The sequence below is a fragment of the Podarcis muralis genome, chromosome 15 (assembly GCF_964188315.1).
Source record: "Podarcis muralis chromosome 15, rPodMur119.hap1.1, whole genome shotgun sequence".
In the NCBI taxonomy this organism is placed as follows: Eukaryota; Metazoa; Chordata; class Lepidosauria; order Squamata; family Lacertidae; genus Podarcis; species Podarcis muralis.
Window position 1 is genome coordinate 44,775,365 of NC_135669.1, and position 139,232 is coordinate 44,914,596.

At 55.2% G+C, this 139,232-nt stretch overlaps 3 protein-coding genes across 8 annotated transcripts; 2 read left to right on the plus strand and 1 right to left on the minus strand.

Annotated features, from left to right (window-relative positions):
* Nucleotides 1–2,546: 2,546 nt before the first annotated feature.
* RTN4RL1 (reticulon 4 receptor like 1) lies at nt 2,547–65,887 on the minus strand. The gene is made up of 2 exons (XM_028707346.2): nt 65,396–65,887; nt 2,547–5,914 (listed from the first exon to the last, which is right to left on the minus strand). Exons 1-2 carry the CDS (start codon nt 65,406–65,408, stop codon nt 4,572–4,574), a joined length of 1,356 nt encoding a protein of 451 aa, XP_028563179.2. The 5' UTR covers nt 65,409–65,887; the 3' UTR covers nt 2,547–4,571.
* Nucleotides 65,888–79,017: 13,130 nt separating this feature from the next.
* Nucleotides 79,018–126,712, plus strand: DPH1 (diphthamide biosynthesis 1). Of its 6 annotated transcripts, XR_013390927.1 has the most exons (13): nt 79,029–79,185; nt 82,725–82,877; nt 85,305–85,368; nt 91,471–91,592; nt 99,785–99,939; nt 103,557–103,678; nt 109,039–109,107; nt 112,956–113,112; nt 114,934–115,034; nt 116,081–116,159; nt 116,763–116,897; nt 121,818–121,911; nt 126,592–126,712. XR_013390927.1 is itself a non-coding variant. In XM_028707932.2 (12 exons), the coding sequence occupies exons 1-12, from the start codon at nt 79,068–79,070 to the stop codon at nt 119,962–119,964; spliced, it is 1,335 nt and encodes a 444-aa protein (XP_028563765.2). In that variant the 5' UTR covers nt 79,018–79,067; the 3' UTR covers nt 119,965–121,624. The 6 variants fall into 6 exon arrangements, 5 of the variants coding, with proteins under 5 accessions (XP_028563765.2, XP_028563769.2, XP_077775989.1 ...); XM_028707932.2 differs by lacking the exons at nt 121,818–121,911; nt 126,592–126,712 and adding an exon at nt 119,845–121,624 and having other exon boundaries at nt 79,018–79,125; XM_028707936.2 differs by lacking the exons at nt 121,818–121,911; nt 126,592–126,712 and adding an exon at nt 119,845–121,624.
* Nucleotides 124,010–127,720, plus strand: OVCA2 (OVCA2 serine hydrolase domain containing). The gene is made up of 2 exons (XM_028708526.2): nt 124,010–124,233; nt 126,592–127,720. Exons 1-2 carry the CDS (start codon nt 124,065–124,067, stop codon nt 127,092–127,094), a joined length of 672 nt encoding a protein of 223 aa, XP_028564359.2. The 5' UTR covers nt 124,010–124,064; the 3' UTR covers nt 127,095–127,720.
* The last annotated feature ends 11,512 nt before the right edge of the window (nt 127,721–139,232 follow it).

Here is a 139,232-nt window from a genome sequence, read left to right on the forward strand (position 1 = left end):
GAGAGCCTCGCTCGGCTTGGCTCTGCAGCAAAGCCGCTTCCCAGCGCGGGGCCTCCCCCTCTCTCCCCCCAGGAGGGGCCCGGCAGCCTGCGCCCCCTCCTCGCGATCCTCTCTCGCAGCCGCGATCCGCGCCCCTGCGCGTGGCCCCTCCAGGGCAGCCCGCCTCGCTGGCTGCAGAGCCTTCGGGGAAAGACGTGTCCACGGGGGGCTTTGGACTGGGGTCGCCCTCGCTCGGCTGGGCGCTGCTTTGGGGGCTTCCTAGGGAGGGGCCCGGCCTGCGCGAGGCTTCCTCTCCGCAGCTAAGGCGGCTTCGCGAGCCGTCCCCCCCCCCCCCCCGCCCCGGGCCTGGCCTAGAAAGCGACTCCCGACTCCGCTTTCTGTAGAGGCGAAGGTGCCGAGGGTTCGCCTGGAAGTCAGGCGGAGAGGAGGCTCCGAGACGCCGGGAAAGAGGGCGGGAGGGGCGGCTCGGGGACGCACCTCGGCGCACCCACAGAAGACCCCCTTGCAAACTGTCTGGGGTGGGGAGAGGGGCGGCATCGGCAGGGAATCAAAGGCTTTTAGGTAAACAAGTTGAAACCCGAGGGCGGGGAGCATGGAAGAGTGGCCGGGCCGGTAGATGCGGAAGGGCAGTCTCTTCGGACGCCTCCCTTAGCTATGGAGACTGGGCAGAGCAGAATTCGCCCTCAGATTCAGGTCACCTGAAAGGAAGGGCTTCCTCAAGCTGCGCGGGGTTAACCTATGGAACTCCCTCCCACAGGAGGCAGCCATGCTTCTGAAGGCCAGTTGCTGGAAACGAACCATGAGGGAAATGGCTCCTGGGTTCGAATCCTGCTTGCTAGTTTTCCACGGGGATCTGGTTGGCCGCTGTGATAACGGGATGCTGGACTAATGGGCCACTGGCCTGATCCAGCAGGCTCTCCTTACCGTCTGATGTTTTGGACCCTCGTGTGAAGAAGAGAATCCTCTTATCTCTCTTGCTGTTGCCTCTCAATCTCTGAAGGAGCCACAAGACTCTCCCTTCTTCCCACCGGAGGCAACAGGTGATGCTCCACAGAAGGCAGAGCCAATGATGTTGGGGAGGGGGCTGGAGGTTGCAGGTGGAGGAGAAGGGCCTCAGCAGGGCTGACCCCAAAGGGGCTTTGTTAGAGGGCAAATACCCCCCCCCCACAGTTCCCAGTTAGGCCACGATAATGTTAGAACAGGATCTGAGGTCCACGAAGGCCCACCTGGTCCAAAAGGGGGGCATTTCAGGCACTGCGGCCACATGTGGCCCTCCAGGACTCTCTTAGTTGGCCCTCGTGACTCTCCCCAGGCCACACCCCCTCACTCGCCCTGCTGCACACCCTCCTTGAGCGTTTGCCTGGCTGGGAGGAGAGGACCCCCCAGACTCTGACCCCGCCTTTCGCTTGCCAGCGTGGAGGGTGGGGTTTGCATCTACTGCACTGCCCACTTTCCTTCTGGCTCCGCCTACCCGTGGCATGTCGCCCTCCCCCCAGGTCCAGTGGGGGCTGTGAAACCCACCATCCCATTCTGCCCGCCCCTTGTCCTCAATACCTGGCAGATCGGCACATAGAGGCTCCGGTTAACTGACACCATTCATAGCCCCTGACATGGGTGTGTTCTCTCTCCAATCCTAAATCGTCTAAGGTGAAAGCCTCACAGTTGAACACAGACGTTCCCAGGCGCAATCCCCAAACGGCATCTCTAGGGAGAGCCTTGTTCTCTGAAACTTTGGGGAGCGGCTGCCAGTCAGTCCTGAGCTAGCTGGACCAATGGTTTCGCTCGTCCAAGGCAGCTTGGGCCTGGGCTCAGCGGCAGAGTTGGGACTGTTGGATGGCGACAGCCCCATCTTCGACCTCTCAGGTGGGGCTGGCAGACTCCCTGCCTGAAACAGCCCCAGAGAGCTGTTGCCAGTCAGTGCAGGCAGCACTGGCCTAAGTGGATCAACGGCCTGTGCCTGGGGCAGCTTCCCGTGTCCAAATGTATCTTTCTGTACATGGGAGCCCTGGTCAGTGTGTGTGGGGGGGGTGTCCTTCTGCAGGGAGGGGGAGGCCTTTGGGTGCCTTCCAGCTTTATTTAACGGCAAACCTCCCTCGCCCCCATTGCATTGTCTTCTGTGGCTGTTTGGGGGCTGATGAGCTTGCACGTAAGGCTATGTGGCTGCCTTTCTGCTTGAATTTTCGTTATGTGCCCTCTCGCTGCCCTGGTGTCCCCTGCCCCCACTCCCTGGCCGCTGACCCACGGATCAAACCCTGCAGGGGGCAGAAACTCTCTCCCACTGACAGCAGTGAGCAAGCAGGACCAATGGTCTGACTCTCACGAGGCGCATTCCTATGTTCCTGGACTTTGAGAAACCCGAAACTGGTTCTTCCAGGGGGCTCAGCCCCCTTTCCTGAGAAGCCTGGCCCTTGTGGGAACATCTCCTCCTTGCTGGGGAGGCGGGGCTGGTGATTTGGCGCATCCTTGCCTGACACAGCTCATGATGTACATGCTAGAGAGCATGCGCAACTCCTGGGGAAGGAAAAAGTGAAAGAGGCCACAGCAGCTGGTTTTCAGACGGTTTCCTTTATTCCCCCCTCCCTGCACAGCCAGGGCAGGGCCTCCCCGGTAGTGGCCCAACTTGGAACAACAGAACGTGGCCACGATCCTGGCCGGGGGCTCGGGGAGGGGGACCCCTGTGGGCCCCGTGCATGGTGGGGTCACAGCTGGAAAGGGGAAGGGGCACGAATCAACTCCCACCAGCTCCCACCCCCCTCCCTGGGCACCCTCCCCAACAAGGCCTGGGTGCCCTGCCTGCTAGGCTGCTGAGAAAAGGAGCCAGGGAGGGAGGGAGGGAGAGAGAGGGTGGCAGCCAAAAGGGTTAAGAGGCAGGACCCCCACCCCACCCCCACTCCGACCTCTCTGTCGCTCAAGCACTGCTTGGCCATCCCCCGACCCTGCCGTATCCCCTAAAAAAATGGCTGTTTTCATTTTACTCTTTAAAAAAAGCCAAGGGCAAATGGTCCCAAACGTGGTGTTTGTTCCCTGCCTTGCCTCCCGGCCCCAGATCCCGGCCCCCTCCCTAAGAGCTGCCAGGAGGGTCCTCTCCAAGGATGCCAGCAAGACCCTTGGACCTGGGGCTAACACTGTTGAGGACATGTTGCAGTCCTCCTCCTCCTCCTCTCCCTCTCCCCAGCTCCTGGGGTGTTGGCTATACTGACTGATTCTGGACACACCCACCCAAAACTAGACCCCCTCCCTCCCTGGCAATTGGAGCATTTCACTTGCAAGCAGTGGGGATGTTCCTGGCCTCCCATATCTCTTTCTCTCTCTCTCTCTCTCTCTCTCTCTCTCTCTCTCTCTCTCTCTCTCTCCCTTTCATATTGCATACAGATCCACAAAACTACAATTCCTGGTGTGCTATGTTTCTACATAAATTGGTCCCTGGTGGGCCCCCCCTTGCCCTCCCCCCAACTCTCCCCCCAAGCCTTGTCCACTCCGGGGAGGTGCCTCTCCCAGCTGCCCACCCAAAGCCCTCCTGCCTGCAGACCCACCCATAGTCCTCAGTTCCACAGGTCGGGGTGGGATCGGTCCTGGTTCCTTCTCTCCTGTGCGCAGTCTCCTCAATTCAGTTTATAAGCATCGTCATGGGACATGAATCTCCAGGGAGCTTGAAGGCCGAGGGAAAACTTGTGCATTGGGTTTTTTTAAAATTTTATATGTGAACACAGACATTACAAAAAAGAAAAGGGCGGGGAAGAGAATTGCACCTTTGCTTGGAAAGTTTGTTCAGAGTTCCCACCTCTCGGCTGCTGGCTGGCCTTTCCTTTGGTCTTGTTGGCTGCCCAGCCCTGCCCAGGAGGGGAAGGATCCTGAGCCACCCAGCAACTTGGATATCTGTCCTACAAGAAGCTCCCTGCCTGCTTTGGCCGGGAGCAGAAGGGGAGCGGAAAGGGGGCCTCGCAGGCAGGGTGGGGTGGGGTGCCCCATGGCCCAGGCTAGCCCTCTGTCCCAGAATCACAGAACTGCAGAGTTGGAAGGGATACCAAGGGTCATCTAGTCCGACCCATTGCAATGCAGGGATCACATCGGCTTAGTTGGTGCGGTCCTGACAGGGGCGGCGGTGGTGGCGACTCCTTTTTTTGTAATCCTGGCAGGGTAGGGTATATGCGGCTCCCTCTTTCTCTCAATTCAGCAGGATTTCTCAGGGAGCAAAGCAGTTGTCCAGTAGTTGCTAACCGAGGATTCGCTCCCGGGCCCTGGGTTCAGGAGAGGAGGGTGGGGCGGGGGTGGGGAATTCCTTCCCGTGGGTGCTCTGTCGGGGCCATTGGTGGCGAGCGTGTGGGATATTGCTTGTAATTCCATCCTGCAGGCGCGAAGGAAGTGCCTGCCTGCCTGCCCGCTCGCCCGCCCTGCACGGTCCGCGCCTACAATCCCCCCTTGCCGGCCATGGGCGGGGGGCCTTGGAGAAGGCCCAGGAGGGGGCCTACCTTGCTGCTGCCAAACCCCCAGGCAGAAAAAAGGGGGAGGAGGAGGAGTCACAGCGCTGGGGCTCCGGAGACCAGTGGCGGCTCAGCGTGGCTCCTCCGCGGTCAGCGGACGATCACCGCCAAGGCCAGCACCCCGGCCAGCAGGGTGGCCTGCAGGGCCCCCGCAGCCCTGGCCCCGGCCCCGCGCACCCCGCCCCCTGCTGCCTGCTGGACCCCGCTGGGGGGCTGCAGAGATGTCCGGTGGCACTTGCCCTTCGGCTTGGGCAGCAGGCCCAGGCCAGGGGACTTGTGCTCGTAGTCCGCCCCCTCGCTCTCCTTCCAGGGCCCGGCCGGCTTGGTGGTGCGGTTACGGCTCTTGGTGCAGTTCTTGCCGGGCTTCCGGTAGCCGGGGCGCTGCTGCTGCCCCGGGCGCTGCTCCCCTGGCCGCCCTTTGCCCTTCTCCGTGGAGGAGTGGAGCGGCGGGTGGTCTCCGGGGGGCGCCCTGTCGGCCGAGGGCGGGAAGCGCACCCCGTTCACCTGGTGGTGCAGCGACTCGGAGGCCGCGCAGCCCCGGAAGCTGTCTGCCGTCAGCTCCTTCAAGTCCAGGCCGCGCAGCTTTTCTGGGAACTCGCAGACGGCGCTGGAGCTGGAGCCCCGGAAGCGGCGCAGCCACTCCCAGAGCGACTGGGCCTGGCAGCCGCAGTGCCAGGGGTTGCTGTTGAGGCGCAGGTACTCCAAGGCCTCCAGGTGGGCCAGGGCCTCGCCCGGCAGCTCAGAGAGGCTGTTGTTGAAGAGGAAGAGCAAGGTGAGTCGCCGCAGGTCGTGGAAGGCTCCCCGGTGGATGCTCTGCAGCTGGTTCTGGTGGAGGAGCAGCCGGTCTAGGTTGACCAGCCCCCGGAAGGTGTTCTGGTGGAGGCTCCAGAGCCGGTTGCCGTGCAGGAAGAGGTGGCTGAGGTTGACGAGGTCGACGAAGAGGTCATCGTGCAGGTAGCCCAGCCGGTTGTCCTGCAGGTAGAGGTACTGCAGGTTGTGGAGGCCGGAGAAGATGCCGCTGGGCAGGGAGCTGAGGCCGCACTTGTAGAGGTGCAGGGCGTGCAGGCGGCTGAGGCCCTGGAAGGTCTTGGCCGACAGCTCCTGCAGGTTGGGGTTGTCTCCCAGGTCCAGCTCCTCCAGGTGGGAGAAGCCGCGGAAGGCGTTGGGGTCCACGAAGGTGACATTGTTGGAGTAGAGCCAGAGGGTGACCAGCGAGGGGCTGAAGTGGCCGCGCAGCAGCAGGGAGATCTGGTTGTTCTGCAGGAAGACCCGCTCGCTGTCCTCGGGGATGCCCTCCGGGATGGCGAGGAAGTTGTGGGACTGGCAGCTGACGGTCATGGGGGACGGGTAGCAGACGCAGTCCGTGGGGCAGCCGCCCGAAGAGGGGAGCTCCAGAGCCAGCAGAAGCAGCAGGGAGAGCTCCAGGCAGCTCCCTGCAAGAGGAGAGAGAGGAGGAGAGACATCAACAGGGTGGACTTTGCAATCAGAGACACAGAACTGCAGTCAGGAGGGAACCTAAGGGTCATCTAGCCCAACCCCTGCAATGCAGGAATCTCAGCATCCATGACAGAGGGCCATCCAACCACCAAGGAAGGAGAGTCCACCATCTTCCAGGGCCCAACCTGCTTGCAGTGCATATCCAGGCAGAGAAGGGAGAACCTCTACGTGTGCCCCACTGAGCTACAAAAGGGCCAGAGCCCCTGCTTGGCATGCAGAAGGTCCCAAATTCAACCCCTAACAGCATCTCCGGGGAGTGGGGGTGCTGGGAGAGGCAAACTTGTGCCTGAAAATCTGGAAACCTGCTGCCAGTCAGTGTGGACAATACTAAGTGGGCCAAGGATTTGGCAAGGCAGGCCTTTCTCTGTCTCTGTTTGCTTTGCTAAGCCTGCAGCCCTGTGAAACTCTTCTGTCTGCATGCAAACAATACAATTGAAAGCACATGGCCCCCCCCCCCCCCCAGGAACTGCAGTTTGTTATGGGTGCTGGGAGCCGTAGATCTACGAGGGGTAAATGGCAGTTTTGGGCGGTTCATTCATACCACTGGAACTTGTGGACATGCAGTGAAGCTGAATGTCGGAAGACTCAGGACACGTGGAAGGAAGTCCTCCTTCATGCAGTGTACCTGTGGAACTCCCTCCCACAAGAGGCAGGGATGGTCACCAATAGAGATGGCTTTAAAAGAGGATCGGACAAATTCATTCATGGAGAAGGAGAAGCCTTTGTGGAGGGCTCCTAGCTATGGTCTTTCTCCATGGTCAGAGGCAACTGTGCTTCTGAATTCCAGTTGCGGGAAATCCCAGCAGGGCCAAGACTTGCTCTCAGGGTCAAATCCTGCTTTGGGGTAGTTGGTTGGCCCCTGTGAGAACAGGATGCCGGACTAGATGGGCCACGGGCCTGATCCTGGAGGGAAGTTCTGGTGTTAATTTACAGGACTGGGCTGAGTGGCAGGGCTGGCACCCCGCAAGAAGCACCCCTGCCAGCCTGGCTTCGTGCCCAGTCCCCCTCCCCTTCTGTGGCCCCCCTGCCCCATGGCCAGCCTGCCCAGCCCCCCAGCAGCCTGACAGGCTCCCCCGGCTCCTGCCACGGGTGCCCACGAGCCACAGCTCCTCTTTCCAAGTGGCCTCTTGGGCATTGCATTCCCGAATATTGCCGGAGAAACGGGATCAAGGCCAGAGCAGCCCCCCTCCTGCCGCCATTCATTATTTATGCTCTGAAATATTAATGCCCTGCCCTTTGCCAAGTGGCACCAGGGTTGCCATAGCATCCGACTGCTCAAGATGCTCCAGTGCACTCCTAATTGCCATTTGGGTTTTTAAAATTTTGTGGTGCGCGCATATATATATATATATATATATATATATATATTGCTTTCGTAGATTTTCACGGGTACAGGAATGCAGGTTTTGGTGTCCTCGGGTGTCTTCCCGTGTAAAAGTTGGGGTGTCTAGGCGACGTTTCGACGAGGTCTCACTCGTCATCTTCAGGCTGGTGCTTTCGGCTTCTTGTTCCAGTAACAAGAAGCCGAAAGCACCAGCCTGAAGATGACGAGTGAGACCTCGTCGAAACGTCGCCTAGACACCCCAACTTTTACACGGGAAGACACCCGAGGACACCAAAACCTGCATATATATATATATATATATACTTAAGACAGCCAGGTGAAGCCTCCCAGAAAACTTTCTGGGGCTGCTGCTGAGGGGAGTCCCTGAGAGGCTGAAAAGTGTGTGTGTGAGGCTGAAAAGTGTGTGTGTGTGTGTGTGAGAGAGAGAGAGAGAGAGGGGGGGGGGAGGGTGGTGGTGGTGGTGGTTGGGGGGGGGATGCCCTGGGCTTTTCCGTAACTCTCAGCACAGAGTTAACCTGTGGAACTCCATCCCACAGCAGGCAGTGATGCCCACCAACCCAAATGTCTTTATTTTCATTTTTTTGAATTTTCATTTTATTTATTTGTTAACATTCTTATGTTACATCGGTAAACGTTGTCATATTACATTACAGGACTTACTATAATATACTGTAATTTCCAACATGTATACCCTGCCTCTCAGGGTATTTGTTAACTGCACCATTTCAACAAATTATTGTAGCTTGTAATCAACCCAAATGTCTTTCAAAGGATATTGGATGCATTCGTGGAGGAGAGCAGGGCGACTGGTGACTCCACCCTGCCTGCAGAAGTCAGAGGCAGCGGCCCTTCTGAATGCCCGTGGCCACAGGAGGGGAGAGTTCGAATCCTGAATGGGGCTTTCTCATAATGGACATCTGGCTGGCCACTGTGAGAACAGGAGCCTGGACCCGATGGGCCTAACCCAGCAGCCTCTTCTTACCGAAAGCACAAGAGGGGTTCTCCCCCTCCACATTCAATCCCGCAACAACCCTGAGAGGTAGGTCAGGCTGAGAGGCAGGCCCTCATCCGACACTAACCACTACACCGCACAGCCTTTCAGGAAGATGCATGCTTGCAGTGGCCAACAGCACCCTTGCAAAGCATGCCAGCTTCTTCCTGTTCTCCAGGGAGCTAGTGCCCGTCCCAGGCCTCAGTTTCCCTCTCAGGGCGGAGGGCAGGCCCTCCTTTTCCACCGCCCCAGTTCCGCCTGGAGCCCAGAGAGCAGAGGCAGGCAGGCAACTTGTCCTTCCGCATCAGGCATTCTCGGCTCTGGTGCAAGCAGGCACGGAAAGCGATGCACTCGGTGGTGTGAGAGCGCCTCCTCCCAGCCCTTCAGGCCTGCTCTGCGTGGATCTGAAACGCAATCTTGGAGAGGCAAGTCAGGCGCACACACTCGCCTCCCCCCCCCCCCTCCGAAGACACAGGCCTCTTCCTCTCCTCTGGCTGGGTGTGTGTGTGTGTGTGTTCCTTCTGCACCCAGGATCCCTGCGCGGTTCCCTCCGCCTCTGCCTCCCCCCCCTCAGCCCAGGGCTGCACAGACAGCGAAGCCGCGCTTTTAAAAAACCCACATTCCCTGCCAAGGAGAAGCCGAAAATCCAGAGCAAGTTATGCAAAGTAGGCCGCCGCGATGCGCATTGATGTGCTTATCATTTTACATAATTTATTCTTCTGTGGCCAGAAACAAGCCTCCTCCTCCTTCTCCTGGCTTCCCTGTGCTTTTGTTTTCCCTGCCACCATGAGGGCTAGAAGATTGCCACCTTGAAATGTTTTTTTTTAAGCAGGTAAGCAAGCTGAGATCTCTGAGACGCCAACTCCTCCTTCCTTACTTGTTTCTCTGCGCTTGGTGATAATTGAGAGTTGGCCATCGGAGGAGGACTCTGGGGGACCAGGTATCCTGGCGATGAGCCTCTGTCCCTGCAGAATCCCTGGCACCTAAGAGAAGCAACTGCAGAGGAGGAGGAGACCGAGACACAGGGTGGAAATGGCCTTGAACCAGCGAAACTGTCTCAACAGTCCCTCTGCACTGACTGGCAGCATCTTCCCCAGCCCGACCTGGAGATGCCAGCAATTGAACCAGGGGACCTTCTGCATGCCAAGCAGCTACTCTTGGAACTGAGCAGTGGTCCTTGCCCGCCTCATAGCACCTCAAACTGCTTGTTCAGCTAGGCCAGTATTGTCTCCTCTGGCTGGCAGGGGCTCCAGTAAAGAGGAAGAAGAGGCCTTGCCTATCACCCGCCAGTGGAGGCTGCCCTTGTGGCCTGGGACACATTCTGCATGCCAAGCAGCTGTTCTGGCCTTTCCTTAAAAGTAAACTAGGATTCGGGACTTGTGGTTCTGAGTGAAGGGGCTGCTTTCAGGAGGGAAACAGGAAGCTGCTGGGGTTTGGGCCTGGGACCTTCTGCATGTGAAGCACGTGTCCTCGGCTCCTGGGCTGGGGCCCTTTCCTTAAGATGCAGAGAGCTCTCTTTGTCTCCCCATCAGTTCTCCAGAATCTCAGGCAGAGGAGTGGAGCCTTTTCACCTGCCTCCTGACCCTTTTAAACGGGAGGCGCCTGGGGGGATTGGCACTGGGGCCTTCTGCATGCCAAGCAGGGGCTGGATTCTCCTCCGCCTCTCCTCCCTCCCAGGAACACATGCACAGGGCTGCAGATTCTAGAGATGCCACACTGCCCTGCCAGTCTCTGAGTCCTGTGGGGTTTGAGCCAGTGTTGCCGCTGCCCCCTCCTCCCCAGGCACAAATGCCCTCTCCTTTTTTCCTGCCCCCGGAGAGCAGTGCCTCCCCCCAGCACCCTGCTCTCCCTCTCCCCCCCCCCGGCTTCCCCTCCTCACTCAGGTCTGCCTCCCAAGCCTGTCCAAACTGCACCCCACGTGACTCTTCTAATTGGGCACTAATTAGGCATTGCTTAATGGATGCTTGAAATAATTTATCTCCGGCTCTGGACAGCCAGGAGCGCCGCCTCCCTCGTTAGGACTCTCCCTCGTTAGGAGACTCTACTAGAGGGACGTGTTCAGTAGGGGGGGGGAGAGGAGGACCCCCTTCCCTTGCTCTCTCCCCCTCCTTCCTGGGGTCCAGCCTGGCTGGGAGGAACAGATGCAGAAGCATAAGGTTCCTTTTCAGGGCCCTGGGAAGGCACATCTGGGAGATGGGCCGAAGGAGCCGTCCCAGATGTAGGGTGCATATCTGTGCATGCATGCGCAGGGAATGGGGTCTCCTTCTCCTTAACCAGCTGCAGCATGCCAGGGCAGCTCATGAGCCGTCTGCGAGGTAAGCCCACCTTGTGAGCAGATAGGGGTGCTTGGCCCGCATCACAGGACTGGTGCTACCTTCCCCTCACAGGGGCAGCCACTGGTTCTGAATACCAGTTGAGTTGCCGGAAACCACAGTGGGCACCTGGTTGGCCACTGTGAGGACAGGACGCTGGACTAGACAGGCCACTGGGCTGATGCAGCAGGCCTATTGTGATAGCAGAACCTCCATGCCCAGGAACAGTCTACCTCCAGATGCCAGGTAATAATGCTGTTGCCCTCAAGTCCTGCTTGTGGACTTCCTGTCGAGGCTACTGTGAGAACAGGATGCTGGACTGGATAGAGGCCCTTTGGCCTGATCCAGCAGCCTCTTCTGATTATGCTCTCCCCGTGCGAGGTGCTGGGCACAGGAGATGCAGCTCCTCCCTCCCTCCTCCAAAGCACCTGGCCCAGCTCTAGGGATGGTCTCCATGGGGCTGTCCCTGCAGAGGCCAGGCAGCAGCAGCAGCAGCAACCGCCTCTGCCTTGTTTACAGCTCAGCAGAGAGTCTGCCGCTCCTGGCCACTTTGGGCTGGGCAGAGCCCCAGCACAACAGGGGGGTTGAGAGAGAGAGTGGCAAAGGCAGCCATGGGGCAGCTGGGGGGCTAGTGCAGCCTCCAGTCAGCCAGGTGGGCCTCTCTGCCCCAGGACAGACTCCAAAAGCCGCCTTAATAGGCATCATTGAGCTCAGTGTTGTCAGCACTGGCTGGCAGCAATGCTCTCCCCCGCCCCACCTCTCTGCAGGGTCTACGGCTGGGGTCTTCCCCAGACCTGCCTGGGTGGGACATAATCTCAGCATCGCTCTCCCCCCATCGGCACCCTCGTTTTCCTTAGCGGGAGGAGTCAGAGTAAGCGGAGCCTGCGGTGTTGACTCAATTAATCAATCAGGTTTAATTGGCTTTGGGGAAACCCTTCCTGTCAATCAATCCCCACTCGGCCATGGAGGTCACAGGTTGTGGTATTGGGCCAGCCCCTGCCTCTCTCAGCCTAACCAACCTCACAGGGTTGTTGTGGGAAAGGGGAGAGCCACACACACTGCCTTGAGCTCCTTGGGGGGGAAAGGTGGGATGCAGATGCAATCAATCAATCAATCAATCAATCAATCATAAATAAATAAATAAATAAATAAATGTATGTCCCTGATTAGTCAGTCTCTCTGTGAATATATCACCACAAAGTCACACACACATCCTGTTTTTCGTACAAGTGGTTCTAAGAGCTGCTGGCAGCCCACGTTTTCACGAAAGATGCCTTCTACCTCCCCTTAGTCCCAGGAGGGAATCTTGGAGCTCGGCTGGAGGCCTCTGAATACCCGTTCCTGGGATCCGCAGGAGGGGAGAGTGTTGCGCTCAGGCCCTGCCGGCTTGTGGGCTTCCCTTTGGGGCAGCCGCGGGAGCAGGAGCCTGGACCAGACCGGCCACTTGGCCCTGATTGAGATGCGGGACAATTCTTACGTTCTCTCAAGGTGAAATCTGTACAGATTTCAGCGGATGGATGGGTGGTCTGGGAAGAACCGAAGAAGAGCCTGCTGGATCAGGCCAAAGGGGCTCATCCAGCCCAGCTGGCTGCTCTCACAGTGGCCAACCAGGTGCCCATTTTGGGAAACCTGCAAGCAAGACATGAGCACAAGACCCTCCCTGCCCGCAGACTGTCTCGCCAGAGTGGTGCATGCTCTGGTTATCTCCCATTTGGACTACTGCAATGCACTCTATGTGGGGCTACCTTTGAAGGTGACCCGGAAACTACAACTAATCCAGAATGCGGCAGCTAGACTGGGGACTGGGAGCGGCCGCCGAGACCACATAACACCGGTCTTGAAAGACCTACATTGGCTCCCAGTATGTTTCTGAGCACATTTCAAAGTGTTGGTGCTGACCTTTAAGGCCCTAAACAGCCTCGGCCCGAAGACCAGAAGGAGCGTCTCCACCCCCATCGTCCATCCCGGATGCTGAGGTCCAGCTCTGAGGGCCTTCTGGCGGTTCCCTCCCTGCGAGAAGCGAGGTTACAGGGAACCAGGCAGAGGGCCTTCTCGGTGGTGGCGCCTGCCCTGTGGAACGCCCTCCCCTCAGATATCAAAGAAATAAACAACTACCGTATTTTTCGCTCTATAAGACGCACCAGACCACAAGACGCACCTAGTTTTTGGAGGAGGAAACCAAGAAAAAAAATATTCTGAATCTCAGAAGCCAGAACAGCAAGCGGGATCGCTGCGCAGTGAAATCAGCAATCCCTCTTCCTGTTCTGGCTTCTGGGATAGCTGCGCAGCCTGCATTCGCTCCATAAGATGCACACACATTTCCCCTTACTTTTTAGGAGTGAAAAAGTGAGTCTTATGGAGCAAAAAATACGGTATCTGATGTTTAGAAGACATCTGAAGGCAGCCCTGTTTAGGGAAGTTTTTAATGGCCGATGTTTTAATGTATTTTTAATCTTTTGTTGGAAGCCGCCCAGAGTGGCTGGGGAAACCCAGCCAGATGGGCGGGGTATAAATAATATATTATATTATTATTATTATTATTATTATTATTATTATTATTATTATTATTATTATCTCCTCCTGCGGTGGCGGCAGAGCACAGCCCTCATGTGTAGCAGCCACAGATAGTCCTATCTTCCTCCACGAATTTGTCCCCACGTCTTTTAAAGCCATCTAGGTTGGCGGCTATCACAACTTCCTGCAGGTGTGAGTTCTACAGATGAACGCTGCCCCGTGTGAAGAAGTCCTTCCTTTGGTCTCTCCTGAATCTTCCCACATGCAGTTCCATTGGATTCCCCGTTTTTCTAGTGCTATGAGAGGAGAGAAACTCTCCTCTGTCCGCTTTCTGCCTGCTTCTTACTCACCTGTTTCCCTAATGCTGCAAGCCTTCTGTTTGGGGGGTCCTAATAATTGATGCTTTTGAATTCTGGTGCTGGAGGAGACTCTGGAGAGTCCCCTGGACTGCAAGAAGATCAAACCTCTCCATTCTGAAAGAAATCAGCCCTGAGTGCTCACTGGAAGGACAGATCCTGAAGCTGAGGCTCCAAGACTTTGGCCACCTCGTGAGAAGAGAAGACTCCCTGGAAAAGACCCTGATGTTGGGAAAGATGGAGGGCACAAAGAGAAGGGGACGACAGAGGACGAGATGGTGGGACAGTGTTCTCGAAGCTATGAACAGGGGTTTGACCAAACTGCGGGAGGCAGTGGAAGACAGGAGTGCCTGGCGTGCTCTGGTCCAGGGGGTCACGAAGAGGCGGACATGACTAAACAAAAACAAAGTAGGGGTATCTCTGCATTGGCCCCAAGCTGCTCCTGCTGCCTGATAGGGGAAGGAGGACCCCCCCCCCCGCCTGGAATCTGCCCGCCAGAGTCCAGGGTCTCTGTGTGGCCTGAAGATGTGGAGCCTATGCGCCCTCCTCCCTCCTTCCCTCTCGCCTCGCAAAGCGGCGTCATAAATAACTGACAGATCCCAGCTGTTTGGAATTATAGTTTCTGATAGAGTGACAGCTGCTTCCAATCCCCCAGTAATCGCCCCGGCAGTTTCTGGAACATAAAAATCACGGGAGATAATTTTGTCTTTGCATAATTTGGTTAGGCAAGCTGTGGCTTTAATGGCAATTATGACCTTAAAGGCAGAAGGGGTGGGCTCTGGGGCCACCAACCTACTTGCCTTGTTTGTCCCGGGGGAAACATCAGGACTATTTAATGGGGGTGGGGGGGAAACCCCCTTTTGCCCAACTGAGTCTGAATAGCCTTGGAGTCCAGGGATTCCCTTTCCAGGAGAAAGGCTGTTCTGGGTTTGCCTGTGAGGGCAGGGACCACCTTTTCCCCCTCCCCACCTTCCCCAGTATGGAAAATGGGTTGGAGGGGCGGGGGGCCCCCTTTCACCCTGTTCCAGGAGCACCATGCCACATATGTCAGCATCTTAAAAAGCAGAGACATAACCTTGCTGACAAAAGTCCGCATAGTTAAAGCTATGGTTTCCCCAGTAGTGATGTATGGAAGTGAGAGCTGGACCATAAAGAAGGCTGATCGCCGAAGAATGGATGCTTTTGAATTCTGGTGCTGGAGGAGACTCTGGAGAGTCCCATGGACTGCAAGAAGATCCAACCTCTCCATTCTGAAGGAAATCAGCCCTGAGTGCTCACTGGAAGGACAGATCCTGAAGCTGAGGCTCCAATACTTTGGCCACCTCATGAGAAGAGAAGACTCCCTGGAAAAGACCCTGATGTTGGGAAAGATGGAGGGCACAAGGAGAAGGGGGCGACAGAGGACAAGATGGTTGGATAGTGTTCTCGAAGCTACCAGCATGAGTTTGACCAAACTGCGGGAGGCAGTGGAAGACAGGAGTGCCTGGTGTGCTCTGGTCCAGGGGGTCACGAAGAGTCGGACACGACTAAACGACTCAACAACAACAACATGCCACACCAGCCCAGCTCCAGGCAGGCAGTGCTTTGAGCAGGACCAGGAGCCAGACATGAGACCCTCAGAAGAGCCTGCAGGATCAGGCCAGTGGCCCATCTAGCTCAGGATCCTGCTCTCACAGTGGCCAGCCAGATGCCCAAAACGAAAAACTGGCAAGCAGGATGCCTCCACCGATGGAGAATGGGCCATTCTGGTTGGCAGCCACAGACGCCCCACAGATGCGCTCCGGGCAGCCTCAGGACTCTGGGTGCGTGAAGAACGGGACCCTCTCTCTTGCCGAATGCCAAAGCTCCCCCTCGCCAGTGGCGAGGGATCTGGAGCGGGCGGGGGCCTCATCCTGCGTCCCACCCCGCTGGGAGGAAGCAAGGAGAGTTGGTGCGGGGAGGAGGACAGGGAGGGGGCGCCGTCTTCCCAAGGTCGTCCTGAGGCTCCTCCCGCCCCCGCCCGCTTCAGCTTGCCACTTATTGCAGTTTTAAAGCCAGCCATAAATCCCATACTGTAATAATGGGGAAAATCAATAGCGCAGGCTGAAACTCAAGCTTCCTCTCGCCTGGCCCAGGACCTCCCCTCGGGGCCCTTCCTTGGACCCAGACAAATGAACGCCAGTGGACGGATTAGCCTCCACTCCGGGCGGGCGCTTGGCCTTCCTGGGGGGGGGGGGGAATGGGAGGGCGGGTCAGTTGGCTGGGGCGATTTCTTCCCAAGGCTTTCTTTCCTCGCCACCAGCTCCCCCCCCCCCCGCCAACCGCATGCTTTCAATCTCAAGGATGAAGTTACCAAGGAGAGGCGCTTCTTCCGCAGGAGACCATCTCCCTCCTTGCTCCGCTCGGGGACATCGGGGCGCCAGGAAGGGGACACCGGGCGAGTCAGAGGAGGAGCCTCGACTCCCTTCCCGCAGCTCCTGGCCCACCCTGGCCTCCTGCCGGCCGGCCTGGGACCTTTGCGACAGTCGGAAAGGTCGGTGGACAGGTAGCACAGCCCTGCTCTGCACGTGGAAGGACTGTGGCGCATTTAATGTAAGCATGCAACTTCATAAGGCGAGCCTGCGGGATGAGGCCCAGCTGGTCCAGCTGGTCCAGCATCCTAGTCTCACAGCGGCTGATAGATCAGTTGGTTAGAGCGGGATTCTGATAAGGCCAAGGTTGCTGGTTCAATCCCCATAAGGGACAGCTGCATTTTCCTCCATTGAAAGGGGTTGGACTGGACGACCCTCAAGGTCCCTTCCAACTCTATGAAACCAGATGCCCCAGTGGGAAACCTCCCAACAAGATCTGAGCACAAGAGCATCTCTGCCCTCATGTGGTTTCCAGCAATTGGGATTCAGATCCAACTGTGGAGGCAGAGCAGAGTCATCAATAGCCCCCCCCCTTCATAAATTCATCTAAGCCTCTTTCAAAGCCATCCACTTTAGTGGCCATCCCTGCCTCCTGTGGGAGGGAGTTCCATAGTTTAACGCTGTGCTGCATTAATATGTCCTTCCCTTTATCTCTCCTGAATCTAATAATAATAATAATAATAATAATAATAATAATAATAATAATAATTTATTATTTGTACCTCGCCCATCTGGCTGGGTTTCCCCACCCACTCAGGGCGACTTCCAACAAAGATTAAAAATACATTAAAATGTCACACATTAAAAACTTCCCTGAACAGGGGTGTCAGCTTCACTGGATGTCCAGGAGTTCAAGTGGCAGGAAAGATCCCTCCCCAGGCCCCGTCATTCACCCCTCTCAGAGCAGCAGCCCCCATAACAAACTGTGTTTCCCAGGGTTCTTTGGAGAAACCATGTGCTTTAGACCTATGGCTTGTGCGCAGACAGTAGGGTTGCACAGGGCTGCCTGCAGCCTTTGATAAAAATGCACACACAGAGAAGTTCTACCTTGCCAAAACCTTGACCCACCTAGTTCAGTACTGTCCACACTGACTGGCAGCAGCCCTCCAGGTTTTCAGGCACAATGTTGTCTCCTCCAGCCCTCCCTGGAGATGCCGTTGGGGGTTGAATCTGGGACCTTCTGCATGCAAAGCAGGCGTCCTTCCCTGCTGAGCCACTGTCCCTCTCTCGGAACGGCCAGCAACAGGCTGCCACTGGCATGGGCAGGCAGAAACACCCAGGGCCTTAACCGCCTCTGACATTGAAAGGGAGCTAATGCAAGGAGCCAGCCGCCCCCAGCGCTGCCAGAAAGAAGCATCGTGCAGGCATCTATGCGGGGCTGGGGTTGGGGGTTGGGAGCAGAGCCTCCCCCCATCACATCTTTCCTGACGGCTGGATGGGGGCAGGGCCAGGCAGTAGCCTCCTTTGCCCCCTCAAGCTGCCTGGGAACCCAGCCCCCACAAGGCCAGGCGCTCTTATGAGAGCCAGCAGGTGCCTGCTCCTCAAAAACAAATTAGCACCGATCCAAAGCGGCCATTGGGGAATGTGCACGGAAGGAGAGTAATGGCTCTTCCGGCAGGTTCATCCGCTCGCTCCTGCTCCCACCCCGGCAGAGGCTGCAGCTGAAGAGAATGTGGGGCTTCATAGCAGGGGGCAGCGGCCTGCCTTGGCCCCCGGGTGGAGAGCATCTGCCTCCGAGGACTCTGCTCTCCTGCTTCATCAGACAGAAAAAGGCCCTGCCCAGCCCCACTTCCTGCCTCCTCTCCCCATCTCTGCTCTTTCGAAAGGGTCTGCAGCTCAGTGGGTGGAGCACATGCTTGGCATGCAGAATGCCCCCAGGGACGCTGAGAGAAAGGCTCCCTTCCGAAACCCTGCAGAGCCCCTTCTCCTTTAGTGTGGACAGTCCTGAGCCAGATGGGCCGGCTGTCAGGGCAAGACCCGCTGCAAATTGGCCTCCATTCAGAACCAAGAGGACTGGAATCTTGGTTTCTTTTAGGGAAGGGGAAATCCAGCCCAGCCCCCTGCAATGCAGAAATCATGGCTGAAATATCCCTGACAGGTGGCCACCCAAAATCTGCTTAAAAACCTCGAAGGAATAGGAGACCAGCACATCCCAAGGGAGTCCATTCTGCTGTCAAACCGTCAGAAAGTTCTTCCTAATGTTTAGTTTCTTGAAGATTAAATCCTTTGGTTCAGGTCCTCCCCTCCGGAGCAGCAGAAAACAAGCACACTCCCTCTTCCATGTGAGAGACCTTGAGGTACACTCGTACCTTGGAAGCCGAACACCTTGGCTCCTGAACAAATCGGCTCCAAAACGATCGAAACCCGGAAGGGAGTGTTCCAGTTTTTGAACTTTTTCGGAAGCCAAACGTCCAGCGCGGCTTCCGATTGGCTGCAGGACGCTCCTGTGGCCAATAGGAAGTCGCGCTTTGGTTTTCGAACAGCCTCCCAGAATGCATTCTGTTCGAAAACCAAAGTACCACTATATTGAAAGGAGACTTGAGGGTCACCTTTCATCTCCTCTTCTCCAGGCTAAACATCCCCAACTCCCTCAATCGAGGCTTTGTCTCCTCTGTCATCTCTCTGCTCTGCACAAATACCTGGCTGGCGGTGAGCAGAGCAGGGCCTTTTTGGGTGTAGCCCCGTTTGGGGAATACTCTCCACCAGGAAGAGCCCCTGGAGTGACACTGAATGGCTCTTGGGCTCTGAGCAATGGCTCTATATTTTTAAAAAATCTTAAGCATTTGAAAATAACCCGGCATTTGACTGCTTGACGTCTGGTGCATCTACCCAGGAGTAACAAAGCCTCACCGAACACCCGGCAGGGATGACTTCTGAGCAGGCGAGAACAGGGGGGCTCCATTTCTTATTCTGTTGACTTGCTATGTATGTCATTTTTAAAGAAACTGTATTATGGATTACATTTTTGTAAAGAAAAAAAATCATTTTACATTCTTATTAAATGTGCACACTGCCTTGGAGGCTTTCTGAATAGAGATGTGGGAGGTAAATCTTTTGAGATAAATAAAAATAACAATAAATGAACAAACAGGCCTCAGATCTTGTACTCCCACCCAGTGCCAGAAATGCAACTTTAGTTGCACCCCAACAAACCTGGGACTGGTTCCTGATGCAAGACGATTTCGTGGCTGATGCTGCGTGGCAGCTGGTAGCCTTTGCCAAACTGGTGCCTTCCTGATATTTCGGACTACAACTCCCATCAGCCCTTGGGAGCACAGCCGTGTTTCAGACTACAACTCCCATCAGCTCCAAGCCAGAAAAACCTCGGGTCCAGATTCTTTGGGGGAATTTGGCCACTGGGAGAACCGGAGGCTGGGCTGGGGTGTGTGTGTCCTATTTGGCCTATCCTGTTGCAGCCAGCGGCCATTCTGGTGCAGGCGGAACCGCAGGAACAGTCGGATAAGGGGAATGACTCCCTGCTGAAGAGCTGGTGGATCTCCCTGCTTGCTGGAAGCCTCCAAGCTGAGCCACTGGGGAAACTCCAGCCCCAGGATTCCATGCCTGGACCCAAATAGGCTGAGCCTCTCCCCCTTCCTGCTTTTTTCCAGACGGGTCTTGCAAGTGGGGGGGGGGGCAGGAGGCACCTCTCCCTTTGGAGGAGCAAGATGCTCAGACCTGCCTCTTGGCCTCAGGGGATCTCCTGTCTCAAAGGATCTCTGTTGCCTTCTGGGCACCTAGGAGTGCAGCAATTCGCGGGCAGAAATTTCCTTCCCTCCTCCTTCCTTCTCTCCTCAAGAGGCTTCTCTAGGAACAACAACAACAGCAGAAGCAGCAGCCGCCGCCGCTGGTGCAGAGCATAAGAAGCTGCCTTATAGAGAGCCAGACCACTAACTCTGTATTGTCCACACTGACTGGCAGCAACGCCTCTGCAAGGTTTCGGACTTTACCCCAACGTTACCTGGAGATGTTATTAGGGACTGAAACAGGGAGCCTTCATGCAAAGCAACGGCTCTGCCAGTGAGCTAAAACCTCTCCCTAAAAACAAAGCAAGGTGCTAGTCCTCATGCATTTGAATAAAAGCTAAATTGAATAGGAACATAGGAGCCTGCCTTAGAGCGCTGGCCCACCTAGGGTTTCAGGCAGCGGGGTCTCACCCCCCCTCCCGTTGTCTACACTGACGGGCAGCAATGACTCTCTGGGATTTCAGACAGGGAAATCTCCCCCAGCCCTAGCCAGAGATGCTGTCAGGGATTGGACCTGGCACCTTCTGCATGCCAAGCAGGTGCTCTGAGCCACGGCTCTTCCCTTAAAAATAAAGTTAAGATTCCAGTCCTCCTGCTTCTGCACAAAGGGTCAAGGGTCTAGAAGCCAAGCCTGATGATGAACGGTTGAAGGAGCTGGGGATGTTTAGCATGGAAAAGAGGAGACTGAAAGGAGATAGGATAGCCAAATATCTCAAGGGCTGTCACAGGGAAGATGAAGCAAGCCTGTTTTCTCCTGCTATGGAATGTAGGACTCGAATCCATGGCTTCAAGCTCCAAGAAAAGAGATTCTGACTCAACAGTAAGAGCTGTTTGGCAGTGGAACAGCCCCCCACAAGACGTAGTGGACTCTCCTTCCTTGGAGATTTTTGAGCAGAGGTTGGATGGCCCTCTGTCCTGGACGCTTTAGCTGAGACTGCTGCATTGCAGGGGTTGGACTGGATGACCCTTGGGGGTCCCTTCCAACTCTAAAATTCTATGATTCTAAATGGGAACCTTGGAAACTGCCATATTGAGTCTGGCCATTGGTCCATGTAGCTCAGTACTGTCAACCCTGGCTGGCAGCGGCTCTCTCGGGCTTTTCAGATAGGATATTTTCCCTAGCCCTACTTGAAGAAAGCAGGGGTAGGAGTGGTGGGGATGAACCAGGAATCTTTTGCCAATGCTGCAACCCTCTCTATACCCTGAGAACCTAAGCAGAGGCTGCTGGATCAGGCCAGAGACCCATCTAGTCCAGCCCTCTCCCCTCCCCTCCCTGGGTTTCCAGGAACCGGGATTCAGAATAATTTCCTGCCTCTGAATGTGGAGGCAGAGCAATAGCTCATCCTGGCTGGTAGCCCTTGGTAGCCCCCTCCTCCTCCTTCTCCATGAATTTGTCCAATCCTCTTTTAAAGCCATCCAGGTGGGTGGCCTCCAGTGGGAGGGAGTTCCACAGTTTAACTCTGTGCCGCTTAAGGGACCCAGGATATCAAACAGCCCCTCTGTGCAGGGTGGTAAAAACTAAGCAAACTGGGCAGCCCTAAACCTGTTATTTGGGGTGGGGACACAGCAGCCCCCCACATAGTGACCAGCCTCTGCTTGTGGGGCTGGTCCAACCTGTGGCTCTTGGCTCTCCTTGGGCAGCTGCCCAGCTGTTGCTGCTGCTTCAAGTCCATCTAGCAAAAGTTTCCAGGAAATTAAGAAGTGATGGAAAGCGAGCTGGGCAGGGAGGGAGGGCGAGTTTGGCCCTGGCAGAGAGAGAAAGGGCAGGCGCAGCTAATTAAAAGCGGAGGGAGGAGACATGCGCCCCTCCATCTCCAGAGGTGCTGTGGCTGCAGGAGCCTTTGAAAGGCCTTGTCAGGGACAGAGGAGGGGCCAGCCAGCGCTGAACCTTGGAAGTGGGGGACAGGGAGGGGGGGCCGACTCGCCATCTGATGGCTCCTGATAGCATTTATCCTGCCGGCAGCATCTGTGGCCACGTCTCCCCTTCTGAAGCATGGCTGGCTTTGTGCGGCCCCTTTCAAGGGCCTTTTATCAGGCCCAGACACCGTCGGAAGAGCCGGCGCTTTGTGACAAGCCTGGCGTGAAGCCAGGAGGGCTCGCAGGGCTGGCGCTCCAGAGCCACGGCAGCCAGGAGGCGGAAGCTGGTCAGCAAGCCCAGTGGGCAGCACTTGCTGCTGCTGCTGCAGGACGTCCCTGTCCCAAGCCCACCCTCCTTTCATTATCGTTTATTATTACTGCTGCACTGCAGGGGGTTGGACTAAATGGCCCTTTCGGGTCCCTTCATACACTACAGTTCTACCATTCCATAATCTATACCCCACCTTTCCTCCAGAACTGGGGGTGCAAGGCAGCTCACAAGAATTAAAAACAGGTAATGCACAGAAAGCTAAACACTTCTGTAAGTTCAACAGAAACTATAAAGGCATCAATTTGGTGTAAAAGCAGGTCTATGAAACTGCAGGTAAAATGGAAAAGGCAGCAGAGCACACTATTCAGAGACCTTTCCTTTAAAAGACAAACAAAGAGCCAGTTTCCCCAAACCCCTTTCTGGAATCAGCACTTTTCATCTGCCAGAGGAAGGACAGCAAGGAGGAAGCCAGTCTGGTCTATCTAGGGAGGGAGGGCCAAAACCTGGGAGCAGCCACCCTCAAGAAGGCCCTGTCTGCCACTCGCTCACATTTCTGCAAGCTCATCACATGGGTTTTGCTGTTCAGCCAGCTAGGCCAAAGCAGCTAGTCCGTATGACTGGGATGCAGGGAGGTAGCGCATGGTGAAATTTCGGAAGCCAGAAAGTTTGTGTTGGACCCAGGAATTCTGTTTCCTAGGAGCAGAGAAAACTGTCCTATACCAAACCAGACGGTTGGTCCATCTAGCTTAGTATTGTCAGCACTGACTGGCAGCAACAGGTGCTCAAGGTGTCAGATGGGCAACATTCCCATACCCTCCAACATTTCTCCGGTGAGAATAGGGATGTACCATTCCATAATGATAATTTTACTATTTATACCCCACACATCTTACTGCGTTTCCCCAGCCACTCTGGGCAGCTTCCAACATATATTAAAACATAATAAAACATTAAACATTAAAAAAACTCCCCTATACAGGATTGCCTTCAGACGGTTGAGGGGGCGGATCACTCCATACCCTCCAACATTTATCCACTGAAAATAGAGACATCCTAAGGGAAAGCGGGACATTCTGGGATCAAATCAGAAACTGGGACGGCTTCTCTAAATCAGGGATGTCCCTGGAAAATAGGGAAACTGGGAGAGTCTGCATTCCCAGCCCTACCTGGAGAAGGCACCAGGGATGGAACCCGGGACCTTCTGAATGCCAAGCAGGTGCCCTTTGCCCCTGAGCTACATCATTTCCCGGAGGGGTGGGGTGAAGGATGGGGCCCCCTGTGGGTCTCCGCTCAGACTTATCCTCCACTTGGCCCACTGAGTCACAACGTAAGAGCCTGCTGGATCAGGCCAGTGGTCCATCTTGCCCAGCATCCTGTCTCACAGTGACCAAGAAGATGCTACTCAACACTTGGTGTCTCTGCTTGCACGGGTGTCCCACCACGCCCAAGAGAAAAGGATTACAGCCTCTTCTTCCTCCTCCTCCTCCTCCTCCTCCTCCTGGGGCTGGCACCCTTCTGGCCAGCCGGCCCACCCCTTGGACATGGGAGACACCCCCCTACATCCCATCTCCCCTGGCAAGTTCTTCCTCTCGGCAAGGGTAGCCGCTTATTGGAATAACCTTTCAGCTTTCCTGGGGAGCCTCTCCCTCCCACCAGAGCAAGCTCATCCGTGAACATGCTGCTAATTGCAACTTTTAATATGCTGGATGGGAAGACCATGAGATCAAAGCAAGCAGCTGCCACAGAGATGGCAGGCCCTCCTGAAAAGGCAGTTCAGCACTGGGAGAGAACAGGGAGGAGGAGGGGGTGGCCGGGGTGGGGGTGGGGAAAGGAGAGCCAGCACGTGCCAGAGTGCAAGTCGGAAAAAGAGGCCGGATGGAGCTGCGGACAAGCCCTCCGCTCTAAAACATTATGAAAGCGGGCTCAGAAATGGAGGCCGCAGTGTGCCAGGCCCCTAGCTCCTCTGCGGAGGACCAAGGGTTTCTGGCAAGCACCCAGTTGGACAGTGTTTGCAGGATACAGTAAACTGCCCTGTGGTCCTCAGACGAATATGTAAAAAATAATAATAAGCCAGACAGGTGAGGCTGCAGCGGAAAAGGCCAAGGCTGTGGGTTGCTATTCCTGCATTGCAGGGGGTTAGACTAGATGACCCGCAGGGGTCCCTTCTAATTCGACCCTTCTATGACCTTGGGCCAGTCACAGTCACCTTCTCGTGACCTGGACTGCTTTGCAGGGCTGTTGTGGGGATAAAACGGGAAGGGCGAGAGAACCGCGTACTCCTGAGCTCCTTGGAACAGGTGGAATAATGACGGTGATTTGTAAAATATATATTTTGAAGAGTGGGGGGGGGCAGGCCTGCCTGTGGAAGTCGGGGCTTCCTCCTGGCAGCAAGCGGGGGAAAGAGACGGGCGCCTGTGAAGCTGAGTGAGACAAATCGTCTGCGGAGAGGCTTCAAGGAACCGCGTTTGTCAGGCAAGGAGCGACGGAGATGTTCGCTGACGCCTGGAGAGATGGGGAGGGATCTCAGAAGCAGCTGAGGCGCGTTGGCCTGTGTCGTGCGGCCTGGACACGAAATCCTGGAGCCACAGGGAGGGAGGCTTCAATTAAACATGAGGAGATCTTTCCTAAATGAGAGAGAGAAAGAGAAGCAGGGCTCTGGGGGAGGGCGAGGCGGCATGCTGCTCTGTCAGATGAACAGACACCTGTTGGGGATGCGTTCGAAGCAGCGGGGACACAAATGCCATGGAATCATAGGCCTGTGGAGCTGGAAGGGACCCTGAGGGTCATCTAGTCCAACCCCCCTGCAATGCAGGAATATGCAGCTGCCCCTTACGAGGATCGAACCTGCAACCTTGGCGTTCTCAGCACCACGCTCTCACCAACAGAGCTGCCCATCACGGACCTCAGGGCGGCCTGCGCAGAGTCTGCCTAGATCAGCATTGCAAGGGGCTGGACTAGATGGCTGTTGGGGGACCCTCCCAACCCTACAATTCTATGAGCGCTCCCTTCTCGGACTGGCAGCAGCTCTCCACAATCTCAGAGCAAAGAAGGGCTTTTGCCTGCCTTCCCTGATGGCCCTTTTGAAGCAGAATGGGAGAGGGCGATGGATGTCTACCAGCCAGGATGCCTATTGCTCTGCCCCCAGGAGGGGAGAGTTGCTCTTTCGCACAATGGGCATCTGGTTGGTCCCTGTGAGAACAGGATGCTGGTCTAGAGGGGCCCCCATTGGCCTGATCCAGCAGCCTCTAATGTGGCCCAGGACCAAAAGCCCCTTCCCTGCAGAACTCAATGACCTTGAGGCAGGACTGGCAGGTCAGCCAGGCTAGTTGACTTGCCAGGCCTGGAGTCTCTGAGAGCTGGAGCCCAGGAGCAGAGGGCAGCTTCCCCGTGGCCACACCAAGCCCTGCTGGTTTAGCCCTGCATGGCATCGCCTCCCCTCTGCCTGCCTGTTGTCCAGCCACCCGCACGGCCCCGTGCCCAGCCAGGCGAGAGGCCCTGCCAGCCGCTGATTCGATTACAGGCAGGCATCTGCCCCCTCCGCCCGTCCTGACAGCTCCACTGCCAGCCCAGCGACAGCACCAGGGCCCGGGCCCATTAGGAGCCCCTAATCCAATCACGGAGGCCCCGGCAGCACGGATAAGAGCCGCTCTCAATCTGGAGGGGCGGCTACGCGGCAGATCAATTTGCCCTGTCCAGGCTGTCTGATTCACACTTAATGGAGTCAAGCGCCCGAGGGACGCTCCATTACCAGCCGCCCAGGGGAGCGGGGGGAGCGGGGCTGGAGCAGCCATCTCTGTCCCCCTGGAAAGGGGAGGGATGAACGCCCCACCCCTTAGTGTGAGCGTGGGGGGAGCCCCTTTGGAGCCTGGAGGCTCACTTCCAACCACCCAGGCAGCACGGGGAGTGTATCGCCCGTGGGCCAATTCTGGCCGTTGGGCAGTCAGACACAGTCCTGGGGGTTCAGCAGACCCAGCGCCGCTCTCCCACAGAAGGACGCAATGCACAGTTGGACTGTGGAACTCCCTTCCACAGGAGGCAGGAATGGCCACCAACATAGAAGGCTTTAAAAGAGGGCTATTGCAGATCCTCCCAGTGTCCCCATTTTCCAGAGACATCCCTGATTTAGAGAAGCTGTCCCAATTTCTGATTTGATCCCAGAATGTCCTGCTTTTCCTTAGGATGTCCCTGTTTTCACTGGAGAAATGTTGGAGGGTGTGGAGTTACCTGACCCCCGAGCTATCTGAAGGCAATCCTGTATAGGGAAGTTTTTTTAATGTTTAATGTTTTATTATGTTTTTATATGCTTTGGAAGCTGCCCAGTGGCTGGGGCAAAGCAGTAAGATGTGTGGGGTATAAATGGTAAAAATATCATTATGGAATGGGACGTGCCTATTTCCATCAGAGAAATATTGGAGGGTATGCTATTGTGCTCGGATCCTACTTGTGGGTTTGCCACGGGCAACTGTTCAGTCACTGTGAGACCGAGAGGCTGGACTAGACAGGCCCCCTTTGGTCCCTTCTTGTCACGTTCTTGTTATGTAGCCAGGGGCGGAGGAAGGCAGGTGTGGGCTGCCCCAGGTGTCACCAGAGAGGGTGGTGACAAAATGCCGGGTGGCACTCACCACTGAGGCCTGCAGCGCACTCGAGTCATGCGTCTCTCCTGGGAGAGATGGTGGCTTGGGTGCGTGCAGGCTCCGCGCTGCCCAAATGGTCCGCCCGCTGCCTCCCCCCCCCCCAGCTGTAGGGTGGCTGAGTGGGAGGGAGGCAGGCAGACTCCAGAGGCCCCGCGGTGTGCCCCACCCCTATGGACAGCTTGCCCTGCCCCTGGGCACCCAAGCGGCTTCCTCCACCGCTCATTCTGTGAGGCCTCCCCATAGAACATAAGGCAAGTTTGCCGGATGAGGCCAGTGGCCCACCCAGTTCTCCCAGTGACCAGCCAGATGCCTCTCTTGAAATCTGCATGCATGATCTGAGTTCAGCTTCCAGAAGCTGGTACAGTGGTACCTCAGGTTACAGACACTTCAGGTTACAGACTCCGCTAACCCAGAAATAGTACCTTGGGTTAAGAACTTTGCTTCAGGATGAGAACAGAAATCGTGTGGCGGTGGCAGCAGGAGGCCCCATTAGCTAATGTGGTACCTCAGGTTAAGAACAGTTTCAGGTTAAGAACGGACTTCCAGAATGAATTAAGTTCTTAACCCGAGGTACCACTGTATTCTGGACGTGGGTGGCGCTTGCTGATCAGAAGGTCGGTGGTTCGAATCCCCGCGATGGGGTGAGCTCCCATTGCTCGGTCCCTGCTCCTGCCAACCTAGCAGTTCGAAAGCACATCAAAGTGCAAGTAGATCAATAGGTACCACTTGGGTGGGAAGGTAAACGGCGTTTCCGTGCGCTGCTCTGGTTCGCCAGAAGCGGCTTAGTCCTGCTGGCCACATGACCCGGAAGCTGTACGCCGGCTCCCTCGGCCAGTAAAGCGAGATGAGCGCCGCAACCCCAGAGTCAGCCACGACTGAACCTAATGGTCAGGGGTCCCTTTACCTTTGCCACTGCATTCAGAAGCATCGCTGCCTCCATCAGCGGAGGCAGGCCAGAGCCATCCTGGCTAGGAGCCATTGCTAGCCCTCTTCTCCTCCATGAATTTGTCCCGTCCTCTTTTAAAGCTATCCAGGCTGGGGCTTCCTGGCATCTGACACCTGAGGCAACTGCTTGACGCTGCCTGATGGTAGGGCCAGCCCTAAGGTGGGGCGTTTCCTGGGGGTGGAGGGATTTCCCTTCCTGGTCCAGAGAAACGTGGGTGTTGTGAACCAGGTCACCACTGCAGGGACCACCCAAAGCCGCCACCCCCGGCAGCCCCCCTCCCCCTGCATCTCACGGCAGGCCTGTGGCCTGTTTTTTGTTTCTCCACGGCCAGCTGAGTGAGAGGCAGGCACACATCTGGAGGAAAGGAAATCTCAGGAATCTCAAACTACCACCCCTCCTGGGCATGTTTCCCAAATATTTAAAGGCAGCTCAGTTTCCAAATATTTAAAGGCAGCTCAGGGAAGGAAGACGGGGAGTTGCCCGCCCTGAATTTAAACTACTACACAAGAGAGGTAGTAGATTCTACCTGAGCCATTAGGGAAATTGACTTAACAGCAAGAGCTGTTTGGCACGGGGCTTGGCTGGCTGGCAGAAGGAGGAAATCCTTCCTGCGATGAGAAAGAGCGAGGGAAGGAGGGAAGGAGGGAGGCAGAGCTGACAGAAGCTGAAAGGGGAGCATAGATTGGGGCCGGGGGTGGGTGTGTGCTGTCTCTGAAGAGCCTGCAAAGTACCCAGGCATAGGCAGGATCCCCCAGAAGAAGCTGCCTGGGTGACAATGAGAGGCTGGGACTGAGGGAGAGGGGGTGGGTGGAGCGAGGGGCCGAGTGCCTCCAGAATGGGATCCGGGCCCTTGTTCAGCCCTGCTGGGTGTTTGGATGCCATGGTGATGAGCGGCGCGGAAAACTTCAACGAGGCACTTGGAGGACGCTTGACGACGAGGACGCGGCGCGTTGGGGCTATATATAAAAGCGCCCACAATGCCGGCAGCCGTGAGCGGGTTCTGGTGAAAAGGGTTCTGGTGGGAGAGGGTGAGATGAAGAGGCAGCACAAAGGAGGAGTGCCGAGGGGCCCATTGTTCAGCAGCCGGAGCTGGAGGGAAGCAGCAGATTCACGGAGGAGGAGAGGCCTGGCGGTGGCTCCGCTCTGCCTCCAGAGATGCTTCCAAGGGGGCTCTTGGGCTCAGTCCCTCGCACAGAATTATACCCTTGCAAGGGACCACAAGGATCACTTAGTCCAATCCCCTGCAATGCAGTAATCTTCTGTCCCATGTGGGGCTCAAACCCCTGAAAGGAAGACCTTCATGCTCCACCCACTGAGCTCTCCACACCTTGGGGGCATCTGGGTGGCCACGGTGAGGACAGGAGGCTGGACTTTGCCTGCTCCAGCCACCAGGCTCTTCATATGACAACAGTCTGTTGTGATAGCAGAACCTCCATGTGCAGGGACAGTGTACCTCTGCATGAGCATGATGTTATGGGGAACAAGAGGAGAGTTGTTCTTGTGCTCAGATCCTGGGGGTGGGCTTTCCTTGGGTGCATAAGGTGGGCCATGGTTCTGATAGGGAAACCGGCAAGTGGCCCCTCTAGAACCAGCAGCCTGCTCTCTCAGGGGCCAGCCATATGACTCTCCTGGAAAACCTGCAAGCAGGACCCGAGTGTAAGAGCTCTCTTTCCCTTGCCAGTGGTTTCCAGCAACTGGTATTCAGAAGCACGGCTGCCTCTGAGCCATCACTACTAGTTGCCATTGAAAACCCTCTCCTCCACTGGCACAAAAATGGAAGCAAGAAGAATTACCAACGAAAGAAGAATGGCAGATGAAATTGATGGACTATGCAGAATTAGATAAATTAACAGGAAGGGTTTGAAACCTGCGGGACCAGAGATTCTTAGAAGACTGGAGTAAATATATGAACTATTTGAAAAGTAATTGTGATGAACAGATTACGCTAGTAGGATTGCAAGAAGTTTTGTAAGGAGGATTATTTGAAATATTGCAATAAAGACTAGGAGGAGAATTATTAGTTAATGATAATTAAGAGTAATAGAGAAATTAAGAAATGCAGAATAAGTGATAAAGAATGAAAAATCATCAGAGGTGTTCACGGAAGTCTAAAATATTGTATAAGATAAGAGGTTATGTTATATGATTGTTGGATATGATATCTTAAAAATCCCCAATAAAAATGTATTTTAAAAAATGAAAATGAAAACCCTCTCCTCTTCTATGAATTTCTCCAATCCTCTTTTAAAACCATCCAAGCTGGTGGCCCTCACAGCCTCCTGCAGCAGGGAGTTCCACTGTTTACAACTGGAACCTCCGATGCTTGGAACAGCTGACCGGACCCTTACTCTTCCTGCATGGCGAGCATCCCTGCGAATCGGGGCCAGCCAGCCCCGTCACAGCACAGACTTCCCCAGAACCAGAGCGTTTCCCCCTCCTCTGCCAACGGGATGCCGTCGGAATGCATGGAGACCTCAGAGCCATAGGGGAAAAACAGCAGCTTCTCTGAGCCCCGGCAGGAGGGAGGAGGCCAACCCTCGCCCTGTCTCCTTCTGCGCACGGCCAGCGCAGAGCACTGCTCGCTCGGCCTCACTGTAAAGGGATTTTGCATGCCCCCCACCCCCCGCAGCAGTGGTTCATCAAGGAGCCACGGGGTTTTGCTGGGGGGGGGGGGGATGGAGAAGCAGAGAAGCCTCTTGACACCAGAGAGGCGGCTTGAGGCAGCCGAGCGTGGCGGCATTAAGTGCCGCAGCCGGAAGCCGGCAAGGAGCGGCAAAGAGGCTCTGGGCTCCTTCGGGGAAGAGGCCGAGGAGAGGGCTGCCAGTCCAAGCCGGGCTGAGACCTCTCCCCCCCCCACCTGGCCCCCTTGAAGTAGGTGGGCTCATAAGGTCCATCTGGCAGCAGCCCCCAACTGCAGCTCCGGCCTCCTCTCATCGGAGGTGTTGGGTGGGCGAGATTCTGGAGCTGTGATTCCTTCATTGCAGGGGGCTGGACTAGATGACTCTTGTGGTTCCCGTTCCAACTCAACAATGCCATGATTCTGTGAAGTGGGGGGAGGCATCTGGCCTGGCAAGGGGGAATAAGTGGCTGTCTGGATAGCTGGGCGCTTGTGCCAGGCTGCTGGCAGAGCAGGGCCAAGGTGCATTGCGGGGGTTGGACTACATGGCCCTCGTTGGTCCCATGCAGCTGTGCAATTCTGCCCAAGATCAGGCAGTCGGCCTCTAGCATGCAGAAGAGGAAGCTGGGGGCAGCGCCCCCCAATGGCAAGGCACACCTTGCGCCTGGTGGTGCTGTCCAGGCAGGAGCACAGGACTTCACAGCAGGATGGCCAAACCCCATGTATTCTGGAGAGCCTAGTGGTTCAGGACACCTGCTTGGCATGCAGAAGGTCGCCCGTTCCATCCCCCAATGACCTCGCCAGGTACAGCTGGTGAGGACTTTCTGTCTGAGACCCAGAGAGCCATTGCTTCTGGTCAGTGCAGGCAGTCCGGAGCTAGAAGGATGCCCAGCTCGGTGGGAGCCTGACTCCATGGCAGGGCCCCTGCTTGCCAGGTAGGAGGTCCCAGGTTCATTGGCTCACAGCATCTCTGCCTGGGACCCTGGAGGGCTGCTGCCAGTCAGTGTAGCCGATACTGAGCTAGATGGACTCAGGATACAGCTGCAAAGCTAGGGAAGGGCCTGGGGCCGAGCCCAAAAGACTTGGTCCATAAATCCCATCCTGGGCAGGATTTTTGGAAGTCGGAGGGGGAGCCATTCCTGGGAAGCTGATCAATCGCAAGCCAATGGCAGCGCCAGCACCCCCCTCCTATTCCTCCCCCCCCCTGCACCTGCCACTCAACCCGCTCTGCCTCTCTCCCCGTTTGCAGGTTTATTAAACTGAGAGCCAATTTCTGGCCCCATTTCTCTCGAGGAGCTCCGCCTCGCAGGTGCGCGGAGTTTGCTCAAGATAAAGGAAAGCCATTACGGAGCGACAGCAATCTTCAAAGCCCACCTCTGAGACCGGCGCGGGGGGAAAGGAAAACAGTGGCCGGCGCAAACGCACAATTAGGTTTCCAAATACTTGTGGGCCGCGAAAGAGGCCGTCCCTGCAGAGAGCAGGCCTGCGAGGCAATTTCCTAGCCCTATTCAGCCTGGCCTCGCTCAGAATGCCTCGTTTCTTCAAAAGTGTGGAAAAATAACCTGTGATTTTCCCTCCCTCTCCTCGCTGCCTCTTCCTCCCTGGTGTGGAGGGGAGAGAGAGAGAGAGAGAGAGAGAGAGAGAGAGAGAGAGAGAGAGAGAGAGAGAGAGAGAGGCAGCCTCTCATTTGGCCAGAGATGATAGACTCAGCTTCCATTTGAGGAGGGAAGAGGAGAGACAATCAAGGAGGATCCAATTCCGGGCCAGGCATTCTGCAGCCCCGTGCAGGCATTGTCTGATCCAGCCCTTTTTCCTCACGCAAAACACACACACACACACACACACACACACACACACACACACACACACAGCCTTCTTATTATCTCCCCATGAATTAGCAACAGACACAAAAAGCAGCAGCAGGAGGAGGAGTGTTTCGCCCCCTGCAAAGCACTTTGAGTTTGGGTTGACTGACTTGTGACTGCGCTGGCAGACAGGCCTTTCTGTGGGGCAGGAGGCAGAGGGCAGCCTTGCCGGCCACAGGGACCCAATTCCAGGGTGGAACTCATTGAGCACAGCGACCAGGGAGGATGACTCACTGCCCGGGAACTGGGTTGAGAAACAGCGGATGCCTGAAATGGCCATTAAGGGAGGGAGGCTCGTTTTTTGTGCACCGGGTTGGAATATCCCCCCCCCCATGTGAAAAAGGAAAAGGGGCTGGCCAGGGTCACGCAGACGCACACCATATGTGGGGCAGCTCAGGGCAGGGGGGCTACAGCCAGAAGAGTCCCTGAAGCTGGGTCAGTTCCGCCGGGTCCAGAATCCTGTTCTCACCAATTTGCTCCCTTTCCATGTACATTTGCGTTCTTCTTTAACATTTGTACACGTTTTTTCAGATATACACATTTTTGTATGCCATCTTGCCTAATATATGGATTGTCGCCAGCAATTCTTGCCCAGCAGGTCTGAATTGTGGTCCGTTATTTTCCACTAATATCCAACTTTCTGCTCGCCTGCTTCCGTGGGAGGAGTGCATTGCAAAATTCGGAGCTGTGAATTTCGAAGGATCCTCGGGTGCCCTTTGCTTCCTCTTTCGGGAAGTGCCCGCTTTTCCTGTTTGCACCAAATGCGCACGGAACAAACACCTTTCTGGCCCCATCCCTGGCTCCAGGAGCCCAAACCGAGCGCACGACAATCAGACGATAAGCTTTGCAAAATTAAGCCTTGCTGCCCTGACCCGAGGAAGAGCGAGCGCCTGGTTTTTATCGAACGCTTTGCTGTTAATGGTTTTATGGCTAGTATTCTTTTTTTTATTGCTTCATTGATTGTATTGCAAACTGCCCTGTGATCCTAAGTGGATGGAGAGAGCGATCTGCCAATGAATCATGCGTGCAGCTCAAATGAGGCAGCAGCAACACTTGAGGGTGTGCCTCAGCCGAGGGGGCCCCTCCCTTCCCTGCCCTGGGACCAGAGCGATTCCCCCCCCCGCCCCCCCCTCCCAGAAGAAGACAGGCTGCAGCCAGAGGAGTTTAACTGTGCTGGGGAAGTTTGAGACAATAAAAGGGTTTGGAAGAACACCAAGTTATCTTCCAGAGGAATGTTCTGCCCCTTCTCTCAAGAGGGTCACCTCCTCTCTCTCTGCAGCTCCCCCACCTCTTCTGGCAACTCCAGCAAGGCTTTTAGGAGGCCTGGAGGGATGGATAGATGGAGGGATGGATGGAGGGAGAGGTGGAAGGATGGAAGGGCGTGTGGAGGGAGCAGTGTTGCCAGCCAGTCTCTGCCTCCTGCATGATGGCCCTGAACCCCAGACACCCCACATGGCTGGGCCCATCCGCCGACATGGAGCAACCAGGGGAGGGCCTCATCCAGAGATGCATAAACGGGTGCCTTCTTTCTTCCAGAGAGGCTGGTCTGGTCAGGATCCTGCTTCTCCTCCCTTCTCTCCTCTGCCACCTGCCTCCCAGGTAGGAGACCTTGACCACAGGACCACAATCATTGGTCCATTTTGCTCAGGAGTATCGGCACTGACTGGCAGCTACGGTTTCAGGCAGGGCTCCCTACCCGACCTCCCTGGAGATGCCGTGGGCAATTGAGCCAGGGCAGAAGCTCTGCCACTAATCCAACGCCAGGGGTCTGCAAATGTTTTCAGCAGGGGGCCGGTCCACTGTCCCTCAGACCTTGTGGGGGGGACGACTATATTTTTTGGGGGGGAATGAACGAATTCCTATGCTCCACAAATAACCCAGAGATGCATTTTAAATAAAAGGACACATTATACTCATGTAAAACACGCTGATTCCCAGACCGTCCGGGGGCCAGATTTAGAAGGCTATTGGGCCGGATCTGGCCCCCAGGCCTTAGTTTGCCTACCCATGTCCTAACCCCATCCTGTTGCAGTCTCATCTAGCTCAATAGTGTCTGCACTGACTGGCAGCAGAGACCCTCTGGGATTTCAGGCGGAGAGTCGTTTTACCAGCCATGCCTGGAGCTGCCGCTGGGGCCTGGACCTGGGGCCTTCTGCATGCCAAGCATATGCTCTGTGTCCTTCACCGTAGGAAATTTGGCAGGAGAAGGCCTCCTTGCCTCCCTCCTGCAAGCCATTAGCACATCTCAGAGTAAGCTCAACATATCACAGGAGGCGGAGACGCCGGGCGGCTTCTCTCTCCCCACCGAGCTCCTCTTTCTCCGGATCATGACGCACCGGGTGTCAGTGGCACCCTGCAGAAAGTGTGTGTGCGTGTACGTGTGGACATTTGGGGCTGTCTGTGAATAAGCAGACTTGGGGGAGGAGGGAAAGGTGCCTCCGTAAGGAAGATGCGCTTGGCATGCCAGGGGTTTTCGGGCAGGGAGGGGCCCTGCCACCTGGCACGATCCCTCAAGTTGTTGGGTGCGTAGCGGCCTCTTTTGCACCCCCCACCTTCCTCCTCCTCCTCCCTGCCCTCCCCCAGCCCAAGAGAGCCTTGCAGATGGCTGGCTGGAGTGGCGGCCACACTGCCCCCCCCCCCGCGCAAGTGTCGGCTCAGCACTTTCCGTATCTGGGCCATGGCGCAGGCCAGAGCAGGAAGAGGGAGGCCCAAATCCGCATTTGCATAAACCTCCCAAAGATGCAGCCGCAGCAGCCGCAGCTCAGCACAGAAGCTCAGCGGGGGTCCGAAGGGGCCTGCGCCACCACCTGCCACTGCACTGCTCTGAATACGGGGGCAGGTGGGGATGCAAAGGGGGCGCATCCGACCCCCTGAACACTCAAGATCGAAAAGCCACAGGGGGCAAACTGCTGAAGGGGGTGCCAGCTTTCGGGTCACACAGAAGCCTTCTTCACATTCACAGAATCGTATAAATTGTAGAGTTGGAAGGGACCACCAAAGGCCATCTAGTCCAACCCCTTGCAATGGAAGAATCACAGCCAAATCATCTCTCTGCTTTAAAGTCTCCAAGGAAGGAGAGCCCACCACCGTCCCAGCCAGTCTGCTGTCGAACAGCCCTGGCCTGTCTGGAAGTTCTTTCCAATGTTTAGTCGGAATCTCCTTTCCTGACATTTGAACCCAACCTTTACACTCAAGGTAATGCTTGAGTTGGGGGTGGGGGGAGCCTCCTCCCAAGGGGCCTGACCCCTTCCTTGGGTCCAGGGGGAGCAGCAAGACTGACCACCTAGCGAGGGAGGAAAGAAAGGGGAACTCAGGGCCAGAGGGAGGGGCAAAGGGGAAGATTCCTACATGCCCTAAACTTCAGCAAACTTTTTCAGCAGGGGGCCGGTCCACTGTCCCTCAGACCTTGGGGGGTGTGGGGTGTGGCGGACTACATTTTTTGGGGGAGGGAATAAAAGAATTCCTATGCCCCACAAATAACCCAGAGATGCATTTTAAATAAAAGCACACATTCTACTCATGTAAAAACACGCTGATTCCTGGACCGTCCGCGGGCCAGATTGGAAGGTGATTGGGCCAGATCCAGCCCCTGGGCCTTAGTTTGCCTATCCATGCCCTAAACATCTCACCCCTCCCACAGAGTCCTAACGGGAGCCTTCCTGGAGATGAGAACTAAGCGGGTCCATTTAGACTAGCATTGCGTCTCCAAGCAGGACACAAAGGCACAGCCCCACTCCTGATGCCTGTCCCTCCACAGCTGGCATTCCGAGGTAGCCTGCCCCTGGACTTGGAGGTTCTCCGTCAGTGCCCTGGCTAACAGCGTAGGCCCAGGGAGACTGGCAGGGTGGAAGGAGGGAGACCAAATAGGAGCGGGCTGAAGAGGCTCTTGTCCCAGCAAGGGACCCCCGGTTGGCGCTGGTGTTTTGCATGGTGGAACATCCCTGGCAGGGCGGTGTGTTTGTGTGTGACAGGCAGAATGCCATGCCAGTCCTGCCAGAGGGTCCCAGGGCTCTGACTCACTGCTTCTTCTCTCTCTCCCCCCGCCAACCTCCCCGCGCCAGTAGGAATTAGACAGACCCAGCTTGCCTGCCTGGGCAAATCTGCTTAATCAGGTCACAGAATTTGGCTCTTCTTCCCTGCCTCAGAATGTGGGGGGATTATTGTTTAGCAGAGAGAGAGAAGGAAAGAAAGAAAGGAGAAAGAGGGGGAGAGAAAGAGACAGAGAAAGAGAGAGAAGCAGTCTAGCGGAAGGACAATGGTGGACTACAATTGGGGTCGGGGTGAGAGAAGTTTAAGCCCCCTGTTCTCTGACATCAAGTGTCGCAGGGTAGCTGTGATCATTCAAGGGCAATTGGATAGCTCAGTCAGCAGAGCACGACTCTCTTCTTCTCAGGGTCATGGGTTCGAATCCCATGTTGGGTAAAAGATTCCTGCATTGCAGGGGGTTGGGCTAGATGGCCTTCGGGACCCCTTCCGACTCTACGATTCTAGGATTGAATGCACTAGCCAAAGCACTAAAGAGTGTGTGCAGAGTCCTGGATCAGAGGAACAGCCCTTGGGTTACCAAGGCCTAGCTGGGGCTGGCTCCTGCAAAGACTCTCGCCTGGTTATGACCTTGAAAATGTCCACCCAACAATAGAGAAGCTGCCTTCAGGGCAAGAGGATCTCAGCCCCCAACCTCACAGCTCTTTATTCTAAGGCGCCTTTCTCCCAATGGCTCTGGGTGCTCTCACAGCACCTGGTGTGCAAAAAGGTGCTTTGAGAAGGGGGGTGATTTGGGGCTGGGCCAAAAGGGTGTTTTTTGGGGTGGTGAATGAGGCCGGCAGCTGAGCTCCCAAAGCAATGGGGAGAACCGTAGTTTAGTGGCAGAGAGTCCGCCTTGCAAGAAGGTGGACCCAGGTTCAGTCTCTAATGGCCTCTGCAGGTGGGGCTGGGAGACAATCCCTGCCTGAAGCCCTGGAGAGCTGCTGCCAGTCAGTGTAGACAGCACTGAGCAAGGGTCTGAGACAGCAGAAGGCAGCTTACAATGTCCCTATTTAAAACTAGCCCTTGATTCAGAACTACAAAGACCAGAGACGCTTTAGAGGAAGGAGTGTAGCTCAGCAGCAGAACACCTGCTTGGCATGCAGAAGGCCAAATGCCACCTCCAGGTAGGGCCAGGCAGGGACACCCCCTGCTGCCCATCAGTGCAGTCGATAGTGACCTAGATGGGACTGTGGCTTCACTGGGTAAAAAGCAGACTTTTCTCTGTTAGTGTTCCGCTCCAACCTGCCCTGGCTGCTCTGTCACACATTCAAGCACATTTATGCTGAAAACTGGGGTGGGGGTGCAATTGGTCCTGCTTCTGCCAGGCAGCCCCCCCTCCTGGCGCCACCACTCCCCCCTCAATTGCACGGGCGGGGGGCACCTCTGCCCTGTCTCCCCATTCCACTCCTAAAAGGCCAGATTAATCGGCTTGTGCTGGTTGTGTCACACGCAGAGAGATATATTCTTCCCGGAATTTACAAGTAGTTCCATCTGAGAAATAAACAACCAGAGATAAAAATTACATTGTCACAGCGCAGGTGTGATAGATGGAGGAGACAAGCCAGCCGCGTTCGCCCGGGAGGTGTGTGGCGGAGAGGGTTCGCGGGGCAATGCCGTCAGGTGCCCCCGAGACGAGCAGGGGGTGGGATGGGGGGAGGTAGGGGGCTGGCTCGTGAGTCATCGCCCCAAACTGCAAAGCTCCCCTTCCGGTGCAGAGGCAGCCGCACAGCGAAGGTGCAAGAGCAATTCGCTTTATTAGATATTACTTCCACCTTTGCAGACGCAAAGCCCAACCCAAAGAATGAGTTGGGTCTCCACTTGTCAGAGGCAGTGAACGCCTCTGGGAGAATCACAAGTGGGGAGAGCGTTGCTCTGGCACCTGGGCCCTGCTTGCTTTTTGGGGCAGCTGGATGGACACTGGGCAGACAGGCGGCTGGGCGGGATGTCCCTCCTTTGGTCTAAGCAGAGCTTCCATGGGCAGAGCCAGCCTACCTTAGACTGCTAGGGAGCCGCAGCGGAAAAAGACCGTCCTTCTCATGCCCTGCTGAGGCTTCCCTTTGGGGGCCCCTGCTTGGCCCCTGCGAGAGCAGGATGCTGGCCTAGGGGGGTCCAGAAAAACTCCCCTGATTTTCTTATGAAGGCTTGAATCAGCCTTGCTTCTAGACCAAAGGGAGCCCATTCAGTCCAGCCTCTTGCTCTTACAGTGGCCAATGGGTTAATTCGGACGAGGCGAATCCTGCTCCCTGCGCTTGTTCTGCGGCTGCTTCTCCTGTGAGCCTCAGACCTTCCCTTTGTTTGGGGACTACAATTCCCATCAGTCCGAGCCAGTGCTGCCGAGTGATGCTGGCGCTGTTGGGAGTTATAGTCCCAGATATCTGGGGGGCGCTGGGTTGGGGGACGGCTGCTCCATTTGGCTTTTCCGACAACAGCTGGACCGTTTTGTGCCCTCTGTAAGATGTCACCCAGAGGGTGAACTGGCAGCGTGTCGGGATGGATCAGGCCTGCCCTGGGCCCACCTTGCATCTTTCAGCCAAAGGAAGCCCACCTCAGGCACAAGAAGGGCAAGGAAGGGGGAAGGCCCCACTCTCTGTTTCCCTCCTTTGCACCTGGGCCAGGGACAGTGTGGCGCAGTGGTTGGAGTGTCGAGCTAGGACTTGGGAGAGACCTGGGTTCGATTCCACACAGAGTGTGACCTTGGTTGGGCCAGTCGCTGCCTTTCTCAGCCTCGCCTACTTCGCAGGGTTGGGGTGGGGATTAAACAAGGAGGGGGAGAACCACGCGTGCCACTTTGAGCCCCTCGGAGGAAAAGGTGGGATACAAATGCAGTAAACAGAACAACAAAAAATACTTTCCAAGACAAGGCTATTGCGCACTGGCACAGCCTGGAAGTCCCCACGGAGCCACGTCGGGTGGGTGGGGGGTTTCGCCACGTTGCTCTCTTGCCTTATCACACCCCCGCCATTTCACTGGCTCCCGAATTCCCCAGGAAAAAAAAGGGGGGGTGGAATAAATGTGAAATCAGATGGAGCGTCAGGCCTGTTTGCTGTTTTCTCCAATGAAATGTCTTTGGGTAAACAGCAGACGCCTTTGATGAAATCCCAGCAGGGCTTAAACAATAAAGCTGGTTACAAACTCAATCTGGCAAAGATATCGGATCTGAAATTGTTTCAAAAAAACATGTCAACAGTCGTGTGCCCCTCCCCCCCCAACACACAATGCAGCTGCAAAAACTTCCACGCCTCCAGACTGCGGCCGGCTGCAGATTTCCAGGGATCAGCCACCTCTCAACCTGCATCTTCCACCCTCCCAAACCTCAAGGGACAGGAGGGTGGATAGAGGAAAGAGTCCCCCTTCCCTGCCACGTCCTCCAGCCCCACAAGATCTAGGGCAGGTCTGCCCCATCCATTTTGAAGCCCTGCAATTTCCTCACTCACAGAGCTGGAGGTCCTGGCACACTGAGATAACTACAGTTGCCCAGGAGCCTTTGGGGAAAATTGTGGGTGTTCAATGGGCGATGGATGGGTGGTGTGGGGCTGCCCCATCCTCTCCCACCCATCGGTTCCTCTTGATCTAGGGCTCACTGTAAAAGAGAGAAAGCTCCTGCTCCTACTTTCATCAGAGAAATGTTGGAGCGTACAGAGTTATGTGTCCCCCAAGCCAAGGAGATAGGGAACTAGGCAACCTTTAGGAGACATCTGAAGGCAGCCCTGTAGAGGGGAGTTTAAAAAATAATAATTAATGTTTTATTGTGTTTTTATATACTAGCTGTGGCAACCCAGTCAGATGGGTGGGGTATAAATAACACTTATTATTATTATTATTATTATTATTATTATTATTATTATTATTACTACTACTACTACTACTACTACTACTGTATCATCATCATCATTATGGATTAAAGGTAAAGGTAAAGGGACCCCTGACCGTTAGGTCCAGTCGTGGCCGACTCTGGGGTCACGGCGCTCATCTCGCTTTACTGGCCGAGGGAGCCGGCGTACAGCTTCCGGGTCATGTGGCCAGCATGACTAAGCCGCTTCTGGCGAACCAGAGCAGCGCACGGAAACGCCGTTTACCTTCACCTATTTATCTACTTGCACTTTGACATGCTTTTGAACTGCTAAGTTGGCAGGAGCAGGGACCGAGCAACGGGAGCTCACCCCGTCGCGGGGATTTGAACCGCCGACCTTCTGATCGGCAAGTCCTAGGCTCTGTGGTTTAACCCACAGCGCCATTAGGACATCCCTAATTTCATCGTAGAAATGTTGGAGGGTATGCCATTGTGGCTACCAGCCCTCAATAGCCCTCTCCTCCTCCATGAATCTGTCCAACCCTTTTGTAAAGCCATCCAGGTTAGGGTTAGGGGACACAGAGAGAGGTGAGGTGCTGGTGGTGGAGAAGCCCAACAGTCATGGGGTGACGATGCTTGCGGGACCCCAAGGCCCAGCTGGCAGGGCTGACCCCACCCTGGCCAGCGGATCCCTCCTGCCTCCGTGCCACAGAGGAGCTGCTGCTGGAGCCGTGAGCAGCTGGCCGTGGAGGGAGACAGGCGGCCGGAGGGGGAGGGGAGCCTCCCTGGATCCTATGAAATATTCACCTTGTTTTCTCGTGCTGCTTCTTGGCTCTATCGATCTCGGAGAGAGCCGAGTGCTGGCAAGGAGGGGCTGCGCCTGCTCAGGCAGGTGGGCCAGGAAGAGACGCCAGGAGGAAGAGGAGGAGACCCTCCTGCACTGACCAGCCTGCAGGGAGGGGGGCAGTTCTGGCACAGAGGGGGCCCCCCTCACCCAATCTGCCACCCCAGCCGCAACCCCATTTCCAGGAGAGCCCAGGTCCTGGGGCTCAGGGTGGGCTTCTCCCTCCAGCCTTTTGCTTTTGTATTTCTTGGGGTGATGAAGGACATGGGAGGACCCTTAACAGCCAACATCAAAGGCGCTTGCTGGATCAGACCCATGGCTCATCAAAGCCACCATCCTGTACTCATATTGTTCGACAAGATCCCTAAAATGGGAAGCTGAAAAGCATGGACCGAATGAAACGGCAACTCTCCAGTTACCCCTATTGGGCATTCAAAGGTAGACTGTCCCTGGACATGGAGGTTCTGCTTTTGCAACAGACCTCCATTAGAAGAGCCCTGCTGGATAGGGCTGCAGTCCTATTGAGCACAGTCTCCTGTCCTCATGGGGCCAACCAGGGGCCCATTATGGGAAGCCCCCAAGTGGGACAGCAAGAAAGCTCTTGACATGAGCTGTAGGCACACAGCATTCTCGTAACCTAGCCCCATTAAAAAAAACACCCCCCCAGCTGCCTTATTCCATCCAGCTCAGTCTTGTCTACACTGACTGGCAGCAGCTCTCTAGGGTCTCAGGCAAGCGGTCCTTCCAAGCTGGGCCTGGAGATGTTGCCCAGGATCTCCTTCTACATGCCAAGCAGGTGCTCTGCTGCTGAGCTCCGATGGCCCTTTCCCTGCAAAGCAGAGGCTCCCTCATCCAGGCTGGAGCAACGCAGGAAGCAACGGAGCAGCAAGGCAGACCATTGATCCACCAGCAACGTAGAGAAGGGGGGCTTTTCTGGGCGCTGAATGGAGATGGTCTCAGTTGCATTTATTATGAGTCATTCCAGACCGCCATTATCATAAAACATAAAGTGGCATTAAAGAAAATGTATGTGGTGGCCGCCGTGCAATCCTGGCCAAACTAAAGAACATCAGAAGGTCCTCAGAGCAGGCTGGATGAGGCCAGAGGGTGCCCAGCACCTGCCCTCACAGTGGCTGCCCAGATGCCCACAATCAGAACCTGAGGACAACATCCACTCTTCCCACTTGAGAGTCCCGGCGACTGGCATTTGGAAGCCTGCCTGCCTCCCTCCTTGGTCCTATGATGGAAAAGTGTCAGAACTGAAGAAGAGCCTGCAGGATCAGGCCAAAGGGGGCCCATCTAGAGCAGCCTCCTGTTCTCCCAGCGGCCAACCAAACACCTGCGGGGAACCCTCAGACGAGAACCCAGCACAACAGCCCTCTCCTCTCCTGCGGTTTCCAGCAACTGAGAAGCATTCCTGCGGAGGCAGACCAGAGCCATCCATGGTCCTCTCTTCCTCCAGGAGTTTGTCTCTTTTAGAGAACCATCCCAGAGGGTGGCCATCCCTGCTTCCTGCAGCAGGTAGTTCCATAGTTCCACTCTGCGCTGCACAAATAAGTCCTTGCATTAATCTGTCCTGCTTCTTGCAATCTTAAACGTAAATTTCCCTTCCGGTAACTTTAAGCCCATTAGATATCATCCCTGCCCACTTCTGGGAGACAGCCGTGTGTGTGTGTGTGTGTGTGTGTGAATTGCACAGGACCATCATGGCCATCATCCCCTGCTCACCTCCGGATCTGTCTGCTTCCTGCGCTCAGCACTGTCCCTGAGTCACAAGGAAGCAGCAGAGAGCGGCTTGTGGCACCTGGAAGCCTAACAAATGTCTCATGGCATATGTTTCCCATGCGCTAATAAGAGTGCGATTCATCAGGCTCACAAGGGTGAAAGGCGGGAGGAACATAAAGCTGTTAAGACGTTCACGAAAGAAATGCATGCATGAAACCCTGGGCCAATGATTCCAGAGGGAAAGGAGCCCCCTCCTCAGCCTTGCCGTGTGGAGGATTTGGGGAGGGGGTCAAGGAAGCTCCATGGATGCGGCTGGATCTATTTAGAGTGCAGCTGGCCTGGGAATACGGTGGAGGGGCTAAAAATAGCCAAGCGCACGCCCCCCCCTTTCTCCGCAGCACACTTGCTCGACTTGATACCCCGGCTGAGTTGGCCTCCCCGGGGAGACGCTGAGCCCGCCCTCCAGTGGGATGGCAAGGGCTCCTGGTGGGCTCATTCATCAGGCAGGAGGCGGGTGCCAGGCCCAGCCAGGCCTGGAAGCGGCAGCGTCACCCAGGAGTGCTGATCCGTCTAGGCGGATCCATCCGCGCAGGTGGGGAAGGAGCAACTGCAGCAGCAAGAGAGGGAGAGAGCGTGCAGATCGTCTCTGTTCTCGTGCAAGCCTCCCTTGGTGTAAAGGGCAGCGGGAGGAGGAGCGGCAGAGGCAGCAGCCAGGAGGAATGCAGCCTAAGCAGAACTCAAAAAGCGCTTCGTGCGGGAGAGGAAGGAGCGCTGAGCACCCTCTTCCCAGGGCTCCCCGGGGAGTCTGCTGCAGATGGACAGGCCAGCGTCTCTGCCTTGTCAGAAGAGGAGCTTGCTGGGTCAGCCCAGCCTCCAGGTCTCACAGGGGAAAGCGGATGCCCCAAGGGAAGCCCCTAGGCAGCCCCCCACAGGGCCACAACAGCAGCCCTCTCCCCATCCATGGTCCCCAGCATACCGCCTCTGACTGAGGAGGCAGCGCATGGCCAATGTGGCTGGTAGCCCTCATCGCCCTCCCCTCCTCCCTGAATTTGCCCGGTCCTCTTTTAAAGCCACTCCAGCCAAGTGATAAAGAAGGGAAAATCATCACAGGTGTTGACGGAAGTCTAAAATATTGTATAAGAAGAGAAGATATGTTGTATGACTGTTGGAACTGATATGTTAAAAAATCAATAAAAATAAAATAAAATAAAGCCACTCCAGCCATTGCCTCCTGCAGCAGTAAGTTCCATACTTCAACTCTGGGCTGCGTGAAGAAGTCCCTTCTTCTCTCTACTTTATGTGTAAGAAAGGAGATTCCGACTAAACATTAGAAAGAATTTTCTCATGGTCATAGCTGTTCGGCAGTGCATTGGACCCCCTCCAAAGGTGGTGAACTCTCTTTCATTTGAGGTTTTAAGCAGAGGTTGGGTGGCCATCCATCAGGGATGCTTTAGCAAAGATGCCTGCATTGCAGCGGGTTGGGATAGATGACCCCTGGGGTCCCCTTCCAGCTCTACAGATCTATGGCCCTATCTGTCCTGAATCTCCCAACATTCAGCTTCATTGGATGCCCACGAGGTCCAGAGGGAGGAGAGAGGGAGAAAAACTTTTCTCTGGCCCCTTTCTTCACGCCAGGCTTCATTTTGCAAACTTCCATCCTGCTGTCTCTCTTGCTCCCTTTTCTCTGGACTAAATGGCCCCCAATGGGCTCTGCTGCCTGTCCCCCCTCCCTCTCCGTGGAGGCACCAGTGGGTACACTCTATCCCCATTCAGAATTGGCTACCGGGGGATTTATTTATAAGCCGCGCTCTCTGCCAAATGGCCCTGGAAGCACTCTGCGATAAACGCGGAGCTCAAAGACAAGAGCAGCGATGGAGACAGTCATAAAACATTTAAAGCTAAAAGCAACCCTAAACTCCCCCCCCCACCCCCGCCCCAAAGAAAGGATGGAAGCCAGATGGATTAAAACAGCAACAGGCGCTGGACGGGGGGGGGGGGGGTACCTCCAAAAGAAAACCACCAGACTTCAAGCAGGGGCTGTCACCAGCCACGTTCGTAGGGTTTCCAGAGGCGCAGGTGCAAGAGGGTGCCCTACCTGCCTATCCCAGCATCCTCTTGCCCCATGGACTGCCCAGGTGCCCCAAAGGAAACCCCACCAGCAGGATCTGAGAGCACAGCCTTCCCCTGTTTCTGTCCATCATTCCCAGGTAGACTCCGTCTGCCCGTGGAGGTTCTGTTTAGGAATCCTAAGAAACAAAGCAGAGCCTGGCTTTGCTGGATCAAGCCACCTCGTTCAGAATCCTGTCAGATGCCCCCAGAGCCAGGAAGCTGCCTTAAGAAGGAGCCAGGCTATTGGGTCCACCTGGCTCAGTTTCGTCCACACGGACTTGGCAGCCATGACTCTCCAGGGTCTGGGGTAGGACGTCTTTTCCACAGCCTCCCTGGAGATCTGCAAAGCCACGGGGGCCAGGAAGGTGGCACCCACCCCCTCAAGATTGCAACTCCTCCAGAACTTGCTGGGCTCCCATTATTGCCATCACCTGACCATTGGCCATGCTGTCTCCTGCAGGGCTGAGGGAGTCGGGCAGGATCCAGAGCGCCCCAGGGACCTCGGTCCCTTTTGGAGGTTCAGCCAGTGGGTCATGCTAGCACCCAGCGCCAAGGGGAGGCGGCTGCTTCCCCCCTCCCAATGGAGTCATGGCCTGGCCTTTGAGATTACACCAAGCCTTGCTAAGCCAACCGCCAAGGCGATACAGAAGGGTCTGCCGCAGCCTTTGGCAACCTGACGCCCTCTGGCATCTCTGGGGCTGTTGGGAGCCGTAGTGCACAGCATATGAAGGGCACCAGGTGGACCAAGGCTGCATTTCTGGTCCCTCTTCTCACAAGCTGGGTTAGAAAGCAGGGAGAGAGCCTGTCCTCTTTACTGCAACACAGAGACACACAAGTACAGTGGTACCTCGGGTTACAGACGCTTCAGGTTACAGACACTTCAGGTTACAGACTCCGCTAACCCAAAAATAGCACCTCAGGTTAAGAACTTTGCTTCAGGATGAGAACAGAAATCGTGCTCCGGCGGCAGCGGGAGGCCCCATTAGCTAAAGTGGTATCTCAGGTTAAGAACACTTTCAGGTTAAGAACAGAGCTCCAGAATGAATTAAGTTCTTAACCCGAGGTACCACTGTACAAGAAGTGGGCTTCATGGCTGGGCCTCTCTCTTTACACTGATTCCTGCCCCCCCCCCGCCCCCATCTCCATCAGTTGCCTTGGCCAAGAAACCTCGCCTCCCCGCCCCTGGCTGCCTCCTTCCCCAACTTCGGAGGGCGGCTCCTTCCAGAAGAGGCCTCAGTCGCTGGCAATAAGAGCCCTACTTTCCCGGCTTTAATCCTTTTTTGCTTAAAGGATTTTCCCCCCTTTCTCCCCCCCCCCACTTTTTTTTGCACTCAAGGAAAGATGCGGCCTGATCAGAGGAGAGGCGCTGGGAGCTGACAAGCTGCGGAGGGTGGGAGGAAGAAGGAAGGAGGAATACATATTTATTACTCTCAATTATTTAAAAAATAAGAGAGCGGCACACGAGGCACAAGCCCTGGCAGTGGAGGGCCTGCACCTCCCTCTGTGTCTGTGTGTGTGGCTTTTAAAATTGGATGCTGAAATCCCAATCCGCTGGGCGCCTAAGCTAAAGGACGGGGCTGGATACAGCCCTGGGCTTGCTGAGTCTCCCACTTCCTCCAGACCCTCCACCAATGTTGTAGCTGGCAGAAGGGGGCTATCTGGTTTTTTTGCCCCTCCAGAGGGGCGCCATTGAGGCTCCCAGCCTCTGTGTGTGTGTGTGTGTGTGTGTGTGTGTGTGTGTGTGCGCATTGGGAGTGTGCCAGACTGGGTCTTTGACTCGGGTGGAATAAAGCCCAGTTTCACCCCTGTCTTCCACTCCAAACCAGTGGGAGACAGAGGGAAGAGGGACTGCGGTGCATCGAGGAGAGCAAAAGGCAAGACACGCCCCAGTTTCCAGTGGGGTTCGCAGCTCTCTTGGTCTGTTGCAGAAAAAGCAGCAGAGAGGAGACTTGTGGCACCTTAGAGGCCAACAGATTTGTTGCGTCATCATGAGCTTTTGTATACGGACCCCAGTCCCCTTGTCATCACAGCCACATAGGTGATGTTTGGCAGGTATATGCACACACCTGGGCATGGGAGGCGGGGGGGAAATAGCCGTGAAATGCAAACATCAGAGCCTCAAGGCGGCTGGATCAGGCCAAAGGGGCAGAAGCAGGATGAGGAAGAGTGTGAGATGGATAAATAAATAAAAGGCATCAGGTGTGGTGCTGAAGATATGAACGTCAGCAGAGCCTGGCGGCTGCAGGATCAGGCCAAAAGGGGTCCCTCTAGTCCAGCATCCCTTCCTCGCAGTGGCCAGCCAGGTGCCCCCCAAAGGGAAGCCCCCGAGGGGCCAGAGACCCCCAGTCTGTGACTGTTCTCTGCAAAACCTCAATGCCAACAAGGTAAGCTCACAATCCCCAGCGCACATAGCTCTCACCCTAAGTTCAGAACCACAGAGTTACAAAGGGACCTCAAAGGTCATTGAGTCTTTGCATGCAGAAGGTCCCGGGTTCAAATCAGCGTTTGAAATTTGCCAGGAGCATTTTGGCCCTGGCTATCGGCCGCTTGTGACCAAGTGAAGATGCCTGGGGGCCAGGATTACACCTGAAGTCTCCACCATCTGGAGGTGCCTGCCTGGAGATCCTTGGATCTGGACTGTTTTTGCACTCTCACAGCACGACCGGTAGGATTCTATCCATGATATTTTATCTGCACAATCAGAATGAATTTCAGGAACCAAAAAGTCACACTGAAACATACAACATCCGAGGTGTCTGCTCCCGAAATGTCAACAAGGCATTCCGTTCTGGCAACTGTAACCCTGGTTTAAGGAGCCATTTGGCGCCTAGCTGATATACTGTATCTACATTTCTAACACTGGGTTCATCAGCTTCCTCCTTTCCTACTGAAATCAGCCCTTTATTCCATAACCATGAGACCTGGGACCTTTCTTGGGAAAGAAAGCTGGGGTTGGGAAAGACTCCTCTGTCCGAAACGCCAGTGAGCCAAGGCTGCCAGTCAGTGTAGGCAACGCCGAGTTAGATGGAACTGACTTTGCATCACCATGCCAGCTTCTTTTGCTGCTGCCAGCTAGTGTGTAGACAACACAGAGCCAGATGCACCCAAAGGTCTGGCTTGGTCCAAGGCACTCTTCATCTTCCCCAGGAATGGCACTAGACGTCTGTCCATCCTTCTGTTCCCTGCTCCCCAGCCAGCTCTAGGCCACGTGAAGATGGACACACCTGTGGCCAGGAGCCGACCTCTCTGCCCCTTGCCCCCGGAACCTTTCTCCTTGGGGGCACCTTTGCAGATTGAACTAGCCCCCCTTCTCTCCTCCTCCTGTGCATTTTCTGCCCCCGTGGCTTTTGCTGCTGTCAGCAAATTGGATCAGCATTAAATTCACACCAGAGTGAAGCCCGTTTAAGGGGAGAGTCTCATTAACAGGCATCAAAGCCTGCCCAGCAACCCAAACAGGCAGGCGAGCACAGGGGGTCCGGGAAGGCAGGCAGGGAGTGTGTCTGGGGGGGGTCGGATGTGCACCTTTCAAGTATCTGCAGCACACTCGGATCCAAAGCTCATTTATTTATATTGTTGTGAGGGTGGTTTTGGTGGGGTGCCTCTGTCTGCCTGATTCCCAAGTCCCCTCTAACTCCTGGAGCCTTCTACCCAGCTAGGGTTAAGATCTAACAGAGGACCCCATTCTTCAACGAGCCGGGCGGATTTCCATCCTTAAGGCCACCTTTTGTCTAGGCAAGGGCTGTGTGGCTGAAGGGGTAAGCTCCCTAATGGCAGGCTAATGGGTGGGCCCTCCATCCCACCTCACCTGGATAATAATAATTTATTATTTATACCCCGCCCATCTGGCTGGGTTTCCCCAGCCACTCTGGGCGGCTTCCAGCTGAATATTAAAAACAATACAGCATCAGACATTAAAAACTTCCCTAAACAGGGCTGCCTTCAGATGTCTTCTAAAAGTAAAACAGTTGTTTATTGCCTTGACATCTGACGGAAGGGTGTTCCACAGGGCAGGTGCCACCACCAAGAAGGCCCTCTGCCTGGTTCCCTGTAACCTCACTTCTCACATCGAGGGAACCTCCAGAAGGCCCTCAGCGCTGGACCTCAGCGTCCGGGCAGAACGATGGGGGTGGAGATGCTCCTTCAGGTATACAGGACCAAGGCCGTTTAGGGCTTTAAAGGTCAGCACCAACACTTTGAATTGTGCTCAGAAATGTGGATGTGATGTAGGAGAACAACAGCCAGGTAGTGAGCTATTCTCTCAGCTAGAGTGAGCTGAACTGGGAGAAAGACGCAGGCAAAAGCCAGAGAGACAGAGCCATGCTTGATCCCAAGGCTGTGATGATGGGAGAAGCAGATTTTTTTTGGGGGGGTGCTACGGCTGTGAGTACCTCCATCTTAGCCTTAGGTTGTACAGACATGTCAATAAAACCATATCTAATAAAACCAATCGCTCCATTGGTAGAGCATGAGGGAGATGCTCAGGGACATGCGTTCGAATCTCATGTTGGGTGAAAGATTCCTGCACTGCAGGGGGTTGGACTAGATTATCCTTGTGGTCCCAACTCTACATTTCTATGATTCTATACGCTAAAGACACCACAATCTCCGCTGTCCCTCGTTTCCAGGGACCTGTGGAAGCGCTGGAACCCCGGAGTCTCTCAACGCTTGGAAATGAGCAATATAATCTCAGCCCTGCCTTCCTTTAGCAAAATTCCAGCAGACAAGGCTGTCTCCCACCCCAGATGTTGAGGGACCAGCAGAGTGCAGCTTGGGGGGGGTGTTGCTTAGGAGCCACCTGGAGACAACGCTAAGCCTTTGGTCCAGCTGGATCGGCACTGCCAGTCCCAGGCAAGATGGACGGGAGGGAGGTGTACAAAGGAGTCGGGCTCCAGGTCCAGTCCAAGAGCCACAGTGGTCAACCAGATGCCTCTTCTGGGAAGCCCACAATCAGGATTCGAACACACAACAGCCCTCTCCCTTCCTGCAGCTTCCAGCTACTGGTGTTCCAAAGAATTGCTGCTTCCAACAGTGGAGGACAGAGCGGAGCCATCGTGGCTTAAAGGTAAACGTAAAGGGACCCCTGACCATTAGGTCCAGTCGTGACCGACTCTGGGGTTGTGGCGCTCATCTCGCTTTATTGGCCGAGGGAGCCGGCGTACAGCTTCCGGGTCATGTGGCCAGCATGACTAAGCCGCTTCTGGCGAAACCAGAGCAGCGCACGGAAACGCCATTTAACTTCCCGCCTGAGCAGTATCTATTTATCTACTTGCATTTTGACGTGCTTTTGAACTGCTAGGTTGGCAGGAGCAGGGACTGGAGAACGGGAGCTCACCCCGTTGCGGGGATTCGAACCGCCGACCTTCTGATTGGCAAGTCCTAGGCTCTGTGGTTTAACCCACAGCGCCACCCGCGTCCCTTAGGAGCCATCAATAGCCCTCTGCACCATGAATCGGTCCAATCTTTGGGTCCTTGGCAACGCATGCTCACACGCACACTCCAACAGTGCCTGCCATCCCAGAGAGCCCCTCCAAAGTCCAAAGGGAAGCTTGCTTGAATTTGGGACGTGGAGGGGGGGAAATCCATGATAGTAACACAGTCCTTTGGAAAATCCTTTCCCAAAGATGTGCACTAAGCTTTCCAGTCCTGTGTTCATCAGGGAGCCTCTGCAGTTCAACTCCAAGGGCACCCCCCTTCTCCCTCAAGCCTTCATCTATCCCACCCCTTCTTTTCCTGCCCTCTCTGTGCTGTGGTCCAGCTCCTTCCATGGGCTTCACCAGGCTCCCCAGTCGCCTGGCTCCAGGCCTCTGTCACTGTTGTTGTGACATCATTTTCCCAGCTGGCCAGTGCTCTCCCCCCAAAAAAGATATCCCAGCCCCTCTGGACAAGAGAGAAGTGTGTTCGATTTCCATCAAGCAATGACCTCAGCTGCACTTCTTGAGCCAAGGCTGGGACATGGTTGTTGTCCTTCCAAACCCAACATTTCCCTGAGTTCTGCCATGTGTCTGGTCTCCACCCCAAAACCTGGACACCCAAAAAAGCATCTGTTAGGGGAATGGGGTGCACTCAAAGGAAAGGAAGTGCAAAAATGTGTCGTACGAGGTTTGCTGTACGACAAGTGAATTGCACACGGAGATTTGCATATGGATTTTCATGCGGGCTTTTTCAGGGGGGTTTGGAAATCACAAACAGAAAAAGGAGGAGAGCTGAACCGGATTGCCAAGATGAGGAAGAGAAGGAGGTTGATCCCTCCCTCCTCTATTTGCACAGACCCCTCTGGGTGGGGTGGTTTGGGGGCAGCTGTGCTGGGGGTCTGGATGGGATTACAGAAAAGCCTGGCATCCTAAACCAGCTCTTGTGCCCAACTTTGCTGGCACACTCCGAGTGAGGACAGTTCACAAAGCAAGTCTTTGCTCTCTTACTGGCTTGGAGGAAAGTGTTCCATCGGAGGCCAAGTCCACCGCAGGGATCACCGGCCCCCAAATTCCCAGATGTGGCCCTCCATGCCTCTCTGCCTGGCCCTTGGGGTTCTTCCTTGGACCACAGCCCTTCTTCACAACCTCTTTGAGTCTGGCTTTTAATAGTGCCTCTTTGCTTGGCCGGATGGAGGAGAGCGACTCGAAACCAAGCTACTGTACAAAGGCAAAATTCGCATCTGTTGCTTGCCCACTGTTTCCTCTGGCCCTGCCCACTGCTGGCATGTGGCCCCTAGAAGGTTGATTGAAATTATCCCTGCATTGCAAGGGGTTGGAATAGATGACCCCTGGCGTCCCTTCCAATCCAATGATTCTCTAACCAACCAAACCTCTGTTGAGTCAGGAGGCCATTGCTCCATTTAGCATAGTAGCGTCTACTCTGACATGGAGCAACTGCAAATTGAGAAACAGCCTGAAATGTTAAAAATGGGGTGGATGACCCCCCCCAAAAAAAACACGTCCCTGTAAAAAGACTTGGACTCCCATAGCCCGCCTGCTGCGTTCTGGAGCTGAAACTCTCAATGTGCCCCTCTGCATTGGAGAGGAAGAGGCTGGCAAAAGTCCCTCTCCGCTATGGGTGGGGGAAATGGGTGGGGCACAGATTCCTGCACTGCGGGGGGGGGGGTGGACTAGAGGACCCTTGGAACCCCTTACAAGATGTGCCCCGTCCCTGCAATGGGTGATTTGCTCATTAGTCACCTTTCGAGGGGTTGGGGCAGTGAATTATTCAAAGCACCTTGCCCAGAGAGCAACGCCACGCATCCACGATAAGATCCACTAAAAATAGAAACAATAAATTTGCCAAACAAAACGGGGAATAAGGACCAGACACAAGGCCATCATTCAAATCCAGCACCAGAGAAACGCCCCCGTTTAGTACTACTGCAATCGCTACGCTGGCTGTGGAGACGGAAAAGGAGCCCTTGGAGCTGACTGAAGGAAAGAGCAGAATCACTAGACGGGAGGCTGTGGTAAGACCACCGGGAGGCAGCGTGGCGCAGTGGTTAGGGTGTTGGACTAGGACTTGGAAGACCTGGGTTCAAATCCCATCTCAGCCGCCGCCTTTGAATGCTGCTTCCCTCAGGCTCTGCTTGGGGTTTTCCCTTTGGGGAATCTGTGAGAAGTGGAGGCTGGACTAGGTGATCCAGCAGGGTTATCAGCCTTATCATAGAATCAAAGAAATGTAGAGTCGGAAGGGATACCCAAAGGCCATCTAGTCCAACCCTCTGCAATGCAGGAATCTCAGCTAAAGCAGCCAAGACAGATGGCCGTCCAACCTCTGCTTAAAAACCTCCAAGGAACGCCAGTCTGCCACTTCCCGAGGGAGAGATCGTCTTCTTATAGTCTATATTTCTAAGGGGAAAGCCCCAGCTCTGTGGGAGAGCCCTGCTTGGCATGCAGAAGGTCCTGAGTTCAACCTCCAGCGACATCTCCCAGAGAAGGGCTGAGGGAGACCCTTTCCCCAGAGTCCCGGGGTGCTTCTGCCAGTCAGTGTAGGCAATACTAAGCCAGACTCGGTGGCCCGACTCAGTATAGGGCAGCTTCCTACGCCCCTAAGCTCCCTGGCTGACTTTGCATCAGTCACAGCCTCTCAGCCTAGCCTAGCCCACCTCGCAGGGTTGTTGTCAGGATAAAAGAGGGCAGTGGAGCACCCCACCCGCTGGCCCCTCCAAAGCAGATCACCAGGGCTATTCCCTGAGCTCTCTGGGCCGGAGAAGAGAGAGGGTGGTCTTAGTAGAGGCTAAGAGGAAGGGGCTGCAATGACAAGGCTGTCCACTATCCAGAAGGCAGGGAGAAGAGGCCTCCCCACCCCCACGCCAAATGCCAAGGGAGGGAGGGCTCCAGTTCAATTTCTCACGCTAATCTCACTCCTAATCTTAAATTCAGCTCTCTTACATTTCCGCAGCAATCTGCAATACAATTTTTTCTTATTAAAAAAAGCTTCCTGAAAATTCCTCAGCATCTTAGTCAAATTCCTCCTCACAAACACATTTCTGCAGAGCAATTTTCTCTAACACTCTGCCCCTTTTGGCATGTTACTTTCACTGATATATTCATTTACATGCACACTTAAACCCAGTGCGTGCATTTCTGTACGGAGAACTGCGTTGCAAAATTCAGAGAAGTGCAGATTTCTGAAGGGCGGGCGAGTTTCAGTTTGCGTTTTTCAAAAGCATGAATCGGGCTGGTTCGCAGTTAAAAAATAAACTGAATTAACTGTCTCCCACAACCACCCCTGTGCCCCCATCTAGGGTACCTGGGGGGGGTGGCCTGACTGCCCCTGTCTCCTGCCTTTCTCCCCAACCTTTCCTCACAACGGGAATCCCTTCAGGGACACCTCTCAGACCAGCTACCTGGGCCACAGAATCTCTACCTTTAATACCAAGCCCTGGTCCCAGGTGATGTGTGGTGTCAGAAAAAGAGAGCATGTGCAGAGAGCTTTTGATTTCCCGTTGTTGTTGTTGTTCAGGAGGGAAGTCTCCCAGGACAGGCTTCCAAGTCCTAGACCAGCGGTTCTGAACCTGTGGCTCCCCAGATGTTGTTGGACTACAACTCCCATCACCCCTGAACTCTGGCCTTGCTAGCTAGTGGTGATGGGAGTTGTAGTTCAACAGCATCTGGGGACCCAAGGTTGAGAAAGGCTGTCCTAGACAGTCCCAGAAGAACCCCGCTCCCTCCCCCCCTCTCTCTCTCTGCCCCTGTCCTCGTCCCCCAGGAAGAGTGGCTGCTTTGGGGTGTTGAGAAGCTACCAGTTGGTCTCTGGCTGCCTGCACCCAAGTAGCGAAGGCCTGGGAGAGACCAGGCGTCAAATCCCCTTGGATGACCTTGGAAAACAGGCACTGCCTCTCAGCCTCACCCACCTCGCAGGGTTGTTGTGGCGCTTAAATGAGGGGAGAGCGAGGCACGCTACCTTGAGAAAGCAGAGGGCTACAAGGGCAACAAATAAATAATGGAGATTAGGGAGGCCACTGGCTTAGAGGACACGTACACAGCTCTGAACACACAGCGTTGCTAGGGGTGGACTAGATGTCCCTTGGCAGTCTGTACAGTTTGATGGCCTCCAGTGGTGGGACATGGCCTGGGGGCTCAGGGGTCATGCATAGCAGCACAGGCAAAACCACAGTCACTCGCCCCTGGATCTGCACCCTGCGGCTCTGGTCAAATGCTAGAGCTGACATTTGTTTCTGCAGAGCCCAGGTGCTGCTGCCTACCTTGCAGAAACAGGTTCACAGTTCCTGGAGAGCAGAAAGAGAAGGCCTTTTTTGTGTGGGGGGCCCCCTCAAGCCCAGGCCAGCTCTGTGCCCACCCCCTCCTGCCCGGCTGCCCCTCCCTCTGACTCTCCCTGCAGGCTCCCTTCCCTGCATTAGAAGAGCAACTAAGTGCAAATAACTTAATTCGATTCTCTTGCCCAGCTGCCAAGTGAACCCTTTTAGCAAAGCAATAGAGGTGGGGGGGACAGACACACACAGTCTCTGCTGGGGTTCCTGCAGGCCCCCACTCCCGGCCAACCACCTTGCCATATGCCTTGACCTTGAAGCGACCTTCCTCTCCCCACACGGCTCTGCAGGGTCAGAGTCTGTCGCTCCAGGAGCTCCCCGGCCTGCCTTGCTTCCTCCCCACCCTGGGGTGGCACAGCCCCTCATGGCAAGGGGGCACCAACAATAAGACCCCCTCAACACACTCGCACGGCAGCAAACACTGACAAAGCCCCCTCACCCCGTGAGCCCCCAAGGCTGTCAAACTAGGCTATCACCAGCCAGGGCTAAGAGAAGTGGCCCTTCTCCACACCAGGCTTGGGGGGGGGGGAGTTAATCTGGATTAATTCGCCATGTGAACGGGATTACACGTCTTGCAGGCATCTCCCGATCAGAGGACTTGCTCTCGATTTGCAAGCCCCTTAATCTGGATTAGAGGCAGCCGCTAACTAGCTCCCCTCTGGGTCTGGGGTTATTTCCATCTGCTGTCCCGTTTGAAGGAGGTGACGGCACCCCAGTGGGGCTGGTAAGGAGGTCCAGGTCTCATTCCCAAAGTACTGGGTGTTTGGTTCAAGCCCAATAAAGATAAGGTGGGGTGTCCTGGGGCTGTGATCCACACCTGCACACTTGCACCTCACTTTCCTGTCCCATTAGGGCCCTTTCTGTTTGCAGCACCCGCTAGGAGTCCCTGGCAGCCGTCTGGCTGGGCATTGCAGAAGGAACCTAAGACCTCTGCTCAAATGCCTCCAGACAAGGAGAAAGCAGCAGCTCCTGAGGCATCTGGTTGGCCACTCTGAAAAGAGGGTGCTGGTCCAGTTGGGCCACTGGTCTGATCCAGCCGGGCTCTCTTCTGATGTTCTTAAAAAGAGCTCTCAGATCAACCCAGCTCTCCCCAAAAGCTGCTCTTCCCAGGGGGTCTTGTCAGCTCCCAGGCAGCGCTGTGATTCCCCCCAGAGGCAGACCCAGGTCAATCAACAGATTCAGGTGTTTATTTTCTCCCCACAAGCAAGGAGCCTGCAAGGCACCGTCAATCATACTGGGATGTTTACACAGAGGAAGAAAAGAAAGCAGCCTTAATTCCAAGCCAAACCATGAGTTTGTCTAGACTAGAGCCCTCCCTTTGGCTGACATCTGCCAAGGGCCTTTCAAGCTCAGTGTCGTCCACACCGGCCAGCAGCAATGGCTCTGCAGGGTTTCAGGCAGGGACTGTCTCCCAGCCCTATCTGGGGTCATGGACTGGTTGGATGCAGAGGACTGGTGGGAGGAACCGGCTGGGGAAACCCCAAGGGAACAAGGTTCAGAGCCCGGGGAGTGAGGATGGGACAACAATGAGCGGTCAGAGGGAGAGGGCTGGGAGGAGGAGGTGTTGGAAGCTGAAGCAGAACAGGGCTTAGTGAGCTGGGAGAGCCTGTGGCAGAGAGCAGTCCAGAATCAGAGGCAGAAGCTGAAGCAGGAGAGGAAGGAAGCCAAGAGGCAGAGATGAGTCTGGCTGGGGAAGAGTCACAGGTGCCTCCTGCTCCTGCTGCGACACACTCGCCTCCCACTTGGTCTCCCAGAACCAGGAGAGGCCTGAAAAGGGTGGAGGAGAGGTTGGCTGCAAGCAGGCACAGTCTCAGATTGCTTGCAGGAGGGAATTTAGCTGTGGGGAGGCGGGGCCTTCAGCCTCTGCAACTGCTTCCTGGGGGGCAAGACCTAGTGAAGAATTGCTGTGCTCATAGGACGGACACTCCTGTGCAGACACTGTCTTGCTAATAAAGAGTTAACTCCAGTTTGCTCAGTGTGATTGAATGCTGGCTCACTCCTGAAGATGCTGTCAGGGATTGAACCTGGGACCTTCTGCCTGCAAAGCAGGTGCTCTGTACCACTGAGCTATGGCCCTCCCACCCCAAATATTGGAAAGACAGGGCAAGACCATTAAGGGAAGGGCGAGAGACGACTCCTACAGAGCAGGGAGCTCCATGTGGTGGGTGCTGTGCTAAATAAGAGGGAAACTCCCTGTTTCCTTATTCCCACCAAGTGGGTCTCACATGAAAGGTGGGATGTGGGGAAAAAGGCTTCTCCCGCTGGTCAAAACAGAGGGATGAGAGGTGAAATGAGGTGACCGGGAGCAGCAGCAGCAACAGGGATGAGTTGGCCAGGATTGACACACCCACCCAGCACACTTTGTTTCTATCACATCACAAACACCTCTGGTTTCACCCAGCCCCCTTCTTCCCTCCTGCTGTATATTTTGGAAGGCTCAGGTTTATCTGCCTGTTGTGCACTTGGGCACCTTCTGAGACCTCAGAGCCAAATGTTCCCTGAACACAGAATCATAGAACTGGGAGGAACCCCAAGGGTCACAGAGTCATAAAACTGTCAAGTCGGAAGGGAGCACCAGGGTCATCTAGTCCAACCCCTTGCAATGCAGGAGTCTTTTGCCCAACCCACAACCCTGAGGTTGAGAGTCTCCTGTTCCACCGACTGAGGTCGTCCAGCCTATAGGTAGGCAAACTAAGGCCCGGGGGCCGGATGCGGCCCATTTGCCTTCTCAATCTGGCCCGCGGAGTAGAACTGTGCTTTTATTTAAAATGCATCTCTGGGGTATTTGTGGGGCATAGGAATTTGTTCATCCCCCCCCCCCAAAAAAAATATAGTCCGGCCCCCCACAAGGTCTGAGGGACAGTGGACCGGCCCCCTGCTGAAAAAGTTTGCTGACCCCTGGTCTACCCAACAACTTGCAATGCAGGAATCACAGCAAGATCACAAAGCAGGTTTTCACCTGGCTTTTAATGAAATTGGGACACCATTTCGAATCAAGATGGCAGACGGAACCTTCCCCAACAGGGCGTGAGGTGGCTAATAGGCCAGTATGTGTACTCAAACACCCAACTCTCATTTCCGACTCACTCAGCGCAGCCTGGCTTAGTCTCTCTGTTGCCATATCTTTCTTATCCCGCCTTTGTTATGTGTGTGTTACTTTGCATTTCAACTTCTGATGTAATCTGGCTTCGGGGAAACACGGAAATACCACAAATAAATAATTTAAGGACCTTCCTTGTCTTTGCAGCCCTTGAAGTGAGCGAGGGACCTGGTGGGGCGACAAGCCTGGGATTCCAATTTCGCATCGGGGTTAAAGGGAGGCGCGGAAGAGAGAGGGAGAGTAAGATCAGCAGAAGGGACCAAGGGGCGGAGGGAACCTCTAGTCCAGCATCCTGTTTTCACAGTAGCCAACCCGATCCTGTCCCCCACAAATGGGCTGCTTGCAAGAAAGGCCTGATCGCAACAGCAGTGCTCTCCTATCTGAGATTCACAGAAAGTGGTATTTCAGAAGCATCGCTGCCTCTGACTGTGGAGGCAGAGCAATAGCTCATCCTGGCCAGTAGCCCGCCATAGCCCTCTCCTCCTCCATGAATTTGTCTAATCCTCTTTCTGAAGCCCTCCAAGGTGCTGGCCGTCACTGCCTCCAGTGGCAGGGAGTTCCAGAGTTTAACTCTGAGCTGCGTGAAGAAGGGCTTTTTTTTTTTTTGGTCTGTCCTGAATCTCCCAACATTAGATATCCACAAGTTCACGTGTTCGTAGAAAGGTAGAAAAACACTTCTCTGTCCACTTTCTCCAGGCCTTGCATTATTTTATAAGCCTCTATTGTGGCCCCTCTTACTTGTCCTTTCTGTAAAGTGAAAAGTCCCAAATGCTGCAACTTTTCTTCATAGGAAAGCGAGTCATTCCATCCTCTTGATAATTTTGGCGGCCCTTTTCTGAACCTCCTCCAACTCTACAATCTCCTTTCTGGAGTGCAGAGACCAGAACTACGTCCCTGCCACAGATTCAAATAAAGGTTTTCCGCTTCCAAAAAAAGAAGAAGAAAAAAAGTATCATTTCCATGAGAGCCAGAAATTAGTGACTTTCCCAAGACTGGAAAACAAATCCATAGCAGAGGCAAGACTTGAACCCAGCTCCCCTGGTCCCAATTATCTACCGCTGGCTCTCTACCCCAACTTGGCTGGAGGAAAGCCTCTTCTTGCTCTGGCCAGCGCCTTCTGGCACCATTTCTGCTTCTCCTCAATCCATTCGCCGGTTTATTTATTTAAATATTTAGGCTCCTGTCTCCTCTGCCAAAGCCCCAGGATGCCTCACCATCCATCTGTGACATCTCTGGACACGTGTTTTCTTTTCCTGTTTTGGGAAGGTCTCGTCTCTTTGGTAGGACATGTTGAGCTTCCTCTTCCATCGAATCATCGAATTGTAGAGTTGGAAGGGGCAATGAAGGAGCCATGGCTAAAAAAATCTCTGACAGGTGACCACCTGAGTCTGCCACCTTCCAAGATCATCCATTCCCCCCATCAAATGGCTTAGAAATTTCTTCCTAATGTTCCACCAGGATCCCATTTCTTGCCATTTTTCTACTGCTAGGAGTCTGGGGCGCCTTCCATCTCCTCACTAATTCCACTCTTTTGGAGAGACTGTCATTTGTGACCTCTCCTACCCCATGCCTTAAACTTTTATTTATGCCCCCCCCCCCACCTGGGGAAGCCTTAAACCAAAGCAGCAACCCTCCTGAATTGCCTGCATCCCTTGATCTGATCCGGTTGGCCTGTTCTTAGGATGGGGGGGCGAGGTATAGGTTCCCCCGTTTCCGTATTCATCTTTTGAAATCAAGCCCCTTTCCTTTGCAAGTGGCACAGTCTTCAAAATGTCAAGTGCACCTTGATTTTAAAAGAATGGATGATGTTGCTGTTGTGGGGAGGGCTGCTCCCCACAGCCCAGCCCCCTGACTATCCCTGGTGTAAGAACTGGAGCTCCCTGGTGCTCTGGGAACTGGGAACGACAAAGGAATCTCCAGTTGGCCTCCGGAGCGCAACAGCAGAAGTAAACTTTGGTGAAATGGGTCTTTGGTGAACACCTCTGAAGTCTGAGAGAGTTAGTATAAAATAAGGAAGCAGGTGTTTATTGAGGGAAGTGCACTGGGCAGGATTCTGTCGCCCTGGATCACTAACCAGCTGGAGGGGCTAAGAAGCTCTGCTCTTCAAGAGGACCTCAAAAGTGTGAGAGGAGAGGCGGAAGGGGAAGGGATGCAGCCAACACACCTCCCTTGGCCTTCAAAGGACAGGTCAGCACAGAGGTCAAAGGGCAGGAATCTAGAAGTCTCCCTCTCTGTCTGCCTGGACCACACACAGACCCTTCTAGGCAGCATCCTGACATCTCATGCAAGGGAACCTGGAAGGGATCTGAGAAGGCGTTTCAGAGTGGCTAAGGAGCCTATTACCCCCACAAAAACACACCTGCGCCACCTCCCATAGCTACATGTGATTTGGCTCACTAGCCTGAGCCATCCAGAGCCGTTTGCTCTGTACTCTAAGTGGCATCTTGGGTGAGAGGGAGCAGCTGCCATGGGCTGAGGGTGATCCTGCCTTGGCAGGTCAGGCCAAGGAACTGCAAGACACTCCTGTGATCCTACAAGGGGAGGGGGGACCTCAGACTGGGGCCCCCCTCCGCCTTCCTTGGGGCTTTCCCCAGGCCACGCCCCTCCCTGACTCTGCCTCACACCATCCTTGAGTGCTTGTGCAAGGCTGCAAATGTGTCCTTGAACTCTGCACATGCCTCTGGGCTGCCTCAATGGAGGGTGGAGAGAGAGAGGCTTTGAGAGTGCAGCTAACCATTCACATTCCTTGCCCTGCCCACTTTTGTTTTTGGCCTCGCCCACCATCAAATCTACCTAGCAGTTCGAAAGCACCCTCGGGTGCAAGTAGATAAATAGGGACCGCTTACCAGCGGGAAGGTAAACGGCGTTTCTGTGTGCGGCTCTGGCTCGCCAGAGCAGCGATGTCACGCTGGCCACGTGACCCGGAAGTGTCTCCGGACAGCGCTGGCCCCCAGCCTCTTAAGTGAGATGGGCGCACAACCCTAGAGTCTGTCAAGACTGGCCCGTACGGGCAGGGGTACCTTTACCCTTACCTTTTACCATCAAATCATAAGGGACGCGGGTGGTGCTGTGGGTAAAACCTCAGCGCCTAGGACTTGCCGATCGCATGGTCAGCAGTTCGAATCCCCGCGGCGGGGTGCGCTCCCATCGTTCGGTCCCAGCGCCTGCCAACCTAGCAGTTTGAAAGCACTCCCGGGTGCAAGTAGATAAATAGGGACCGCTTACCAGCGGGAAGGTAAACGGCGTTCCGTGTGCTGCGCTGGCTCGCCAGATGCAGCTTTGTCACGCTGGCCACGTGACCCAGAAGTGTCTCCGGACAGCGCTGGCCCCCGGCCTCTTAAGTGAGATGGGCGCACAACCCTAGAGTCTGTCAAGACTGGCCCGTACGGGCAGGGGTACCTTTACCTTTTTACCATCAAATCATAGAATTTTAAAGCTGGAAAGGACACAATGGGTCATCTAGTCCAATGTCAGAAGTGGCCCTCATAAGGTTGCCCGGGATGGAATGCGGCCCCTGGATTGAAAAGGTCCCTGCCTGCCCCCACCCCAGGTGCTGTAATATGTGTTCTGAGACAAGCTCAGGCACTGGATTCCAAAGAGACTCAGAATAGGTTTTAAAAAGCTTTGGGATATGTGGGTCCCCCAGGAACTCCAGAATTGCCCCACCTTCCCCCTCCAGAACAGAAGTGGGGACCCCAGTCTTAACTCTGTGGCTGCAGCCCTTTCACAGAGGCAGGAGAGTCAGTCCCACTGGAGGAGGCAGCTACAGGTGACCCTCAGCAGTGCTACAGCATGCCCCCCCCCCACCTTGGGGGTTTGGCCCCTTTGAACCCGGCTGCCTGCCGTTCCCAGGACTGGGGTCTGCCCCTTCACCCAACAAAGCAGCCTTGGCCAGAATCCAGCTCCGGCTGGACTACAATTCCCATCATCCCTCTGTGGCTCTGCTGGTTGCTGGGAGTTCTCGTCATCATGTCTCTTCCCCCCACAAAACCTGAACCCTGAAAAATAAGCACAACGTGCAAAACAACCTCAGAGGTGCAAATGGTTGACTCGGTTAGTGAGGGGAGGGGCCTTAAGAACACAGGAAGAACCTGCCGGATCAGGCCAGTGGGCCATCTAGTCCTGTGTCCTCCCCTCCCAGTGGCCAACCAGTTGCCCCCCCCCCCCGTGGGAAACCAGCAAGCAATATCTGAGCAAGAGATCCCTCTCCGCTCCTGTGCTTTCTAGCAACTGGTTGTCAGGAGCATAGCCACTGATATCCTTATCATTAGCCTTGCTCATCTTCATGCCGACACTGATTCCTGTGGCAGGGAGTTCCACAGTTCAACCCCAGTCCTGGCCAGATTTATTTACCTGGCAAAATTTATACAGTGGTACCTCGGGTGGGGACGCGGGTGGCGCTGTGGGTAAAACCTCAGCGCCTAGGGCTTGCCAATCGAAAGGTCGGCGGTTCGAATCCCCGCGGCGGGGTGCGCTCCCGCTGCTTGGTCCCAGCGCCTGCCAACCTAGCAGTTCGAAAGCACCCCTGGGTGCAAGTAGATAAATAGGTACCGCTTACTAGCGGGAAGGTAAATGGCGTTTCCGTGTGCAGCTCTGGCTCACCAGAGCAGCGATGTCACGCTGGCCACGTGACCCGGAAGTGTCTCCGGACAGCGCTGGCCCCCGGCCTCTTGAGTGAGATGGGCGCACAACCCTAGGGTCTGTCAAGACTGGCCCATATGGGCAGGGGTACCTTTACCTTTACCTCGGGTCACATATGCTTCAGGTTACATACGCTTCAGGTTACAGACTCCTCTAACCCAGAAATAGTAAGGTAAAGGTAAAGGTACCCCTGCCCGTACGGGCCAGTCTTGACAGACTCTGGGGTTGTGCGCCCATCTCACTCAAGAGGCCGGGGGCCAGCGCTGTCCGGAGACACTTCCGGGTCACGTGGCCAGCGTGACATCGCTGCCCAGAGCCGCACACGGAAACGCCGTTTACCTTCCCGCTAGTAAGCGGTCCCTATTTATCTACTTGCACGCGGGGGTGCTTTCGAACTGCTAGGTTGGCAGGCGCTGGGACCGAGCAACGGGAGCGCACCCCGCCGTGGGGATTCGAACCGCCGACCTTTCGATCGGCAAGCCCTAGGCGCTGAGGCTTTTACCCACAGCGCCACCCGCGTCCCGACCCAGAAATAGTACCTCGGGTTAAGTACTTTGCTTCAGGATGAGAACAGAAATTGTGCTCCAGCGGCGCGGCAGCAGCAGGAGGCCCCATTAGCTAAAGTGGTGCTTCAGGTTAAGAACGGACCTCCAGAACGAATTAAGTACGTAACCAGAGGTACCCCCGCTTACTGGGGGGAAATTATCTCTCTAAACAGTTTGCATGATGTGAATGCTTTCCAGTAGCCTCATCCAACAGAAGGTCAGGATCCAGGAAAGGGGTGTTTGTGGCCCAGGGGTCCATGTTCTGCCCTTTGTGCTGGGACCAGGGCATGCATCAGAAAAACAGCTCTGCCGGCCGTGCTGGACCAGGCTAAAAAATGCACCCCTAGCCCTGCCTCCTGTCCTCACAGTGGCCCACCAGAGGCCCCAAAGGGAAGCCCACCTCTTCTTCCCCACTTGGGGTTCCCAGCATACTGCCTCCAACGGTGGAGCGAGAACACAGCCAGGGGGGGCTAGTGGTGGCCGCCTGGTTCAGGCCCTTGAGATCTTCAGAGGCTTCTCCAGATCTACTTACAGATCCTGCCATTCAGGGGTGTTAAGCGGGGAGGGCTAGACTCAAGTCGCTGGCCCCATCCCTATGATCTCCTGAACCTTCTTCCTTACATTATTCCTTTAGACAACTGCTTTGAGGGTTGTCCTCTTGCAGGTCTCTTAACGAGATATAGTATTGATTGATTGATTTAATAAAACATATATAGCCCTTGATAGTTTTTTTTAAAAAAAACAACAATCCTCACAAGCAGTTTACGAAATAAATAAATAAAACAAATATTTGGCAAGATTAAGTGGCATGTTAATCGATTTAAAAAAACACACCTAAGTGGGTTGCATGAACCAAAGTTGGTTTTATATGTATGTGAGATATATTTAGATAATATTAAATCTCTGTGTATATGAGAGAATATATGTGCCTGTGTTTATATCCCCAGGTACACACATACCTCTACTCACAACAACCTCAAATTTGCTTCCCTCCTGACTGTCCCTCTGAATGGCTTCCTAAATATGCAAAGATGATTATATGCGTATGGTTACAGGTAGGTAGCTGTGTTGGTCTGCGGTAATAAAATAAAAATAAAATAAATAAAAATTAAAAAATTAAAAAAATTCCTTCCAGTAGCACCTTAGAAACCATCTAAGTTAGTTATTGGTATGAGCTTTTATGTATCTGAAGAAGTGTGCATGCACATGAAAGCTCATACCAATAACAAACTTAGTTGGTCTCTAAGATGCTACTGGAAGGGATTTTTTAATTTTGTTTCGACTATATGCAAATGAGATGCAAATATGTGCCTGGAGGCAGTTGCTGGAGACCTGGAGGGGTCCCGGGCTGAGCTGCTCTCCCTCCAAAGCAGACCTGCTCCTTCCGGGGCCCAGAACCAGCGAGGCCGCCGCCGGTGCCAAGAGGGGGCCGGGGTCCTTCTCCTCTGGGTGGGTGGGTGGGAGTGGGGGGCGTGGCCTGAAGCGGGCCCGGCTGCTGAATTATTCAGGGCGGCGATATTAGCTCGGCAGAGAAGCGCGGGCCGGGCTGGCTCTTTTCTGCATTTCCTCCGCGTGGCTGACGTACAGATAGATCCCAATGAAAGACAGCTTCGAGACTCGCAAGAATTCATCGCGGGGCCACTTAGCCAAGTCGCCTCGCCGCCCGCCCGGCTTGCGGGACCCAGAAAACTTCCTCGCCCCGCCCCCAGTGGCCAACTTCTGAATGGGGGAGAGGTGGTCCTAAACTGACCTCTTGACCCCCACATCAAAGTCTCCCTCCCCCCCTCTATTAAGGGGTCTGCTGATTCTGGCTAGCGGGCTTCAGGGGCGCTCTGTGCATGCTCAGGAAACTGTGCTCCTTTAAAAAATAGGTGCTGGGCCCCGACTTGCGGTCAGGAAGGAGGGCAGTTGCTTTGGCACGGATTAAGCTTCGGAAACTGGGGCAGAAAGCGGGGGTGGGGGTGGGAAGGGAGAGTGGGAAGGAGGGAGGGCGAGGCCTCATCCTTCCTTCCTTCTTCCTTGCGAGGGGCCTCTGTGGCACCGCTTTGCCAGATGCTGCCGTGACAAGACCAGGCGCCTGAGCCCGGGCACGGGATCTGCCTCCCCATCCCACCTCCTGAGCCGATTTTAGAGACCCCGCCACGACTGTGACCCCACCGCCGCCGCATAAAGATTAGAGCCGAGCGCACCAGCTACTCGCTCCCCTCCGCCCTGCCCCACTTCGGGTCCCGAGAAAAGATCCGCGCTCAGACCCACGGATCAAGCCTGCCCCTGAGACCCCCATCACCCTAGGGCACGCGCGCGCACACTCGCACGCACACACACAAGTCTGTCTCAGAGCGACATCCCAAGATTGGGCCGGCAAAGTTGGGCGCATTTGGTAAGGGGGAGACCCCACGCCCCCCATACTTTGACTTGACAGCGCGCGCGGAGAGCTAGCCAGGTCCCAGCAGCCCCGACCCGTCGAGGGACCCCCAGATGAAGGGGGCAGCGGGGCGCGCGAACCAGAATGCGACTGCGGATCACGAAGCAAAAGAAACTGTCCTTACACCCGAGGAATCCGGGAGGGACCGGCCTCTCCCCACCCCGTTGGGCGCTCCGATCATCTCCCCACCCCCACCCCGCCCCGTCGACTCCTTTCCTGCAGCGCCGCCCAAGCCCAAGTGGCGACTCAGCCCCGCGCTCCGGACCTTCCAGGCCGGACACCACCTGACCCTCCCCAGTTCGACGGGGACCCCCTGCCACAGCCCTTTGGGGAGACTGCTCTGCCCTCCCCGCCGCCTCGCCCCTCTTTACTCTTTGCCACATTCCCCCCCCAGGTACCCCGAGAAGCCGAGCGGAGCGCGCGGCTCACTGCTCTCGTCCGGGCGCGACTCCGGGGACCCGCGGGAAGGAGCCCCGACGCCCCCACTTCCCCCCGGAGGGGCCAGGAAAGTTTGCCGGCCTGTGCTCCCCGGCTGGGTCCGGCAGCCCCCGGACAGCGCGGCAAAGTTTGGCGACGGCCGCCTGCGTCCCTCGCTTCCTTCGCGGGCTCTGCGGACTCACCTTTGCGGAGCATCTTGGAGGCGCCGCGGCGGCGGATCCCGGAGCGGCGCTCACAGCGGGCGGCGACTGCGACGGCGGCAGATAATCCGAGCGGGGCTCGCGGGAGCTCCAGGCAGCCGCATCGCGCGGCCGGCGGCAGCGTTTCCCCGGCAGGCAGGCAGGCAGGCAGGCAGGCAGAGAAGGCAGGCGAAGCAGTCGGACGACTCTCCTTCTCCGTTGCGCGCCTGGCTGCTCGCTGCCGGCTCGGCTCCGCTCGGCTCGGCGCTTTTAGGGGGGGGAGCCGCCCCCTCCGGGCTGGCCGCGCTGCCTCTTCCTCCTCCTCCTGCCTCCCTCTTTAACGCGCAGAGCCCCCTCTCCACCCGCTCGGGTTTGCGCCTCCAAAGGGCGTCGCGCTGCTGCGCCCCAGCTCGCCTCGCCTCTCTTCCCCGCAGCAGCGACGGCTGGGCAGGGCTGGGCTGGGCTCGGGCTGGGCAGGGCCAGGTCCCCCTCCGCCTCCTTCCCCGCCTCCTCCCTCCCTCCCTCCCCCCCCTCTCCCTCCCTCCCGCTTCGCATTGAAAATTTATGAAAGTCTTGGCGGCGGCGCCCCTCCCGACAGCTCCCCACGGAGGGACAGGCGGAGCCCGCACGCAGGGAGGGAGGGAGACTTCGCTTCGGAAAAGGGGGCCTGGCCGGGAAACGGGGAGCGCCCCCCACCCGATATAATCTCTCCCATGCTTAATTCTGCGCCCTGCGGGGAGGGCAAGATCCGGAGAGCCACCGGAGCGCGCCTGGACGGCGGGCAGAAAGAGCCCAGGCGCGGCGCGCTCGCCTTTCCCTAGTGGGACAAAGACCCCGACGGGGCTAGGGAGGAGGAGGAACGCGGTGCGGGTCCCCTGAGTCCCTCTCAGCGGCGGAGAGGGGACCCCGGCCCACTTTTCCCCTGCCACGGACGGGTTGGGGGAAGGGGGTTGTGAGCCCGGACAGGGGAGGGGGAGGAGCAGGCGCGGCGAGTTGACAGACAGCCGTGGCCGCCATGGCAACGCGACGGCGAGCCCCTCTCCCTCCTTATCTCCATGGCAACCAGCTGGAGTTGCGCGGACCCTCCCTCGCCGCCGCCACGCCCTCCGCCGGCGCCGCCACGTGGAGGCTCCTTTGTCCCGAGACCCGCCAGCTAGGGCGACCCCTTTGCTTCTCGCCCCTTCTCTTTGCCAGGGGGAGGCTGAGAGCGCTTTGCGCACCGTGGCGGGGAGAGGAAGGTGCCCTGTGGCTCCCCAGAGTGACCCCACGTCGCAGGCCAGGCTCTGCCCCGCCCCGGCTCTCCATTTTGGAGAGGGGGCAGAAGAAGTTAGGGGTTGGGGCGTCCCTTGACCGGGCGGGGGGCATCGTGCACCTCTTTGTACGTTGATACAGGAGCAGCTCAAGAGTGCCGCCTGGTCCAGCCAGGAAAGGGGCTCGTGCAGCAGGCCAGGTCAGGAATCTTTCCGCCAACCCTGCTAGGCAGGAGAGTTGTGGTCTCAGACTGTGGAACTCCTCCACGCAGGAGGCGACCAACGAAGACAGCTTCAGCAGAGGGTTAGGCAAATGGAGGAGGAGGAGGAGGCTCTCGGCAGCGACTACTAGCCGCGATGGCTGTATTCTCCCTCCCCTGTCGGAGGCAGTAAATGCCTTTCCATCCCGGTCTCTGGGAATCGCGAACGGGGAGCGTCGCTCCTGCTTGCGGGCTCCCCATTTGGGCACCTGGTTGGCCACGGTGAGGTCACGATGCTACGCCAAGTGGGGGTCCTTTGGCCTGATTCGCCTCCTTATGTTCTCAAGGGTCAAGATTCAGAATTCCCAGTTCCCTGACCTCTTGGCCAGGACACCCGTCTACACCTCGCCGATCTGTTCTGTTTGCATTGGGGACACTTACACTTATTTGTCAGGTCCGGGGCTGCGGGAGGAGGCAGCAAGCACTTTCAGGCTCTGGGGCTTCAGTCTGGGAGGCAGCGTGGCATAGTGGTTAGTGTCCTGGCACAGGACCTGGGAGAGACCAGATTTCAAATCCCCCACTCGGCCATAAAGCTTGCTGGCTGTGATCTTGGGCTAGCCACTGCCTCTCATCCTGACCTCCCTCACGGGGTTGTTGTGTTGCCTGACTGAGGAAGGGGAGAACCATGTACAGTATATCATATTGAACTCATTGGAGCGGGGATGCGGCGAGGAGAGATGGGCTGCAAATGCAATAAAATAACATCATCCTTTGATCTAACCCCAGGAGCACCTTCAAGTCCTCCTGCCAACAGGGACAAACTGGGTATGGAGATGGCAGGCAGCGTGAGGTAGTGGTTAGAGTGGCTGCCTAAGACATGGGAGAGACCCCAGTTCGAAGCCCCACTCAGCCCTGGAGCTCACTGGGGGTGGGCCTAGTAACCTCCCTCCCAGGGTTGCTGTGGGGATCAAGAAGAGAGGAGGAAGAACTGGGCACACGCCATCTTGAGTGTCTTGCAAGAAAAAGGTGGGATTTGAGTGGAACGAATGGATGAATCCTGGCATTTGGCGATAGACTGCCTTTGGATGTGGAAGCTCCATCTTGAGCTATAGGCGGCTGGTAGTTGGAGGGCCTGGCGAGTTAATGGATGGCTGGTGCTCTTCAGTGCGCAAGTCAATAAATATTTGGCTCATATTCGAGTCTGAATACTGAACTGGCTGGGGCGGGGCGGTCTCTAGGGGGGGGTCCCCCCTCCCCGCCTCTTCTGCCGCCTCTCGCGTCCCAGAAAGCGCCTTGTTCTCTCTCCCTTTCGCTGCCTGGGCACCCAGTTACCATCTGCTCCCTGGAACAGCCGCTCCCTCCTCTGCTCTGCCCGCCTCTCAAGCCTCTTCTTCACGCATCTCCCTTCGTCGCTCGGAGTCATCGCCTCGGAACGTCTGACCGGGCCAGATCCCCCCCCCCCTCCTCCTTTTTTGCACGTAATTGAATCACACCCGGACTCCTCCACCCGGCCGCACGCGCGCACACGGAGTGATTAAGTCTCTTCGCTCCGAGTCTACGCGCTAAATTGAGGAGGTGTGGACAATTTTGACACTTGAAACGCACGCACGCCGGTTGTGCTTTCAAGCAAAGGAGCATCGGGGTCACATTTCTGAAATCGTCGCTGGAACGTCTTCGGGGCGGGGGACCAGGGAATGCAATTCACAGCTGATGGGAGCCATCTACAAATATTTGAAGGGCGCTTCATTGGGAGATGGGTCGAGCTTGTTTTCTGCTGCTCCGAATCACGGGATGTTCACTGTATTGCTCTCTTTTGCCTTGGCCAACCCCCGCACCTGGAGTCCCGGATCCAGTTTTGGGCACCACAATTTAGGGACGATATGGACGAGCTGGAAGGGGTGCAGAGGGGGACGACCGAGATGGTCTTCCACGGATAGGGCCGAGATACCAGGCTGCGTGGAGCCTCCAGGGCCCAAGGCAGTCTGCCTTTGCTGGGGAGGGGCTGCGATGTTCAGGCCTTGCTTATGCTCTTCCGGAAGGCGTCGCATAGGCCTTCTGCAGTCACCAAAACCTAAGAAGCGTCTGCTGGACCAGGCCAGTGGCCCGTCCAGTCCAGCCTCCTGTTCTCGCAGTGGCCAAGCAGGTTCTGAACACAACTCTCCCGCCTATGACTGAGAGGCAGAAAAGCATTCCTGCCTCCGAGCGTGGAGGGAGAACAGAGCCATGGTGCCTAGGAGCCATCGAGAGCCTTTTCCTCCACGAACTTGTCCAATTCCCTTTTAAAGCCAAGCCATCCAAGTTGCTGCCCATCGCCGCCTCCTGCGGAAGCGAGTTCCACAGATCCACTGCGCGAAAAACGACTTCCTTTTTCTCCATCCCGATCCAGGATCCCTGGCTCGGCAAGCTGGGCCTGCGTTTGACTATCGCCCCTCTTCCCGCTGGCCCAGAGGCTCTTGCGCTGCCCAGAGACGGGGTGGGGCTTGAGGGGCTCCATCCTGCCCGCCCCTCCGGACTCCATCCATCTGGGGCTCTTTCCAGCGCGCGGAGCGTGAGTCGCGCTGCTGCCGATGGCTCACCTCGCTGCGGGGCGGGGGGCGGGCAGAGACTGGAGCGGCTCCCGGTGTTTACACGCGGATTTAGGTACTGAGCCTTCGGAGCCTCGCGGGGGGGGGGGGGGGGCTTGCAGATTGTTTGTTTGCTGGCTTGGCGCGAAAGAGGCAGGAGGAGCCACCCGCTTCCCCAATCCAGCTGATTAGCGCCTGGGCTGGAGGAGCCTGGTTTGACGCTGCCCCAATTTCATGGGATTGTAGAGCTGGGAGGGACACGCTTAATTTCTTTCTTTCTTCTTGCAGTTCTATCCCATCTTTTTCCTCCAAGGGCCCTACCTGACTCTCCCCCCATTACCATCTAATCCCCACAACGACCCTGTGAGGGAGGTGAGGCCGAGGAAGGCAGTGGCTGGACCCCAAGGGCACACCTAGTGAGATTCATGGACCAGGGAGGATCTGAACCCAGGACTCCCAGGCCCAAGTCCAGGACTCTAACCATTATGCCACCACTGGCTCTTATGTCTGAATTTTCTCTCCCTTAACCCCCCTCCTCAAATCACCCACCTCTTCTTCTGCAAAGCTGTGGGGCACAACCTCCCCACCCCATCAAAAAATAACCTTAATGCCCCACTGCAATTTAAAGGGTCTCAGGCTGAGGACATACCCTATGTTTAAAGCACATCCTGGAAACTGTAGTTTACCCCTCCCACAGCTACAATTCCCAATTTCCGTTGGTGCTGCTCCTCATTTGCTGCTAAGAGTGACCCACTGTTTCCCTGCCCTCTATCCTAGTCTTCTGCTGGCCTTTCACTCAAAAATGGATTGCTTGCTCCTTGCAGGCAGAGATCTGTGTTCTCTTCCCTTGGTGAGGTCTGTAATTTTACAAAAACCTTTGCAGGAAAAAAGCAACCAATTAACACCCCTCCCCACTCCAAACGTGTGACAGGCGTCAGGGGGATTTCTGCAGGCTGCACTCTGTTCATCTGGGGGGCCATTAGGACCTGCAGGCTGTGGATTTGCCAGCCCTGTTGTAAAGAAGTGACGGGACAGAAGTTTTTCTCTATCCACTTTTTCAGCGATGTGTATTATAATTATGAACAACACTGAGAAAGTGGATGAAGAAAAGTTTTTCTCCCTCTCTCATGAGAACTCAAGGACGTCCAAAGAAGCCGAAGGTTGGGACAGGCAAAAAAAGTCTCTCTTAATTCAGCACGGAGTTAAACTGTGGAACTCCCTCCCACAGGAGCGAGGGATGGCCACCAACTCGGAGAAATCCATGGAGGAAGAGAGGAGCTGTCGATGGCGACCAGCCACAATGGCTCTGCTCTGTTTCTGCAGTTGGAGGCAGTACCAGTTGCTGGAAACTGCCGGAGGGGAGAGTTGCTCTTGTGCTTGGATTCTGCTTTGGGGCTTCCCAAGGAGGTACCTGGTCGGCCACTGGGAGAACAGGAGGCTGCCCGCACTTATGGGACCGCCTCTCCCGGTATGCCCCACGGAGAGCCTCAAGGTCCATAAATAACAACACCCTAGTGGTCCCGGGCCCTAAGGAAGTTAGATTGGCTTCAACCAGAGCCAGGGCCTTTCCAACACTGGCTCCGGCCTGGTGGAACGCTCTGTCTCATGAGACCAGAGCCCTGCAGGATCTGATTTCTTTCTGCAGGGCCTGTAAGACAGAGTTGTTCCGCCTGGCCTTGGGCTTGGAATCAACTTGATCCCCTCCCGTTCTTTCCTTTTTCCTTTCCCCTTCTGTGATGGAACTCCTATTTGGGGATTTCCCTGGCTTTTTTTCTGGCCCACGTAGGAACAGTCTGGATAGTTGGCCTTGGTGAAGATTTGATCTTTTCATCCCTAAAAAGTTTTTGATTTGAGTTTCTACTGAAAATGAGGCTGCATTTTAACGTTGTACTTAATCTTGTTTTTAAGTTGTATTTTAATCAATTGTTTTTATACCTGGTCTTAGCCGCCCTGAGCCCGGTCTTGGCTGGGGAGGGCGGGGTATAAATAATTTTATTATTATTATTATTATTATTATTATTATTATTATTATTATTAGGTGGGCCACTGGTCTGATCCAGCAGGTTCTTCTTAGGAGTGCCAGGCGCATTGATGTGCTGTGCTATTTACAGACTAGCACAAGGGGAGAAAAGGGCAGGTCTCTGCCTGCAAGGAGCTCTCCATCACCCTGTTTCCTGCGCGGAGGGTGCTGCACAAAAACAACGGGGTGAATTGGGGAGAGGGATGGCGCTTGCCGGTGGCGTCTCAGCTCCTCTCCGCTGCAGTGGGGACATGACGAATCCTCCCTTCTGTTCTTCTTTGGGGTCTGGGCCAACCAGATTGCAGTCAGAGGCACACACTGTTTTGTTTTCTGTTTCCCCCTCCTCGGAGGAAGGAGGCCTCGGATGCTGGCTCTGGAGGAAAGGGCCATGTCGTAGCTGCAGGGCAGAGCCCCTGCTTGGCATGCAGAAGGCACCAGGCTGAATGCCCGACAGCATCCCCAGGTAGAATCAAAGCATGGTAGAGCTGGAAGAAGGGACCCTGAGGATCATTCAGTCCAACCCCCTGCAAGGCAGGTAGCGCTGGGAACTCCTCGTCCGACTCCCCAGAGAGTTGCTGCAATGAGTCACAGGCGATTCTGAGCTGGATGATATAAGGCCCCATTTAAATCAGCCAGAACCTGAGGACTAGAATCTTGCTTCATTCTAAAAGGACAGATTTTTATTTGTTTATTTACGTTCATATCCCACCTTTTTCTCCAAGAAGCTCTAAGTGGGGCACGCTGTACGTTCTTCTTATCCTTCTCCATTTGCTCCCCACAACAACCCCGCGAGGTTGAGAGCTCGGCTGAGAGCCATTGACTGGCTGAAGGTCACCTTCAGTGCGGTTTGTGGGAAAGCAGGGTATCCTTTGAAATGCACACATGGCATCGTGTTAAGGGCAGAAAGGTGGTGGTAATGAGGCCAACGGCTTACCCGTTGCAACTCATCATCTTAAATGGCCTTACACATTGTGGACCATGCTGGTGACACTCCTGAATCAGGGCCCCTCTGCAGACCAGGCTGCTTTCCAGGGCAAGATCTCTCCTCTCAGCCAGAGCAAGGAATTGACTGGCACAGAGAACTGGCTGCCAACCCCCTCTGCCAGTTCAGCCCTGCGGAACAGGCTGCCTCAGGCCTGGAGACCCACGTAGGAGAGGATGCTGTTCTCACAGAATCATGGGAATAACCCCAGGGGTCATCTAGTCCAACCCCCTGCAATGTAGGAATTATTATTATTATTATTATTATTATTATTATTATTATTATTATTATTATTATTTTATCTGGTTGAGTTTCCCGAGCCACTCTGGGCGACTCCCAATCGAGTGTTAAAAACAATACAGCATTAAATATTAAAAACTTCCCTAAACAGGGCTGCCTTCAGATGTCTTTTAAAAATAAGATAGCTACTTATTTCTTTGACATCTGATGGGAGGGAGTTCCACAGGGCGGGCACCACCACCGAGAAGGCCCTCTGCCTGGTTCCCTGTAGCTTTGCTTCTCGCAATGAGGGAACCGCCAGAAGGCCCTCGGAGCTGGACCTCAGTGTTCGGGCTGAACGATGGGGGTGGAGACGCTCCTTCAGGTATACAGTACCGAGGCCGTTTAGGGCTTTAAAGGTCAGCACCAACACTTTGTGCTGAAGCCTTCTCGGGGTGAGTCAAGCTCAGGAGATCATTGGCTACGTATCTGGGAGGCTCTGGAAGCCTCCTCAGGGACCCCCATGCCAAGCAAGGAGGTGGAGGCTCTCAGTGGCCACTAGCCAAAATGACTACCTTCCACCTCCAGAGACTATACGCTGGGAACCCCAAGTGAAGAGAGTGTTGTTGCTGGTGCTGGTGCTCGAGTCCTGCTTGTTTCCCACTGGGGCTTCCGGGTGGTCACTGTGAGAGCAGGATGCTGGACTACAATGGGCCTTCTTTGGCTTGATCCAGCAGCCAGGCTCTTCTGATGTTCTTATGGAACCTCCAGTTCCAGAGGCAGTCTATCTCGATTCCTAGGTTCTTTGGGGCATTTGGCCACCGTGAGGACAGGAGGCTGGACCAGGTGACCCTCCACTCCTCTGTCCTGACCCAGCTACTGCAGGGCTCTCCTTTATGTGCTGCGAGCCTAGTGACACTCTTCCCCAGGAAAGTTGGCAACGTAGGCAAAAGCACCAGAGGGGGCCTGATCTTTTATTCCCCTTCCTTCCCTCCCTCTCCCCTTTTTATGAAGATTTCCCGCTCTGGGATCCCAGAGCTAATTCTCCCCTGGTCTCCTCGCTGGCCCAAATAGGACTAATTTAGCCAGCTAGCCCTGGTGATCATCTAATGTTTATTGGATGGATTTCCCCCCTAAACTGATTTTTGAATTCTGAATTTATTGTTATCCATGTTTTATGCTGTTTTTTGTTGCATCAATTAAGTGTTTTAAATTTGTTGTTAGCCGCCCTGAGCCCGGTTTTCTGAACCGGGAAGGGCGGGGTATAAATAAATTATTATTATTATTATTATTATTATTATTATTATTATTATTATTATTCCTGCTCTGCTGGAATTGAGAGACCTTTCTCCGAGGTGGGGAGGGAGAGAGAGACCCGCTACAGTTGGTGGGACCCTCCCTCTTCCAGGGTGGGGCGGTAGCCCACTTGTGGCCGCATCTGACCAGCGGGAGGGAGGCGAGAGGATTACTCAGGCGCTGAGTAAGAAGCCATGCGCGGAGGGGGCTGAGCATCTGTCGCTCAGCCTGCGTGTGGGGGAAAGAGGGTCTAATTTAATTAGCGTGTAATAAAATGTCAGAGAACAGGAATCCAAACGTGGCGGTGGAATCGGAGGCTCTGTGATGCTGGGGAGGAATGTGCGATGGGGCTTGGTCCTTGGGCCCAGAAGAGGAGGAAGGAGGGAAGAGGGGCTCGGAGGTTGAGGGTCGGGATGTGCAGGAGCCTGCAGTGGCCGTAGACTGATTCCTGGAGCAGCAGACGTCCTCTGTATAGAATCCTAGAGTCAGAAGGGATCCCGAGGGTCATCTAGTCCAACCCCCTGAAAATGCAGGAATCCCAACCGAAGCATCCAGGCTCTGCTTAGAAACCTCCAAGGAAGGAGAGTCCACCTTCTTACGAGGGAGACCTTTCCACAGTCGAACAGCTCTGACCCTCAGAAAGTTCTTTCTGGCGTTTAGTCAAAATATTCTTTCTAGTCATCTGAATCCGTTGGTTCAGGGTCTTCCTCTTGCCCACCTCCTACCCTCCTACTGAGATCCAGCGCCGAGGGCCTTCTGGCGGTTCCCTCATTGCGAGAAGTGAGGCTACAGGGAACCAGTCAGAGGGCCTTCTCGGTAGTGGCGCCCGCCCTGTGGAACGCCCTCCCATCAGATGTCAAAGAGATAAATAATTACCTGACATTCAGAAGACATCTTAAGGCAGCCCTGTTCAGGGAAGTTTTTAATATGTAACGCTGTACTGTTTTTAATACTGATTGGGAGCCGCCCAGAGTGGCTGGGGAAACTCAGCCAGATGGGCGGGGTATAAATAATAAATTATTATTATTATTATTACCCTGTTCCCTGTCTCTGGGAAGCAGCTGCACCCTGGGCCGGCTTTTATGGTCTTCCTACTGGGGCATCATGTTGGGCACTTTGAGAACCAGATGCTGGGCTATTTATTTATGTACAGTGGTACCTCGGGTTACATATGCTTCAGGTTACATACGCTTCAGGTTACAGACTCCTCTAACCCAGAAATAGTACCTTGGGTTAAGAACTTTGCTTCAGGATGAGAACAGAAATCGTGCTCCAGCGGCACGGCAGCAGCGGGAGGCCCCATTAGCTAAAGTGGTGCTTCAGGTTAAGAACAGTTTCAGGTTAAGAAAGGACCTCCAGAACGAATTACCATAAGTTCTTAACCCGAGGTACCACTGCCTCAGGATGCGAACGGGATCTGTTCCAGAGCCCTATTCCCATCCTGAAGCGAATGCAACCCACGACTGCACATCTGTGCATGTCGCAATTCGCCGCTTCCACGCATGACGTCATCTTGACCGTCTGCGCATGCGCAAGTAACGCACTCCGTTACTTCCGGGTCGCTGCAGAGCGCAACCTGAAAGCGCTCCACCTGAAGCATATTCAACCCGAGGTATGACTGTACTGCATTTAATGCCCCACCTCCCCCCCCCCGGAAGGAGCTCGAAGTGGCCAAAACGTTTTCCCATCCCTATTCCTTTAATCCCCATGACAACGACCCTGCAAGGTAGGTCATGTTGAGAGGCAGTGGCCAGTCCAACCCAGTGAGCTTCAAGGCTGAGGGGGGAATTTGAACCTAGGACCTTCAGAGCACATCCTTTCCCCCAAAGAATCCTGGGAACTGTAGCTTGTTAAAAGGTTCCAGGAATCGTAGTCGTGTGGTGGGCAAAGTACAGCTCCCAGGATATTTTCCGTGCTTTCAAGGGCTGGTGTGCCTTCGCAGGCAGGAGCAGGCAAGGCAGGGCAGCGGGTCGCCATGGCAAAAGCCCCCCAGGGAGAACCGCCTGGCTCTGTGGTGCACGGCAGCAGCAGGCGCTGGGCCAATCCTGGCTCTCCGGAGGGAACCCCAAGGGGCAGGACCGGCCACCCCCCTCCTCTCTCTCTGGTTTCCCAAGGGGGTTGAGAAAATAAATAATCTCTGATCAACTTGCGGGCCCTTTTTTAAAGGAAAGGTTTCAAAGAGATCCGGATTAATTTCGTTCTTGTTTTTAAAAGTCAGAGAGGAGCCAGGTCAGAGGTTTGCCAAGAGAGATGATGCGACTCCCTTTTTCTGCAAAGGTCAGGCGAAGCTCGGAAGGGGCTGGGAACCCCCTGGAGGAACGGAGAGCAAGAGGGAATCGCATGGACTAGAAAGGGAGCCAAGGAAGGGCTTCATACCCAATCTCTTCCCCCATCCCTGCTATGACCCACACCTTTGGGGTTTGTGGGGCTGGAAGGCCCAGCACAGCAGCCTCTCACTGTCACCCCACCTGCCATTCTGGGAACACGCAAGATGTATTTGTAATCTTCTGTTGGAAGCCGCCCAGAGTGGCTGGGGAAACACAGCCAGATGGGCGGGGTATTAATAATAAATTATTATTATTATTACTATTATTATTATTATTACTACAGTGGACGCTCGGGTTGCGAACGTGATCCATGCAGGATGCACGTTCGCAACCCGCAGCGGCACATCTGCACATGCACGGTTGCGATCCGGTGCTTCTGTGCATGCGCAAAGTGCGATTTAGCACTTCTGCGCATTTGCAACCACCGAAACCTGGAAGTAACCCATTTCGGTACTTCCATGTTTCGGCAGGTCTGTAACCTGAAAAAACACAACCTGAAGCGTCTGTAACCCGAGATATGACTGTATTATTATTATTATTATTATTATTATTATTATTATTGATTATTGTTGTTGTTATGCCCCCCCCAAATGGGACCTTCCCACCCCCACAGTTGGGGAGATTTCCTCTTTCTGTTCGTTCCTCCAAGGTGTTCCCAGAACCTTCCAAGCTCTGCCTGACCTATGCAGAAAAAGGGAGTCTCATTTCTTATTGCATTTCTAGCCCCTCTCTTTCCCCAAGGAGCTCAAGGTGGCGTACAAAGTTCTCTGCTTCCTCGTGGAATCCCCACACCAGCCTTGTGGGGCAAGCGAGGCTGAGTGGCAATGACGGGCCCAAGGTCACACGCGGTGAGTGGGGGATTTGAACCCAGGTCTCTCCCAGGTGCCTAGTCCTCATTTAATTCCCACAACCACCCTGTGAGGCAGGTTAGCCTGAGAGGCAGCAACTCTAGCTCTCTAGCATGCCTGAAACCAGCGACGCTCTTTGCACCCGTCATACGACACCTGGCAGTTTTGCTGCTCACCTGTGTGGTTCTTTGTGAGCATCAGAGAGTGGGGAGATCCTGGAGGTCCAGCGTGGGGGGAGCCCGGTCTGTCAAGTAGCAAGGCAGGATGCATCTCCAACCAAGATCCTCAAGGGCACCCGGGAAACCTTCAGTTTTTCAGGACAGACAAGGCTCTTTGTGGGGTGAGGAAGGAGGGCTGTTTCAGAGGCACCAAGTCTCTGAAAGCCAGCTGCTGGAAACCACAGGAGGGGAGAGTTGCTGTCGCTCTCAGGACCCGCTTGCGGGCTTCCCTTCGGGGCATCTGGGTGGCCACAGTGGGAACAGGAGGCTGGACTAGATGAGCCCCCTTGAGCCTGACCCAACAGGCTCTTTTTATATGGAAGTCTATTGCGATAGCAGAACCTCCATGACCGGGGACAGTCTACCTCTGAATAGCGGACAATGAGGAACAACTGGAGAGTTGATGTTGTGCTCGTTTCCGGCTTGCGGGCTTCTCTTTGAGGCATCTAAGAACAGGATGCTGGACCACATGGGCCCCCTTGGGCCTGATCCTGCCCCAGGCTCTTCTGATGTCTTCTGTTCTTAAGTTTGTCCTGGGCTCAGAGGACTGACGAAGGGGTGGTGGAGTTGGATGGGTTTTCTCAGGTGAAATAAATCAACTTCCATGTCCAGGGCAGATAAAAGAAAGGACTTCTTCATGTAGTGCACAGTGAATCTATGGAACTCACTTCCACAGGAAGTGGCTCCAACCACCTAGGCGGCTTTAAAAGAAGGAAAGACAAATTCATGGAGACTACAGGAAGCTACTGGAGGCTGTGCTCTGACTCCATGGAGGAAAGGATGGGAGTGAGAGGGAGCCGTGCCAGCCTTGGGGGGCTACGCTGGTCCAGGGGCTGATGGGGGCCCACTTTGCCACTGGCTGCTCTCTGGGTGGCCATTTTTCAGAGGGGCCCCCAAGGTCCAGCACCCCCAAAACACTGCACTGATCTGTCCAGCTACCTGTTTACCCCCAGATGAAATGCACACAGTTCGTATATGGCATGGATAAATACAGATTTGCAGGTCTGTGCGTGCAAATTTATCATCTTACGGGACAGGGAAATAAATCATGCATTTCGAATCGTGCATCAAAGTCGTGAAATGGGCTACAAATGCAGTTAAATGGAGCAAGGAGGCATTTGGTTTCGGGCCAGCCCTGTGGCATTCTATACTGATGCATACAGTACTGGCCCTGAAAAGTGGAGGCAGTGCTTTGGGGCATGTACAGAGTGCCTTCCACATCAGGGGCACACACAGCCTTGGCAGGGGCGGGCAGAAGTGTGGCGGGGTCGTCTCCCTTGACGCTTTGCAACTGAGGCCAGCGAATGGCATTTTTGTGGCAAGACACCCTCGATCTCCTGAAAAAGGTTCCGGAGCTTAGGACGGCCTATTTCGAAATTTCGCCCTCTGATTTTGAAGCCCCGCTCACCCGCGAAGCGCGAAGCCTCTGCGCCTGCAGTTTCTGTGCACTCTGCAGGCGCTCAAGGGCACCCTCGCCGCCTTTTCTCGCTGCCTTCTGATCTACGATGCCATAAATGCTAATAGTAATAATAATAATCATGAGGAGCCACGGGAAACAGGTGCTGGGGCCGGCTGAGCCCCGCCACCCACACGAAAGGGCTCCCTGCAGCCCCACAAACTGGGCTCCGGGCTGGGCGCTGCCTTTCCGCGCTGCCCATCGATGCGCTCGGGGACGGCTGGCTCCTGCCTGGCTCGCGCGAGCGGCGCTCCACTGGCGCTGCCTTTCTGGGCTCCACGTGGGTTTTGCAGCCATGGCGGATCCAGGAGGAGCGAGGGAGGCGAAAGGTCCCACTCCGGATCCGGCGCCAGGTGAATTCGGAGTGGCTCCGGAGCGGGCGCAGCGGGCACGCGAAGGAGGCGTGGAGAGGGGTCTCTGCCGTTATTTATTGTTCTTATTTACTGTTGTTGTTATGTTCTATCTGCGCCCCCCCTTCACAAAAATCTGGAGGTGTCAATATGTGGGGCTTTTCCCCCTGCGTGGTCCTTGCAGGAGGGAGTCGGGCACTGCCGTGTGGGAGGAGAAAAGCCACCTGTAGAGCCCCCTTGGCCCGAGGTAGTCTCCCCCTGAATATCAGCTGTTGAGCGGAAGGAAGAGCGAGGGCGCCGAGGGTCGTGGGCATCCCCGAGTGAGATGTGGGGAGGAGGTGGAGGCTGACATTGATAGGCCTCAGACCTGATCCAGCAAGGTGCCATCTCAGCCTCGCTGCAGATTTCGTCTAATTTAAATTGTAAAGTTGGAAGGAACACTTTAGAGCAGGCATGGCCAAACTTGGCCCTCCAGCTGTTTTGGAACTACAACTCCCATCATCCCTAGCTAACAGGACCAGTCTTCAGGGATGATGGGAACTGTAGTCCTAAAACAGCTGGAAGGGCCGAGTTTGGCCATGCCTGCTTTAGAGGGCTGGACTCTCACAGCTGAGAGGAACCAGCTTGGCTGTGGCGCTTCCTGAGGGATCTCTCAGGCTGACCTTCCTTGCAGGGTTGCTGTGAGGACAATATGGGGAGACAAGAAAGAGAGAGAGGGAGATTACTCTTGTGCATGCTACTTCCTGCTTCTCAAATTAAAAGCGCTGCTGGTCCCCAGTTGCCCTGGCCCCAAATTAAGAACCAAAAAGCAATTGCCTTGCAGGGTGAGGCCCTCAAAAGCTCCTTGCGGCATCCTGCTCCCAGATGCAATGCTTTTGAATCCCAGTTCCTGGAAACCACAGGAGGGAGAAGGGCTCTTGTGCTCAAGTCCTGCTTGCAGGTTTCCCATTGGTCTCTGGGAGAACAGGAGGCTGGACTAGGTGGTCCCCCTTGGGCCTGATCCACCAGGGCTCTTCTTACATCCTTTTGTTGGGGACTGAGCCTGGGACCTTCTGCATGCAAAGCACACACTTCCGCAGTGAGCTGCGGCTAGTCGCCTAAAAATAAAGCAAGGTTCCAGTCCTCATTGTTCTGACTGAAAAAAGGAAGGTCAGAAGCTGCCTTCTCCCGAGTCAGGCCATTGGCTCCTCCAGTTCAGCATCATGTGATGATTGGCAGTGACTCTCCAAGAGCCTTGAGATGCTATTGGGGACTGAACCTTCTGCATGCCAAGCAGCTGCTCTTCCAGAGAGCCACGCCCTTCCGCCTCGGCCCCCGCAGTGTGTGCTCCTCTTCTGGTTCTCTTGCCTCTCCCTGGTGAGTAGGCAAGACCTCCGGTGATTCATTTTCTCTCTGCTCCTTCCTACAGTAGCCACCGCCTATTGGGGTGTGTTTTGGGGGGGAGCAGGGGGGCACATTCACACAGGAGCATAAATAGCCCCCCTCAAACTACTTTCTGTCACCTCTCCACCCCCCCATCCCAAATAACTCTTTGCCAAGTTGTGTTCTCTGAGAACTCTTGTCGCTTTGCTGATTCACAGGATGGCGTTTGTGTTAAAAAGAGGGGGCGTCTTTTGGGGGGGGGAGAATAGAAGAATAGCAGATCGCCCTTTCTGATGTTGGCAGTCAGCTGAAGCAATCGATGCCCACCAGCCCTTTCTGGGCAGCTCCATCTACACACACCCTGCCACCGTGGGAGGGTGCCAAGCACCCTGCTAAAAGGTGACTCAGATTTCACCCTACGTCCCCAACTGGCACACTTGCCTCATCTGCCCAAAATACTAGCATGGTCTGTGTGTGTGTGTGTGTGTGTTCAGGAGGGAAGATCTCTGCTCCCTGTCCTAGGGGAGCCCCCATCTTGAGAGGGAAGGTGAGGATGCCCCCCACCCATGCTTTCTCTTAATCTTTCATTTCCCCCTAAACCTGCCAGAGTTTCTCCCTCCTGGATCTTATTGACTAAATTTGCCCCTTCCCTTGAAAAGTGGAGGGGACGCAGGTGGCGCAGGTGGCGCTGTGGGTTAAACCACAGAGCCTAGGACTTGCCGATCAGAAGGTCGGCAGTTCGAATCCCCGTGACGGGGTGAGCTCCCGTTGCTCGGTCCCTGCTCCTGCCAACCTAGCAGTTCGAGAGCACGTCAAAGTGCAAGTAGATAAATAGGTACCGCTCCAGCGGGAAGGTAAACGGCGTTTCCATGTGCTGCTCTGGTTCGCCAGAAGCGGCTTAGTCCTGCTGGCCACATGACCGGCTCCCTCGTACACCGGCTCCCTCGGCCAGTAAAGTGAGATGAGCGCCGCAACCCCAGAGTCGTCCGCGACTGGATCTAATGGTCAGGGGTCCCTTTACCTTTACCATGGAAGGTGGAAAGTGGCGGGTTCTCCTTCCTTGGAGGTTTTTCAACAGAGGTTGGATTGGCACCTGTCAAGGAGTCTTTCGCTGTGATTCCTGCATTGCAGGAGGTGGGAATAGATGACTCTCAGGTGTCCCTTAAAACTTTACAGTTCTCTTTTGTTATGGAATATAACGGCTCTCTGGCCTGGTGGGTTAAAGGAACCTACAGGTTCAGGGCAGTGCTAGAAATTAGCCCAGGGCCAGGCGCATTTTGAGGCTGTCGCATTTCCAGTTGTGACCATGTGGAGATCTCTGGATTTTTTGGTTGGCGACTGGGGAAGGCAAAGTGCCACTTAGAGAAGGATCTGGAAGATTTCCCTTGAAGCTTGGATTCGTTTTGTTTCATGTTTTAATGTGTCGTAAACCCCTCTGAGATTTGTTCTTTAAACTGTATAGAAATGAAAATAATAATGATGATAATGATAATCATAGAAACTCCATCGCAAAAAAGAAAAGGAAAAAATGGCGCCTAGAAATTCAATTGTGGCGACTGCAGCCTAGGTTTAAGGTTCCATTTGGTGACTAGATTACAGTGGTACCTTGGTTTAAGAACAGCCCTGTTTACAAACTATTTGGTATACGAACTCTGCAAAACCGGAAATAGTGTCCTGGTTTGCGAACTTTACCTCAGTCTAAGAACAGAAGCTGAACGGTGGAAGGGCACCGGCAACGGGAGGCCTCATTAGGGAAAGTGCGCCTCGGTTTAAGAACAGTTTTGGTTTAAGAACGGACTTCCGGAACGGATTAAGTTCATAAACCAAGGTGCCACTGTATATATTTGGCTTTCTAGCGCTGCTTCAGGTCCAGTCAGCCTCTGAATACCAGCATAGAAGCAACAACTGCATAAAGGATTTATTACAGTCAAGCAGAATACAATTTTTCTTAGATGAAGTAAATAAAAATCCAGGAATAATGGCTGGGGTTGAGGAGATTGCTGCCTCTCTGCCCTGCCTGATGTCCCCTTGACCTATCAAGAAGAGCTGCTCTGGCCCTCTGGCCGCCCACCTGGGCTCTTGCTCTCAACCCTGGAACGCATGAAGCGGGCAGGGGACCTCTAGCCATGTGCAGAGTGCCTTTCCCTCACTTCCACCCAGCCTGAGGGGAGGAAGCAGAGAAGCCGTGGTGGTTCCTGGATCCCGACCCAGATGCTGATTCTCCCCTCCTCCTCCTGCAGCCCGCCGAGGCCCCCGCCGGGTGGCTCACCAGATCCCCCAGGAGATCCTCTCAGACCCTGAGCTCCAGGCAGCCGTGGCCTCCCTCCCCAGCAACTACAACTTTGAGGTCCATAAGACGGTGTGGCGGATCCGGCAGGCCGGGGCGAAGCGGGGTGAGTGTCTTGGCGGGGGTGGGGGGGAGATGGCAAGACTCTGGAGTTGGAAAGGGACCCCCAAGGGTCATCTAGAACAACCCCCTGCAGTCGTCTCCTGCTTTCCTTCCTTGGCTGAGCTCAGGGCTCCCATCTGATTTCGGCCATTGGAAAGGTTTGGGCCCAAGAGACCCCCACCCTCTGAGCCCATGGCGGCTGGTGAAGAAGGAGGCAGGGAGCCTGGGGTGGGCGGAGCCAGAGTCAGTGATGGGCGGAGCCAACTCAGGCAGTTAAAGCACCACAATGCTGCTTTATACACTTGTGGCTCCCCCAGAGGCTTCTGGGAGCTGTAGTTTTGTTCAGGGTCCTGAGAGGCGTTGCAAGACCCCTCTGTCCTCTCAGAGCTACAATTCCCACATCCCCCTTCACAGGGAACTCGGGAATTGCAGCTCTCTGGGGGCGTCTCCTAAGAACTCTCAGCACCCTTGACGAACTACAGCTCCCAGGATTCTTTGGAGGAAACCGGGGCTTTCCACTCCGTCCCTCAGGCCACATGGACACCAGAAAATTCTGATGTTGCTTTTAAGGCAGCCACGGCTTCCCCCAGGGAATCCTGGGAGCTGTAGTTTGCTCAGGGTGCCGAGTTGTTCAGAGACCTTGCGCAGAACTACGGTTCCCAGGGTTCGCTGTTGAACCACTCTGGGCGTGGGAGCTCTGGGAGGGGCACACAAGGAGGCGGAGAGGAGAGCTGAGAGCCGGATTCAATCTGTGAAGGGGGAAGGTCGGGCTGGATGGGACCCCCCTGGCCTGATCCTGCAGCCAGGCTCTTGATGCTCTCACAGTCCCACAGCCGTGCAGCCTGCATCCTCATGGGGAAGCCCTGTTTCTGGGGGGGGGGGGAACCAGGGTGGCAGACCTTGGCTTGTGTGTGCGGTGGCTGCCCGGGGGGGGGGGGGCTGGCACAGCGGCTGCTGGCTGGTGCCATCCGTGCCAAGACGAGCTGGCTGCGTGCAGCCGTTGCCCGAGCAAGAGTCACGTCGGCCCGATGATCAGCCTCCGCGTCAGGGTGATAATGGGATCGGACAAGGCAGCGTCAGCTGCCGACGGGCCTGGGAGCTCTGCCAGGCGGAGCCAGGCCTCTGCTTGCGCGGCTGGGGGGGGGGCGGAGTGGGGAGGGGCCTCTGGAGGGCAGCTAGCCAGGCGCGCCCCACGTTGGGAGAGATGGGGAGCGGGGATGGAAGGTTCAGGGCAGACGAAAGGAAGGGCTTCTTCCCGCAGCGCGTGGTTAACCTGTGGAACTCGCCCCCGCAGGAGCCACCAACTTAAAAGAGGATTGGGCAGATTCATGGAGGAGAAAGGCCAGGCCCACAATGGATATTCTCTGCCTCCGCGGTCGGTTTCCCATGGAAAGCGCAGGAGGGCAGAGGGCTCTTGCACTCAGGTCCTGCTTGCGGGCTTCCTTTGGTGGCACCTGCTGGGCTATTGTGAGAACAGAAGACTTAATGTGCCTGATCCATCAGGCTCTTCCTATGGAGAGGTCTATTGTGGTGGCAGAACCTCCATGCCCAGGGACAGTCTACCTCTGAATACCAGAGGTTCTGCTCAGGTCTTCTTTGTGGGCTTCCCTTTGGGCCATCTGCTTGACCACTGTGAGAAGAGGATGCCGGACGAGATGGGCCCCTCTTGGGCCTGATCCAGCTGCCTGTGAATGAATGGAAAATCCAGATGAAGTTTATTAATTCTACTGCATTTGTATCCCAACTTTTTCTCCCAGGGAGCTCAAGGTGGCCTAAATACTTCTGCTCGTTTCATCCTCACAGCAACCCGGTTGAGAGGCAGTGAGCTTCATGGCCAAGAGGGTATTTGAACCCTGGTCTTTTCCAGGTTCTAGCCCAGTACTCTAACCACTCGGCCACGCTGCCTTGGGTTGAAAGGTCTTGTCCAGCTGGAGTAGCCCCTTGACTTCCTGGGTCCTCTTCCCACCTTAGCGGCAGCCGGGCCAGTTTCAGCCACTGGCATTGCAGATGCAGCCATCCCATAATGCTTCGTGCAAGGACCCTGCAAAGGGAGCGTTCCTGGGTTGGGCTCAAGGCATGCCCAGAGGTTGTTCCACCTCACCCCGGTGTGCCGTGATGGGTCTGGGGGAGAAGGGGCACTGCCTCCTCTCTGGTTGCTCAGAAGCCCCCTTCCAGTCTTCTGCGCAGGGGTGTGAGGTGAGAATTTGGCCGGAAATGTGGAGGTCTGAGGCCCCCAGCTTTGAGAATATTTTTATCCTGCTGTTCTGTCAGAAATAGGCCCACGGAACTGCTTTGAAATCACACATGCAAAAGATAGCCGCTGTCCCTTCAGGGTTGCAATATGAGAAGATGCAGCACAAAAGGAAAATGGAGGAGGAGGGAGGAGGAAATGAGCTTTCTGTGACATGTGTCCCTTCCTTCTTTCTCTCAGTGGCGCTGCAGATGCCCGAAGGCCTCCTGATGTTCGCCTGCACCCTGGCAGACATCATTGAGAGGTGAGTAGGGGAGAAAGAGGTCCAACGTGGACTGGCCCCTGGCGGGGATTGAGAGCAGGGCGGAGGGCAAATGGGTGGGCTGGACCCTGAGAGGGTGCGCTTGGCGTGAGTGGGAGGGGGCAGGAATAATGCATCCTGGTATAAATGGTTTGCTCAGAGTGAGAAGCTGCTGCTGCCAGCCAGTGCAGGCCGTACTGAGCTAGATGAGCCAGTGGCCTGACTGCAGGTGTCAGGTCCCTTCCTACGGGTGGCCACTTCTGCTCCTGGCTTGGCTGGTTTGAGGGTCAAACGGGGAGCTGACAGGATCTGCCCCTGTTTGCAGAGCCTCAGGGCATCCTAGACTCATTTGCAGGGCTGCCAATTTTTTTAAATTTCATTTGAAAATACAGCCCTTCTTCCTGGCACCTTTACTGGGTGGCCCCGTGAGCTGGAGGGGGTTGTCTGGAGGGCCCCCCGCATCCAGACCAGGGAGCAGGACTGTGGCCAGGCTGCCACCCCCTTCCAGGTGCCACAAGGTGTGGCCTGTGACTCCCTTTTCGGGACTGGTGGGATAACTTTCCGTCATGGTGCAGGTACCTTGTCTTATCCCCAGAGAAAACCTGGCTTGAATAAAGTGTCCAGCTGAGTCAGGCCGTTTGCCCATCTAGCGTAGTATTGTCCGCACGGACCGGCAGCCACGGCTCTCCAGGATTGAACCTTCAAGAGCTTGGCATGCAAGGCAGGGGTTCTGCCAGTGAACCACCCTATCAGTACTCTAGTCCTCCTTATCCTAAGTGAGGGGCTGGCTTGAACAGGAATGGAGGAGGCTGAGGTGGTCATTGTCCCACCTTGCTCAGTGCTGTCTGCACTGGCTGGCAGCAGCTCTTTGGGGTTTTGGGGGCGGGAGAGTCGCTGTTGCCTCCATGACCTGCTCAGGGGGGTCCCTTAGGGGCCCTGTGAGGACAGGAGTGTAGACTAGATGGTCCCCCTTTGGCCCAATGCAGTGGCTGGTCTTGTTTTAAAGAGGGGGGGCAGGTCCCTTTTCCTTTCCTGCCGCAGCTGCAGCCAGTCCCCGGCTGGTGTGCTGCTGGCCCTTTAAGGGAGCTGGCCTCCCTCCCAGCATGGGGCCGCTTTCATGTCTCCGACTTCAAAGGCAGCTGATTATGGCGATCCTTTTATCTGAATGAAACCTGAAGCATGACTTTCCCTGGCAGCAGCTGCCTCTGATCCTTGGTGCTGCAGGCAGAGGAGGAGGAGGGGGGGGGGGGAGGAGGAGGAGGGGGCTGGGGGCCCACATTGCAGGGCCAAATTGCCCCAACCAGGGGGCTGCTCTCTTGCAAATGCCCCTGGTCCTGTGCTTTCCCTTCTCCTACAAGTGAGGCCTTATCTGCAGCCGAGTGCCTTGGTGGAACCTCCAGCTTTAAAGGCACTCTACCACCCAGGCGCCGGGGACCAGGAAGGGGAGATGGTCGCATCCACCCCCAGGATCCCCTTCTTGTGGTTGCCAAGCCCCTTGCTCTCAGCCAGCCCAGCAAAGGAGCCTTTGTTGCCCTGGCGCCCCTTGGGCGTTCTGGACTGCAGTTCCCTCCATCACGGCTGCAGGAGAGCTGGGGGCTGATGGGAGTTGCAGTTCGGAACATCTGGACGGGACAACCTGGTTGCTCTGCCCAGGCGTGGCTTCTGCTGGTCTGGATGCAGAAACCACAGGGCGCCTGCCAGGTTTTGCCCGCATGTTTCCCTTGACCCAGCCTTTCTGTTTCCCAGAGATTGCAAATGGTCCTTTCAAATGCCCCTCATTGCCGCTCTTAAATGAGGGGAAAATCCAAACCGGCAAGACACAAACCTCCGTTCTCTTCCCCGCCCCCCTCTTGAGACCATCGGAAGAGCCTGGCAGCCGGATCGGGCCCCAGATGGGGCCCCATCAAGTCCAGCCTCCCGTTCCCCCTCCCCGTGGCCAACCAGATGCCCACAAGCAGGGGCACCGGAGCCCCCTCCCCTCCTGCAGTTTCCATCAACGGGTACCCCAAAGCATCCCTGGCCTTCGGGGGCAGAGCAGAGCCATCATCCCGGCTAGTAGCCATTCTTAGCCCCCTCCTCCAGCCTGCTTTCCAAGGCAACCCTGCCCTGAAAAGCCTTTCTGGGAGTGGCGTGGGGAGAACGTCCGTCCGTGGGGCTGGGAGCGGACGGACGTAGCCGTTCTGCCAAAGCAGCGTCCAGACTCTGCCTCGGATCCGCCTGGCTTCCTGCGGTGATTGCCATGCGAGGGAGCATCCGCATTTTCTCTCTACTGTATCTCTCACCCCCCCTCCCCAAATCCCCTCCTGGGCTCTTGTGCCGCTCCTGCCTTTCATATGAAACCTCTCTTCCAGAGATTACTCTGAGTGAAATATTCAGGAGGCCATAAAGGGGGGGGGGGGAGACGTGTGGGTGCGTGGAAGGAGGGGGCGATCATGGTGCGGTGGGTGCCGCCCACTCAGATCTTCTCAGCTCGGCAGAGCCGCCCACCTTCTGAGTGAGTGCTGGCGGAGGCTGGGGGGGGGCGATTCCTCCCAGCCTGTCATCCTGACACAGCCCAAACCCAACACAGGATTCGAACGTGGTGCTTCGTTGGGGCGGGTACTCGATGTCTCTTTCCCGGATATGTCGCCCTTGGAACCGGCTGCTTGTCTGCTGGGGGGGCGGGCGAGAGTTAAGCAGAGTGCGCCAGGCCAACTCGCCAGGAACGGCGCGGCGTGCGCAAGTCTCCGGTCTTGGCAGAGATCTTGGGCATGAAAGGAGCCTCTCTGGCAGAAACTTTAAAGCCCTCTCTCCCCACTCGCAGAACAAGGCAGGACGGGGAGATAAGGAGGATCAAAGGAGGCAGAGAGGCGCATCTCGCATGCCAAGGTGCCCACCGAGTTGGCATGGGGGGGCCGGGCGCCGTTCTCACCTCTCCGTCCCTCCGTAAGGGCATAAGCCTGCTGGATCAGGCCAGCGGCCCATTGAGTCCAGTCGTCTTGATCTCACAGGGGCCAAATACCCCTCGGAGAACAGGAATCGAGATAGACTGCCCCTGAACTGGGAGGTTTCCTAATCAGAAGAGTCTCCTGCCTTCACAGTGAGCAACTCTCAGGCAGGAACTGAGCTCTACGGAGGCTTCCTGAGCTGGACTGGATGATCCCTGGGGGTCCCTTCCAACTGCAGAATTCTGCGATTCCAAGAAGCAGCAAGGGACTCGCCCTCTAGGCGGTTGCAGGAAGGGCAACTGCTGGCCAAAGCTGTGGGATCGGAGGCGGGTTTGGCCACCTCTCCGGGGCTGATGGCGCAGCAGCCGGGCTTCTCCCTTCCTTCGCTCCCCCTCCTCACGAGGAAACGAAGGGGCAGGGAGAAGCGCATGCAAATGCCGCCCTGCAGGATTTGCATAGATCTCAGGCGGGGCTGCAGAGTTCGGCTTCCCAGGCGGCCCAGCCAGGGCGCTGCAGCGTCTTGAAGGCGGCTGCTATTTTCGGCTTTCCAAATTCGCAGCCTTCTCGCAGGTGGAGTCTGGCACCTGCGTGGCCCAGCCGCCAAATCTCTCTCCCGCTTTGTCTGTCAGCCCCCCCCCCCCAACACACGACACCCCCCAGTCGCTGCCTGAGCTGAAAGACCTCTCCTTGCCCCCCCCAGCAGATCACACACCTCTCCCTGCAATTATTATCATCAATTGCATTTATATCCCGCCGTTTTCCCCAACGTGGCAGGCAGGGTTCTTCCCAGAAAACCTGGTCCCCACAACAAGCCTGCAAGGTAGGTCAGGCTGAGCCAGGCCAGGTGAGCTTCAGGCTGAGCTGGGGGGATTTGACGCCTCCCATGTGCTAGTCCTCATTGGATCCCCACCACAGCCCCAAACGCGGCACTTCTGCCCCCCCCTCGCCGCAGCCCCTTCCTCCGTCCCCCCCCCCTTTGCTGCCGCCGCTGCCTGCCTTTCGCCCTGGGAAGGAAGGCAGAAAGGAAGGAAGGAGGGAGGCTGTTAGCAGAATAGTGCCCTGCGGCCTTCTCCAATCAGAGTTAATGATCTGTTTATCGTGTGACATTTTGACGGGAGAAGAACCGGTGGAGCTGAACTGCGAGGCGTCCGCTCCGTAGGGGCGGCGGGAGCACTGGCAGCTGCAGCCCCCGCCAACGGGGGAGTCCCTGGCCTGCCGGGTGCTGCCTGCCTTGGCGGGTGCAGGCGGCCAGGTTCTTGCAGGGGCAGGAGGATCAGGGCCTCGGCGCCCTCGCGTGCAGCCTTGGTGCATCCAGCTGGCTTCCTTCCCCTGCAGCGCCCAGATAATCGCAGATTTTGTGCTGGGTGAAGGGGGCGAGGGGCATCAGAAGAGCAGCTGGCCGCAGCTGGATTGGGCCAAGGTGGGGCCCACCAGGTCCCACCCTGGCCAGCCAGATGCCCCAGTAGGAAGCCATCAGCAGGACCTGGGAGCCCTCTCCTCCTTCCTCCTCCTCCATGGATTTTTCTAATTAGCTTTTCGAGCCATCTAGGTGGGTGGACATCCGGTGGGAGGGAGTTCCACAGGTTATCCGTGTGCTGCGTGAAGAAGCCCCTCTGTGGCCGGCCAGATGTCCCCAAAGGGAACCCGCGGCAAGCAGGACCTGAGAGCAGCCGCCTCCTCCCGCTCTTGTTCTCCCGCATGCTAAGGTAGACTGGCTCTGCCCGTGGAGGTTCCGTTAGGAATCCTTAGCAACTAAAAGCTCTGCCCGTCCCCCTCGGCCACCAGTGTTCCCACAAGCAGTGTGGGATTGCCTCCGGTGATCATTTTGGTCCCTTAAAACTCTCCCTGCGACTTCACGCCCCAGATCTGCCGCTGCCTTGTTGCCTCGTTTCCTTGGCCTCGGTTTTCCCTGTCTGTGGAATGGGAAGACCAGTCGTCACACAGGTGGGGAACTTCCTGCCCCACAGCGTCAGCCCCCCCCCCAACTGGTCAGCTCCTGCTTCCGATGAGCAGTATGATTGTCCCACTCCGTCCAGGGGAGCGAGATCTCCTGCAGGCCGCAGTCCCCTGCTCTAGCCGGAGCAAGGATGCGCCTCCCCGTCCTGCGTGGGGCTGCCCCCTTTCTGGTGCTGTGGGGCTGGCTGTGGGTGTTCTGCCTGCCTCTCCTGCTTCTCTCTCCCTCCTGCATCTTCTGCCTCGGAGAAGCGCAGCCTCATTTTTTGATGAGCGCCTAATCCCCTGAATTGCAAACAGCTTTCCCCAATTGAGGAGGTGGATTAGCACACTCCAGTTTAATCATGTTGACATCTCCGGAGTGGCCTGGCTGCTGGGGCAGCGGAGGGAGGGGGCAGCAGAGGGAGGGGGTCTTCCAGCTGGCAGAGGGAGAGGGTGGGGTTGCCTCCCCTATGGGGTGTGGGGTGGCTGCGGAGGTGCCTTTGGCCATCTTGCCACAGGTGCAACTTCCTCCTAACTTGCTGCCCCAGGGGCCTCTTCCTTTAAAAATCCTAGAATCGTCGAGTTGGACAGGACCCCCAAAGGTCATGTAGTCTGACCCCCTGCAATGGAGGAGTCACAGTACATCCCTTTGCTGCCCTTGCAATAAGCCCCTAGAAAGGAAGTTGGGACTCGTGGGCATCCGGCGAAGCTGACCGTTGGAAGATTCGGGATAGATCAAAAGGCTTCTTCACGCAGCACAGAGTTAACCTGTGGAACTCACTCCCACAGGAGACACAATGATGGCTGCCAACCTGGGTGGCTGTGAAAGGGGATTGGGCAAACTCATGAAGGAGGAGACTCCTATTGATAGGCGACTAGCCAGGATGGCGACGCTCTGCCTGTGTGGCCGGAGACCATTAATGCCGAAACCGCAGGAGGAGAAGGAGCTCTTGTGCTTACATCCTGCTTGCGGGTTTCGCATTTGGGGCATCTGGTTGGCCACTGTCAGAATACTGGGCCGGATGGGCCATGGACTCTTCTGGTGGTGTTAAGATGTGCCTGTTCCCATTTCCCGTCTGGGAGAACTGAGGCCAGAAGATGGCGACCGGCTTGAGCTTGTGGGGATTCATCTGGGTCTTCTCCGGTCCAGCGCTGCACCTGCTGCTGTTCCCCAAAGCTGGGAAGTGGGGCAGAGCGGCTTCCTCTTTCCTCAGCCCACCTCCTCTCCTCTCCTCTCTTGCAGGTTCACAGAGGCCGAGGCCGTGGTGATGGGCGATGTGACCTACGGGGCCTGCTGCGTGGACGACTTCACTGCCCGGGCGCTGGGAGCCGACTTCCTGGTCCACTACGGCCACAGCTGCCTGGGTACGAAGGAGACAAGGGCCAGGTCTGGGCCAGTCTCTCCGCCCGGGAATTGGAGGTCTAGTCGTGGTGCGGCAGTTAAAGAGTGCCAGACTGGGAAAACTGGGGGTTCACATCTCCACTCGGCCTTGTACAGTCATACCTCGGGTTGCGAATGTGATCCGTGCGGGAGGCATGTTTGCAACCCGCAGCGTTCACAACCCGCGGTGCAAGTGGGTGACGCGATTTGGCGTTTCTGCGCATGCGCGAGCGCCAAAACCCGGAAGTAACCCGTTCCGGTACATCCGGGTTTGGCGTGGTCTGCAACCCGAAAATGCGCAACCTGCAACGTTCGTAACCCAAGGTATGACAGTAGTTTGCAGGGTAGGTCACCTTGGGTGGGCCTCCTCCCTCCCTCCCTCCCTCCCTCCCTCCCTCCCTCCCTTCCATCCATCCTTTTTGCCTGGCCTTCCTCGCAGGGTTGCAGTGAGGGCAAACCAGGCAGTGGTGGGCAGGAGGTCCTTGGGCGCCCCCTTGAGCTCCTTGGAGGAAAGGCAGCCTTTGAGCATAAAGGGAACTCTGGAGTCTGAATTATTTCTGCCCTGCCTGCCTCCTTTCCTCTCCTGTTTTTCCTTTTGTTTCACAGCATCCTTGATTTCGGGAGCTCCTGGGGACGGGCTGTGGCCCCGCTTTGCCCCATGGAGAGTATTTCGGGGTTGGGGGGGGGGCTTTGCTGCACTGGAGGAGGAAGAGGAGGAAGGCTTGGCTGGGTGGGGGAGGGGAGGCCAGGAAACCCGAAAAGAGGGCTGGCTGCTGCCGCTGCTGCCTTGCATCTCCCTAGGCGGAAACGGTTCTCTGGATGCTGTTGCTATGGCAACTGCAGCGCTGCTGTCCCAGATGCTGCTAACTTTGAAGTCCGCCCAGGATGGAATCCGGCTCAAAATAACAGGGAAAGGAAAGGAAAGGGGGAGGGAGAGGGAGAGATAGAAAAGGAAAAAAGGGGCCATGTTAGCTTTTAAGGTGGATCTGCAGAATTATCGCCCCGGAGGGAGGGGGGTGGAGCTTCCCTGAGCCTTCATCCTCTCTCCTCCCTCTGGCCCAGCTCTCTGATTTTTTTTGGCATTGTTGCTAGGGCTGTTGCTGGGTGTGTGCGTGTGGGGGGGTCACAGTGATGGAGTGGGGGGTGGGCGATCATTGGAGGGGTGGGGAGAAGCAGGTGGATGAGGAGGAGGCTGTAAGACCCCCCTGGCGCAGGCGGATTGGAAGGGGGCAGGCATCTCTCTTACCTATTTTATTCCTGCTTTTCCTGGCTTCTCTCCCCCCCCCCCCATCGCAACCCTCTGCCACTTTTCCAGGTCAGGGGCGGCCTTCGCAGAAGGAGGAGCAGTCTGTATTCTGCACACACACACACCTCCCTCTCCGCCCCCCGCAACTACGATTTTCAGTGCGCCAAGAGGAGCAGGGCAAGCTGGGGGGGGGGGTTGTATTATGCAGGGACACCCCAACCTTGCCAAGTGGTACACCTAAAGGGCAGCCTGAGTCCCTTGGGGGCTTCTCAACAGTTAGCAGGCAGTGTAGTGGGATATGGGGGGGGGGCTGGCAGTGCAGCCCCTCTCCCTTCCCTGAGCTAGTGGCCCTAGAGCGCCAGCACTGCAGGGGTGTTGCGGGCAGGCAGACGTGCGGCAGCCAAGTCCCGAGTTCCGTTTAGGAGAGGTTTAATTGACGCCGCATGCCGTCCGTCTCTCCTTCCCTCTCTCTCTCTCTCTGGCGGTGAGATTGAAAAGCCATCCAAAGCGAAGCACCCAAACCGCTGCTCGGAAAAGCCTCCTTGGCGAATTGCAGGGTTGGAAGGGACCCCCAGAGGTCATCCAGCCCAACCCCCTGCTGTTAAGTCGTGGGTTGACATAGCAGCCGGCACAGCGATCTCTTCAAGTAGCTCTTTATTATGGTAAGCTGGAATAGAACTGACAGTGAACAGCTCAGCCGGCCTGTATTTATAGGCAGCCGGCTGTCACATTGTAACCACAACAGCCCAGAGTTCCCGCCTAAAATAACTGCCGCGGACCTGAGTGAAAACTATCTACAGACCTGAGTGAAAACTATATACAGTATCCCCCTGTTGGCCCAGGGTGAAACTACACTACATAACACCCCTCCCCACCGAGATAAGGCGTTAGTTACAATCGTAATGGTTTCCTTATATACAGCACTACGCGTAATGGTTCAATTAGGCACAAAAGCATATCGGTTACATTTCCCATACTTAGACCAACAGTGATACCTGTCCAACAACATAGTCCTTTAAATGAGTTGGGCGCTTGGAAACTCTGCCAGACCGCCGGGGACTGGTAGCCAAGTCCGGAGGGCCACACAGTTCTCGCTGAGGCTGTGGTGCGACCCTAGGTGGCGTTGGAACCAACTCCCCTGGATCCGCTGCTGTGAGTGGAGCCTCCGCAAGTGGAGTGGTCTGAGTCTGTTCTGAGACGGCTTGGTTCGGCTCCACGCTGGCAGTTTGCGAGGGAGGTGTAGGTGGGGCCTCGCCATCTGTACGTGTCTCTTCTGGAGCCGCAAGCGCAGTTGGGGGCACCTCGGTAGTGTCCAAGTCCCCAACCCTGCGCCTAAGTTGGTCTATGTGCCGTCGCCACAAGCGCCCGTCTTCGAGTGCCACCTGGTACGAGCGAGGTCCAGTGACTCCCACTACTGTGGCTGGCACCCAAGGGATGTCCCCCACATAGTTCCGGGCAAAGACCTGGTTTCCTGGGACAAATGACCGTGGTGCGTTGGCACAGCCTGGGGGTTCAGCCACGGCAAAGTCTGGGTGTAGCCGGTCGAGCGGTGACCTGAGGCGGCGGCCCATAAGCAGTTCCGCAGGACTCCTCCCTGTGGCCGCATGAGGGGTGATGTGTTGCGCGAACAAGTATTCGGCGACCCGCTCCTGCCAGTCTCCCCGGTCCAGGCGCGCCAGTGCCTCTTTTGTCGAGCGCACCATTCTTTCCGCTTGCCCGTTGCTGGATGGATGAAAGGGTGCCGTTAGGGCATGGCGGATGCCCAGTCCCAAAAGATACCGCTCAAACGTGCCTGATGTGAACTGCGGTCCGTTGTCAGAGACAAGGACATCAGGACACCCATGCGTTGCAAACAGGCCTCGCAGCACCCGGATGACAGCTTCGGTAGTGGTGGAGGGCATCAGGGCGACCTCCAGCCATTTGGAATAGGCGTCCACCACTACCATAAAGGTCCGGCCGTGAAAGGGGCCAGCCAGATCGATGTGCACCCTCGACCAGGGTGTCTTTGGCGTCTCCCACGTGTATCCCTTAGCTGCCGGTGGTGCAGGCCTCGACTCCTGGCACGCTTGACAGGCGGACACCCAGGCAGTGATGGCATCGTCCATATTAGGCCACCAGACGTAACACCGAGCCAACGCCTTCATTTTGACAATTCCCGGGTGGCCAACGTGCAGAGCCTCCAGGACGCGCTGACGGAGTCCCTGGGGAATCACGACGCGGTCTCCCCACAGCAGACAGCCGCGATGAGCTGAGAGTTCATGTTGTCTGGTTGCGAAGGGCTGGAACTCCGATGCAAAGGGCCCTTGTGGCCACCCCCTCCACACCCAGTTGAGCACCCGGCTGATGGTGCGATCCTGGGCAGATGCGGAGGCCACAGTGGCAGCCGACACAGGCGCTGCCGGAAGATCCTCAATCAGAAGGAGCGATGAAGCTGGAGCCGGGTCTTCCACAAATGCTGGAAGAGGGCAACGGCTGAGGGCGTCGGCATGGCCCATCGATTTCCCCGGGCGGTGGATGAGCCGGTAGTGGTAGGCAGCCAGGAAAACAGTCCATCGCAGCATGCGTGGTGAGAGGACCGGTGGAGTTGGACGATCACCGGCGAGGAGGCCCAGGAGTGGCTTGTGGTCAGTGATGAGGTCAAAAGTCCTGCCATAGAGGTATTCATGAAACCTCTTCACTCCAGCCACAAGTGCCAATGCCTCCTTGTCGAGCTGGCTGTAATTCCGTTCCGTCGGAGATAGTGTCCTGGAAAAGTAGGCGAGCGGTGCTTCTCTTCCATCTGGAAAACGGTGACTAAGGACAGCCCCGATGCCAAAAGGTGAGGCGTCGCAGGCAAGGACCAGCGGCCTGGATTCACTGTACTGTACCAGCACACTGTCCGAAGAAAGGAGAGCCTTGACCGCGTTGAAGGCCGCCGTCTCCCGATGACCCCAGGCCCAAGGCGTCTTAGTGCTAAGGAGTCGGTGAAGAGGCTCAGCCACTGTGGCTTTGTGGGGCAGGAACATGTTATAAAAGTTCAGCAGCCCCAGGAACGCCTGCAACTCCGTTTTGTTCTTTGGAGTGGGGGCCTGCTGGATAGCGCGGATCTTGGATGTGGTTGGATGAAGACCGGAGGCATCGATAAGATAGCCCAGGAACTCTACCTGTGGAACGGCGATCTGGCACTTCTCCCTTTTTACCTTGAGCCCGGCCTCCTGGAACCTGGTCAGCACGGCACGGAGGCGCTCGAACAGCTGCTGGTGTGAGTCTGCAGACACCAAGACGTCATCAAAATATGGTACCACGCCCGGAAGCCCTTGCAGGAGACGCTCCATAAGGCCTTGGAAGATGCCAGGAGCCACACTCACCCCGAACTGCAACCGGCGGCAACGGAATGCCCCCCGGTGGGTGACGATCGTCTGGGCTTCAGCAGTGGCATCATCGACTGGCAGTTGTTGATAGGCTTGGGCAAGGTCCAGCTTAGCGAAGACCTTACCCTCACCCAGGGAATGCAGCAGGTGTTGGACAACAGGAACCGGATAAGCGTGCTGCTGAAGTGCCTTGTTGATCGTGCACTTGTAGTCAGCGCAGATTCTCACCGACCCATCTGGCTTGACAGGCGTGACGATGGGGGTTTCCCACTTTGCGTGGTCAACCGGCTCCAAAACTCCTTGGGCGATCAGTTTGTCCAGTTGTTCGTCCACCTTAGCCTTGAGAGCAAAGGGAACCCGGCGTGGCTTTAGCTTGATGGGGGCGACTTGTGGATCCAGGCTAAAGGAGATGGGCGTACCTGTATATTGGCCCAAGGTGCCGTCAAAAACCTCGGCAAAGTCTTTGACCAGACCCTCAGTCTCTGCGTTAGAGATGCAGTTGATGCCGGTGACTTCCAGGCCGAGGGCATCAAACCAGTCTAGCCCTAGGAGGCTTGGCCGCTGACCTTCGACCACCACCAACCGGAGCAGGCCCGAAAAATCCTTGAAGGCGATCCGGAACCGGCCAACGCCTACCACGGGAACGTCGTTTCCCTGGTAGTCTCTCAGGTGTACGCGGTGAGAGTCGAGTTGCCTTTTGGACACTCTGGGTACCAGTCTTTTGATGGTGCTCCATGACACGATGGACAGGGCAGACCCGGTGTCGATCTCCATGTCACATGGAGCTCCTTCAATGAGCACCGTGACGTTCAGCTTGCGTCTCGTAGGCGAGTCGGTTTGGCCAATCGTGGTTCCAGACGGGCAGCGGCAGTTGGTGAGAGCGAAACAACTTTCCTTGGCAGACTGGAGTGAAGACTTGGACTTGCGAGTCGATGAAGGGGGGGTGTCAGACGGAGCCGATCGGCAGACCTTAGCGATGTGGCCCCTTCTGGAACACCTCCTACAGATGGCGTCTCTGAATCGACACTTGGCACGGGAATGGTTGCCTCCGCAGCCAGCACATTCCGGTTGGCCCTTGGACTTCTGTTGGAACTTCCTGCGCTCCCGCTTTGTCTGGTGCACATCATCGTCTTCACTGGAGGATGCCTCCTCACTGCTGGCCTCTTCATGATGCACCGGAACGGGCTCCCTAGCAAGACGCAGGCTGCTGGACTTGCGGATCTCCTGAGCGGAGCGTTCAGCAGCTTCTGAGGCCACAGCCTCCTCAATGGCTTTCTGTAGCGTGAGGTCTGGCTTGGCTAGGAGACGCCGTTGCAGATGGATGTCCCGGACCCCGCAGACGATTCGATCCATCAGGGCATCGTCTAAGTCTCGGAACTCACAGTGCATTGCAGCCTGTCGCAGGGCGGTGGTGTAGTTGTTGATTGACTCCCCCTCTGCCTGGTTCCTGTGGTAGAACGCATGGCGGGCAGCAATCTTGGACGGCTTTGGTGCGTAGTGGTTGCGGAGCTTCTCTTGGATCGTGTCCCATGGTGATGCCTGGACTGCTTCAGGCGCAACCAACGCTCGGGCCGTCTCAAACACCTCAGGCCCACAGAGGCTGAGGAATAGGCCCCGCTTCCGATCCTGTGATACTGCTGTCAGTTCGTTGGCTTGGAGGTAGCAGTCGAACCGAGCGAGGTAGGAGTCCCATGATTCAGAGGCTGGCGCAAACGGCGGTAGAGGCACAAGTGAAGCCATGATTCCGATGCCGGCGTGAAGGGCGATGGATGGAACACAGTGCTCTAGCCAGAACAGTCAGCTCTGAACGGGTTCTGCCCAGTGATTTCGCTCAGTGATTTCGCTCTGTGATTCAGCTCAGTGATTCAGCTCAGTTCAGAGGCTGGCCGCATCTGGCTGTGCTCTGATGTCCATCCATCCCACCTTCGTCGCCAGTGTTAAGTCGTGGGTTGACATAGCAGCCGGCACAGCGATCTCTTCAAGTAGCTCTTTATTATGGTAAGCTGGAATAGAACTGACAGTGAACAGCTCAGCCGGCCTGTATTTATAGGCAGCCGGCTGTCACATTGTAACCACAACAGCCCAGAGTTCCCGCCTAAAATAACTGCCGCGGACCTGAGTGAAAACTATCTACAGACCTGAGTGAAAACTATATACAGTATCCCCCTGTTGGCCCAGGGTGAAACTACACTACATAACACCTGCAATGCAGGAAGTGCAGATAAAGAATGCATGACAGGTGGAGGCACGGCTTTGGCATGGCTTGCGTCTCTGTGCTTAAATTTTTGAGTGGGCTCCCGTTCCTTTGGCTAAGACGGGGGCCAGGAGGGACCCCCCACCAAAAGAAAAGTTCCAGAGGATTTTGAATGTAGAGACAGTGGAGCGGACTCCCTCAGGAGGTGGTGGTTTTTCAGCCTCCTCGGAGGGCAGGCAATTCTCTCATGTTGGGAGGGATGCTGAAGTCGCACCCACTGCAAGGACAGGGGCGGAAATGGCTTTCCATTGTCGCAGAACAGCCACTCACGCAGAGGAGCGGTGGGAGGTGCTCCTTCTGGAATGAAATCCCTTTGTGCGATGGGCAGTTTGGGGAGGAGAATCCGTCTCTTCCTGGAAGGTGTGGAATGCCCAGTTCCTTGAGTCGTGGGGAGTCCCCTCTCTTGGCAATCTGGTGTCTTTATGCCAGCGTCTCCCTCGGTAGAACCATTAAATGCATTAAGGAATCACGGAATCATAGAATTGTAGAGACTGAAGGGACCCCAAGGGTGCAGCCCCCTGCAGCACAGGAATCGCAGCCAGCAATTCATTCTTCATTATTATGCTTTTCTGCTCTGTGTTTCGACCTGCAAAGGGGCCGGAGTCAGCGTCTGTGCGGATGTGCTTTTTGCAGCGGTGGCTGGGTAGCCAGAGCTACTTTCCTGCTCTGCTTGGCTCTCCCTGCACCCCTCATCATCATCATCATCATAATTATTATTATTATTTATTATTTGTACCCCGCCCATCTGGCTGGGTTTCCCCAGCCACTCTGGGCGGCTTCCACAGAGACCAAAAATACACTAAAATGTCACACATTAAAAACTTCCCTGAACAGGGCTGCCTTAAGATGTCTTCTGAATGTCAGATAGTTGTTTGACATCTGATGGGAGGACGTTCAACAGGACGGGTGCCACTACCGAGAAGGCCCTCTGCCTGGTTCCCTGTAGCTTTGCTTCTCGCAGTGAGGGAACCGCCAGAAGGCCCTCGGCGCTGGACCTCAGCATCCGGGCAGAACGATGGGGGTGGAGACGCTCCTTCTACATGGGCTAGAAACCTGATGGAGGTTGTTGTCTTTTTCATTTTGCTGGGACTGGGCAGCAGGGAAGTCACACTTTCCCACTTCTTTCATCCAGCGTTTGAGCATGTTGCGATTGTGGCGGTGTGGGATCTCCCCGCCTTGGGCTGGTGGGGTTTGCTGCTGAGTAAGAAAGTTTATCTTAATGGGGTGAGACCTGAAATCTGTTGGATGGAGGATCAGCGTGCTTCTCTCCCTGGTGCCCGCCCCCCAAAAACACGCCCTGTCATTTTCTCTGCCCTCTCCCTCCAGTTCCCATCGACTCCACGCAGGGAGTGAAGATGCTCTACGTCTTTGTGGACATCAAGATTGACACAGCACACTTTGTGGAGACCCTGCGCTTCAACTTCCCTGCAGGGGCTGCGCTGGCCCTCGTCAGCACCGTCCAGTTCGTCTCGGCGCTGCAGGTAAGAATAGGGAAATAAATCACAATATTGTGTGCGCTGGGAGTCTTGCCTGCATATCCTTCTTCGGACAGCTTATTGTTAAACTGTGGAACTCTCCTCTGCAGGAGCCACTGGTGGCTTTAAAGGTGGGCTCCTCTTTATTCATGGAGGAGAGTGAGGATGTCCGTGGCTTCTAGCCACCAGGGCTAGGCTGTGTCAGCGCTGTGGGAGGGTGGATGTCCCCGAACACCAGATACAGTGGTACCTCGGGTTACATATGCTTCAGGTTACATACGCTTCAGGTTACAGACTCCGCTAACCCAGAAATCGTGCTTCAGGTTAAGAACTTTGCTTCAGGATGAGAACAGAAATGGTGCTCCGGCGGCACGGCAGCAGCGGGAGGCCGCATTAGCTAAAGTGGTGTTTCAGGTTAAGAACAGTTGCAGGTTAAGAACGGACCTCCGGAATGAATTAAGTACTTAACCTGAGGTACCACTGTACTGGGAATTACAAGGGCAAGAGGGTTGCTGCTGCGCCCAGGCCCTGTTTGGGGGCTTCCCATTGGGGAAAGGAAGACGGACTAGATCATGGGTAGGCAAACTAAGGCCCGGGGGCTGGATCCGGCCCAATCGCCTTCTAAATCTGGCCCGCGGATGGTCCGGGAATCAGCGTGTTTTTACATGGGTAGAATGTGTCCTTTTATTTAAAATGCATCTCTGGGTTATTTGCGGGGCATAGGAATTCACTCATTCCCCCCCCCCCCAAAATATATAGTCCTCCTCCCCACAAGGTCTGAGGGACAGTGGACCGGCCCCCTGCTGAAAAAGTTTGCTGATCCCTGGACTAGATTGTAGAATCATAGAATGGTACCCAAAAGTCATCTATCCCAACCCGCTGCAATGCAGGAATCTTTGCTAAAGCATCCCTGACAGATGGCCATCCAATCTCTGCTTAAAAACCTCCAAGGAAGGAGAGGCCACCATCTCCCGAGGGAGACCGTCTCACTCTCGAGCACAAAGTTCTTCCTGATGTTGAGTCGGAATCTCCTTTCTTGTGATTTGAATCCATTGGTTCAGGTCCTCCCTCACAGAGCGGCAGGAAGCAGCCTTCCTCCATCTCCCTTCCGATATTTGAAGATGGCTCCGTGTCTCACCTGCCTTGCATGGTGCTGGAATTTCAGGGTACAGGGGGCCCCCTATGCTTTGTGGAGACCCTGAAGAGCCACACCAGGGAAGCCTTTTCCCCAGTGTTACGGAAAAAACAAGTGTGAGGCTGCTCAGTCCCCCAGCTGGTCGGGCAGAGCCCGCGGGTCCCTGCGGAATAAAGGAAGGAGTCCAGCCAAATGGAGCCAATAGCTGTAGAACAAAGTTTATTGCGTGATAGGTTCAAAGAGCAAATTTTGAACCCCAAGGATGGGGTGACAAAGACTTTTAAAACTTTCCCACCATATCCCAGAATACAGTTCGTACAGCATCACTGACATGTCACAAAAGGGGAGGGGTAGACAGGGGTTACACTAGTTTAACCTTGGCAAACATGTCCAGACAAGTCCTTGGTAGCATTAGCAGACATGTCAGGGCAAGACTCAGGTATAAGATTAGCATAGGCAAACACCTCTGAAGTCCCACCACCCAAAGTACAATAGAACTTGCATGTCTGGACCCCTTGGCAAGTCTGGTGATGGGATTCGGCTTTCCTTGGCCAACAATCAGCTCAGCAATTGTCACCTCTGGGCACTTCCTGGGGTAGGAGGTGTGTATACATGTCCTCTCTTGGGGAAGTGGAAGGGAAAAGGGTCGTTTTTCCCAAGGGCAAAATAGTGTTGAAATGGAGGGAACTGGCAAAGGAGTTGATTTTATATGATTGTTAAAGCTTGGTAACTTCCCTGAACTGTCAAGTCGAAAGGGTAAAGGTAAAGGGACCCCTAACCATTAGGTCCAGTCGTGACCGACTGTAGGGTTGCGGCGCTCATCTCGCTTTATTGGCCGAGGGAGCCAGCATACAGCTTCCGGGTCATGTGGCCAGCAGGACTAAGCCACTTCTGGCGAACCAGAGCAGCGCATGGAAATACCATTTAGCTTCCCGCTGGAGCGGTACCTATTTATCTACTTGCACTTTGACGTGCTTTCAAACTGCTAGGTTGGCAGGAGCAGGGACCGAGCAACGGGAGCTCAGTCTGTCGCGGGGATTCGAACCGCCGACCTTCTGATCGGCAAGCCCTAGGCTCTGTGGTTTAACCCACAGCGCCACCCGCGTCCCTAGTCGAAAGGATACATTTATGCATAATATTTGTAACATTGAACAACTTTAAAGATGTGGGGGCCCCCCTTGTAATTTCCGTAACACCCCCCTTGGAGGTTTTTAACCAGAAGCTGGACGGCCACCTCCCAGGGATGCTTCAGCTGCGATTCCTTCCTTGCAGGGGGCTGGACTGGATGACCATGGGGGGTCCCATCCAACTACATTCATATGATTCTGCTCCCTGCTTTCTCCGAAACCCGTTTTTTAACTGGCTGGATCGGCGAGCTCTCTAACATCCCGGGATGACTGTCTGAGCTCCTGTCTGCCGCTTTTCTCACCACATCCCCGTTTGTCACCCAAGACAGCCCCAGCGAGCATCACAAAGCGGGTGGCAGGCGGGGAGGGGTCCCAGCAGGGCTTGCAGAGCGCCTGGGTGGGCAGAGATGGATGGGCGCCGGGCGCCTGAGCCGTCTGAACACGGCAGCATTGGAGCGTTAAGGAGGCGGACGCAACGCCTGCCCTTTTAATTGATGCCTTGCCGAGCCCCACGTGGCCCGGCCCGGTTCCCAGGGGTGACGTTTTGGGTTTTATTTGGGGGGGGGTGGAGTCCTCCTCGTCACACAACGTGACAGTCGTGTACCCAGCTCCCATCCATCGTGGTGCTGAGCCTCCAGAGCACCTCTCTTTCTCGGTCAGGATGATGGCCGTGGACCCAGCTTTGGGGAACTGGAGCTCTCAAAAGTAATTTTAGGATTTTTCACGTCTTTGGGGTGTGTGTGTGTGTGTGTGTTCCCGGTCAAGTCCCTTTTCTTTTGATTTTTATAACGTATATAAAAGGAGAGAACGGTTAGGGCAACGGACAAAATTGGAATGATGGGAATCAAAGCCATGAAACAGGCAGGGAGAATGTGTACAGTTGCAGGTGGATTAAAATGAGGAAGTCCAAGTGAAGAATGCCAGCATTTATCTGAGGATCCAGTTTGGTTCCAGATTTGGCAGCCTTGGATTGAGGGTCGCCTTGAAAAGGATCATTCTGTTGCATTTGTAAGAACGGAAGGACAAGCCATATTAAAGGTGCCGAGAAGCTCTAGTCCTCGTCAGAATCCATTATTTCCTCCATTATTGCTCTGTTCCAAAACTGGTGGTACCAAGCTCCCAGTGTCAGATTTTGGGCTGTTTCCTGTTGAGTCACAAGCAACTATTTGAGCTGCCAAGATAATAATTTGAGGTCTCTTCCTTTGACAATATCTCTGCATTGATAGGTGGTTTGGTGTGTTGATTTTATATTGCGAAACTCCTTAAGTTGGGGTGTAGATGTACTGACACTGGTGAGAACAACCGTTATTAATCTCAGCCCCTGTGTTTCTGCGTCCTCCTCCCTCCCGCCCCCTTGACAGGCCGCCCGGCAGGCGCTCCAAGCCGACTACTCCATCTGCACCCCGCAGTGCAAACCTCTCTCGCCCGGGGAGCTGCTGGGGTGCACAGCTCCCCGCCTGGCCCAGGCCACGGATGCCATCATGTGAGTAGGACCCCTCGCGTGGGCATTGCTTGGGATCGGGGCTCTTGGCTAGATAGATGTGATGGGACACATTGGACATGGGTGCCTTTGGGGCTGAAGTAAAATCACTGGAGGGTTGCAGCTGTGGCTCTAGAGGCCGATGCAGGAGAGACATGTTTCGTTGCATCTGGGCCAGAGGAAGATGCATGTATCTATGGTTTGGCAAGATCAATGGTATTACGGACCACGTTTTACAGACTGCAATAATGCTCAGCCAAAAGTCACACACAAATGCAAAAAGTCAGCCTTGAGCTGTGTCTCCGTTATGCAGGTGAGCCTAGCCGTATCTGGGTCCTCAAAGGGTCCTATTCCTCTGTCCCTTTTCCGGTCAGTCATACCTTGGAAGTCGAACGGAATCCATTCCGAAAGTCCGTTCAACTTCCAAAACATTTGGAAACCGGATTCTGATTGCGGATTCTGATTGGATTCAGGAAGCCCCTGCACCCAATCGGAACCCCCATCGGACGTTCGGCTTCCAAAAATAGTTTGCAAACCGGAACAGTCACTTCCGAGTTTGCGGCGTTCAGGAGCCAAAACGTTCGAGAACTAAGCTGTTCAAAAACCAAGGTATGACTGTGTAGGCAAGTGCGTTTCGCACGGGTTCTTTTCCTTTTGTGACTCAGACGTTACGGGCTATTTTCTGGGCAATGGTCGAGTTCCACGCAGTTTTCGTGCCGTAATTCAAGAGATGAGTCTTGTGGGTTCTACCTTTTTGTGCTATGGAGAATCTCGCAGGACCCAGAAATCATGTGGGATAGTTCATCTGGGGGAATTGATCTGGGTTAACCTCCCGCAGCATCCCTAATGGGATCGGGGGCTCAGGTTTCCTGCCCTGACTCAACTCCGAGCTGAAGGGACAAAGGAGAAGGGGCCCTCTGAGCAGATGCAGAGTGCCTCGCCCTTGACCTTTGGGTTGGGAGCTTCAGGAATGCTGCTTCACAAAGCTTGGCTGGTGGCGGCAATGTCCTATGGGTGGGGGCCGGGGAAGGTCCCAGGGGCCAGGTATCAGTGGGGTGGAGGGGGGCATATTTGCAAGCCCCATGCCCATAGACTGTGGTGCCTCTCGGCCTGCAGAACCCCACAGAACCCCCGTGTGACGTCTGGAAATCTTGACGGACGTTTTTGAGAAGTTCTGGCTGCTTCTGCCATCCACCTTTTGGTCCTGGATTGACTCCTGTCTGTGGAAGGCCTGGCTGGGACTTTGCCCCCCAAATGTGGGGCAAGAGAGAGAGAGAGTGCGGGGGGGGGGGGGGAGAGAACATGGCACTTTGGGGGAAGACAGACGACTCTGGGCCTGATGCGGCAACCCCATTAATTTTCTTTAAGGACAGCGAATTAGCCGGCCCCTGCCTCCCGCACACCTAATTATGAGAGGTAATGGAAATGCTTAATGCGCTGTGAACGGCGCAGCAGGGAGACAGAGGGAAATAAATAACGCCCCCCCCACTCTGGGAGGAGAGGGGGTGGACAGGGAGGGGAGGGGGCTTTTCTGGCCAGCCCCCCAACCAAAATGATGGAGGGTTTTTTGCCGCCACTGTGGCCAACCTCCCCCAGTTTCCCCTCCTCCCGGGGGAGCTGGATAGGTTTGGGATAGTCCTGTTCACAAGCACAGCCAGGTTGGGGCCGCCTTCCTAGGAGTTCAGAGACGTACAGAATTGTGGGGTTGGAAGGGACCCCGCAAGGTCCTCTAGTCCAGCCCCCTGAAAGCTGAACTCTGCTGCTCCCGATGGGGACCAGCGACTAGATTGCCTTGTGAGTCAGGGCAGGCAGCAGCAGGAAGAGGAGATGCGGAGGCAGAGGAGGCAGCCCGCTGTACCTCTGTGTGATGCACAGTTCTGTCCTGGTGGCTGCCTTCCACCAACAGATGGAGGGTTGCCTCTAAGTATCGGGCGCCATTCTGCTGCTTGCTCTTGAGGCTGGCGCCACAGGGCGGGCCTGTCCTCCAGGGAGGTTCCCCGTTGTGTCTCTGCCCTGGCCAAGCGCAGAGCAGCATCCGAGGGGCATCTTTGGGGAGGAGAGGTGCTTCGGGGTCTTATAAGACGCCCTGAGACTCTGGGGGGCAAAAGGGGGTCTCTGTTTGACATCTGTTGGGTGAGGCTGGGAATGACCCCTCCCCAAATCTCTGGAGAGAGGCTGCCAGACCAGACGCAGCGGTCTGGATCCATCCAGCGACGCTCCTGAGCGTCCCTCCAAATTTAATTAAATTTGGCAGCAAGGAAGGCGCACGTCAACTATTAGGTGCCGTTGCGGAGTCTCCGGCGTTGATGGATGGCGCTCGCCGGAGCGGGACCTCGTACCGCCAACGGCCACTCGGAGGGTTACGTCTCGGGATTTAGAGAGTGATGAGTAGCTCTGGCTCCTTCTGGACCCCACAGCGTGCCAAAGCCTCTGTTTCTTCTGGTCGGAGGGCTCGCCTTTTGCCCCCCAGGGGCCACATTCCCTGGTGAGCAGCTTCCTGGGGGCCGCATGCTTTTGTCGGGTGGGGCAACGGAGGTGACTCTTGGCTGTGGACTACAACTCCCATCAGGCGCTGCCAGCATAGATTGCCTTGCTCTGTGTCTGATGGGAAGCACCCCCTATCCTGGCAGTGGCTGATGGGAGTTGTAGTCCCATCAGGAGGGCGCCCTGTTGGTGATGCCTGCAGGGGGTCCATTTTTGCAAAGGGTCAGTCGTGCAGAGTTTAACCTTCATGGCGACCTCTCGGGACGGTTTATCGGCCGACAGGGTGGACGTTCTTTAACTCCATCCCCGGGTCGGATGGGAGAAGGATTTTTCTGTCTCCTGTTACATTTGTAAAATGTATTTTATGTATTATTTGGTTTTTATCTCGCCTCGTCAAATCAAGGTTCACCCCTTTCCTCGTTTTATCCTCTCGACGACCCTGTGAGGTAGACCAGGCTGAGAGACAGACACAGGCCCTGCAGTCAGCCACCGAAATGTTGCTTTTGAGCCCAGGGGTGGCTAATCTGTGAGCTCCCAGCTCCCTTCTTTTCTCACCAGCGGCCCCACAGGCTAGGGGGCCATTCGGAGCAGGGGCCTTCAGCAATATCTGGAGAGTGACAGGTCAGCCACCCTCAGGCAGCTTGCTGTGCCACACTGCAGTTTCCCAAGAGAAGAGCAGCACCCAGTAGCCATGAGTTCCGCAGATCCATCCCATCCCTTTCGCAGACCTTCCACCTGCTTTTGACTCCTCACCCTCCGAGGCTTTGGAGGGCTTCTCCCTCGTTCCGCAAATGGGGCTTCGGAGGGGCGACAGACCCTCCTCGCCTCGGCCCCCTCCCCTGCCCTGGGTGCTGCTTCCGTGACTGGCTCAGGCTCAGTAATTATTTTGCCCGTCTCTTGGGCGGACGCTTTCAAAGAAAGCAGGCAAATTAGCTTTGATCCTCCGAAATGTCATTCCACAATTAAAGGCAAAAATCTAGTCAGGTTTTCTGTCCGGATTCATTTTCCGACCCCTCACTCCATTAGGGCAGCCGAACGAAAGAGTTTGAGATGTAATTGCTGACTCGGAATCTGATTACAACGGGAAGCGGAGACGTCTCCCTCGCTAAGGACCCGTCCTGGCTCTCCCAGGGGCGCTCTTGCTGGGGACGGGGGTGCTGGGTGCGAGTCCTGGGGAGGAAACAGGGTGGAGAATCTGGCACAGGGAGGACTATCCAGCTCAGTGCCGTCTGCACGGACTGGCAGCATAGGCTCTCCAGGCTTTCGGAGCGGGTTCTCTGCCAGGCCTACCTGGAGATGCCAGCGGGGGTCAAACCGGGAACCTTCTGCCTGCTAAGCTGTGTCCCTTTTCTTAAAGAAAAGAACCCAAGCATCTAGTCCTCATGGTCCCAAATAAAGGTGTGATTTAAGCAGGGACAAAAGAAGCTGCCATAATTGCGCACAGCCAGCTCCATGTAGCTCAGCCGCACCTGCTCTGACTGGCAGCATTCGCTGGCCCCTGGCGGAGAAGGATGCTGGGCTGGATTGGACCCGTTTTGGCTCTTCTGGTGTTGTTCTTATGGAACCTCCAGGTGCAGAGGCAGTCTACCTCAATTCCAAGGTGCTATGGGGCATTGGGCCCCTGTGAGAACAGGACACGGGACCAGATGGGCCCCCTTTGGCCTCATCTCTCAGAACTCCACCTCCCACCGTCCCTAACCATTGGTCCTCCTGGCTGCGGGGAGTTGAAATCCACCACCATCTTGGAGGTGGGGTCCGTGTGTGTTTTCGACAGGCTGCCCCTCCTTGTTTTATATAAAAAGTCAAAGGTCCATTCTGGAGAGTAAACGGGTCTTGCTTCATTGGCGTGAAATGGTACCTCCATGTTCAGAAGCAGTCTACCCACCTGCGTCCCCCGTTGCCTTTGGAAAGAACGTTTTGCTGGCAAAACAAACAGGGCGCAGTAACAAAGAGCCAGATTGTGTTTACGTGTTTATACTAAAAAAAAAGAAAGATATGTTTTTGCACAACGAAAACATCAAGGTGTAATAGCAAACGGAAAAGCACGATCCATTTTTAAAAATGAAAATGCAGCGTTAGCAGGAGCAGCGAGAGAGTCTGGAGGAAAGCAGCCTGAGCGGCACGGAGGGGGGCCTCTGGAGAAAGCCGGATTGGTGCAAGCCAGGTTCCTTTTGGAAGATTCGAGACAGATAAGAGAAAGTCCTTTTTTTTGCACAGCGCAGTTCAACTGTGGAACTCCCTGCCACAGGAGGCTGTGAGGACCACCCCCTTGGATGGCTTTGGAAGAGGATTGGATGGAGGCAGAAAGAGCTCTGGAGGGCTCCCTGCCAGGATGGCTCTGCTCAGAAATGCTTCTGGATCCCTGTTACTGGAAACCACACAAGGGAACAGGGCTCTTGGGTTCAAATCCTGCCTGGGAGTTTTGCATTGGGGCATCTGGGTGGCCGTGTGAGAACAGGATGCCGGACTAGATGGGCCACTGTCCTTACTTTCCTTCAGAACAAATGGTGGACCCTCTTCGGGGCCTGAGACAGTGGGTACCCAGAGGGGCTTGTTTTCAGACCCCCCTCCCTTCTTGGGGGTCTGGGGTAGAAGGCGGCCTGGTGGCCCTTCTTGCCATTGGCTCTGTGGAGCTCTGGGAACCCCCCCCCCCTTTGACTGGCTGCCACCAAGTCAGACCATTGGGCCACCTAAGCAGAGAGTGCAGCATTCTAGTCCTCATGATTCTAAACAAAGGGTTTGCTTCAGCAGGCAGCTCCCTCAGGCACAGGCTGGCAGCAACTCTCCAGGGATTTAGGCAGGGTCTTCCCAGCCCTACCTGGAGATGCCCTTGGCAGATGCCCAGGACTCTTCTCCTTACCTTTCCTTTCCGTTTCCAGCTACCTGGGAGACGGCCGTTTCCACCTGGAGTCCATCATGATCGCCAACCCAGGGATTCCTGCCTACAGGTATTGGAGGGGGGGCAGGGGCTGGGGGTCCAGGGAGTGGCTGGGGAGGGAGGTGTGGCCTGCAGATAGGAGGTGTGGCTAGGGAGGAGGCGTGGCCTGGAGATAGGAGGTGTGGCTTGGGGAGGCGTGGCTTGGGAGGAGCCGTGGCTTGGAGATAGGTGTGGCTAGGGAGGAGGCGTGGCCTGGAGATAGGAGGTGTGGCTTGGGGGAGGCGTGGCTTGGGAGGAGACGTGGCTTGGAGATAGGTTAGACTAGGGAGGAGGCGTGGCTTGGAGATAGGAGGTGTGGCTTGGGGGAGGCGTGGCTTGGGAGGAGCCGTGGCTTGGAGATAGGTGTGGCTAGGGAGGAGGCGTGGCCTGGAGATAGGAGGTGTGGCTTGGGGGAGGCGTGGCTTGGGAGGAGCCGTGGCTTGGAGATAGGTGTGGCTAGGGAGGAGGCGTGGCCTGGAGATAGGAGGTGTGGCTTGGGAGGAGCCGTGGCTTGGAGATAGGTGTGACTAGGGAGGAGGCGTGGCCTGGAGATAGGAGGTGTGGCTTGGGGGAGGCGTGGCTTGGGAGGAGCCGTGGCTTGGAGATAGGTGTGACTAGGGAGGAGGCGTGGCTTGGGAGGAGGCGTGGCTTGGAGATAGGAGGTGTGGCTTGGAGATTGGTGTGGCATGGGAGGAGGCGTGGCCTACAGAGGGTGTGGCAAAGGAGGGAGGTGTGACTTGGATATAGAAGGCATGCCTAGGGAGGAGGCGTGGCCTGGAAAAAGCATCTTGGGGGCCAAAAAGGCCTTGAAGGCCATATTCATCCACAGCCATGTGGTTCTCCACTTCTGTAAAAGTGCCTTCCTTGCTATGGAAACTTTAATTTGCAGGGGGCTTTAGGAGCAGACGTTGGGCTGGCCTGATTAGGAGGTGGTCAGCGCAGAGGACCACGTTCTCAGCCTCCACCAGCCTGGAGCCCCTGGCTCTACAACTCCCATCAGCCCCCGCCAGGCACGTCATAGACCAAAACCCCCAGTCCTGTGCGCCCCACCCTTCACCCTCTTCAACCCTGGGCCCCCCAACACCTGCTGGCTGCTCCCACCCCAGCCCCTCGCCATCCGCTCTCCTTAGGACCCCAGCGCAGCCCCTCCGTGCGGGCTGATTTCCCGCTAAATGGGCGGAACAATCTTGTTAAAGGCCAGCCTGGGAATTCAAGGTTGGGCTGAGCAGGAAGGACGGCAAACAGTGATTACCAGAAGGCAAACAGGAAGGCAAACGTCCACCTTCTGCTGGGGAAGAGGGAGTTTGCGTGTGGGGAGGGAACCTTCCTTCTGCTAAGAACAGAAAAGGAGCCGACTGAATCAGGCCAGTGGCCCACCTGGGATAGCAACTGGATGCCCCAAAGGGCAGTGGCGTAGCGTGGGGGGTGCAGAGGGGGCCGGCCGCACCGGGTGCAACATCTGGGGGGGCGCGCTCGCCGCCTCCGGAGTCGCCGAAGAGCCTCGGGCGCAGGCTGTAGCAGAGCCCCATGTCTCGCGGAACCGACGAGCTGGCAGCGGCTCTCAGCGCTCGCCGCGGTCCCCGCGCGTCAGGGCTGCGGAGGGCGCGCCAGGCAGCCCCTCCTCACAGCCCCGCCGCCGCTGCTGCAGCTGCTGGGCCATGTTGCATTTTCCTCGCCTCTCTGCCCTCCTCCTCCGGGCAAGCGGCGTCGTTTGGGCGGCAGCGCCAGCGGCAACTCGCCTCAGATCACCTGACATGGACCCACCGCCGCCGCCGTGGCTACCTTACCGTAAATACCCCAGCCCAGGCAGCAGCAAGAAGAAGCTGGCAGCGGCGGCAGGTTAGGGGTTAGGGGGTGCAAATTACTTGCCTTGCCCCGGGTGCTGACAACCCACGCTACGCCGCTGCCAAAGGGAAACCCGCAAGCAGGATTCGAACACAAGAGCAACTCTCCCCCTCCTGTGGTTTCCAGAAACTGGTCTCCAGAAGAGGGCAGAGCAGAGCGATCCTGGCTAGTAGCCCTCCTTCTCCCTGAATTTGTCCAAGCCTCTTTTTAAGCAATCCAGGTTGGTGGCCATCACGTACCTCCAGTGGAAGGGAGTTCCACAGTTTAACAAAGTTCTTCCTTATACCTGACCAACACTCAGCTTGGCTCCCTGTTTCCTTTCTGGCCGCGACGGCTGTGCTCCTGCCTCCTCTGCTGGAGGCGGCAAGGCCGGTTGCTGCGACTTCTGGCTAGTAGCCATGGGCCACCCTCTCCTCCCACGCAAGAGCCTAAAGGATCGGGCCCGTGGCTCATCCCGTCCTTCCTCCTGCCCTTGCAGCTAGCCATCCTGGCCAGTAGCCATGGCCAACCCTCTCCCTGCCCCCCCCCCCAGCAGGAAAGGCCTGATTTCCGCAGGCGGCCACGCTCCGCTGCGCTCTCTCTCCCCATCGCCGCTTCCCTGGAAAACGGGTGATTTGTTACCCGGCTTGGCAGAGGGAATTTTAATCAAGCTGCGCCTGGGCTGGGCCGCCTCTCTGCCCCATAAAGCTGCCGTCCCCCCCTGCCTGCCGCTAACAAACGACCTGCTCAGGAATTCAGATTTGGGCGGTGGGCAGGCCGGGTCCCAGCCGAGCGGCGGATATTTCATCGGTTCTGAGCAGGGCTCATCATCGCCTCGTTTTATGGCCCCTCTCTGCCTCCAGAAGAAGGGCGGTCGGGGGGGGGCGTAATGGGAGACCCACATTTCTGGAGGTGCTTGTCAAAATGTTTAGATTTCGGATGGGAGAGGGGTAAACTTTAGAGGGTGCTCTGCTGGGTGGCGGAAAACCGGGGGGGGGGGGCGTGCTCCCCCCAACACCCACACAAAATCCCCCACCAGGTGCAGCCCCGTCCCTTTAGTACAATTGCCTCCCATTCCAAAGATGTGATAAAAGCTAGAGGGAGGTGCTGCGGTTGTTGTTATTATTATTATTATTAATATTAATATACCACCTTTGTTTTCCAAGAACCTCATGGTTCTCCTCCTCCCATTTCAACCTCACTACAACCTCACTATTGTTGTTAGCCACTCTGAGCCCGGCTTCGGCTAGGGAGGGCGGGATATAAATAAATTTATTATTATTATTATTATTATTATTATTATTATTATTACTACAACCCTGCAAGGGAGGCTAGGTTAAGAGATGGTGACTGGCCCAAGGTCACCCTGTGCGCTTCATGGCCAAGTGGAGATTTCAACCCTGTTCTCCCAGGTCCTTGTCCAGCGCACTAACCATGGTGCCGCGCTGCCTCTTTGAGCATGTACAGAGCCCAAAGGACGTCAGAAGAGCCCTGCAGTGTTGGGCCAAAGGGAACTCAGCAGAGACCCAGCGTCCTCTTCTCACGGTGGCCGACAGGAAGCTCCCAAGCAGGACCTGAGCGCAGCACCAGCCATTCTCCAGCTGTTTGTCCCAGACAAAAGGCGGCTTCCTGTTGAAGCAGCCCCTTTAATCATGAGGACTAGCGTCTTGGCTCTTTTGTTTTTTGAAGGGAAAGGGCCCTGGGCTCAGTGGCAGAGCTTTGCCCGCAGAAAAGCCCCAGGTTCAGTCCCCAGGGGCATCTTCCGATGGGAGAAACCTCCTGTCTGACATCTTGGAGAGCTGCTGCTGCTGCTGCCAGTCCGTGTGGGCAGCCCTGAGCCAGCCAGACCCCAAGGCCTGACTCTGCATCAGGCACCTTCAGGTGTGCATAGAGGACGCCACGTTCTGCGCTTGGCCCCTGTGGGAAGCGCATGGGGGGATGCCGTGGGTGGGAGCTGCTGCCTGCCTGAGTTCAGGGCCTGCGGCTTTCCTTTCTCCTGAGGTGGGCGTCCCTCCCTACCAGCCTCTGACCCCTCCCCTGCCCCCCTCTCTGCAGGTATGACCCCTACAGCAAGGTCTTCTCGCAGGAGCACTACGGCCACGAGCGCATGCAGAGGACGCGGAAGGAAGCCATCCGGGAGGCGTCTCGTGCCGGAAAGTGGGGCCTCATCCTGGGGACGTTGGGGCGCCAGGGGTCCCCGGCCATCCTGGAAGTGAGTTGCTCCCTGCCTTGTCCCTCCTCTGGCGGTGGAGGGGGGGATTCCAGCCCGGGGGGGGGGGTAATGGGCCGGGCCAGGAGCAAACATGGGCGGAGCAATGCGTCTGGATTTCTCCCTTGGGTGCAGCAGGCTGGTTCCTGCATTCGCTGCTTCTCCCCTCTCCGCCCAGGGAAATAGAGTTCGAGGACCTGAGTTCGAGGATACGGCGCAGCCAGGCAGAGCCACCCAGGGAGGCTGCAAAACTTCCAACATGTTGTGGTTCTCTTGTATGGTTTTATCTTTTTATAAACCACTTTGACGTGGGTTTTATTTTTATTTTACTTTTGTATGATAGAGCAGTATGCCAATACTTTTAGGAATAAAATGAGCTGTGGAACTCCCTGCTGACTGGGGTGCGTCCTGCGCCTTCATTGTCCAGCTTTTGGAGAATGTCAAAGGTGCCCTTCTTTGCTCTGGCTTTTGACACACAAGGTGTATATTTTTAGGGCCCACCTGTTTTCTGCCATTGTAAGTTGTTTTAAAAGGGACGCGGGTGGCACTGTGGGTTAAACCACTGAGCCTAGGACTTGCCGATCTGAAGGTTGGCGGTTCGAATCCCCGCAACAGGGTGAGCTCCCGTTGCTCGGTCCCTGCTCCTGCCAACCTAGCAGTTCGAAAGCACGTCAACGTGCAAGTAGGTAAATAGGTACCACTCTGGCGGGAAGGTAAACGCCGTTTCCGTGCGCTGCTCTGATTTGCCAGAAGCGGCTTAGTCCTGCTGGCCACATGACCTTGAAGCTGGACACTGGCGCCAGTAAAGCAAGATGGGCGCCGTAACCCCAGAGTCGGCTGCGACTGGACCTCATGGTCAGGGGTCCTTTTACCTTTTTAAGTTGTTCTAAAGTGTTGTTTCAGGGTTGTTGTTAATGCTGTCACCTGCCCTGGGATCTTAGGGTGGAGGGCAAGGAATAAATCAACAGAACCATAGAACCATCGTTTGTGAAGGAGCCCTCCAGCGACAGAGATCAAGTCCTGTCCTCCCCCAGCCTCCATTCCCCCCTGGCCAGCTCCTGTCCTCGTACAGAGTTCTTATTACATTCTTAGCTGGGATGGGGGCAGAGGGCAGGTGTTAGAGGCTGCGATGCTTCTGAATGCCATGGTAAAGGCAGGAGGCTGGACTAGACAGACAGGTCCAACTGGAGGCCTGCTGTGATAGCAGAACCTCCACACCCAGGGGCAGTCTACCTCTGTGTACCAAGCAATGGGGACCAAACAGTGGAGAGTTGCTCAAGTGCTCAGGTCCCTTTGGAGTGCCTGGTTGGCCACGGTCAGGGCGCTGGACTCAGGGGGCCCTTTCAGGAGGGCCGTTAACCGGATCCTTCAGCTAAAATAAGCCACTTCGCGACGATGGTAAATAAGTGGTGTATATAAAATACACTCTTACCTCGGCTCCCGAACTCCTTGGGAGCCTAATGTTCCGACTCCCAAACAATCGAAAACTGGAAGTGACTGTTCCGGTTTGCGAACTATTTTTGGAACCCGAACGTTTGACACAGGTTCCGCTGCTTCCGATTGGCTGCAGGAGCTCCAATCAGAAGCCGCGCTTTGGAACTCAAACGTTTCAGATGCCAAGCGGACTTCCGAAACGGATTCTGTTTGACTTCCAAGGTACGACTGTAAAGGAAAAGCATGCTGGAATAGGTTTTTCTGCAGACAAAGAGAGAAGGAGCCTGGCAGACCTTCCTTGCAGGGGAGACATGTTTGGTGCCACCACCATTAAGGCTCCGTCTTGGGTCTCAACCTCTCTTCTCTCCGTGCCCCCCCCCCTGTCTGCAGCACTTGGAGTCCACCCTCCAGTCCTTGGGGCGCCCCTACATCCGCCTCCTGCTCTCGGAGATTTTCCCTGGCAAACTGCAGCTGTTCCCCGATGTTGAGGCGTGAGTATCGATGGGAGCCGTGGGTCAGAAGACACCCCCCCTTCCTCTCCCCTCTTTGGCGTTCTTGGTTCTGCTCCCCCTCTTCATTTAATCCCCATAACAACCCTGTGAGGGTGAGAGAGGCAGCAACTGGCCCCCAAGGACACCCGGTGAGCTTGATGGCTAAGTGGAAGGATTCGCACCCTGGTCTCTCCCAGGTCTTGTCTGACACTCTGACCCCTGCACCACACTGGGACACCTGAGGCCTCCTCTTCCCCCGTTTCATTGTTTGTTGGGGAATTTCAGCCGCCCTGCCCAGAACAGTGGTGGCAGGACCCTGTCATTGGGCAAGCTGCTTTTCTGTTTTTAAAAGCAAAGCCAAGGTTCTAGTCCACCAGGCAAGCAAAGATTTGTTCGCTTATATATTTCATTTAAAAAATCCAAATCTTGCTTGACTGTAAAATAAACCCCCAAAAACCTCAGAAAGGAATAAAACAATGAAATTTTCAGTTAAAAAACAAACAAACAGGCACTTGCCTTTTCTGAAATACCGTATTTTTTCCACCATAACACTCACTTTTTTCCTCCTAAAAAGTAAGGGGAAATGCCTGTGCGTGTTATGGAGGGAATGCCTACGGGTGGCAGGCCTACGGATTTTCCTCCTCTAAAAACTACGTGTGTGTTATGGTCGGGTGCGTGTTATAGAGCGAAAAATACGGCAATTAAAAGATGTCATCTTGCCTTTCCAATAACATGAACTCCATACGCAATGGAGCAAAATGCAGAGCAAGCATTAAATAAACCATATTGGAAATCCCAGCAGCAAATGAACCCAAAGCAGGCTTGGAACAGGCAAATCTTTGCTGGGCCTTTCGTCCTCCCAGCAGCCCTGTGAGGTAGGAGAAGCTGAGAGACTCTGGCTGGCCTAAGGTCTCGCCTTCCTAGCTGGGCGGATTTGGCCCATTTGGGACCTTTTCTTCCTGGGGATTGAGCCTGGGTCCTTCTGCATGCCAAGCAGGCACCCTGCCCTCTTGCCCTACAGCCCCTCTTCCTCTTCCTTCCTGCAGGTGGGTCCAGGTGGCTTGTCCCAGGCTCTCCATCGACTGGGGGGAGGCCTTCGGAAGACCTCTCCTCACGCCCTACGAGGTGAGCCAACGATAGCATCCACCTTCCTCCAATCCGAGGTGGCTGGACTCCTGCCTCCCATCATTCCCTGGGCCTTGAACCCGCAGCCCAAACCACAACAGCATTCAGTATGTTTCCGAGCACAATTCAAAGTGTTGGCACTGACCTTTAAAGCCCTAAACGGCTTCAGTCCAGTAGATCTGAAGGAGCGTCTCCATCCCCATCGTTCTGCTTGGACACTGAGATCCAGCTCCGAGGGCCTTCTGGTGGTTCCCTCACTGCGAGAAGCCAAGTTACAGGGAACCAGGCAGAGGGCCTTCTCGGTGGTGGCACCTGCACTGTGGAACGCCCTCCCACCAGATACAACTACCAGACTTTTAGAAGACATCTGAAGGCAGCTCTGTTTAGGGAAGCTTTTAATGCTTAACAGACTACTGTATTTTAATACTTTGTTGGAAGCTGCCCAGAGTGGCTGGGGAAACCCAGCCAGATGGGCGGGGTATAAGTAATAGATTATTATTATTATTATTATTATTATTATTATTAAGCCCCTCCAGTCAGGGAAGGGTCTGGAGCCACCAGGATCTTGACACCCCCCCCCCCCCGCCCTTGCCCTCTTTTCAGGCCGCCGTGGCTCTGCAACAGGTCCAGTGGCAAGAGACGTACCCCATGGATTTCTACGCCAGCCAGTCGCTGGGGCCTTGGACGGTGAACCACAGCAGCAGCCGCCAGCCGCAGAGGGGAAGCCGGGAGGAGGAGGTGAGGGGCAGGGCAGCCCTTGGGGGGCTTTGCATACAGACAGGGAGTGGGGCAGGGGTTCTTCCTGGGCACAGGAGCCCTTGCACTCTGGCACTTCTGTTTCATAGAAGGGTGGAGTTGGAAGGGACCTCAAAGGGTCCTCTAGTCCAGCCCCCTGCAATGCAGGAAGTGGGGCTTTTGAAGGCCTCCCGGTTCTCATCATTTGATCTGACTGGGGATCTGTATTCTGCTTTTCCAGCAGCAAATGTTGAGCGCGAAGCAACAGCATTAGTTTTTTTTTTTTAAAAAGGCATTGCGATCTCTATAATATCAAACACAGCAGCATATAAATAAATAAAGCAAACAGCAACGGACTCATCAAAACAATTGATGCAATTCAGTCAATTCATAGTAATTCACAGTAATAACCAGCGGCAAAGTGCTTTCGTGCGCGTTTTGAAACTGCAATCCCTGGTGGGGAAGCGTGTCTGCTCGGAGGGCCGCATTCCCTTGCAGAGTTTCCTGAGGGCCGCACGCCAGTGGTGGGTGGGGCAAGAAGCAAAAGGGGGGGGCAGCAAATAGCCCTCTTTATCCTTGGACAGGAGCCCTCAGCCTCTCTTCCCGCAGGCTAGGCAGCAGACATGGGGCACCTTTGCAGCTAGACCACTGGAGGAGGGTGCAGCCGGGGGGGACTTTGGGGGCCAGAGAGAGAGGTGTGGGGGCCACGTAAGGTTCCCCACCCCTTACAAGAGCAGGAGGTCAGCATTATTCACTTTATCTCCCAAATTTCAGGGGGGAGCAGGGGGCTGAACGGAGACCCAAAGAGATCATAGCATTTGAAGTGGGACTTCCTGGTTCACAGCTCAGGGTTGGATCCCCCCCAATTTCTGTATTGTAGTTCAATCTCCAAGCACTGTCAGCTCTGGCTGGCAGCCGCTCTCCGCGCTCTTGAGGGGAAGGCTCGGTCAGTGGCAAAGAGCACCTGCTTTGAGTGCAGAAGGTCCCAGGTTCAGTCCCCACTTGTGGCATCTCCAGGGAGGGCTGAAAGAAACACTCCCTGCCTGAAACCCTGCAGAGATGCTGCCAGTCAGTGTAGGCAACACTGGGCTAGATGGACCATGGCAGTCAGTAGCCATCTCACCGGTAGCCCTGCCCTTTATGTTTGTCTATCAAGATCCCTCTCTTTCCCTTGGGGTGACGCCTGTGGCTTAATAACTGGGACACACAGGCCTCAGGTCCCTTGTCCTGCTTGCTGGGTTGAAGCTGCAGAAGGAAGCCCCATTTCTGCGGTTCCTTTCCCAGGTTCTCGCACTCGGCTCTCTGTGCTTCACTTGCAGGGTGGCATCTCCCCCTAGCGGCCAGTCAGGGTGGGGGGGCCTCTCGCTTTGGGTGAACTGTTTTCCATATAGTGGGAGTTGCATTAGTGCAGCGAAGGCGCAGCCAGAGAGCGGACCCAGGAGTCCTAGATCCTCACGGTTCTTGGATCAGTTTTTTCTGTTCTACCTTCCCTGCTAACACCAGACCTGGCTTCCACCATGACCGCTTCATGTGCAATGGGCAATCTAAGCAGAGGTTTGATGGCCCCCCGTCAGGAGTTCTTTGGCTGTGATCCCTGCATTGCAGGGGGGTTATTTTGTATATTATTAGATTTATAAGATCTCAGGGCGGCTCAGAAGGGGTGGACTAGATGAGATTGGGATCACATCCAAGTCTACTATGCTTTGATTCTGTGAATCTATTTAATAGCTATCAACCTCATTCCTGATGTTGCTCAGGAAGTCTAAGAACACCCCATCCCACAAAATCAGTGGCTAAATTGGGAGAGACCCGGCCCCCCTTCTTGGATCAAAATGCGTTGAATTGCATTTGTATGCCACCTTTTCCTCCCAAGGAAGTCGTGGTGATGTGTAAACAGTTCTGCCCTCCTTGTATACTCCCCACCACAACCCTGTGAGGCTTGGCTGAGAGGCAGTGACCAGCCCCCAAAGTCACCCAGTGAGTGTCATGGTCGAGGGAAGGGATTTGGGACCCTGGGGTCTCCCAGGTCTTAGTCTGATGGCGTCCGATGGTATCCAAACACAGGCGAAAGGCTGATCCTTAGTCTTGGGAAGCACCATGCAAAATTTGGTTATGATGATCTTAATAAAATAATAATAATAATAAAATTTTATTTATATCCCACTCTCCCCAGCCAAAGCCGGGCTCAGAGCAGCTAACAACAGTAAAAATAACACAGTTTACATAAAAAATAATCGATTAATTGAAATACATTCTAAGATCCATTCATTCTAAAATCAATTCTATGGGCTAGAGTTCTGTGAGGATTACCAAAGGAGGGGGGTCAGACTGTGCCCTGGCCAAAGGCCTGGTGGAACAGCTCTGTCTCGCAGGCCTTGCAGAAAGATGTCAAGTCCCACAGGGCCCTAGTCTCTTGGGAGAGAGCGTTCCATCTTGAATGGAGTATCCAGATACATACCAGAAAAATAGCTTTCCAAAATGTATGCTGGATCTAGCAGTACGGTGGTACCTCGGTTTACAAACTTAATCTGTTCCACAAGTCCGTTCTTAAACCAAAGTCGTTCTTAAACCGAGGTGCGCTTTTCCTAATGAGGCCTCCTGCCGTCGGTGCCCTTCCACCGTTCAGATTCCGTTCGTAGACCGAGGTAAAGTTTGCTAACCGGAACACTACCGGTTTTGCAGAGTTCTTATACCGAATAGTTGGTAAACAGGGCTGTTCTTAAACCGAGGTACCACTGTACTTAATAGTCAGTAAAAGGGACCTTCCTGAGTTCCTATTGAAATCAACCCTGAGGACTGGAACCTTGCATTTCTTTCTAGAGTGACTCTGTACTCTCTGACAAGGCAGCTTCCCGTGTTCCTGTTTAGATCCGCCCTCAGCTCAAAACCATGAGGGCTGGGACCTTGCCACGGCCCCTTCAGCTTCTCAGGTGTTGCCCAATTCTTGCAGGTGATCCCGGCCAAGGCCACGCTCCAGCCCGAGAAGAAAGCCTGTGGGCGCTGCGACTGCCGAGAGGAGGAGGAGAAGGAGAAGAAGGAAGAGGTGCTGCTGCCCAGCCCTCAGCCTTGAGGCTCCGCGCCAGACCTGGGGGGTTCAGGCGGGTCCTGGGACCACACTGAGCTGTCGGGCACAGAACCGGCTTGGCAGCACCCCTGAGCAACAGCAGGGCTGGCACTCTGGGGCACAAACACCAGCCAAGCCCAGAGGATGCGCCTCCAAGGGGGCAAGCGGCCGTTGCTGCCCTGCAGTGTGGGGGCCAAAGTCTAGCCCAGTGGCTCCCCAAATGTGTGGGACTAACTCTTGGGGGGCGGTGGGATCACCTAGGGGTGATAAGAGGAAGGGGGGGCAGGGGGCGCTGGAGGAAGCCCCTCCGAGCTCATGCGCCGCTGTTTTGCGATTGACCAGACTAGAAGCTCGAGTGAAACTTTTTCCTCGCTTCGTTTTTAAAGGTTTACTGCTCTTACCACTTTCAAAGCTGTTTTCCTTTGGGGACGTTTCTTTGCATTTACAATTCTGCGTCGTCCCAAGATGGCCAATTATTGGTAATAGCTATCGATTTTCTTATAAACTGGTTACCGTACGTCTGTAGTAGGTGAAGGTTTGTGCCTGTTTGGCGAGTACAAACCATATGCTATAAATTTCCTTCTCCCTTATGTTTTCCACCATTGGAATGCGTAAAAGAGTTTTCAAGCGTTTCTCCTTGAAGACAACACTTTATGCTTGGTAATAATTAAAAATGTTTCCAAATATACATATATTTCTATTTTTCATGCAATATTCTTTGAAGCACATGATTAGAGGGGAGCATATATTTATTTTTGCCTATGTTTATTTTTTTGAAATAAATGTACAATGAATCATTGCCGTTTTCATTTTGTTATCTTCTGTAGTGGGTCATGCAAACTGCTATTGTTTATGGGATAGGGCGGGACGCGGGTAGCGCTGTGGGTTAAAGCCTCAGCGCCTAGGACTTGTCGATCAAAAGGTCGGCGGTTCGAATCCCCGCGGCGGGGTGCGCTCCCGTTGCTCGGTCCCAGCGCCTGCCAACCTAGCAGTTCGAAAGCACCCCCGGGTGCAAGTAGATAAATAGGGACCACTTACTAGCGGGAAGGTAAACGGCGCTTCCGTGTGCTGCGCTGGCTCGCCAGATGCAGCTTGTCACGCTGGCCACGTGACCCGGAAGTGTCTGCGGACAGCGCTGGCCCCGGCCTCTTGAGTGAGATGGGCGCACAACCCTAGAGTCTGTCAAGACTGGCCCGTACGGGCAGGGGTACCTTTACCTTTTATGGGATAGGGCAGGGGGCACTGGGGTGAGTTTATGGAACCAAGGTGCCAGGGGCCCCCAAACATTTGAGAAACCCTGGTTTATCCCCAAACTTCCAGCTCTGGAGCCCTTGCACTACGAAATGGAGGGAGTGTTTCATCTATCTCTGCTTACTGTCAATCCATGTTTATGACAATATATTTTATTCTCTTCCCTTTTGCACTGCTTTAAATGTGTATTCCATCCTTGACCTTCCTTTATAATGTTTTATTTTGACGTCTTTTAAGATAATATTGCTGTTTCCCATTAATTATGTTGTTTTAAATGTATGTTCTATATAGAATTTTCTTCTGTCAAGTTCTATTTTGGAATGTTCTGTATGGTATTTTAATGCAGGTTGAGAACTTTTTCTTACAAATATGAAGCGGTATAGAAATGAAATCAGTCATAAAAATAATCCAGGAACATGTCTTGGGAGAAACTGCTGGGGTGGGATGCTTGTGTTGCAGGATTTTATGTATAGGGTGGGGGGGGGGTGCCCCTCCAGCAGATATCCTGCACATGCAGCCCACTACCAAAATCAGCACAATCACTTTTTTAACTTTGTGATTTGTCCCCACAAAACACTTCATCACAGTTTCTTCCTATCTTTTCAAAGGGCCTTTGCTGCACGACACCAAATGCAAGAATTCACTGATCAATGCATCTCTGTACTGGCTCACTGGGAAAACTTCATAAATTCATATAGACAGGTGAGCTCAGCTACTCAGCAGCCCCTCTGCCTGAGTGATAATCCCTGGCATCCTGATACCTGAGTGCCAGACAGGTAGCCATTCCAGAAATAACAAACCCAGATGAAGACAAAAGGGTGTGATGAACTTGGCTGGGAAACAGGGAAATGTGAATATCTTTTTTGTTCCACTTGATGATGGGTGTTTGGTGGAGGGCAAGGAGAACCATGGGGCAGGGTCCAGGATGTTCAGATTTCTGCCACCAGACCTCCCCTTTCATGATGTAACCGTGATGTATGAGTGATGTAGTTTGGGGGGGGGTGTAACATGGGGATTGTTGTTGTTGTTTAGTCGTGTCCGCCTCTTCCTGACTCCCCGGACCAGAGCACGCCAGGCACTCCTGTCTTCCACTGCCTCCCGCAGTTTGGTCAAACTCCTGTTAGTAGCTTCGAGAACACTGTCCAACCATCTCGTCCTCTGTCGTCCCCTTCTCCTTGTGCCCTCCATCTTTCCCAACATCAGGGTCTTTTCCAGGGAGTCTTCTCTTCTCATGAGGTGGCCAAAGTACTGGAGTTTCAGCTTCACGATCTGTCCTTCCAGTGAGCACTCAAACATGGGGATTAGTAGCTAATAAAAGTTGGGGTTCTCTTTTGTTTGGGGCTTCTATCTTGTTCCACCTGGTGGCAGGTGGGAGTCCTGTCGCGACAGTCTTCAATCAAGACCAAGCCTACTGGCTGCTGTTTTGCTCTGGTATTCCTGGCTGGTGTCCTTGTTTTTTGTCCAAGGGAGCCCTCAGATTTCTCCGTTAACACTTGTAATGTCTCCACTACCCTTGAGAAGGGGTAAGGTCCCCAAACGCCTGGCTGTGGGTGCAAGAGGAGAGCCAGGCCCCTCTGCTATGCAGCCTGTTTGGGACAGGAGTCCCTCTTTACAAAATACACTCAAAAATGCAGTCAAAACTGAAAAGCGGCTGCTGCACAGTGGAGAGAGTTCATTCCATCACCATCTTTTTATTATTTGTATCCCACCCATCTGCCTCGGTTGCTCCAGCCACTCTGGGCAGCTTACAACATATATAAAAACATAATAAAACATTAAACATTAAAGGTTGTATAGTTATTCATCTCTTTGGTTCAGGGCAGTGGCGTAGCGTGGGTTGTCAGCACCCGGGGCAAGGCAAGTAATTTGCGCCCCTAACCCGTGGATTTGCGCCCCCTAACCCGTGGATTTGCGCCCCCTAACCTGTGGATTTGCCCTAACCCCAGATGTTGCGCCCGGTGCGGCCGGCCCCCCCTGCACCCCCCACGCTACGCCACTGGTTCAGGGTCACATCTCCATACTCTCCAAGCTTTCTCCGATGAAGATAAGGGCATCCTAGGGAAAAGAGGGGCACTCTGGGATCAAATCAGAAACCAGAGTGGCTTCTGTAAATCCGGAGCTGTCCCTGGAAAATAGGGACACTTGGGAGGGTCTGAAAATGCCACAAAAAAGGCTGTTCAGTTGCCCAAATCTGTACAGGGTCTCCTAGCTGCCTTAATGTGAAATTAATTTCCGTTCCCCTAAATAATTTGAGATCTGCCTTAGAAATCCCAAAGTAAATAAGTAGCTTAAGGCTGCCATCCTAAACATGCACACTTACCTGGGAGCAAGACCTGTATCACTCAGTGGGGCTTACTTGTGAGTAAGCATTCACTGTTAGTGTTTGTAGGCAAGGCAGTGGAGGGAAAGGGTCCTCCGTGTGAGATTTGAAAAGACCGTGGCAGGATTGCTCTCTTTATTTTTGCACAGAAAGAGGAGGTTGGGGCAGGCGATGAATTTAAGGCCACTGTTTTTTTGCATGGGAATCCTACCCGCCTCTGGTGTCCTACCTTGCAGGGCTGTCGTGAGCCTCCTCTCGCCTGCTCTTTTCTCCCCTGGCAGACCCAGGGGGAAGCAGGCAATAGTTTCGCCTTGGCAGGCATCTGAAGTGCTACGCGCAGAGATGGAATCAGACCTGAGAGCCAGATCTCCATGAGCGAGCCCGGAATTCACCTCCAAACCCCGAATAGAGTTCACTCTACATCTTTGCTAGCTCTACGGTACGAGAAGGGCGTTTCCGGCCTCCTAACCATAGACGCTGCAAAGAGGAGCGTCGCTTCCGGCTCCCCTCGTTCTACTTCCCACCCGGATGCGGCATGTCCTCCCGCGGGGGCGGCGGGTTGCGGCTGCTCTGTCTCCATGGATACCGGCAGAGCGCGGACATCTTCCGCGCGCGAACCGGGTCCCTGCGCAAGGCCCTCCGCGGGCGCGCGGAGCTCCTGTACGTGGACGCGCCCCATTCGGTGGACGCGCCTCTCCCGTCAGGTGAGGGGCGGGGCCTCCCAGTGACGTCACGGGCGCCTCCCCTGACGTCACTCCAGGAGAGCCCTGCCATTGGCCAGGCTGATTGGGTGTCGGGTGTTCCTCTGGGCATGTGCAGAGTGCGATTCTCCCCCCCCACCTCAAAAAACCTCTTCCGCCTCCCAGAGGGGCAACTAATCAGGAGGAAATCTCGTTAATCCATTTTGTGAACTTTTTTTTAAAAAAAAGAAATCTGCCGGGCCAGCAGCCCCTTCGTGGCGGGCGAGAGGGCTGCCGAGGACGGGCTCCGAGGGGCCAGCGTGGCTCCCAAGGGCAGGGACTGGGAACCCCAGGAGGGGAGGGAGGCTCTGGGGCTCGGATCCCGTTTGCTGGGGGGGCATCGGCCACCGTGAGAAGAGGAGGCTGGGCAAGGTGGGCCCCTCTTGGGCCGGACCCTGCAGCCTCTTCGGATGTCCTCCTGAGCTGCCAGGAAGGAGACCTTGGAGTTTCCCAAACAGGCTTTCTCCCGCAGTTTTTGGACTCCATCTCCCATCCCCCCTAGCTAGCGGGACCAGTGCTCAGGGGTGATGGGAATTGTAGTCCCCAAACAGCTGGAGACCCAAGTTTGGGAAACCCGCCTCTAGTTTAATGAAGATGTTGCATGTGGTGTGCAGCAGCAGCTGCTGCCCCCCCCCCCGTCCTGCTGCTTTGTGGGCTTCCCTTGGGGGGGCATCTGGCTGACCACTGTGGCAACAGGAGGCTGCACTAGATGCCTCCCCCCCCCCTTGGCCTAATCCAGCTGCTGTAGGGCTCTTCTTCGGTTTCTCCATCTGTTCTCAGCCACAGATCCCGCATTGAGCAGGCTCAGGTGTGTTTGTTAGCGGAAGGAACTGGAGTGTAGGGGCAGATCAGCTGCTTCGCTGGAAGAAAGTCCCAGGTTGAATCCCTGGCCTCTCCAGTTAAGAAAAAGCTCCAGCAAAATCCTGGTTTCCAAACCCATGGCAAAAAATCCCAGTGAAGCCTGTAAAATACATTGCGGTTGGTAAAGTCCCTGTTGCCTTAAGCGAGTCCTTTCTCTTTCCCCGGCAGGGATGGAGACCCTACCATTAGTGGTCTACCCACAGGCTGATTGTAAGAATTACTGAGAGAAAATCTGTTCTGAGGTGGGAGGAACAAGTTATGCTTTGCATTTGAGTGGCAGGTCTGCGGCGTGGGCCCTCATCTCCTATCCCTGTTCAAAAACACATTAGTCACTGTATGGTTTGATCATGAACATTTGTACATACTCATATTTCTCACCCTCTGAAAGCAACAACACTTCATGAGTGATTGTTAGCAGAAAGGTCAGGGACCAGCAAGAAAAAATGGAGACAGTTGCAGCAAAAAACAAGTCTTGCAATGACACCTGCAGGAAGCCTTTGCCTGTCCTCTGCTGGTTTAGAGGCTGATGGGATTTGTAGTCCAACAACCCCTGGAGGGCACCAGGTTAAATAAAGACTTGCAGATTTATTATGCTCTAGCATAAGGGACGCGGGTGGCGCTGTGGGTTAAAGCCTCAGCGCCTAGGACTTGCCGATCGAAAGGTCGGTGGTTCGAATCCCCGCGGCGGGGTGCGCTCCCGTTGCTCGGTCCCAGCGCCTGCCAACCTAGCAGTTCGAAAGCACCCCCGGGTGCAAGTAGATAAATAGGGACTGCTTTCTAGCGGGAAGGTAAACGGCGTTTCCGTGTGCGGCTCTGGCTCGCCAGAGCAGCGATGTCACGCTGGCCACGTGACCCGGAAGTGTCTGCGGACAGCGCTGGCCCCCGGCCTCTAGAGTGAGATGGGCGCACAACCCTAGAGTCTGGCAAGACTGGCCCGTACGGGCAGGGGTACCTTTACCTTTACCTTTAGGAGAATAAGAAGAGCCTGCTGGATCAGGCCCATGGCCCGTCTTGCCCAGCCTGCTGTTCCTGCCCCAAAGGGAAACCCTCCAGCAGGATTCAAGCACAAGAACAACTCTTCCCTCCTCTGGTTTCCAGAAAACTGGCGTTCAGAAGCATCACTACCTCTGACTCTGGAGACCACTGGGGCTAGCAGTCCTCTGCAGTCCTCTCCTCCTTTACTGTGTCTAATCCGCTTTCAAAACCAACTTTGTCGGTGGCCATCGCTGCCTCCTGTCTGATCGAGTTCCACAGTCTGCGCTGCGTAATGTCCTTCATTTTATCCATCTGGAATCTTCCAACATTTTGAGATTCATGGGATGGCCACAACATCTAAGGTTAAGATTTGTTATGCTGCAAGAGAGGGGATTAATGAAGAGTGTTCCGATGAGTTGTCCCTCATCTGCAGGGCTGCTGGTCTCTCTTGACATTCCTGCTAACCTCCACCCCTTTCCATTGCAGGGGAAGCTGCCTCAGGTGCTCTAGAAGCTGACTCAAAGGGCTGGTGGTTCTCCAACCCCCAGGAGGGGACATTCAGCGCCCTGGAAGAAGCGTCTTCCTGCAAAGGGCTGGAGGAGTCCCTAGACAGCGTTGCCAAGGCCTTTGCGGAGCAGGGCCCCATCGACGGCCTCCTGGGCTTCAGCCAGGGAGCGTCATTGGTGGCAATCATTTGTGCCCTGAAGCAGCGCGGAGACCCCCGCTTTCCCTTTGACTTCGCCATCGTGGTGGCTGGCTTCAAGAGCCAGGCCGCCCCCCACCAGGGCTACTACCAGGAATCCATCGCGGTGCCCAGCCTGCACGTCCTGGGCGAGACGGATCGGGTCATCTCAGCTGAGATGAGCAGGCAGCTTGCCTCCTGCTTTGCGGAGCCCGTCACCCTCATTCACACAGGGGGCCACTTTGTCCCGGCCTCCGCACCCCAAAAGAAAGCCTATCTGGAATTCTTGGATCAGTTTGTAAAGTGACTGCGTTGGGACCCAGTGCCCAGGCTGCTTTGGGGCTTGGCCGGAGTGGGACTTCCGGTGGATGAAGGTTTAAGGGGCAGCTCTTGGCCTGCCTGGTCACTGCAGCGTGATGGCCAGAGAATCCTATTAGTTTTGCAACCACTGCCTTGAGGGATGAGTAAACTGAGACCTGTCAGATCTGAAAATATGTCTGTCCCTGTGTTGAAAATTATTTTAAAAGAGCTCTTTATTCTTCCCCTACAGGGGTTTTCTGGGGTTTTCATGGGGGAGAGTGTCAGCTGCCCTTGAGGTTGGCAGTTAAAGCATGCAGGATATCAGTGGGGTGGGCAAGAATTGCTGAGGCCTCTTCAACTAAGCACTGTCCTGAGGGCATCCCCCTGGGTCCGCCTGCCCCTGCCCCCTGTAAGTTAGAAGTTATGGATATTAGATTCCTCAGTTTGTGCCACACTCCCTCCTTCTTCCTGAAATGGGCAAAGCATTCAATGTGGCCGTTCAAAACCATCGGAGACTGTGAGTTCTAGAAGCAGCGATTTAAGCCACGTGGCAATAAATGGTGCAGGATCGTTTTCTTCCACTCCCTCTTCAGAAAACCAAAAACATAAATTCTCCTGTTTTAATTTTCTGCATCTCCAAGCTTGTTGTGTATATCTGTATTTTCTTTTTGTAATTCTTTTATCTTTTTGTTATGGGTTATTTTGTTGCGGTTGTGTTTTCTGTTAAAGAGTCAGGCCTTGTGTTAAGCTCTGTCAGTTTCCATTGGAAGCCTTAGTTCTTCCAAAGTGTTTTTAAAGTGCTCCTTTACAGCTTCTTCTTATGCAAATTCTTACCTTAAGATATTGTCCCCGTTTTTTCTTTCTCCAGTGAGGAAGAGGCCTCTTTTGAGGGTGGCACCATCTTGGCTGTGGCCTCCATTGGTGTCCTTGTTGAAGTGAGCCTTCCCTCTCAGGACAGGAAGAATTGAGTGAGGTCTTTTATTTCCAGCTTTTCCGAATCCTTTGGCGCCCCCCTCTCCTTTCTTCAACCTTTGGCGTCTTTTAGACTGCAGGGGCTTTTGCTCCAAGCTACTTTTATGGGCCTTGGAGCAGGGATTAGAGTTTAAGTAGCTGTCATCTTTTCTTTGCGCCCAAGTCCCCCTGCAGCTGCCCAGTGGAAGCCTCTGAGCCACAGGATGGACAGGGAGGCGTTGGAGCCTGGGCAGTGCTCTCTTCCCATAGCACACAGAGGTCGTTGTGGCGACCAGTTTGGACTGCATTAAAGAGCCCAGCAGAGACATCACCTTACCGACAAAGGTCCGTATAGTTAAAGCTATGATTTTCCCAGTAGTGATGTATGGAAGTGAGAGCTGGACCATCAAGAAGGCTGATCGCTGAAGAACGGATGCTTTTGAATTCTGGTGCTGGAGGAGACTCTGGAGAGTCCCATGGACTGCAAGAAGTTCAAACCTCTCCATTCTGAAGGAAATCAGCCCTGAGTGCTCACTGGAAGGACAGATCCTGAAGCTGAGGCTCCAGTACTTTGGCCACCTCAGGAGAAGAGAAGACTCCCTGGAAAAGACCCCGATGTTGGGAAAGATGGAGGGCACAAGGAGAAGGGGATGACAGAGGACGAGATGGTTGGATAGTGTTTTCGAGGTTACCAGCATGAGTCTGACCAAACTGCGGGAGGCAGTGGAAGACAGGAGTGCCTGGCATGCTCTGGTCCAGGGGGTCACGAAGAGGCGGACATGACTAAACGAGTAAACAACAGCAACAAAGAGCCCTGCTTGCTGCTTCCCACGGGAGCATCTGCTTGGTCCCTGTGAGAAGAAGATGCTGGAATAGAAGGGTCTACTTTGGCCTGGTCCACCTGCTGCAGCAGGGCTTTTTCTTCTGTTCTGATAAAGGATCAGACAAATTCATGGAGGAGCTTCCTAGCCACGATGGCCCCTTCCACTGCTGGGGGCCGTAAATGCCTCTCTCAGCCACTTCCTGCAAACCTCAAATGTGGAGACTTGCTCTTGCACTCAGTCCCGCAACTGGCTGGCAGGATGGTGGGTGGCGCAGGCCCCTGGCCTGACAGGTGAAGGACCACCAAGGCTCCAGGAAGCATTTTGTAATTTTTCCTTAGGCGCTAGAGGGCAGCCATGTCCCCCACGAAGGCCTTTCCCTGCCTGCTTCCCTGCAGATCTCTCTCTCTTTCCAGATGACTTGCTCTCCACAGGCAGGGATGAGAAGGCAGCCAAGCTGCAAGGAACCAGCCGCTGAGGGCTCCTTCCTTGGAGCACCTGCTGGGGTCAACTTGGCTAGTGAAGAAGGCAGGAAAAGCTGGAGAGGGCTAGGAAAGGGCTCTGTCTTGTGAGCCCCCCGCCTCGCGGCTGTGCCTGGGTCTGGAGTGGGGGTGGGGGAGGCGCTCCGAGGGACCCAGGAGGAAGAGGAGGGCTGCAGGCCGCCTCACTGCCAGGCGCTTGGCGGCTGTTTTTCTGTTTGCGAAAAGGCTGCTGTTGCTGCTCTGCAAAGCCTGACTCACCGGCTCTGCCACTCCGCAGGGGGCTTCTCTTCCTCTCCATGGCGACAGGCTTTGGTCGAGAGGCGCTGGGATGGCGCTGGGCTTCTGCGATGGTGCTGTGTGTGGGGGGGGGGGTTGCCAGCAGAAGGGCCCTGTCTTTGTGGGAGGAGGGTGGGGTGCCATTGCCCTGGGACCGACTTGCTGTCTTGACTAGGGCAAGTGGGGGGGGGGGCGAGAAGGGGGAAAGGGGTCTCCAGTGCAGAAAGAAGGGAGGAAAGAAGGAAGAGCAGATTACTCGACAGTGAGGTGTTCTTTTGGAGGAGGAGTCCTTTTGTGGTCATTTGGGCACTGATGAGGGTATGAGGAAGGCCTGTAGCCCAGATGGAGAGCACCTGCCTGGCATGCAGAAGGCCCCCGGGTTCACCTTCCCACGTCTCCCGGAAGGGCTACCATTAGGAGACCCTGAAAAGCCACGGCCGGTCAGTGTGAACGAGAGTGATCCAGATGGGCCAGCTGCCTGACTCTGGAAGGCAGCTCCCTATTTCAATTAGCCCTTCCTTCATGAGGACTGGAATCCTGCTTTCTTCTAAGGAGCAAAGGCTCCAGGGCAGCTGAACTCCTGCTTTGCATGCAGAAGGAACAAAGCCCAGGGCCCATTGGCACCCCCAGGTGGGGCTGGGGAAATGTTCCCTGCCTGAAGGAGCTGCTGTCAGTCAGTGTCGACAGTACTGAGCTAGATGGGCCAATGACCTGACTTTGCTGTAAGGCACCTTTCTTTGTTCCTATTGGGATCACTTACTCTGCCGGCTGGGAAGCCGCCGCTTCCCCACCTGAAATTACAGCTGGGCAGCTTCGTAGAAACAGCGGAAACTGCCTTAGGCCATCTCATTGTTCTCCACACTGGCTGGCAGCAGCTCTCCAGGGTTTCAGGAAGGGAACACTTCCCAGCCCTGCCTGCAGATGGCGCTAGGGACAGAACCTAGAACCTTCTGCATGCCAAGCATGTGCTCTGCCCCTGAGCGAAGCTGCCTTTGTACCGAGTCAGACCACAGGGCCATCTAGCTCACTGTTGTTGACACTGACTGGCAGCAGCTTTCCAGGGTTTCATATAGGGATTCTCCCAGTCCCAGCCCTACCTGGAGATGCTGTTGGGGATTGAACCTGGCGCCTTCTGCATGCCAAGCAGGTGCTCTGCCATTGAGCTATGGCCCCTCCCTAAAAAGAAAGCAAGATTCTAGTCTTCATTGTTCCAAATAAAGGGGCAGGGTTAAATAGCCTTATACCTAATCGGACCATTAGCCCATTCAGCACAGTACTGTCCCCACCAAGAGGCAGAGCACAGCCATCTTGGCCGGTTGCCGTTGATAACCTTCACCCCCTCCGTCAAGCGGCCCACCAGACCCCTGCCTCCTGTGGCAGGGAGTTCCCTAGTTGAGCTGCGACCTCCTCCCCTCGGGCACCTGCAGCCTGTCTCCGTGGCTGTGGGCGATCAGTTTGCGGCCCGCTTGGTGAGGCTGCCTTGGCTCCCAGCCCTCCTCTCCCGGAGCCAAGCTGCCTCTTGCTCTTCCCCTCCCCAGCCGCTGTGCTTCGCTCCTCTTACTCATCCTCGGCTTTTTCCTCGTAAACAGGAGAGAGGCCTCCTGGGATGAGCACAATCTGTGGGCGGCCACAGCGAAGAAGAAGAAGAGGACCTTTTGCCGTGGCAACTTTAAGCCTCTTGGCTGGCAGTGGGCTCTGCAAGGCCCCGATGGTGGTCCCGAGCGCCCGGCAGCCTCAGGTGGGACAGCCAGCCACCCACCCCACCCTCCAGATCTCTTGAGTCACACCAGCTGGTTTTGAGGGAGGCTTTCCACAGAAACCCCTGCCAGACCAGGAGGAGCAGTCGCCACAATCTGGTTCCTAAAAGGCTGCAGTCTCTGGGAGAGAGGGAGGGGACTGTCAAGTGGGGCTGGGCTTTCAGTAGCCCAGGCCTTGAGGGGCTTCCTTCTTGCCCGTTTCCCCACCCAGAAGAAAAGCCCAGCAGCCGGAGCAGGTCACAGGGAACACACTTAGCCCAGCCTCCTGCTCCCACAGCAGCCAAATGCCCCAAAGAACCTGGGGGTCCAGATAGACTGCCTCTGGACCTGGAGGCTCCATGAGAGCATAGGAAGAGCCTGGCTGCTGGATCAGGCCAAAAGGGGGCCCATCCAGTCTAGCGTCCTGTTCTTGCAGTGGCCGACCAGATGCCCCATAAGCAGTGTGGGGCTACGGGGCTGTGTAACCCCCCACCACAAGCCATAACTGACACGCGCTGCAGCCAGGCAGCTGCAAAGAGAGAAATTGGCTGCCCTTTTGCCACTTGCAAAAAGAAAAAAACGGACCTTGTTCCCTTTGAGTCCCCGGAGGCCAGCAGGGTGGAATCCATGGCATAAACAGGCAGCTCTTGCTCCCAGCTGCCCCGGCAGAGGAATCCTCTCCCTGGCTGGGCTCCTGTGATTGCCTGGGAAACAAAAATCAGGTTGCAAATCCAGGGGGCGACAATTAGGTATATTGGGGGGGGGGTGTCTTCCTCCATGCATTTAACTTTGTACCCACCTCTCCCGTCCACCAAGGAGTTCGCAGTGTCTATGGGTAGGCAAACTAAGGCCCGGGGGCCGGATCTGGCCCAATCGCCTTCTCAGTCAGGCCCGCGGATGGTTCTGGAATCAGCGTGTTTTTACATGAGTAGAAAGTGTCCTTTTATTTAACATGCATCTCTGGGTTATTTGTGGGGCATAGGAATTCGTTCATCCCCCCCAAAAAATATAGTCCGGCCCCCCACAAGGTCTGAAGGACAGTAGACCGGCCCCCTGCTAAGAAAGTTTGCTGACTCCTGTATTTGATTCCCATTTTTTAATTTTCTTTACTGCCTTCATATCCTACTCTTGGGGTAAGCTAAGGAGCTCTTCAGAACCCCCTGGAGAGTTGCTGCCGGTCAGTGCAGGCAATACAAACCCGCTGGATCAACGGCCTGATTTTAAGGCTGCTTCCGACCTTTCTATTTAAAACCAGACCCTTACACCATAAGAATATTACTTTCTTTTTAGGGGCAGGGTTAGCTCCCAGATTCCACACGCCATACCATCTCCAGGCGGAGCGGGGCGCCGTTTTCCTATCCCCCTTATGTTGGGGGGGGGCGGCGGGGTTAGTCTCTAGGGGTTGCTAGTTCACATTGAGGCAGGACTGGCTAGGAAGGGGGACACGAAGGATCTGGCCTCTCGGGCTTCGCCGCGCACGCGGAGAGCGTCGTCTGCACGCCACCATCACGACACGTGTTGAGCGCAGAAAAGGTCCCAGGTGATACCACCCGGCTCTGCCCAACCCTTCCAGGTTGAAGTTATGGGCCGCTGTTCCCGCGCCGCCTGGGCATGTGCAGAGCGCCTCCTTCTTGGGCAGCCCATGCAGGCAACCTCCCACCCGCGTCTGTGAAGGGATGTGGGTGGAGCAGCGGCGGCGGCCGTGCCAAGGGCGCCCCCTGCTGGCACGGTTAGCGGCCACCGACGGGGCGGGCGGCTCTGAAGCTTGGCTGGCGCCGCTGCTCGGCGTCAGGATCGGCCCCGGGTCGTCCCGGCCAAGCCAAGCCCGGCTTGCGCAAGTGGCTGACGCCTCCGCCCGCCCCGCGAGAGGCCCCAACAGCCCCAGCTGGCGGTGCCGTCGGGCGCGCAGTCCTCCCGGGAGCCGTCGAGGGAGAGAGGAGCGCGCCGCGCCAGGTAAAAACGGGGTGCAGCTCTCTTGGAGGACCCCCCCCCACATTCCACTTTGCAGGGTGGGCTGGGCTGGGCTCCCCGTGGGAGGCCCCTCTGCACATGCTCAGAGGAGCAGCCTGGACGGGGTCCTTCCTCTGCTTCCGAAAGAAGTTCTGGTGTTCACCCCGAACACCCCCGTCCCTCCCGACCCGCCGCCATCCCAAGCTGTCTCCTCTCGCAGAAAACTCAGCCAGTACGGGAAAGGAGAGGACGCGTCGCTCCCCACAAATATGTGGGTCCCTCTTTCTCAATCCCCGCAAAAAAAAAATATCCCTTGCGTGAGTAGCAGAAAAAGGAGGTGTGCTGTCAGTGAGACATGGGAGGGGGTGAATAATCCAGCGGGGAGGGTCCTCCTGAGGCTGCCGTTGGGGAGAGGGCAGGACCCCCCATCCTCATTGGGCCTTAATTTCAACGGACGGTGGGACCCAATTTCAATCCTCTTGTAACTTTCTGGGTTCCTTAATCCTACTGCCTTTATAACCCGCCTTTCTCTCAAGCATCTCAAGGCAGTTTTCATGATTCTCTCCCAAGGTATTTACCCCCCCCCCCAAAAAAAAACACACCACCCATGCAAAGTAGGCTAGGCTGGGGGCGGGGAGCATCATCTTACCCAGGAAGCTTTGTGGCAAGAACGGAGATTCGAACCCAGATCTCCCCTGTCCTGCTTAAAACACAGAAGCTCTCTCCCTTTGGGGTGCTCTGAATGGTTTTGAGGCATGTGCAGAGTGCCTTTCAAGAACCAAGGAGCCTGAGGGTTTCAGATTCAGAAGCTGATTCAGCACTGATTCTCCACAGGGACAGGGGGGCAGCGGGGGGGGGGAGCAGCACAGGCTGATGACTGGACTTTGTTTTGGTTGGAAGAAGCTTAGTCAGAAACTGGGAATGTCTAAAGTCAACAATAAATGAAATAAAGTGACTGACAGGTGGCATAAGTTTTGGCGGGGGAGTTGAAGATTAGTGGCAGGGGGTGGGTTGACATATGAGCTTATTTTGGGGGGCATCTGGTTAGTCCTAGGAGAACAGGATGCTGGACTAGGCCCCCCCCCAATCCAGCTGCAGTCATCTGCTCTTCCAATGCCCCTGTTGCCCCGTTGTGATTTCGCCCTGTCAAAGTCCTACAGAGCATGAATTGAGAGCAAACTGTGTCTATCTTGCACCCCCTTCCCTGTGGGAGACGAGGGAAGCCCCCCATTATTCTGCATGGAATGATGTCCGGGGGGCGGGGTCTTAGCTGTGATTTCTGCATCGCAAGGGGTTGGAATAGATTATCCTTGGGGGTCCCTTCCAACTCTACAAGTCTATGATTCGATGGGGATAGCTCCCCTTGGGCCTGGTTTAGTGGGGAAAGGGGGAGGCAGGTTGCCCCAGCCCTTCCTGGGGTGGCTGGAACAGCGGCCAGGGGGCGGCCCCAGGAAGCGTGCCTTGGTAGCAGTCTTGCCGCCACTTGAAGAGAGGATCTGCCCTGACTCAGACTGTGCAACGCTGCCGCAGCAGCAGCAGTCCCCTCAGCTTCCTGGCGGCGGCTCAGTTCAGTGACTGAGAGTCAAAGGCACTTCCTGCGCCGGGAACAGCGTGTTCCCAGGGCCAGGCCAGACCCTCTTGTGCAGCCCAGAGCTGGCACCATCCGCAGGATGGAGAAATCGCTTCCAGATGCTGAGGCTGGATGTGTCACTCAAACACACAGAGAGAGGGAAGAAGAGAAGGGAGGTGGCGGGGAGCGTTTAGACTCCCTTCTCCCTCCCCAGCCCCCCATCACTCACCCCATCACCGTCTGCCCCAGAGAACAGGGCAACTCAGAACCTGACAAGCGTCTTCCTCGGCCGGCCCACTCATTGGCGAGACTTGACACTTGTCCCAGTTTAAACCACCATGCAGAATAATTCCTCCATCACGGATAGAAGGAAAGCTTAGCCCAGTGGGGGCGAGTTGGGGTTGAGTTCAGCACATGTGCACTGACACACTTCCAGTGTTGTTGTTTTGCTGGGTTCTTTCTGAAACCCCTGAAGAAGGCAAGCCAGTGGGATTTGTGTGTGTTAACCCTACGGGCCAAGGGGCCTTCTGCAGGAACATGAGGCCAGGGGTGAGTTCCTCAGACCCAGGGAATTGGGATTCTCAGGCTAGGGTGCTCCCCTTGGTCACCCCTTCCCTCCAAAGCCAGGGAAAGTCAGGCATGTGTGTTTGCACCTGCCAATGTGATCATAGATCAGATCTAGTCCAACCCCCTGCAATGCAGGAATCACAGCTGAAGGATCCATTGCAGGTGGCCTTCCAGACTCTCTCTCCAGGTAGTCCGTTCCACTGCCAAAACAGCTCTTTCTTCCTAACGTTTAGCCAGATTCTCTTTTCTTGCCACTTGAATCCCTTGCTTTGGGGTCCTGCCCTCTGGAGCAACAGAATACAAGCTCGCTCCCTTCGCCCTTCAGGTGGCTCTCAGTTGTCACCTGCCGTCTCCTCTTCTCCAGGCTCATGATAAGTCAATGGAACCATACATTTAGGGCCCGATGACTTCGAGACATGTCCCTTGCATGTCCTCATCAGCTGTCCCCTGTCGGAGGCAGAATGCTGTGCTGGATTAAACGGAAAGAAAGATTTGCCCTCCTTAAACTAAACAGAGTTCTCAGGGTGGAAGCAGCCCGGCTGCCTGCCCTGTCCAAAGATGTGTCCAGCTGTGCCAGGGCTCTCTGCTTCCCAGGACCAAATTACTGGCTAGCCCTTTCCCTCCTACACTTCCTTGATCTCTTAAAGGCCCTGAATGGAGGGCAGCATTCCCTTCTGGGGCCGCATGCCAGAGGCAAAAGGAGCTGGAGCAATTGTACTCGCCCCTTCCTCTTTCCACCCTCCTTCCAGGCATGAAAAGAGGCAGGGTCAGAGGTCAAGGAAAGGCTTCTGGCCAGGAAGGGGCAGAGTGAGGCCAGCAAGGGGCGTGTCCTGGAGGGAGGGGGCGTGGCTGGGGGGCAGCAATGCTTCTGAATACCAGCTGCTTTGAATCTCAAATGGGGAGAGTGCTATTCTGCCTGAGGGCCAGGTGGAGTGGAATGGAGGGCCGATTCTGGCTCCTGGGTTTAAATAATAATAATAATAATAATAATAATAATAATAATAATAATAATAATAATAATAATTTATACCCTGCCCTCCCCAGCCAGATCCGGGCTCAGGGAGGCTAACAACAGTAAAATTACAGTAGAAACATAATAGGGGTGAGTGGGAAACCCAATTTAAAATACAGGTTAAAATGCAATTTAAAATGCAGCCTCATCAAAACCATAAGGGGAGGGAAACATAAGGGTCAGCCTGAGTCCAAACCAAAGGCCAGGTGGAACAGCTCTGCCTTGCAGGCCCTGCAGAAAGACGTCAAGTCCCGCAGGGCCCATAGCTGTCAACTTTTCCCTTTTCTTGTGAGGAATCCTATTTGGAATAAGGGAATTTCCCTTTAAAAAAGGGAAACGTTGACAGCCATGCACAGGGCCCTAGTCTCTTGTGACAGAGCATTCCACCAAGTCAGGGCCAGTACTGAAAAGGCCCTGGCCCTAATTGCGACCAATCTAACCACCTTGGGACCTCCAAAATGTTGTCATTTGTAGACCTTAAGGTCCTCCGCGGGGCTCCCCCTCAGTGAGCTATTAGAAGAGCAACTTATAATCTTGGAATTGCAGAGTTGGAAGGGACCCCAAGGGGGTCCAGCCCCCTGCAATGTCGGAATCTCAGCTAAAGCATCCGTGACAGAGGGCCACCCAACTTGCACATTGGTACCATCAGAACATAATGAGAGCTTGCTGGGTCAGGCCAGTGGCCCATTCAGTCCAGTTGCCTCTTCTCACAGTGGCCAACCAGGTGCCCCAGTGCTGCAAGCAGGACCTTTCCCATCCTGCGATTTCCAGCAACTGGCATTCAGAAACATCGCTGCCTCTGACTGTGGAGGCAAAGCTGAGCCATTGTGGCTAGTAAACTTTGTCTAATTCTCTGCTAAAGCCATCTAGGTTGGTGGCCATCACTGCCTCCTGCACTAGAGAGTTCCACAGTTTAACTACGCCTTGTGTGAAGAAGTCCTTTCTTTTATCTGCCCCGAATCCTCATTATTGATCCACCTTCTTCCTGTGAATGTAGGTTGTTTGAAACTGTTGTGTTTTAGTTGTTGCAACCTGCCCTGGGGCCTGAGGGTCAAGGGGACCAACTGATGGAGGGAGGAAATGGGAGCAGCAGGAACTTCCTTCACTGGAAGACTGGCAGATAAAGATGGGAGAATATGTGGAGATGGCAAAGCTGACGGGGAAGATCCGGAATCGGTGAGACGAACTGTTTCAGAAGGACTGGAGCAAATTTATATTCTATAGGAAAGAAAACTGTAAACATTTGAAAACGTTTGTAGGTTTGAATTGAAATGCTTTGTAATGTGAAAAGAAGGAGCCGATTTACATATAAGGTGGTAATTTTTATAAAAAAGAAGATTTAAGGTAGAAAAATGCAAGAATTTATTAAAAGATGTTTGGGAGTCAAAAAGAGGGGAGGGGAGGAAGTCGTTGCTCTGTCTGAGCAATGCTTTATGTTATTGATTTGTGTAATGAGATGTAATTAAATATGGAAAACTCAATAAAAATTATTTTTTTAAAAAATGGATTTGCTGTTCGTGGGTTGAGGGGCGTTGCCTCCCTCCTGCAGCAGCCTGCAGATTCTAGGATGCGCTGGATCCGTCCTGCCCCTGCCAGGGAGCACACGGGCACCTTCCTTGCCTCTTGTGGATTTCTGCCTGGCACCGGCGGGAGCAGCCACCCAGAAGCCCCTGGCATTCCCCAAACAGTAAGAGTTTATGTGCAGTGTCATCCAGAATCTGCACACAAGCTCCTCCTGTGCGGGGAGACCAGGCCATGCCTGCCTCTCGCGGGAGCCAGTTCCAGCGCCGCTTGAAGGACTGTCTTTTATCCATCCAACATTCAGCTTCACTGGGTGTCTGCGAGTTCTAGTGTTGGGCGGGAAGGAGGAAAACTTTATCCCTCTCTCTGGGTGAGATGAGCCTCTGCTCTGGTCCTGTAGGGCCTTGTCCACACATGCACACCTTGTGGGAAGTAATCCACCGAGAGCAGTCAAACACAACATTCCTTGTTTTCCTAGAGAAGACATGCAGGGGAATGTTTGGTCCAGCCAGTTGAAAACTTCCTGTTTCCTCCTGGCTGGAGCATCCTTCCTTTGCACGTCACCAGAGGTGGGCGTGACCTTACCTGTCCAGGTAACAGAAGGACAAGGCATGCTGCCACTCTCTCTCTTTTTCACTTCCTTCCTTCGTCGTTGAACCAGCTTCTCAGCTAGAAATGCTCTGCTAGCTTCTCGCATTGGGATCAAATCTCCCATATGGGGTATATGCACATGTATATATTTGTAACCAAGCCTGCCTTCAGGAATTCAACCGTGAACTGATGTGAGTAAACAACTTTTATTGACTTTAAATAAGATTGTCGTGTCTTTATTCTTTTAAGAGGGGTAAAAGGGAACTTACCAGGAATATACAGTTCAATACTGAATTGTATAAAATAGTGAGAGGCTCACACGAGCCTGCAACCAGCTATCTGCTGTGTATGTAAAAGAAGAATGTAAACTCTGCTAAGTAAAGGAACTTGCTAGCACAAAGTTAGGAAGGATATTAATAAACAATATATCCTCTCCTGCCTCCCTGAACATTCCCACATATCTTTTAATGTGTACATTAAAAGCAGTGCATTTGGAAGTTGTGCCTGCAGCACTTGACCTGTTTCACAGCCCATACACACATGCAGGGCACTAGTTGCTGCTGCCAGATCGGGCCAAATTCAAGGTGTTACTTACCATCTGTATATAAAGCCCTTAACACCTTGGGACCAGTTTTCCTGCAAGAAAATCACCTTATCCCCCCCCCACC

Coding starts and splice junctions, on each gene's coding strand:
- OVCA2 (XM_028708526.2), top strand. CDS start 124,065: ATGTCCTCCCGCGGGGGCGGCGGGTTGCGGCTGCTCTGTCTCCATGGA. Junction 124,234..126,591: donor GGACGCGCCTCTCCCGTCAG/GTGAGGGGCGGG, acceptor TTTCCATTGCAG/GGGAAGCTGCCTCAGGTGCT.
- DPH1 (XM_028707936.2), top strand. CDS start 79,068: ATGGCGGATCCAGGAGGAGCGAGGGAGGCGAAAGGTCCCACTCCGGAT. Junction 82,878..85,304: donor GCAGGCCGGGGCGAAGCGGG/GTGAGTGTCTTG, acceptor TCTTTCTCTCAG/TGGCGCTGCAGATGCCCGAA. Junction 116,898..119,844: donor GGGGAAGCCGGGAGGAGGAG/GTGAGGGGCAGG, acceptor CAATTCTTGCAG/GTGATCCCGGCCAAGGCCAC.